This window comes from Lampetra fluviatilis, chromosome 33 (genome assembly GCF_964198595.1).
Source record: "Lampetra fluviatilis chromosome 33, kcLamFluv1.1, whole genome shotgun sequence".
Taxonomy (NCBI): Eukaryota; Metazoa; Chordata; class Hyperoartia; order Petromyzontiformes; family Petromyzontidae; genus Lampetra; species Lampetra fluviatilis.
Window position 1 is genome coordinate 4,641,012 of NC_136307.1, and position 112,246 is coordinate 4,753,257.

General features: G+C 51.2%; 5 protein-coding genes across 7 annotated transcripts in view; 1 reads left to right on the plus strand and 4 right to left on the minus strand.

Moving 5' to 3' along the window:
• Nucleotides 1–13,539, plus strand: part of LOC144943877 (F-box only protein 11-like) — a 33,454-nt gene extending 19,915 nt beyond the window's left edge. The window contains exons 12-23 of the mRNA XM_078871714.1: nt 727–731; nt 795–880; nt 1,197–1,291; nt 1,883–2,005; nt 3,071–3,156; nt 4,225–4,301; nt 4,426–4,569; nt 5,250–5,360; nt 5,999–6,106; nt 6,823–6,931; nt 7,654–7,752; nt 9,131–13,539. Of these exons, the coding sequence (XP_078727840.1) occupies nt 727–731; nt 795–880; nt 1,197–1,291; nt 1,883–2,005; nt 3,071–3,156; nt 4,225–4,301; nt 4,426–4,569; nt 5,250–5,360; nt 5,999–6,106; nt 6,823–6,931; nt 7,654–7,752; nt 9,131–9,260 (1,173 nt within the window). The 3' untranslated portion in view covers nt 9,261–13,539. The remainder of the gene's footprint in view (nt 1–726; nt 732–794; nt 881–1,196; nt 1,292–1,882; nt 2,006–3,070; nt 3,157–4,224; nt 4,302–4,425; nt 4,570–5,249; nt 5,361–5,998; nt 6,107–6,822; nt 6,932–7,653; nt 7,753–9,130) is intronic.
• Nucleotides 13,540–14,659: 1,120 nt separating this feature from the next.
• On the minus strand, nt 14,660–38,705 carry MSH2 (mutS homolog 2). 2 transcript variants are annotated; one of them, XM_078871852.1, is made up of 16 exons: nt 37,900–38,705; nt 34,940–35,091; nt 33,938–34,276; nt 32,672–32,818; nt 31,923–32,072; nt 30,980–31,113; nt 22,720–22,919; nt 22,106–22,215; nt 21,450–21,573; nt 20,327–20,477; nt 19,295–19,392; nt 18,665–18,907; nt 18,173–18,377; nt 17,030–17,277; nt 16,491–16,663; nt 14,660–15,897 (listed from the first exon to the last, which is right to left on the minus strand). In XM_078871852.1, exons 1-16 carry the CDS (start codon nt 38,108–38,110, stop codon nt 15,715–15,717), a joined length of 2,868 nt encoding a protein of 955 aa, XP_078727978.1. In that variant the 5' UTR covers nt 38,111–38,705; the 3' UTR covers nt 14,660–15,714. The 2 variants fall into 2 exon arrangements, with proteins under 2 accessions (XP_078727978.1, XP_078727979.1); XM_078871853.1 differs by lacking the exon at nt 31,923–32,072.
• An 8,708-nt stretch (nt 38,706–47,413) lies between these two features.
• On the minus strand, nt 47,414–59,324 carry EPCAM (epithelial cell adhesion molecule). 2 transcript variants are annotated; one of them, XM_078872195.1, is made up of 9 exons: nt 59,008–59,324; nt 55,470–55,616; nt 53,295–53,547; nt 51,293–51,364; nt 49,651–49,714; nt 48,705–48,800; nt 48,334–48,525; nt 47,994–48,044; nt 47,414–47,530 (listed from the first exon to the last, which is right to left on the minus strand). In XM_078872195.1, the coding sequence occupies exons 1-9, from the start codon at nt 59,075–59,077 to the stop codon at nt 47,501–47,503; spliced, it is 975 nt and encodes a 324-aa protein (XP_078728321.1). In that variant the 5' UTR covers nt 59,078–59,324; the 3' UTR covers nt 47,414–47,500. The 2 variants fall into 2 exon arrangements, with proteins under 2 accessions (XP_078728321.1, XP_078728322.1); XM_078872196.1 differs by having other exon boundaries at nt 47,452–47,524.
• A 6,833-nt stretch (nt 59,325–66,157) lies between these two features.
• NRDE2 (NRDE-2, necessary for RNA interference, domain containing) lies at nt 66,158–83,228 on the minus strand. Its single transcript, XM_078871854.1, has 17 exons — nt 83,071–83,228; nt 82,355–82,445; nt 79,910–80,191; nt 78,954–79,103; nt 78,248–78,620; nt 77,673–77,894; nt 77,219–77,428; nt 75,894–76,026; nt 75,311–75,444; nt 74,730–74,853; nt 73,531–73,718; nt 72,413–72,862; nt 71,074–71,979; nt 70,459–70,598; nt 69,344–69,482; nt 68,761–68,832; nt 66,158–68,267 (listed from the first exon to the last, which is right to left on the minus strand). The coding sequence occupies exons 1-17, from the start codon at nt 83,195–83,197 to the stop codon at nt 68,142–68,144; spliced, it is 3,867 nt and encodes a 1,288-aa protein (XP_078727980.1). The 5' UTR covers nt 83,198–83,228; the 3' UTR covers nt 66,158–68,141.
• Nucleotides 83,229–94,692: 11,464 nt separating this feature from the next.
• On the minus strand, nt 94,693–100,693 carry LOC144943951 (calmodulin-1). The gene is made up of 6 exons (XM_078871855.1): nt 100,327–100,693; nt 98,179–98,209; nt 97,562–97,705; nt 96,749–96,855; nt 95,636–95,771; nt 94,693–95,503 (listed from the first exon to the last, which is right to left on the minus strand). Exons 1-6 carry the CDS (start codon nt 100,327–100,329, stop codon nt 95,475–95,477), a joined length of 450 nt encoding a protein of 149 aa, XP_078727981.1. The 5' UTR covers nt 100,330–100,693; the 3' UTR covers nt 94,693–95,474.
• Nucleotides 100,694–112,246: the final 11,553 nt, after the last annotated feature.

The window sequence follows — 112,246 nt, forward strand, 5'->3', positions numbered from 1 at the left end:
CGCACGACATACGCTCATATGCACACAACACATGACACACACAATGCATGTGCAATGTCTGCACACAAAAATACATTGTGTTTCGTTACTTACAAAGTTTGGCAAATTCCATGTCTGCAGATAAAATAATTTAAGTGCGATTGTTAAACAAATACTTGCAACAAAGGTACTGTATACATTTACCAATGCTTGTGTGTGTGATTCGATCTATGTGTCGTGATCGTAAGCCTGCATTTTAACCGATGATTCGATACATTGTTTCATACCCTAGTTTTACTGGTAGGAACCTCCTGGTTACACCAGCCACAGGGGATTATTGTGTCTGTCCGTCCGTCGTGCAGGGAGGGGCTGGGTGGGGGAGGGAGGGAGGGGCTGGGTGGGGAGGGTGGGGAGGCGCTGGGTGGGGCTGGGTGGGGAGGAGAGGGTGGGGATGGGCTGGGTGGGGAGGGTGGGGAGGGGCTGGGTGGGGACAGTGGGGAGGGGCTGGGTGGGGAGGGACTGGGTGGGGAGGGGCTGGGTGGGGAGGGTGGGGGTGGGGAGGGTGGGGCTGGATGGGGGGTGGGAGGGGTGGGGAGGGGCTGGTCACACCGTGGTGCCCTTATTAAACTCAACGTTTAACCTACTCACGCCGGCTTGTGCCCGCCCTCACAGTCGGCCATATTTGCGGAATACACCACGCCGCCATTGACCCTGGCCATTGACCGAGCAACCCAACGTTCCTACTAGCTCCCGCAGGAATGTGCTTACCATCATCCTGCGTTCCGTGACAGATTTTGAATGCGTGTGCTCTGCAGAGGGAACACCATTTTCAATGGCAACCAGGGCGGAGTGTACATCTTTGGCGACGGCCGTGGCCTGATTGAAAGCAACGACATTTACGGTAACTTGCGCATCTCATAACATGACGCTATTTGCATCATCGTCATCATCATAATAATGGCAGTAGCACGACTGGAACATATATTAATTATGATAATAAAAAATAATTTACCTCCCTTTGGCAAAGTTCTGCTGGATGAAGGAATGCCTTCGCCATCTCGCCAGGCCATGGGTGTTATTTTAACCATACTTCACAGTGCTTCAGAGCATATTGGACAATGTCATCAGGAGAAAGAGAAGCAAGATGAGAACAATCTATGGCGATTTCTGTCCGAGACGGCTCTCGTTTGTTTGTTTTTATCTCTCTCTCTCCGCAGGGAACGCTCTGGCCGGCATTCAGATCCGCAGCAACAGCTGTCCAATCGTACGGCACAACAAGATCCACGATGGGCAGCACGGCGGCATCTACGTCGTGAGTGGCGTGGGCGGAGGCTCGGCTCAGAATTCTTGGCAGCTCATCGGCCGCCCCCGTCCTGATTGTGGATGGTCCACACGGCCGGGCAGCGGCACGGCTCAGCGGCTTTACGCTTTTGGCGCTTGTTGCAGAGGCTCGCGGTACCGTAGCCAGTGGCCGCCCTGGCGAATACTTGTTTTTTGTCACGCAATAAAATGCGCACCATCTAATTTACTCTTTAAAATACGTGCACCGTCTTCTTCGCAGTGGACGTTAAAATCCCTTGAGGTTGTTCAAAAACAATGGTGGGCCGTGTGCGCCTGGGTGTCGCGATCCACATTTGTAAATTACTCGCAAATTCCCACGTTGGAGGAAGCCACTGAGCAACGTCACCCTCTACTGTGAAACTACTGCAGACTGTAAGCGTCTGTGAAACAGAACACCTTCGTGATAGCCTTGCGCTATAAGAATGGCATGAATGCACAAATGTACTGGTTCTACTCCCGTCCTGACGCGGCACAAATTTTGAGTGTTTGCTTTAGTTGTGTGTCTTTAACCGTTGTTGTCGCTGTTGCCGGTCTGCCTCTGCGTACGTGCGCCCCTTGGCAGCACGAGAAGGGCCAGGGAGTGATTGAGGAGAACGAGGTTTACAGCAACACGCTGGCGGGAGTCTGGGTGACGACGGGGAGCACGCCGGTGCTGCGTCGCAACCGCATTCACAGCGGCAAGCAGGTAGAGAGACCGGCGCGCAAAACCCACCGTCCATCGCCGCTGCTACCGCTGGCGCCGGTCGCCGTCGTCGCTAAAGCGTCTCATGATTGCCCCCCTCTCGACAATTCGATGAATTGACGTGATTTGGGCGTCGCTATTCTATCCAAGGATTTTTTTGCGTCTTCTTAGTGTTGTTTATAATTGTCTCATTTTGTGGAATTTTGTTCAATCCATTCGCCTAAATGTAACTTTAACGTACCATAATTTGCATACAGTTTGAATCTATCGCGAGCGTAAGAGCGTATATGAATCGACGAGTCGATGCATTGTTACATGCGATGTCGTCAGCGCTGCCAAAAACTACTACCGCCTTTAATCACCTCCCCATCGTCACGATCTCTTCTGCCGCTCTTCCCATAAAAATCAACAACTATAACAGCCGCCATTCGCCACAAAGTGGCGGTGACATCATCACAGTGCTTTAGGCCAGGCTAGGTGCACTTTGAGGCTTTGTGAAATGTCGAAGGCTCGCTGATAGGACGTCACAGGACAGACCCAAATCTACGTACACACACACACACACAGCACATACAGCCATATACCTTAAATGCGGGTCCACACCTCATTGGCCGGCTGCGCGACTCAGTTGCATGCAACTGAATAGATTGTATGTGGACGTCTGCAACCAGGGACGTCCACACGTAAGCAGATTAGGTTGCACGGTATCAAGAGCGATTTTGCTTGGGTAACTGATACCTCACTTGTACATATGCACACGCATAAAGAAGGCACAAAGAGACAGAGAAAAGAAAAACTATTCGAGTAATGAAAAGAAAGACGCGCAACAAGGTGACTGGAGGAGTTGCAGGGAGAGAGAAAGTGAGAGGCGGAGAGATACTGGGGAGACGGTTATCGCCAGAGCCATCTGATCTCCACTTGTCTTTTCCATGAAATGTAAATAACCGATTCCCGCACGCGTCGTTCGATGTATGTACCACGAGCGCACGAGTCCATTTTAATCGATGAGTCGTTACTTACCCGTTCATTGTCGCAATTGTTAATGTGTGCGCGCGCGCGTGCTTGCAGGTCGGGGTGTACTTTTACGACAATGGGCACGGGGTGCTCGAGGACAATGACATCTACAACCACATGTACTCGGGTGTGCAGATCAGGTGAGCACTGCCCTTGATTATTTGTTTTATTGCAACTCAACGAGCGCCCGGTACAAGTCGTCGATCGCAAGAGGGGATGCAGAACTCCGCAACGGCAACCCGATCTCGGCGTGACGAGGGGACCCCCCCCCCCTATGAAGGGAGGGAAAAAATTGGGCTCATTGCCACACCCTAGTGGGGAACCATGTGATGGAGCATGACGATTTATGCGAGGCGAGGGAAAATGGAGTGCTGCCCCTGGTTAATGAAGCCGCTCGGTAACTTACTACTACGGCCAGGAAATACAATGTCCGTGTGTCCGTCCTTCACAGGACACTTAATGGTTACGTGAAAATTACAAAACCCTTCAACCATTTGCTGCAAAACTTCGTGTGCAGCTCACCAATATGGACGGCCACATCCGTGTAGCTTTTTTTGGCAAAAATCTGCAGTAACATTATTCCAGTCGTTTCATCGATAAAAAATGTACTGCCGAGTTACGCTGTATACCAGCTTGATTGACACGTGTTAGAATGCATATGTTTGCATTAGAAACCTGCTTGCGCCACTGAATGGCATGGAGGATTAAACCCCAGGACGGAACCCTGAAATACTCTAATTCTAGATTTGAAGCTTTCGTGACTGCAAGGATTCATACTCTTTGGTTTTTTCGGTAAAGTCCTGTTCCAGTGGTCCAATTTGGAAGACCCATACAAGCAATAATGTATATATTCGCTCACAGAAGACGACTTACTGGTTTCATCATATTCTTGGGTCTTTCGGTAAAGTCACATAGATAGGTTATTTTCTTTGAACCTATCTACGTGACTTTACCGAAAGACCCAAGAATATAAAATCCTGCAGTCACGAAAGATTTAAGTCATGGTTTCATCATGTTAATAAATTGTATTAAGATGTTAAATGTCTTGCATATAAGAGTATGTAGTAACATGCATGCCGGATACATCATTGCCGGATCTGCTGTGCACCCAGGTTTGCATCCTCTTGGGGTTAATGCACTGGCGTGGCAACTTTGTCATTTTTTTTAGCGGTCATTTCACGACGACCTGTTTGCTGTCGTCCCCACAGGACGGGCAGCAATCCGAAGATCAGGCGCAATAAGATCTGGGGAGGGCAGAACGGAGGCATTCTGGTTTACAATTCAGGTGAGAAACCCATCTCGCCGCCATCAATTCATCTCCTTCCATCTCACTCTCAACCGGCGTTGAGGTGCCCCCGGCGGTCGCGCGCGACGTCAAACCTGTGGTGACGATGGTCGTTGTCGTCTAGGCCTGGGCGTGATCGAAGACAACGAGATTTTCGACAACGCCATGGCGGGCGTCTGGATCAAGACCGACAGTAACCCCACGCTGCGGCGCAACAAAATCCACGGCGGACGCGACGGAGGAATCTGCATTTTCAACGGCGGCAGAGGTAACCCTTACCTTCCCAGTGATCACCGTAGATTGAAAACTCATTTATTCAGAACTGATTTGTGTTTAGTTTGTTGTCCTTCCCCCGCACCTCCAATTAGCACGGTTGGCTATGCATATACTTTGGGGTGAGCAACTCGGGTGCAAAGTTGTGGCAATAGCCCTATCATTGCTGGAACCGCTTTTACATTTTTTTTACGTTTTCTAACTAAGGGAGCTGGGGTGGCGACGGTGGTCACGATAAATCTGGTAAAGATAATGTATAAAAGATTGTTTAACACGTAGGCTTTCGCGATAAATATCCACAATACAGGTTTTTTTTGGTTAGATTAAGTGAATATAAATGTGTCGCTAAACCCACCACCACCCAACACAGCCAATCAGTGTACGGCTTGTCACGTAAACGGAACATGCAAAATCGTTACTAGTACAGCACACCGGTATGGTGGAGAAAAAATATTGTGGATTTGCTCTCTAACACACCGGTGTGCTGTACTAGTAACGAATTGGTCACGTTCTGTTTACGTGACAACCCTTACTAGTTGGCTCTGTCGGGTGGTGGCGGGTTCAACGACACATTTATATTTACGTGATGTAACCCAAAAACAAACCTGTGTTATGGATGAAAGATTCGTTATATTCTTGTTACTCAAACGTTAATTTTCGTTTCCGTACGTGAAGGCGTTTTGGAGGAGAACGACATCTTCCGGAACGCTCAGGCAGGGGTGCTCATCAGCACCAACAGCCACCCGACGCTGCGCAAGAACCGCATCTTTGACGGCTTCGCCGCCGGTGAGCCGGCCAGGGTCGAACCGGGCCCGGTCCGTGTTTACACAGTCAACATCGTTTGGCCATGACGATCGACGCTTCCGCCACCATCAACGCCGCGTCTGCTGCCTTTGCTACTGTCACTGCCGTTATCACCACCATCATCATCTCGACTCTCGCCGCCACTGCCATCACCACCATCTCTACTGCCACCATTGCCACTGCCAACAACATCACCACCTCCACCACTGCTACTATCACCACCAACATTTACACCACCACCACCTACCACCATCATCTCGACTGTCACCATCACTGCCATCACGACCATCTCTACTGCCATCATTACGACTGCCAGCGACATCACGTCCACCATCATCTCTGCCACCACCGTCATCTCTGCCACCACCACCACAATCTCCATTGTCACAACTTCCAATACCGCTACCACTTCCCATCTTCACGAACTCCACCACCTCCATCGCCACCACTGTCATCGCTACCCGTCACCACTACCACCACTTCCATGGTCACTGCCACCACCTTCATCGCCGCCTTATTCCCCACCATCGCCTCGAAGGCACTCTATAAATAAATAAAACATTTGCGCGTCTCCTTTGACCTGCGTCTCTCTCCTGTCTGTGTCCCTGTCTCCCCGGCAGGCATAGAAATCACGAACCACGCCACCGCCACGTTGGAGGACAACCAGATATTCAACAACAAGTTTGGGGGCCTTTTTGTTGCGACGGGTGTCCAGGTCATCATGAAAGGTGCGCGCTCAGGGAAGATGCGTGTCACGGTGGCACAGAACGTCGCATTGTGATGTGCCGACGATCACCAACGTGGGTGAAAGTGGCAAAACACAGCTGTGAGGCTTGCTATGTTACAATCCGAGGGACGTGAGTCAATACAATACGAGAGAAGGGGAAGAGGGGGGGGTACGCTTGGATTCGAGAGGACAGGCGAGTTAGAGGCAGTCGTGTTGACCGTTAAGATGGGTTAAGTTGGCACGGGGGATAATGGCCGGTGGTTGAAACTATAACGGCATAACGGCAGCCATAAGGGAGGAACGTGCCCAAGTGAACGTCCACCGCAGAGGTGGAGCGATGAGATCCGCTCGTGTGCTGGAGCGAGATGGATTGTTGCAGTTTTGCGTCTGCGAGGGATGGCGATGGCTTGGGGGGGTGGGGGGGGGGGGAGGCCTTCAGTCGGCAGCGGATGGATCACGGCCAAAGATGAAAGCGAAACGTGATTATAAATTGACAGTTAACTCTGCCAAAGAAGTGTTAAATCATTATACTTCCTTTAAAAAAAAAAACATGGCCTTTATGATTCCATCTGTAAAAATTCACCTGACTTGGGATTGCCTTTGAAATCCCCTCCATCCCTTGTGCCCAGTGCCTTGTCCATGCAGTTTAAAGTGAGACCCTTCTTCTAAGAGTTTATTTTGTTTCTTGTGCGTGTGCGTGTTGTTGCATGCGCGAAGACAACAAGGTCGGCAACAACCAGGACGCGATAGAGAAGGCGGTGTCGCGGGGTCACTGCCTCTACAAGATCTCCAGCTACACCAGCTACCCCATGCACGACTTCTACAGGTGGCGGACGCTAACTACCCCGCTCGCACTCACCACGCACACGGCCGCCACTTTGTTTTTTTTATTGCAACTCAACGCGAGCCGGGGACAAATACACCGACTGCAGACCGGTGGGGGGTGGGTGGGGGATGAACAGAAACTCTGCGAATAGCAACCAGATTATGACGTAACAGGATCCCTGTGGAGGGGGAAAATTAGCCTCGTTTGCCCCACCCAAGTGGGGGACCGCGTGCGATGACATGAAGATTTATATTTAAAATAAACATTTAAGTTTACAAAACAATCGTTCTCAGGGCGCTATGCACGGAAAGACGGAAATAGTTAACGTCGATCAAGGAAAGAAGAAGTGAGAAAGACGTTTGAAAATAACTACAAATGGATATGTTTTTTGGTCGAGATTTGAAGATCTGTAACATCGTGACCTCGAAGGGCAACGAGTTCCAGAGTTGAGGTGCCGCAATAGCAAAAGCCACGATCACCCCGAGTGAGGCTTTCCTAGGTAAACAAGCATAGACATAATACAAAATATATAAATTCAAATGGTAAAACGGACTGTGGTGAGTCACGATCACCGGAGTTTTGGAGACTCTAAATCTATTGTCTTGGCACGGGGGGGGGGGGGGGGGGGACACACACACGCCCTGTGGTCCGGCCCCGTGGAGGCGAGGGTTACCCGACCTGTGTGAAGTTTGTCCTTTTGCGTTTGTGCGTGCGGAGCGCAGGTGTCACACGTGCAACACCACGGAGCGCAATGCCATCTGCATCAACTGCATCACCAAGTGCCACCTTGGCCACGACGTGGAGTTCATCCGGCACGACAGGTGGGTGTCGCCGCACACGTGCACACCGTCGCAGGCTTCCTTCGTTAACTTCGTGGAGGTGCCCACCCCCCACCGCCCCCCACCGCAGCAGTGCGTGGCAAAAGCTCGAGACGAGCTCAGCCCTAACCCGCAAAACCGCGCTTAGGTCACTGTGATGCCACGTTTGTGACCTCGTGTGCAGTGCCATTCCTTTTACAGGCAACCCTCGGTTTGATGCGCTGTTGTGCTACACCATTTTGGAATAACGCGCTTTGTATCGAGACCTTTTATCGACACGCGCGAGGTCATTTTCGGAACGTCATCCTCGACGTACGCCCCACCCTAGCCCGGCACCGCCACCCAATGGCGTTGCCAGCAGTCAGTGCGGTATGATAAGGAGTGTGCTGCACTGTGCAGCATCTCGCCGCGTGTACACCGGCACCAACGACGGCGTAGATACAAAGTGTCGGGGACTAAATGGGGAAGAAACGTTACACAGAGCCGCTAATGAGTCGCAAGATAGAAAGAACAAACGGGGTGCCGAGAGAAATTAGCAAGAGAACAGGTTGTGAAGGGATAAGTAAGAACACAGTTGGCCGGATGTCTCGCATCCGGGGAGGAAGGGGCACAGGTGGTGAAGGGAAAATTAATGAGAGGGAACTGTAGCAAGAGAACACAGGTGGTTAAGAATTTAAGGACCAAGTATTATATTGTGTACGTGTATTGTATTGATATTGGTTAGGATAATATAGGCGAGTGAAAGTCCCCATCCCCCTCCCCTCCTTTACCATTTCTTACAGGGAAATTCCTTTTGACATACGAGATTTTTTAATGAGCGTTTTTCCAGGAACGCATCTATCGCATATGTCAACGAATGCCTGTAATCATTTGCTGACAGGGCTATGTCGAGGCTGAATGGGAAACTTCTTCATCCGTGTGTCTGTGCATGTTCGTTTGCACGCGAATCGACTCAGCGAGGTGTGTTCGTGCAGCGGTTAGCGTGCCGCACTGAACCCAGCGACCTGAATTCAATTCCCGTCCGAGGCCAACACCAGTGACGATTATCTGAACCGGACCTGGGCCTTCCCCGAGGTCGACTCAGCCTCAAATCAGAATCTGATGCAATGTGCAAACATCCCCACTCGGGTGACAAAGGCGGCCCGGCGTAGTGTTGGCCACCGCCACCCCCTCGTGTGCCATGCCGGCCTTCAGAGGAGCTCACTAAAAGCACTACAGGGCACCTTTGTCTTTGTGTGTGCGTGTCTCTGCGTGGACATGCATGTGTGTGTGTATACGCGTGTGTGCTTTTGTCCTAATGTGTGTCCGCTTGCATGTGCACCCTCGCGGGGGTCGTCCTCGACACTCGCTCGCCATTCGCGGTTCCGTCCGCCGATGAAAGATTCTTCTGCGACTGCGGCGCGGGGACGCTGTCCAACCCATGCACGCTGGCGGGCGAACCCACGCACGACACGGACACCCTGTACGACTCGGCGCCGCCCATCGAGTCCAACACGCTGCAGCACAACTAGTGGGGGGGGCGGTGGCGGTGGCGGCGGGCGTCGGCAGTGTGTAACGACCAAGAGGACTGGTCGTCACGGTGTCGGCCGTAGTGGTGGTGGTGTCGCGACGACGACGACGGTGTTGGCGGTGGCGGGGAGAGGGAGGACGACGCGTTCACCGATGCTCGACCACCGCACCTGCCCACCGTGTCGCCGCCGTCCCCCCCCCTCTCCTCCCCCGCACCACCCGCGCCGGCGGGAGCGGTGACGAATGCTTCCAGCGTCATGCCGAGACTCTTTGCCGCGCAGAACGGCGCTCGGGAGACAAGGACGGTCTTCGTTGAAAATGGCCGAGCCCCGGGGCCGCTGCCGTATCCCGTTGTCGCCATCGTCTTCGCATCTCGCGTTGGGACTTTCCCCCCCCTCCCCCCCCCCCCCCCTTACTTTTTTCTTTAAAAATTCTCTCAAGCGGTTTCGCGGGGACTAGCGTCCCCCAGTCTGCGTCGTCAACGCACAGCGACAGAGCGACGACCGAGCGGCGACCGAGCGATGGTGGCGGCTGCTGCGGCAGCGACGACGGCACAGAACACTCGCCGTGTCTCCGCCGAGTGACCGGGACGGATGATGACCTGGCCAAGAGGGCGTAAAAAAAAAACGAGCTACCCCCAGACAGAGCAGCATTGTTCACCCCCCCCCCCCCTTACCTACCCTCTGGCCTCCTTCGCACTACTTTCACAAAACTGCACCGCGCAAAACACCGGCGGCGTTCGTCGCCGAACACTTTTCACATCGCTACCCGCCCGTCTGCCGGTGACGGCACCACGAGAGAGGACGTGGCGGCCGTCCAGAACGTCGCCACGACGGCCCGAGGAAAACACTAACACGAGACGCGGAGATTCAAGCCACTTTAGGGCCTCCCCCCCCCGCACCCGAGCCGTCTGATGGGGACCCTCCGAGCGCCCTCGCTGACTTTGACGTTCGTTCGGAATGAAACAAGCATTATCTTCTGCGCGCCCGCCGTCTCCCGAGAGAGGCGCTGTGGCGCAAGAACGCAAAACGTGGTTTTATTTCATTTAACGTTTTTTTTTCCTTTTCCTCCCTCGTGGTTAATCTTTTTCATTTTGAAACGTACCGGTTGCGCTCAACTGCATTTTGTGTGAAAGAGTCGATGGTTTTTTTCTTATCTTCTTTTTTTTTGCTTTATGGAAAGAAAAACGAGGACGGACAACAAAGAAATTTACGATTTTTTTTTGTTTTTTGCAAAAAGCATTTTTGGGGGGGGGGGGGTGGACGCGCATAACCCGTGCGCACACCCCACCCATGTGCCCCCCACCCCCCTCCACACCACGCCACCCCCTATGGAATTCAGAACTTTCTCAGCCAACGTGGGACCCCCCCCCCCCTCCGAGTCAGGTCCGCTGTTTTCTTGCATGGAGCAAAGAGCGCTTTAGTGCCATGTTTAAACCGTCCTTGAATTTGCTCGATTTATTTTAGCTTACTTGAAAATCCGGGCCTTAAAAAACGAGAGAGAGAAAAAAACGAGAATTAAAGATTGATTGTCAAATTTTATCTGTCACATTTGCTGTGACCCCCTCCCCCACTCAACTGCTCCCCCCCCCCTCAAAACTTCCCTCCACCATCCCTCTGTACCACCGCTCCCCGTCCAAAAAAACCCTCACAACACCACCTCTTTTAAGGTCAATTAATATATATAACTATTATAATGCATTGCTCACTCTGTCGCCCCCCCCCCCCCCCCTCGTGTAGCATTAGTGTCGTGCGTGGGTAGGAGTCGTGTTTTTTTTTTCCCCCGGGGAGGGGTTGCAGACGGGGTGGCTGGCGTGTGTGACCCTCTTTCACGCGCGGTGGCGGCGGTGGGGATTGAGGGGGGCACGTGCAGCGTTAACGTGCTTGTACAGACATCTATCACGGCCCCCCCCCCCACAGCCCCCCCACAAAAAAACCGCTGCGTTCTTAAAACCACCGCCACTGTAGCCGATGTCCCAACGCTGTTGACCAACCCTTCGAATTTTTACCTTTTCGTTGACATTTTTTTGTCGCATCGTACAAATATTTTTGTTAACAGGAATATTTTTTTTACTGTCCAAAATATTTGCTGAGCAAATGCTCGTGAGACCGCTTGTCCCTGCGATGGTTGAGATAGGGGTGGGGGTTGATTGGTTTGGGGGGAGGTGGGTGCGTGATGAGGGTATGACGGTCATAGTGTCGTGATGTTCTTTTTTTTTTAACCGACTTGTTATTTATAACGTTTGAGAGTTGACAAAAGCGATTGATGCAAAGCTCGCCAAGGCGCTACTTACATTAAGGAAATCTTCGTGGCTCCCGAAGGGCCCACGAGCCGCCCCCCACTTTTTGCTCCAAATGTCCGGCACAAAGTTCGCGACGTGGGTCCAAATTTATTTTCCCACTGCCGGCCCCCCAAACCCTGGCACAGCGGTGCAGCGACGAGCAAGCGAGCAAGCGATTCGGCAAGAATCGTCACTCCCGTTAGCGGAACTTGCATTTCTGAAACCTTACTCACCACCATCTCCCAAACCTGCTCGTTGTTTTCGCGTGGTCAAGCTTTCCTCGCTGTCCCCTCGCAATAAAAGCCACGGGGAGAAAGAGAGGAGGGCGCCCGCCCGCCCGCTGACCTCTCCATATCGCGGCTTGACCGGCGCGCGTCACAAAAACACCGAGGGCATGTAACGATCCATGGCGTTCCCACCGTTTCTTACGCTCGCGATACGCTCGTCTCCGACGGCGCACATAGGAATCGGTTAAATTTTACGATTCATGCAAACGACGTGTAAAATGTTATGCAAAATGTTACCGCTATGCCAAGGCCTGTGAAAGGAGATGAAGACGTTGGAACCGTACGGGGAGATAAAACTATACGCGACATAAAGAAAACGAGAAAAGATTTATTTAATCGGGTTGCGATTTGCGAATGGTGGCAATTAATGGAACGGTGATGGGCGTTGAATCATTACATGCCTCTAATAAACACAACAACCACAACAATCAGTCAGCGCCACGGTGTAAGTCTGTGTCCTTTATAAGCAATTACGGTTATCGGCAACCATCATGTTTGTTTAAAAAAAAATTGTCATTTTGGGTGAAGGCTGGGTTTCTTGCATCTCGTGCTCACTATTGAAGTCTTTTTTTTGCTGGTGGGAAAACCGCGAAGCAGGAAATGGTGCTCCAGGCCCTGGAAATAATTCTTGAACGCCATTTCTGGAGCATACGTCAAGACTGACAAATGATCAGTGAACATTTCAAATCCGACACTTTTCTTGACATGGTGAGGAAACCCGGAACAACAGGAAGATGTGTTGCAAGCCAGAAACAAATATATTTAATCGCAGAGTTTTGCCTCTGTGTCATTGCCGCCAGTTTCCGTTTCACTGCTGGCCATTTGGCATTGTTGGCCACGTTTACTCAACCCTATCGAGTTATTGGTTTCAACAGTAACGTGGGCCCACAGCTTCAGCTGTTGAGCTTGGTGGTCTGGACAAGGCTTGAGAGTTGTACGTGCAATGTGGTGAACACGTGCCACGCATGACAAGTCGTGCCTTCCGAATACTATTTGTGAGTACACCTTTGTCCCTTGTTAAATCTGCGCGCAAGTGGAAGTGGAAGTGGGCACAAACGAATGCTCAAATGTCTCCCGAGGAATTCAGGTTTGGGTTTGGAGCGCCATTTCTCCTTGGCATTTGCTGCCCCTTCTCGCCTCGCGATCCCGTGAGGCATTTTTGCTGCGACAGCTGTGAGAGGGGTGGGGGGGGAGGGGTGCTTCCTTGACCACTCGAGAGCATTGTGGGGGGGATTTGCTCATCGATGTAATCGCCTGCTGATGAAGCCACTGCTAGTGCTGCTGCTGCTGCTATAGACGAGTGGAGTCTGGCCGTACCTGTATGTTGTATGCTGGCTGCCACATAACCGCCGCTTTCCAGACCAATTTTGTATTCTTTTGGACTTTTGTGTGTGCGTGTGAGCGTGTACTATGTGCGTGCGTGTGTGCGCGCGCGTCTCTTAGGTTTTATAAGTTCCTGTAGTTGGCATTCTTCTTTACCCCTTTGCTTTGTATCAATTCCTTAAGTCATTACAGTATGTTTGTATTATCTGTCATAAAAATGGCATAGTTGTAATTAAAAAAAAAGGAATTGGACAGCTTTTCGGAGGCTTTCTACGTCATGCTGTATTCATTGTTGTCAAGCATTTTTTTTTCTCGATCAAATCGTCGTCGTCTGTGTTCCAGAGCGGAATCGGTACCACTTGATGTCAGAAAGTGTCACAGATACCGCCTGTATAGACGTTGACGTTATTTGTTATCCTTTGGCAATGAACCTCTGATGGCCCCGGGCCCTTCCCACATCGGTCAGGGTTTGTTTGGCCATATTTCAACCACGCCGGCCAGTGAGTTCAGGACCGGTTCAGATATCACTACCACTGACGTCACCCGCGGCTGTGAATCAAACTCATGGAAGCCGACTCCGTAGTTGCAGTGTGGCCGGCCACTGTGTGTACCACCAACCCCACCGCATTTGTATTTGTGGCCAATACAAATGCAAACAAACCTGGTTCCGTGGTTATGAGCTCAGTCGTCTCGTCTCCGAATGGCGCTTAGTAAACTCGGTTCCTCTGCTGCAGCACAGCACGCAGGCACCCAATGACTAAGATGAGCCAAGAATATGTCCCGCTCGTGACGTCACTCCGTCGGCCAGTCCCCCTCATTAATAATCATGAAGAGGTGACGTCTTCGAAATAGACCCCGCCATTAATATTAATTAGCGGGTGACGTCACTCCACATGGAGGGGCGAGGCGCCTCCTCGAGGTAAGGAAACAGGTGGGGGTCACGAGGTAAGGAAACTTCACTCTGGGGCGGCGGTAGGGGGGTGTGTTCCTCCTCGTGGTGCTGGGGATACCTGGCGGTCGTGGCCGTGCTCCCATGGGCCCACCCCTCACGTGACAGCGTGCCACTGCGGTGTCTCCTGGGAACGCTGGGGGGGGGGCAGCTCAACGACAAGTGGCTTATCATCACGTGGAAATGTATCGCGGCCAAATACTCTTTAAATGTGGAAGGGGGCAAAACCGTAGAACCCGGAGAAAAATCCACGCGACCATGGGGAGAACATGCAAACTTCAACTATACAGGCATCAGGGTAGGGATCGAACCCCCTTCCTGCTGTATGCCAGGCGAGGTGGTTAACGTCTCACCACAGCGGCGTGACGTTAACTACCTCGCCGACCCGCACGGATAAGTGTGGTGAAGAACCACCACAACGCAATAAGACTTTTTTTTTATCTTACCTAGAAGCCTTCACGTGTCATATATAGCAACATTTTTACAAAGATATATAGAAAAGACATTTTATTAACAGACAAGGCATAGACGAACACAAGAAAACAAGCTGTGCAAGCGGAAGAGACAACGGGTGGAATTATTCTTTGGTACTGAGGCTGAAATCTATTTTACTGAATGAAATGTACTTGAATTCAGCGCAATGTTGGCACTCGCAAACCAGGCAGTAGACGGAGGCTATGTTTGAATAACGCGAGCCGGTGAATTTGTGAGTGGGATAAGCCATGTTTAACTTTAACCCTGTTTAGCTTTAGCCCTGTTAAAGTTTGGCCCAGTTTAACTTTATTAGTCCTGTTTAACTTCAGCCCTGTTTAACTGTCACCCTGTTTATCTTTAGCCCTGTTTATCTTTAGCCCTGTTTAACTGTAGCCCTGTTTAACTTCAGCCCTGTTTAGCTTTCGCGACCCACCACCTATGAGCCCAGGTACAGGAGCCCCAACGCACGGCCGCTTGGAACCGCAAAGAACAGCGTCGCCTAAAAGTCGCCGCTATGAAAAAAAGAGCAACTACTCGTGCTACATTTGACGATGCTCGCCGACCCGTTATTCGTCATCCACTGGTTTTAATCCAGTAAAACTGCTATCGCGTTTAGAACAAATCACACCAACCCAGGCAAGCAATGGTTCCGCCATTCACACCGATAGAGGATTTATGGGCGCGATTGTTTGGCCGTCTACTTTATTGATTCCAGTTTGTTCCGTCCTGTTCACTCCATTGCGCAACATGTATCATTTGTAACGCACGTCTCACGGGCACAACTCGATTTGATATAATTGATGATCATTCCCGCAATTAGCCCTGGATGGCAGTCACTTAATAACGGACAGTGAAAGTCAAAGGCAGTCGCTTTTGTATAACAATCGTGGGTCAATGACCTGACACCCACCTTCCGGTAAACTTCTACAAAAGTGAAGATAATTCAAGTGAGCAATGATGCAGACTCTCTCCACCTCACTTTGAGAAGGTGGGAGGCACGGAAAAAGGAACGTGGAGTGAGAGTTCCATCTCCTTCTCTGCTGTCCTCACCGCCTCCTCTCCCACTCTCCCTACATCCTCTTTACCTCTCGCCGACCCCCCCCCCCCCCACCTCTTTCTCCAACGGTCTCCGCTGGGGCGGCTCAGCTGGCCGTGACGCCGCGTTCGCTCGCGCGTGCCACCAAGCCGTTGACGTACGCGTTTCCGCGCTCCGCCACCTCCTGCTTGAGGCCCGCGAGCGCGCGCCCCACCTCGTCCGCCGCCATCGAGTCCAGCGGCAGGGCCTTCACCTTGTCCAGGAAGTCCCGCACGATTTGCTCGCCCTCCTGTGTGATTACGGGGGCGGGGAGCAGGGGGAACGGCACGGGGGGGGGGGGGTGGGGTTGAGTCTGCGAGCGAGCCAGTGAAGCGATCAAATGGTCGGAGCGGATGATTGAGCGGGCGAGGGGCAATAGGGGCCAGGTGGGCGAGAGGGTGGGGAGCGTGGGCAAGTGAGCGAGAGGTCGAGTGAGAGTGGGTGGGTGGGCGATAGGGCCCAGTGATTGGGGCGAATGGGTGGAGGGGGAGGGGTAATGGGCAATTGGGTCAAATTGGAAAGCCAAGCAAGCGAGTGGAGTGGTCAAACGAGCAAGTGAATTGAGTGAGCAGTCGAATAACGGGGTGAGCAAATGTTCAAAAGGGCGAGCCATGACGAGTGACTGAGCGGTTTGAACAGGTGGGTGGGTGAGCGTTGGCAAAAAGCATCGACCAAGCACGTATAATGAACTTCTTTCGCACCGTACGTAGCCAACCGTGAAAGTCAAAGGCAGTCGATTTTAATCGGTGAACTACTGCACACGGTACCTAGTGAGCAGCGTGTCCAGCACGGCGATGATGAACCCCCCCCCCACGCCCCCCCACGCCCCCCCACGCCCCTTACCTCTCGCTCGGAGCGGAGTTTCTTGATGGCTGGTTCTCCGTCCACGTCCGACGCGACATCCAGGGCCTGGAACTCCTCCAGCTCCAGGGCCTTGCGCCGCGCGCTCTCCACGACGTGCGGCGGGAAGTGAGCCAACTCCGCCACGTGGATCCCAAAACTCTGGTCGCACACGCCTACACCGCAACCGGGGTAAGGGGGGGGGGCAGGGGTCAGAGGTTAAACGATTTATAATTTCGAATGAGAGCCGCTCAAATCATCGTTGGGGTGGGGGGGGGTTGACTCGTGCCATAATCCCTCCGCGGTCAATAAAATAACTACCACTGTGTGGAGAAGTCACCGGTAGTGCCCTATGCAGGGGATACACCCACGTCATCGGAATGTGGAATTTCCACCACTGGCTCAGGGCTGAGCGCCCACTGGCTTGACGCTCAATCGAGCAGGAAATCACTTCCGACTTAAAAGCCAAAGCGACAAATCAACAAACCGCGTCCACCGCCCGCCCCAACCTCCGCTGCCACCCTGCCCCCGCGGCGGCTCACCCTTGCGCACGCGGTAGAGCATGGTGAGGGTCTGGTGCGAGGTGAGTGCCGTCACGTGCAGGTTGGACACGCTGGGCACGTGGCCGGCGAGCGCCGTCAGCTCGTGGAAGTGCGTGGCGAAGAGGCAGAGGGCGCGCAGGCGCGTGGCCACGTGCTCCGAGATGGCCCACGCCAGCCCAAAGCCGTCGTAGGTCGACGTCCCGCGGCCCAGCTCGTCAATGATCACCAGCGAGTTCTCCGTGGCCGACCTGGCGAGCACGACGGAGATCGAGACATATGAACACGTAGATCACCAGTGTTCGAACCGACTGTGCGGAGGGGGGAGCAAGTGCGGTAACCCCTCTCCTAACGCGTCGTGTTCACACGAGTTTTCGCTAGAACACGGTTCTTTCATTCGGGAACACTTTCTACGGCAATGCGGAACGGCCACCGTTTTCAGGTGCTTTCTGAGCGGCCGACGAAGAACTACTTTCTTGAACTGCGCGGTTGAGTGGAATGTTTAAGAGTGTGTGGCAGCGTACCCTCATCTCAGCTCTCTGTCCTGCCATGGGACGACTGCAGGCTGAGTTTATAGTTCGCAAACGTCGTTCAGGAGCAGCAATCCCCCGCATAACGTGGCACTTTTCAGGAACGCTTCTCGCGTGTTAAAACGAGGGAACTGCTGTGCTCTTAAGCGAGTGCGTATTGAGGCCGGAACTGTGCGCGAGGGAGTACGAGGTGACCGAAGGTTTGCAGAGTACATGGGGGATGGGTGGGATGGGTGAGGTGGGTGAGGAGGAAGTGAGTGAGGTGAGTGAGGTGAGTGAGGTGAGTGAGCTGGGTGATGTCGAAGTCGGTTAGTGAGGTGGCGAAGGTGCGACATCTCGGGAGCAGCTGGCACCCCAGGGCTTGGCCGTGGGCTGTTATTGGGCGGGTATGGGCGAGCTATTCTTTGCGGGCACCACCGAGGATGCAGAAGTTGTTTATATTTTGTATCGATCTTCACATGCCTCGAAAAAACCGGACATCACTGTTTGACTGACTGATGCATCAATCGCCTGACTTAACTGCTAAATTGCCTTTTGCTGATCAACTGACAAACCAATTGATTGATCAACCCTCCCACCCCCCACCCCTAAAAGCCCCCCCCCCCCGCCCCCATACCGGAGGATGGCGGACGTCTCGAGCATCTCAGCCATGAAGGTGGAGACTCCACGGAGCTGGCTGTCGCCGGCGCCGACGCGCGCCAGGATGCAGTCGACGACGCTGACGCTCGCCTCGTCGCACGGCACGAAGCAGCCCATCTGCGCCATGAGCACGATCACCCCCGTCTGCCGGATGAACGTCGACTTGCCGCCCATGTTGGGGCCTGGGCGAGTGACGAGCACGTCGCGTGTGCGCGTGTAAGAAAACACACATGCGGGTGGTGAACGTTGGAAGCATTTCCAACAACGACGCAACGACGTGACGGATGCATCGCAGCACATGGGCACGCCACGACAAAACGGCACGACGCCACACGACACGGTGACACCGAATACGATGACAACACCACAACGACACAAAACCGCTAACGGTGCAACGCATCACCGCGGCAACGACAACATCAAATAACGCGACGGGCACAACCGACACGGACGACGGCGCGTGTCGCACCGGTGATGATGTGGAAGGTGGTGCCGGCGCGGTGGAAGGCGACGTCGTTGGGGATGAAGGCGACGTCGTCCTGGGCCTCGAGGCAAGGGTGCCGCGCCCCCTTGAGCACCAGGTCACCGCCGGGCGGCGACAGACGCGGGCGCACGTACGCCACGGGGGCCGAGTGCGACACCAGCGCCAGGCTCGTCAGCACGTCCAGCCGCGCCACCACGTCGCTCAGCAGCTGCATGGGCTCCGTGTAGCCTGGCAAAGCCGGCGGGTGGTAGCGGGGGAGTGGGTAGGGCAGTGGGTGGGATAGCGGGTAGGATAGGTGGGGTAATAAGTGGGATAGTGGAATGAGTGATGGTGGGAGTGGGAATGTGTGATGGTGAGAGAGTTGGGATGAGTGAGATAGTGGGATGAGTGATGGTGGGATAGTGGGTACGACAGGGGGTAGGATTGGTGGGATAATCGAGAGGGAGAAAGCATCAATTTCACAATGATATGAAATGCTGACGATACGTCAAGGCTGATGAAGTGAAAGACAATAAAAACACGACGGTTATGGTAGAAAATCACGGTGATGACAATGGTGGTGGGGGTGGTGGTGACGACGAGGGGCCGAGTTTGAGCAGCGGCGCCACCGCTCACCGGCGGAGATGTTGATGATCTCGACGACGATGGCCTTCTGCGTCTCCTGGTAGTCGTCGCGGCAGCGCACGTACTCCTCGTTCAGCGCGCTCAGCTTGCTGCGGGCAGCGACACAGTGACTCGGTGATGGTGACTGATACAGCGACACGGCCACTCGGTGATGGTGACAGACACAGCGGCACGGCATCAGTGACTCGGTGACACAATGACAGCATCAGTGACGACAACGGTGACTGATGGCGACACAATGACACAGTAAATAGTGACGGTTACACAGCAAGGTTGGCACAGCAAAATCAAGTATTTGTTACATAATCCAGTCAATGGCGACGCCTTCTGGGAGTGCAACATTCCAACACGGGCAAACTCTGGAGCCGTTTCGACATACAGTGTCTCATCAGCAAAGTCGGGCTCGCTTGAAGCCATGCCGGCGAGCTGCGACCAGGTGGTGTTATAACAAACCTTGTGGCCGATGGGAAATGTAAAAAAAAAAATTCAAGTGGATGGACAAATATATAGGAGGGAGGCTGACGTATCGCCCGCTCGTGTTTCGTTCCTCACATTCTCCGCAACGGCGCTCACGATTACAACACAAACGCGCATGCCCTGCCTCGAACCCAGCGACCTCTGCCTCGAACCCAGCGACCTCTGCCTCAAACCCAGCGTCGAACCCAGCGTCGAACGCAGCATCGAACGCAACGTCGAACCCAGCGTCGAACCCAGCGACCTCTGCCTCGAACCCAGCGACCTCTGCCTCGAACCCAGCGACCCCTGCCTCGAACCCAGCGACCCCTGCCTCGAATCCAGCGACCTCTGCCTCGAACCCAGCGACCTCTGCCTCGAACCCAGCGACCTCTGCCTCGAACCCAGCGACCTCTGCCTCGAACCCAGCGACCTCTGCCTCGAACCCAGCGACCTCTGCCTCGAACCCAGCGACCTCTGCCTCGAACCCAGCGACCTCTGCCTCGAACCCAGCAACCTCTGCCTTGAACCCAGCGAGCGAGCAGGCAGGGGAGGGGGGGGCGGCAGCACCTGTTGGTGAAGCGCACTCCGTTCTTCTGCGAGTCGATGGTCGAGTACTTCTTGTTGTTGCGCAGCGCCTTCTCGTCCTTGCTCGTGACGCGGAAGTAGAAGCCGAGCTGCGCGTTCGAGTCCAGCTTCACCGTCTTGCCGGCCTCCAGACCTACGGCGAGAGACGACGACCAAAGAAAAAACACACAAATGGTAAAGATTCTCCCCCCCCGCCCCACTCCCCGGAGAGCCTCGGACAGACATTCGGGAGACAAGTGCTGTGTTAGCAAGCAACCAATCGGACGTCGGCACGGCGCACGAGGCGAGCCTGGTGGTATGGCCAACAGCACCACGCCCGGCCTGCCTTCGTCTCGCCCAATGCTGCCGTTTTACACACCGCACGTAGCCGAGTCGACCTAGGGGAGGCCGAGGACCGGTTCAGATTATTCGTAATGTTGGACTGAGCGGGGATTTGAACCCGGGTCATCAGGTTCGGTGCGAGCTCACCATTACGCCACCCTCTCCCCACCCAAAACGACACGCCACACTCGCGCACGCGCGCAGATGTACACGTGGCGTACATGAGACCACCACGGGCACGAGAATCAATGCTTCGAGACGTGAAGCTGAGAGAGCACAATCGGGATAACGTTTGGGGCAAGAACAAGTATATATTATTGTAAACACATGTTGATATATCACGATCTCACATACGTGCAAGGACAAATCATCAATCAGCCCTTCACCACGAGATTCGATTTAACGCTCTTGTGTACATGCGTGCGTACGCATTTGATCGTGCAAACGTCTACATGCTCTAGATTTGAAGCTTTCGTGATTGCAAGGATTCATACTCTTTGGTTTTTTCGGTAAAGTCACGTAGGTAAAAAATGTAATTAAATAAATGAAAACAACTAAATTAAATCACGACGTTTCGGGCGCAACACAAGCGTCCTTCTTCAGGTGGGGACAACGTAGCGAAAGCACAACCGCTTAAGTGGTTGTGCTTTCGATACGTTAGTTGTTTTCATTTATTTAATTACATTTTTTACCTACGTGACTTTACCGAAAAAACCAAAGAGTATGTCTACATGCTCGCGTGCGTGCGTATATATGCGCGTATGTGTGTACGTGCGTGACGGACCGAGGTCTCGAGCAGTGGAGCTCAGCGCCTTGTCCATGTCTCGCTCCAGCTCGTTCATGCGACTCCGCAGCTCCTCCAGGTTGGGATCGAAGGTCGACTTCACGAGGAACTCATGGTTCTCCACCTGCACAGACAAGAGGATGAGGGGGATGGGGTTGAGCGGAGACCTCGTGCTCGCTCATTGTAAGAGAAAAACTCAAACAAAGCGACGCTGCGAATAAGTTCACCTCTTCCCACCTCGATTTCCCAGGCGATTTAACGGAACTTTTGCGATCCGGGGTCACAGTTTCTATTCAGGATTCGATTGCTCTCTCGTACCGCTTGTTAATTGTCATCCGGATGCCTCTGTACCTCCTTGATTATACCGTGTGTACCGGTCTCATCTGCACTCTTCTGTCCGGGTTTTGTTGGCTAATTTATTTTCTTTCTGTCTCATTTGTACTCGTCTCTACCGTCCCATTTGTCCCACCCGTAGTCGCTCGCTCGTCCCTGCCTCGCCCGTTCCGCGCGTTGCAACCGGATAAACGGGCGTCCACTTTGCGCGCATCGAACAAAAATTACCGATCTTTGAATCGCACGATCCGATCGGACGCAAGCGTTGCCGTGCGCGGGAATGGATTTTAAATCGCCAAGCCGTCGCAAGCGGGCACAAGCACCTGCTCCATGTCCAGCGTCGTCTCGATCATCTCCTGGAACTTGGAGAAGTCGTTCTCCAGCTCCAGCAGCGGCTGCACAAACAGCTCCTCCAGCAGGGCCTGGCGAGGGCCTGTCAGCGCACGCACGCAAAGACCGAAATCCCCCTGCGGCCTTAACAGACTGTTGGGCCCAAGCGCTGTTAGCGAGTAGCACCGATGAAGGTCAGAACGGCACACGAGAGGGTGGGTTCGCCAGAACCACGCCCGGCCGCTTTTGTCTCCCCAGCGGCGATGTTTACACACCGCACCAGGTACTCATTTTAGGCTGAGTCGACCTAGGGGAGGCCCAGGACCATATCAGATAATTATCATCACTGGTGTTGGCTGTGAGCAGGAATCGAATTCGCGTCGCTGGGTTCGTATCCCAGCGTGCTAACCACTGTGCTATGGCTCCACCACAGACCGTTGGGGCAAGTGCTGTCAGCGAGTAGCACCGATTATGGCCGGCACGGCACACGAGGGGGTGATGTGGCCAGCACCACTTACCCCGCACCTATGAAAAGCACGTTTGGCTACGTACGGCGCAAAAAAAGTTCAACACGCACGCACGCACGGACACACGCACGAGCACGCACCCTGGTGGCGCTGCAGGGCACCGACGAGGGTGGGCAGCAGGCCCGCCGCCTGGTACACGCGGTGGCAGTCCTGCAGCGTGGCAGCGCGCCGCTGGAAGCGCTTCGACAGGCGGCCCAGGTCTGGGAAGCGGCGCAGCAGCTCCTCCTGCAGCGCCTGGCGCAGGTCCGGGTCGTCCACCAGCGACTCCACCACGTCCAGCCTGCACGGCACACACGGCAGAGCCGTTCCAGGGGTGGCAGAGCGGCTCCCGACATCGGAGCGCCGAGCCGGCACCGCAGAGATCCGGGGTTCTATTGCGCGATTAAACCGCCTGTCTCAAGCGCAGCGAGTTGATGATCTCTATGCGGTCACCAGCGACTCGCATAGAGACCCATAGACTCGCACATAGACCCATAGACTCGCACAGAGACCCATAGACTCGCACAGAGATCCATAGACTCGCACAGAGACCCATAGACTCGCACAGAGACCCATAGACTCGCACAGACTGAGTTGTGATTAAACCGGGTTCTCAAGTGTAGCATGTTGATGGTCTCGGCTAGGTCACAACCGCAACAAAAACCCACGGGGTTCTGCACTTAATTTTGCCTAAATTCCAACTTTGAACTGCCGCGCCGGGGGATGGAGTCGAACCGGCGACCCCTGGATTGCAAGTCCGGTAGCGTTGACCATTCCACCGCGGCAGCGCCGCTTGCCATGTTGAAGGCGGAGAGAAGGCGAGTCAGACGTCTCCGAGCAGAGTCAGCGGAGGACCGTTGCGCCAAACGTGTCACACACCTCTAGCGACAGCCTTCGCATAAACTGCTCTTGGCTGCCGTACACCGGGGTCTCGACTGATTTGTTTGATCCACGGAGCACGGTGGGGGGGGGGGGGGGGGGCAGAGGTCGCAATCGGGTACCCGATACCCGTACCCTACCCGATACCCGGCTACCCGTACCCGCCCGAATACGGGTACCCGTTTGCGACCCTGGTGCGGCCGGGTACGGGTACGGGTAAGCCGTGAGTCACTGGTGAGTAACCGTTTGTGACTCATTTCCCAACGTCTTGTGTCTCTTCTCACAATTCAAGTTCCTAGAATCAACCCACCCGCGCCTGCAACATGGCTTCATCCCAGAGGTCGCAATCGGGTACCCGTACCCTACCCGATACCCGGCCGGGTACGGGTAGCCGGGTATGGGTACCCGTTTGCGACCCTGGTGCGGCCGGGTACGGGTAAGGAATCAAAACCCGTTTGCGACCTCTGGGGGGGGGGGTCTGACCACAGGGGTTGCGCAGTCCCCTTAGACCAACCACAGGGGTTTGATGAAACAAAGTAGTTGTACTTACGTGCCCGTGCTTAATTTGTGTTTTGATGATTTACCTTTTAAAAAAATCCGACCACGTCTCGCACCCCCCCCCCCTGGGGGCGCGTGCATCTCAGGTTGAGAACCACCGACTTAGAACGTCGACCGCCAACCGTCGTGCGCAAGGCTCTGCCAAATATGCCAGGTGGCGCCATCAGGCCACACAGCTCGCCGACTGGGTAGCAAACGTTCCAGCCGTCCGTCCTTTCATTCAGGCCGATTGCGACACCCGACGATGCACGCAAATCGAATCGCACGTGCGTAGAAGCGACGACGTGTGCTTTGACGCGAGGCGCGTATCCCCGATGACACGCCGGCGTTTCCCTCGGTCCTGACAGCATGTGGGACAGAATGCAAGGGGCGGCACAGACGGAACGCGAGAGACAAGACGACACGCAGCGAGCCGGCCGCAGACGAGACGAGCAAAACCCTACGCGCGCTTTTGAAGCGCCGATTCGTGACCCCCCAAGTTGCATGCCTGCTGACATTAGCAGCAAGAGGCTGCTAATGTCAGAAAAGGCAAAGGTCCCCCCCCGCCCCGTTAAGCCTTAACAAACTGTTGGGGCGACTGTTGTTGGTGAACACCTATGAAGGCCGCCGCGGCATACCACGGTGTGCTGCGCTGAAGCCCAACTATTTTATTTAAGCAGGCAAATGCCGACTGCACTATGAGCTCGTTTTCAGAGGTGACCCGGCCACACATGATGGCTCATCGAGCATCCGAATCATCAAATCGTACGTTGATTCTAAATGCGGAAGGCAAAACTGGAGAAACCCGGAGAGAAATCCACGCGGCCACCTCGGTGGGAGAGCGAGAGAGAAGACGCATGGACACCACGCATCGTCACGCATCGTCAGGGTCCCGCTCCTAACTTACGACCTCCCTGCGTACCAGGCGACGGAGACAACATCTCGGCCACCACGGCGTCCCATAGGGGTGGTGGGGGTGTGGCCGGCACCACGTCCGGCCGCCTTTATCTGCGACGATATTTACACGAAGCACCACGGACCCATTTGAGACCGAGTTGACCGAGGGGAGGCCTCGGACCGATTCAGATAACCGTCACTGGCGGTGGCCGTGATCGGGAATTGAACTCGGGTCGCCAGGTTCATGGTGCGGCGCGCTAACCACTACGCGACAGCAGCACACAGACAGATGCACTGAGCAACACAAACATCGGGTGCTTGTGTAACTATCATACACAAGGACATTCTTGCCAGTCCAACCACAACAAGATGACGTCAACGACGATGACAACAACACCGACGACCCCCAGGGGCATCCGGGGCAGCACTAACATATTGACCCCGCTCCCAGAAGGCCATGTGGTTGATTGGGATGTGTATAAAAAGCAGTGATTTTGAATGCGGAGGCCTCGACGATATGAACGTCTCTTTTGTTACAAAAGACCGGGCGGCTGCAGGGCGCACGATGTTTAAAAAAACAAGATGAAGCGGAGACCGGGTGGGTCAGAGGTCAGAAAGCTATACCGAAACTTGCCGAGAACTTGGGTTCGAATACAGGCTTGCCGCACAGATTTATTGTCGTCCCCCACTCAGTGGACAAGAAAGGGCAACGCTTGCTCCGTGAGAGATTTCCAAACGAGATGACGCCAAAAAGGCGCGATAAAAAAAAACTTGGTAAGAACAGGGGGGAAAAAAGGCATCGTGAAGAAGCAGTAGAGGAGACGGCTTTCAGTTCCTCACTCTGTTAGTCGGGGTGGGGGCGCGAGGGAGAAGTGGCGAGCTTGGGCGAGTAGTCACGACATCCATAGAAGAGGGGGACCACAAGGATCCTTCCCCGACTGTGTCCAAGAAACCTTTCCTTTTGTCCATGTCTGTCCGTCCAACCGTTTTTTTTTGTTTTACAAATAACGGCATTCATGCAAATCCGCTTCTCAAAACCACTGCCGAATCTGAAGCATGCACGCAGGCTTCGCAAAGAGGCTCGGGAAGAAAGCCGTCAGAACCGGTTGCAGCGATTGCCCGAGCTCTGTGATCCTATATTGTTGGGATGTTTGTGTGTCCGTCTGCCCGTGTGTGTTTGTACATCTGAAGACACTGCTCACGTTTCCAGGACAACCTACAAAACCCAAAAAAACAATCACTCACCGCACAGCTTTACCAACACCAGTACAAAATTCACCGCACACGGCTCACAATCACCAATACAAACAAAACTGAGACATGCGCTCGAAGGCACTCGCCCGCGTTCGAACGCGGGGCATCCCGTCGCGTCCGTGCGTTCTGCATTTGTAAACTCAACTCTCCTTACAAAATGGAGGCCGCCTCCATGCACGGGGAACCAGCAGCTTTTTTGCCCCGTGGCGTTTAAATGCAAATCCAACGCTCGCGACCACGCACCAAGCCACGGCCGTGCCACGCGGGAGTCGAAATCGCAGCGGTTCCGGTGGACAGGTGGGTGGTGGGTAAGCGGGTAGCTGTTGTGGTTGGTGTGGCGCGGGGGGGGGGAGGCGAACTCGAGACTCGCTTCGCTGGGTTCTCGCTAAGCCCCACTGGCGTCGCCGTCGCGACCGCCGCGTTGTTTCTTTACTGTCGCTGACCGCGGTAGTGCCCCGGATTATCATCGTCCGTGAAGGGACACTCTTAAACTAAACTTAAACATTTTTTTATTTAACCAGGTAAGGCCAACCGAGCTATATAGCTCAACGAAGGGGGCTCATCATGTCGACATTTATAGCAGCCAAATACTCTAAACGCACGGAGGACCTGAAGAAAGATCTACGCGGCCAAGGGGAGAGAGACAATTTTCGCTACTGCTTACTACAGTCACGCCCCCCACTATAATCGTCCGTGATTAGATGGAATCCGACACACGTGGATTAGTTCTACTATTTCCTAGTTCTTTTTTTATCAGGTAAGGCACGCTGAGCTACACAGCTCTTTTTCAGAAGCGACCTGGCCACAAATGGTAGCTCAACGGAAGTGGCTCGTCACGTGGACATTTTTAGCAGCCAAATACTCTAAACGCGTGTTTCTAAACGTGGAGGGAAAAACCGGGAGACTCATTCGCTGCCTGCCAAAATGCACCTGTTTGACAAAATACAACAAAACGTGTAAATTTGTATCCTGTCTGCAAGCAGTTGCAAACGGTGTTTTTTCAACGACGGATAATAAGTTCGTTTCTAACCCTGTCGATCTTTACAATTCAAGCAAAGCTGATGAGACGTTGCATTTCGAAACCGGTTCAGGGTTTTGCAAGTCTTGAAGCAACGCTGCTGAATTTGCGCACTCCCAGAAGGCCGTGAGCGCAGCTGATGGGTTGTGTAAGAAATGTACTTTAGTTTTTTTTTCACGTGGAGAGACGAATTATACGTGAAGGAGGTACACGCCGCCTGCTTATTTACTGCGTTACAATTTTAAAAATGGAAAAAAAGTGAAAAAGACAAAAAAAGTTAACTGGAAACGCGGTTACGAGATGTCGTGATAGTTTCGTGTGAACGCACCGGGGATGAGAACCGAACCCATCCTTGTCCCCGTGAGTGGCGTGCAGCCCCCGGGCTGTTTTGGGGGGGCAGGTGGTGTCGGTGGGGGGCAGCACGGTTGTTTTCGAGTTCTTTTACTTGGTTAACCGATCAGACCGGTCCGCCTGGTTTTTATACGGCTCACCGCGCACGCCACCCACACAACACAACAACTGTCACAACTACACCCACGCGGCACCCACCACCACCCAACAACCTTCACAACCACGCAGCACCCACCACCACCACAACCACGCAGCACCCACCACCACCACAACCACACCCACTCGGAACCCACCACCACCACAGCACAACAACCACCACAACCACGTGGAACCAACCACCACAAACACACCCACGCGGAACCCACCACCACCACAGCACAACAACCACCACAACCACGTGGAACCAACCACCACAACCACACCCACGTGGAACCCACCACCACCACCACAGCACAACAACCACCACAACCACACCCACGCGGAACCCACTACCACCACCACAGCACAACAACCACCACAACCATACCCACGCGGAACCCATCACTACCACAAGCACAACAACCACCACAACTGCACCCATGCTGAATAATTGACGCGGCGGTGTTTTTAAGCGTTCGCAGCGAGCGCCCCTGGGTTGCCACCGCGGGGCGTTGATCGTCACGGCTGGCGACGGTCGAGTGACGTTTGGCGGGGGGGGGGGCCCTCAGAGACGGAGATCACAGAGCAGGGCGGCAACAAAATACGGCGGGGACACTCGTGAACTAAAACTAAACTTAAAACTATCTTCTATTTTACCGGGTAAAGGCCCCACTGAGCTATGTAGCTCTTTTTCAGAAGCGATCTGGCTACCACAAATGATAGCTCAGCGAAGTGGCTTACCGCGTGGAAATTTATCGCAGACAAATACTCTTAAAACGCATGACGGTGTTTCTAAATGTGGAGGGAGAAAGCCGGAGGACCCGGACAAAAATCCACGCGACCACGGGCAGAGACACACGGAAACACCAAATATACAGCAGCAGGCGTCAGGGCCGGGATCAAACCCACGACCTCCTGTGTACCAGGCGTGGTAGTCAACATCTCTCCACTCCGCACGCACGGCCAGGGCGCGACGGTCACGCACGCCTGTGGCCCGGCGCTTTAGAGGCGAGGGTTGGCGGATCGAGTGAAGATTTCAAAACTTCCAGCCGAGACTGACAGGTGGTATGGGGGAACGCAGTACAGCAAGCGGGTTTCATGAACCCCACTAATGCAGAAGTTTCAGTGTTATCATTTCCCCTGGAATGCGTGGGTGGGGGGGATTTTCTCCGAGTCCTCTGGTTTCCTTCCACATGAAGCGAAACGATCGATATTTTTCAACGGAATCACCCAAACATTCCGGCGTAGCAGAGAACTAAAACTGATGGGGTGTCGCATTGAAGACAATTCCTATAAAGTCTTAATTACATGGCCATTATAACGTCGTAGGTAATAATACTTCGTGCCAAAATCCCTTGGCACAGACATCATTACCAACATCATCATCATGATCCTGACGATCATCATAGTAATAAAATAAACACGTGCCGTGCATTACAACGCTGTGCAGCAGCAACACCAGCAGCAACTATCGGACTGACGGATGCGGGACACTGTATCAAACACTGTCAGCCTCTGGGCTGGGCAGGGCAACAACAGAGAAGGGAGGGAGGGAGGAGAGAGGCGGAGGCGAGGGGGGAGGAAGGTGAGGGAGGGAGGCGAGAGAGAGGTGAGAGGCAAGAGGGAGGGGAGGGAGACGGGGGAGGGACACTGAGACCCCTAGGCAAGGATGAGTGGGGGGGGGGTAGATTTGACGACAGTGTTCCTGTAGTCTGGTGTCAAACCGTGGATGTTATTCTATAAAAAAAATATGTGCCACTTTTCCTGAAATTAGAATTACCTCCAACGTCACACCCCGTAAGCAATGCTGCTTTTCTGCTTACGACCAAATCGCCTGGGAATGCGCCCGGCCTCATCAGACCTCAGAAGCCCAGCCCAGTGCGATCCTGGATAGCGCTTGGATCGTCAGTGTCCGCACCACAACAAGGCCGTTGCGAGGGGCTGTCGTGTGCAAGTGCGGGGGAAAAAATATAGAAAACCCACTGGTGCACTGTGATGGAGCGCTGCCGCATCTGCGCTCCCCCCCCCCCCCCCGCGTTCACCGACCCAGCACTCGCCAGCGCGGTGAAGTACGGTCAAATAACACCCACGATCCCGCATGGCGTGGGGACGCCCTCATCGAGCAGCGGATGACCAAGAGCTGGGCATGTACCCGTATGGTGATTTGGATACCTTGGCGGTGGGGTTGTGGGGTTGTCTTATATCTGCAGAATTTCACCTCCCCGGCCCAAATAGCCGCTCGAGATCAGGAATCGGAACCGAGGTTAAACGTGGAATGAGGACGGTCGTGAGAGGTGTGGGAAGGATGGAGGAAGAGGGGGGGGATTGTCAGGGGGGAGGAGGAGGAGGATTGGCGGGGGGGGGGGATAGGGGGGTGTGGTGAGGACAGGGAGGATTGGAGGGGCGTCATTGTGATACTTGTGGGAGGGGGGGGGGCACTTGGGGTGAAGTCACGTGACTCTCCCGCCATTGAGCGCGGCGTCAAGTGCTGGACAAGTTGTATCACGCGTGTACGCACGCCTGTGCCGGCAAACCAGCAAAAAACGTGCGCGCAAGCGTACGTGGATGCAAATACGTGTGCGCGTGCATGCAAAACCACACAAATACAAAGATCCCCTGTATAGCCCTTAAAATGCTGTTCGGGCAAGTGCTGTTTGCCAGCGCCTATGAAGGCCGATGCAGCACGCGAGGGGGTGGGTGGCCAGTGCCTTTGTCTTCCCAGTGCCGATCATTTTACACACCATTTCAGGCTGAGTCGACCTAGACGAGGCCCAGAACCGGTTCAGATAATCGTCACTGGTGTTGGCCGTGAGAGGGACTCAAACTCGGGCCGCTGGGTACACAGCGCAGCGAACTAACCGCTACATTCCTCCCCTGTGTATTAATTATTATTATTATTATGATTTAGCGTTTGTTTACCCAGGGAAGCATCACCAAGACTGTTTTGTAGGAGGGTCCTGGCAAGTTCTCGCAGTACGTGGCGACGATTGCCACCGAGTTACGCCAATCGAGTTACTTTTCAAATCTGGAACCCTGACGCCGGCGCACAACGGCCGACTCTCGTGAACGACGTCATGGGATCTTTACCGTCCACCGTGAAGCGGACAGCACGTATCGTTTTGGTTAATACGCGACCGCACGAATAAACTGGGGCAGCCGCTGAATTCCGAACCGTGGACCTCTTCTGCAACGAACGGGGGAACACGCCACCGGTCGGGCCACCGCGTCACCGCCCGGGCCACCGCGTCACCGCCCCACCCACCCTCCCCACCCCCCACGTGCCACACCTCTCCTCGATGCGGTTCTGGTCCAGCAGCGGCTGCTTGATCCACTGCGCCAGCAGTCGCTGTCCCTGCGCCGTGCGGCACCGGTTGAGGAGCCCGAACAGCGACTGCGTGCGGCCCCCCTCGTCCGACGAGCCCTGCCGAGGGGTCGCACGAGGTCACGGTGGACGGAGGAGCGGGGGCGGCAGGGGGCGACTCGTGACCTCGCTCACATCTGTATTCGCTCGCGCACTCACCCACCCGCTCACTTCCATCCAACTCGTTCTCTCACTCGGCTCTCCCCTATCACCAAAAGGTCCACCCTCCGTGTAACCACGATGATCGCCCCAAGAGCTTGCTCTCATCAAGTCGCGCTCGCTCACTCAGCCAGCCAGCCAGTCGCTTGCTCACCCTCATCTGCATTCACTCGCCCGCTCACTCTCAACTATTGGCCCCACGGTGGTGAGATGTTAACTGCCTCGCCTAGTATACCGGAGGTCGTGGGCTCGAACCCAACCCTGACACCTGTATATTTGGAGTTTGTATGTTCTCTCCCCATGGTCATGTGGATTTTTCTCCGGGTCCTCACACATTTAGAATATTTGGCTGCTCTAAATTTCCAGGTGATTAGCCACTTCGTTGAGCCATCATGTGTGGGCCAGGTCGCGTCTGAAAAAAGACCTACATAGCTAAGTGGGCCTTACCTGGTAAAATAATAGTTTCGTTTTAGTTTCGGTCATTCACTTTCTCACTCGCCCCTCCCCTCCGTCGCTCGCTCACACTCCCTCTCGCCGAGTAACTCTCTCTTGCTTCCCTATTTATCATCTCACTCACTCTCTCCTCTCTCATTCGCCACCCCCCCCCCACCGCCACTCTCTCTCCCGCTCTCATGCTCTGCCTCTACCGCACCCGCTCTCTCCGCACTCAACTTCCTGTCTCCATCTCGCTTGCGCTCTCGCCCTCTGACCTGGAAGAGGTTGAGGGCGCGCACGGCGGCGCTATCCAGGCGCACGTACTGGCCCAGGTCGAAGGTGCTCAGCTCAAACTGGCCGAAGCCCGACTCGTCGGACGTCAGCTCCAGGTACTTGACGAGGGCGGCGAGCGACGACATTGCTACCTGGGTCACGGCGAGGAGTTGGATGTGGGGGGTGGGCAGGGGAGGGGGGGCGGAGGATGAGGGTGGTGCGGACGAGGATGGAGAGGATGCAAAGGATGATGATGATACAGAATGATATGGATGAGGAGGGCGATGAGGAGAATGAGGATAAGGATATGAATGACAAGGGGTTGGGGACGATCAGTCGTCGAGTGGCTCAATGGCCGTGTTCGATACACGAGCCGGCACCACGGAGCCCGTGGGTTTGAACCCGCCTGTCGTTTTTTTAATCAATCTTTTGGGAAACCCTTTTGATCAATGTGGCCATATTTATCTATGGCAAGTCCTAAAACGGACTTGAACAAAGTAGCTGCGGGTCTCGCTCGACGACAAGACACACGGAGCGAACGCGGTCGCGCTTTCTACCTGCGTCGGGAAGCGTTTTAACAACTCCAGGTCGCTCGCCACGCGGAGAGAACCGACCGACAAACTCTCAGCGCCCACGACGCCGCCAGCTACTCGTGTACTTGCGATTTTCCCGCACCTCCGATTAGCATGGTTGACTAGGTACGGTGCGAAAGAAGTTCAACGTTTAGACACACACCCATGCACACACGTACTTGCTTCTCCATCTCGGACAGCGCGGCGCTGTTGGCCTGCTCGCCCTTGCGCGTCTTGAGCAGGCGATTGAGGTCCTGGACGATGTCCTTGGAGGAAAACTCCACCTTCTTCCTGTCGGTGATGAGCAGCCCGCTCCGCTGCACCACCTGTCAGCGATCGGACGAAGCTCGCGTTAGCCGCGGCCTACTTATCGAGTCGCTTCGGCACCCGCGATAAAGCGTACGGCGATTCGATTTTATCGCAATCGTCAACATCATTGTCAACACCGTCGTCGTCCTCAGCCATGATCAGTCCACTGCTGGATGAAGGCTTCCCCAAGGTGCCGCCACCTCTCACACGGCACATTCTTGACCACCGGCCATCGCCCCTACGAGCAACGCATCTGCCCAAGCCCACCGACTACTCCTGTTTCTAGCAGTCAAACAAAAGCTTGTGTTTTGTTCCATTTGTCGCATTTATTTTCATTTTCATTTTCCAATGTCCATGTTTCCGATCGATGTCAAATTTACTGGTTGCAAACGTTCTTCTTCAGGCCAATTGAAGTGGAGCATGCTTGTAATTACACTGAGAGACAAATAGAGGAGCACATGGATGAGAGGAGGATAGTAAATGATTATCCCCACCTGACACCATGACACCCCCGTCCCAACCACGCTCCACCAGGTACCACCCCCATCTACCCACCTCCCTCCACTCCCGCACACACACCACTCCACCACCACACTCCGCCACGTACCACCCCAATCGCACACCCTCCAATACACTCCACCACGTGCCACCCCCATCCACCCAACACGCACCACTCCACCACGACGTGCCTCCCCCGCCTACCCCCGCCCCCCTCACCCACACACCACTCCACCAGCACACTCTGCCACGTACCACCCCAACCGCACACCCTCCAATACACTCCACCACGTGCCACCCCCATCCACCCAACACGCACCACTCCACCACCACGTGCCTTCCCCGCCTCCCCCCGCCCCCCTCACCCACACACACCACTCCACCACCACACTCCACCACGTGCCACCCCCATCCACCCAACACGCACCACTCCACCACCACGTGCCTTCCCCGCCTCCCCCTTCCCCCCACCCCCCTCACCCACACACACCACTCCACCACCACACTCCGTCACGTACCACCCCAACCGCACACCCTCCAATACACTCCACCACGTGCCACCCCCATCCACCCAACACGCACCACTCCACCACCACGTGCCTCTCCCGCCTCCCCCCGCCCCCCTCACCCACACACACCTGCCGCAGCTTCCCGGCGTCGGCCTGTGCCTCCCCGGCGGGCAGCACGCACTCCTTGGGCCCCAGCTGCACGAGCAGCGCCTCCAGGTTGGAGAACTGGTCATTATCGGGGAACTCGCACACGCACAGCCGGCGCAGCGTGGTGTCGGCGAAGCCGACGCCCACCACGCGCTGGGCGTCGGCGCCGCCACTGCCGCCGGCCGCGGCGGCGGCGGCCGTCCCGCCGGCGCCGACGCCGCAAGCCAAGCCCAGCTTGACGGCCACGACGCCGGCGGAGGACGACATGTCCACGTTACCGAAGAGGATGTCCTCGAACTGCGCCAAGTTTCCCGGGGACGCCTGCGATGGGGCAACGAGGAGGTGGAGGAAGAAGAGGGGCACGGTCACTGTTGTTATTGGGGGCGCCGACGTGGCCCAGCAGCGGGGCGTTATCAGAATCAGAATATTTATATATACTGGAGAAATGCGATGAGCCAAAAAGCTCTTTTTACAGATGTCCAGTACAACAGCTGGAGCGGCTGCGCAGTGTTTAACACTACCCAATGAGTAGGATTTCCAGCCACGGATAACATCTGTGGCGAGTGATATCCGAGACCTCTCCTAGGCCCCGACTACCCCCCAATTTAACAACCTGCAATGACCAGCGTGGCGAAGTATGGTCAAAACAACCTCCACGATCGACACGCAGTGGGGGAGGCCTTCATCCGGCAGTGGATTGACACAGAGGGACGTACGGTACCTGGACACGCTTGTCAGACGAGGGGGTTAAACTTGACCAGGGGTAGGCAACCTGCGGCTCCGGAGGCACTTAAATGACTGCTGCTTTGGGGTGTTATTTATTACAGACCACCGTCTCGTAGTCACGTGGCATTGGCGGCTTTTGAAATAGATGATTTTACCGAATTTGAAAAAAAATGCCTCCTCGTGTTATTTTGGTTGCCGACCCCTGAACTTGATGAACGGCATCGATGCCCGCCCGCCGGCCAGCCTGCCCGCCCTCACCTTGTAGGCGAGCTGCCAGTCGTTGTCGCGCGAGGCCTTGCCGGCGCGGTTGCGGTACACCTCGACGCGGTACTGCCGCACCAGCAGCAGGTCCCGCACCACCGACTCGAAGTTCATCTTGCTGAGCACCACCGACTCGAGCTTGCGCGAGCCTGCCGAGCGGCAACGCCGACAACGCTTTATCAAACGCTTCGCCGTCTTTCAAACAAAATTTGCAATAATCTAAAAGCTCAGGCTTATTTCGTTTCATTTAGGTGAGGACTCAAAGAGACCGGCCGAGTGTGGTTTGCAAGCGTGACGCTTGGGGGTTGAGCACACAACCCAAAGGCCCAAAATGCCAAGCAGCCAGTAACAAGCAGCACTCTTGAAGGTGTAATTCATGAGTTGATAGCTTTCTTGAATTGGTCAAGGTTGGGTAAAGAGAGACTATGAATGGAAATTCCAAGCAGTGTCCGGTGTGAAGCAGAAGGCGCATGAATGAGATGAAATAGGCATACTCTTAGGTTTTTTCGGTAAAGTCACGTAGGTATAAATAAATAATACAAATTAATAATAAAAATACATAATCGAAATAATAATAGAAACAAAATAATTATTTCTATTATGTATTTTAATATATTTTTTACTTATTTTCACCTACGTGACTTTACCGAAAAAACCTAAGAGTATGAATCCTTGCAGTCACGAAAACGTCAAATCCAGAATGAAATAGGCAACCTGGTAGATAGTCCTCAACATGTGGTTGAAACCCCAGGCCGCCCTGGCAATTCCTGCAGGTAAATTCTAAAATAAAACTAAATTACTCTTTGTTTTTTTCGGTAAAGTCACGTAGGTAAAACAATTAATAAAATAAAATAAATGAAAACTAAATTAAATCACGACGTTTCGGAGGCAACACAAGCCTCCCTCATCAGGTGTAAAAACATTTTTTTTTATATTTACCAGGTAAAGGACCCCTGAGCTATATAGCTCTTTTTCATAAGCGACCTGGCCACGAATGATAGCTCAATTAACTGGCTTATCACGCGGAAATGTATAGCAGCCGAAAACTCTAAACGCGTGTTGTCGATTCTAAATGTGGAGGGAAAAACCGGAGGACTGCAGAGAAATCCACGAGGAGAGAGACACGCAAACTCCTAAATGTATTATACATGCATCATCAGGGTCGGGATCAAACCCAAGCCCTCCTCCATACCAGGCGAGGTAGTTAACATCTCGCCAGTCTGGCTGTGTCGGGTGGTGGAGGGTTACGACGCATTTATACTTACGCAATCGAACCCAAAAACCTTTATTAATGGACCCAGAGTGTGTATCACAGTGGACGTTAAAATATCCGCGCGAGGTTATTCGAAACCCAACAAAGCAGGCCGTGTGTGTGTGAGTAGCGACGTTCTGGCTCAAATGTACCACCGTTTTGGGAAATCACCCGTGAGCAGAGGTCGCAACCGGGTACCCGATACCCGTACCCTACCCGATACCCGGCTACCCGTACCCGGCCGGGTACGGGTACCCGTTTGCGACCCTGGTGCGGCCGGGTACGGGTAGACCGTGAGTCACTGGTGAGTCACCGTTTGTCACTCATTTCCCAACGTCTTGTCTCTTCTCACAATTCAAGTTCCTAGAATCAACCCACCCGCGCCTGCAACATGGCTTCATCCCAGAGGTCGCAATCAGGTACCCGATACCCGTACCCTACCCGTACCCGGTCGGGTAGGGTACGGGTACGGCCGGGTACGGGTACCCGTTTGCGACCCTGGTGCGGCCTGGTACGGGTAAGGAATCAAAACCCGTTTGCGACCTCTGCCCGTGAGTGACTTCATTGGGGAAAACCAAAAACCACGTGGGGCAACTCGTGCCCAGTTCACGTTGTGCCGCACAGTGACAGCTGACATTGGGGAGATCCCCGTGGTGAAAACAAATAAAAGTATACACCGATAGACGTTTTGTGACGTTAAGGGGCACGATATATCATCATCACGACCTAACTTAATAAAGGAGGAGCTGAATGAAAACCGACGAACGAATAACGAAATGTATTCATGAGTTTGTGAATGACTGAATGAATGGACCGACCACAGGAAGGTGCGAACCAATGGATGATGTGAAACGACTGGGTAAGTGGGACTCGGTGAATGATTTAATTACTTCATGAATAATTGCGTGGACGAATGGCTGCACGGTCGGCCGGAAAAATGCACGAACGGAATGAATGCACGAACGACTGAATGAACGACTGAATGACTGAACGAACGACTGAATGAATGCACGAACGACAATTAATTAATGCACGAACTTAATGAATGCACGAACGACTTAACGAATGCAAACTACTGAATGAATGCACGAACGACTGAATGAATGCACGAACGACTGAATGCACGAACTTAATGAATGAATGCACGAACGACTGAACGAATGCCAACGACTGAATGAATGCACGAACTGAATGAATGCACGAACAACTGAATGAATGCACGAACGACTGAATGAATGCGTGAATGGCCGAATGAAAACATTCACGACGGGATAACCAAATGAACGACTCGCGTGGACGAGTGGGGGTGGGGCAGCAAAATTACTGCGCGAATGAGTGAATGAATGAGTGAATGAATGAGTGAATGCACGACTCGAGGTGTGTGTAGTGGTTAGCGCTACGCTGCGAACCCGGCGACCCGGGTTCGATTCCCGCTCACGGCCAACCCCGATGATGATTATCTAAACCAATCATGGGCCTCCCCTAGGTCGACTCAACCTCAAATAAGTACCTGGTGCGGTGTCTAAACATCGCCACCGGGGAGACAAAGGCGGCCGGGCGTGTTTGCTAGCCACCCACCCCCCTCGTGTACCGTACCGGCCTTCATAGGTGCTGCTCGCTACCAGCACTTGCGCCCCACCATTCAAAGGCTACACGGGGGATCTTTGTCTTTTGTTTGTTGTTGTTGTTGTGTGTCACGACGCACCGGTGCCCAGCATCTTGACGACCGCCGTGGTCTTGAAGACGTCGCGCGAGACGAGGATGGCGTCGCGACCGTGGACGGTGTAGAAGTCGACGCGGTCGAAGAGGCGGACCGTGGCCTCGGCCTTCTCGCTCATGGAGGCGAAGAAGCTCACGAAGCCGTTCTCTTGCGCGGGCTCCAGGCTCAGCTGCTCCTTCGCTTGCACCGCAGACATCTCTTGTTGTTGTTGTTAGTTGTTGTTGTTGTTGATGATGTTGTTGTCTGTTTGTTATGTTATGTACGGTGCTGTATAGCTGGGCTTCTTTCGCGCCGTACGTGGGCAACCGTGCTAATCGGAGGTTCGGGTCGATATTGTTGGTTGTTGTTGATATTGTTGGTTGTTGTTGATATTGTTGGTGGTTGTTGTTGATACTGTTGGTTGTTGATATTATTGGTTGTTGATATTGTTGGTTGTTGTTGGTGCTAATATTGTTTCCGCTGCTACTGTTGCTTATGCTGCCGATGTTGTTTTCTTCTGGATGTGGGCTGTTGTCACTTGTCCAACGATGCCGTTACTCGCAACGCTGCTGTTGCCAAGTCTTTACTGCTGATGATGATGTTGTTGCTGCTTGCTTTGTGCTCCTGCGTGCAGCTATCGCTGCTGCTGCTGCTGTTTCTAATGAATGCTTCCGGTGCTAAGGATTATAACTGTGCTTTTCTATTGTTGTTGTTGTTGCCGATGGTATTGCTTCTTATAAAAGTGCTGCGGATGATGTTGATGATGAAGAAGTTGCTGCCGCCGCTGCTGCGTTTTCCCGCCACGGGAAAGAGCCACGCTTTGCAACACGTGTTGTGTTATGCTAATGAGGTAGTGCGGATGTGACGTAGCGGTCGTCTTATGGTAATACGTAATGCATTTATTATGTTAATGAGCGATTTCTCGAATGTAATTGGCTGAATACTATGCTAATGTTTGATCTCGGGACGACATGACTATATTATATCTCTGTTGAGATAATTTCGCACCGTGCTAATCGCAGTTCATTTAGTAAAAAAAAAAATTATGTGTTTAATGTATTTATAATATACAGCGCTTTGAGATCCTTGAGGAAAAGCCGCTATACTGATGTAATTATTATAACAAACTTAACACGCAACAAAAACAAAATTAGTTTTCTATTTAGATTTAAAAGATCATCGCTCCATTGCCGCCTCACTAATTGTAATCGGAGCTCAAGACGCGTTCTGTGTTGTTAAAAAGCGCGGGAAAGAGGCGACGCCATTTGGTGACGTCATTGGGTCAGAGATCACGTGTCCCCGACGATACGAACGCGGCGGGACTCCTCTACTTACGAACACTCTACTTAGGAACTCTCCGAGATACGAACAACCCCAGGTCCCGCACGTCCAGTTCGCCTGTTCGGAGCGAGAGTCGTGAGTTCAACCGCCTGCGCAGTAGACGGCGGCATCTACATCTACAGAACGTGAAGAACCAGTGGCATCTACAGAACGTGAAGAACCAGTGGCATCTACAGAACGTGAAGAACCAGTGGCATCTACAGAACGTGAAGAACCAGTGGCATCTACATCTGCCGAACGTGAAGAACCAGTGACATCTACAGAACGTGAAGAACCAGTGGCATCTACATCTGCGGAACGTGGAGAACCAGTGGCATCTACATCTGCTGAACGTGAAGAACCAGTGGCATCCACATCTACAGAACGTGAGGAACCAGCGGCATCTACATCTACAGAACGTGAAGAACCAGTGGCATCTACATCTACAGAACGTGAAGAACCAGTGGCATCTACATCTACAGAACGTGAATAACCAGTGGCATCTACATCTACAGTACGTGAAGAACCAGTGGCATCTACAGAAGGTGAAGAACCAGTGGCATCTACATCTGTGGAACGTGAAGAAGCAGTGGCATCTACATCTGCAACACATGAAGAACTAGTGGCATCTACAGAACGTGAAGAATCATTGGCATTTACCTCTGCAGAACATGAAGAACCAGTGGCATCTACAGAACGTGAAGAACCAGTGGCACCTACATCTACAGAACGTGAAGAACCAGTGGCATCTACATCTACAGAACATGAAGAACCAGCGGTATCTACATCTGCGGAATGTGAAGAACCAGTGGCATCTACATCTGCAGAACGTGAAGAACCAGTGACATCTGCGGAATGTGAAGAACCGGTAGCATCTACAGAACGTGAAGAATCATTGGCATTTACCTCTGTAGAACATTAAGAACCAGCGGCATCTACATCTGTGGAACGGGAAGAACCAGTGGCATCTACATCTGCGGAATGTGAAGAACCAGTGGCATCTACATCTACAGTACGTGAAGAACCAGTGGCATCTACGTCTGCGGAACGTGAAGAACCAGTGGCATCTACATCTACAGGACGTGAAGAACCAGTGGCATCTACAGAACGTGAAGAATCAGTGGCATCTATATCTGCGGAACGTGAAGAACCAGTGGCATCTACATCTACAATACGTGAAGAACTAGTGGCATCTGCAGAACGTGAAGAATCATTGGCATTTACCTCTGCCGAACACGAAGAATCAGTGGCATCTACGTCTGCGGAACGTGAAGAAGCAGTGGCATCTACAGAACTTGAAGAAGCAGTGGCATCTACATTTACGGGAGATTATACAACTTTTAAAGCCATTCCCCGTGTTCAGTCTGCATGGCCGTACAACATGTTTGTAATCAACAGGAGTTAATTTGGATTTACTCCCCACCCAGCCCCACCCTCCCCACCCAGCCCCTCCCCACCCTCCCCACCCAGCCCCTCCCCACCCTCCCCTCCCAGCCCCTCCCAACCCCTCCCCATCCTGCCCTCTCCACCCAGCCCCACCCCTCCCATTTTTGGATGCACGACGGACGGACGGAAACAATAATCCCCTGTGGGCTGGTGGAACCAGGAGGTTCCTACCAGTATTATGCATGTGCATTATGCGAGCCCTTTGAACTTTGATTAAATTGTGTTTATTAAAATAGCCCTACCAACGGTAATCCCTATTGAAGTACGCTGCCCTTTGTAGGCATGCATTTAAATAATGTATTATTTGATTATTTGCTTCCACGCAGCACTAAGGCGGTAGCTATTCGAACGGTTAAAATAAAGTGCTGGAGACATTTCTCGGTCCGCTCTTGGACGAAGGCGCCCCTTCCCCCTACCTCACCGCCCACTGTCTGTGGTGGGGCAGTCGTTTAACCATACTTCACCACGCTGGTTCATTGCGGATTGGTGACGCGCGGTGGTGGGGCTCACGGGGAGGGGTCAGTGCCGGATTAAGCGGGGCCTGTAGCATATGTTATAAAGGGGCCCTACATATAAAACACACATTTTTTTTACTTGCATAGGAAAGTTATTGTATTTTTTTAATTTGCTATACAGCAAGATAATACGACAAATCGCTAACCTTAAACACCCAGTCGTTCATAAAAGTTGAAGGCAGTATAGTACTATAGTAATAGAGCAAGTGCAGATTCACTGAACCGGAATTGATAGCTTGAAGGCATTTAGCGCAGGGCCCTTGAAAGTGCGGGGCCCGTAGCATATGTATCTACCTTTGCTACTAGGATAATCCGGCACTGGGAGGGGTCCGTAACGCAAGACCTATTCAGACACTCTATCACATCGCCACTGACGTTAGAAGGGGCCTGAAGTCAAACTCACGCGAGCGGCAGTAACAATTTGGCAGTAATCGACGGCGGTTCAAAAATTTAAAACAAACATTGTGCTTTGATGCCAAGACAAATTGAAGACACCAAACGAAATTTACAGTGGGGAAAAACCACACTCAACACCCGCATTCTTTTAATCAAGATAAACACCCCCACCACCCACGCGCCCAAAGATGTATGTTTATGTGTGTGTAGTGAGCGACTTCTGAGACACGTCGAGTAAAAGGCTTCTTATTTATTAAGAGCACACGGGGCGATACACTTCGTAACGCAGCTACACATAGGTGTTGATAACACGCAGCCCATCTCCGTCATACACTGCGCTAGCTGTTCGACTAGCGTAGCGACGGCGACGGAGATGGTCTTGCAGAACAACAGCCACGTGGTCGAAGACGAAGAGATGACGACAAGCAGCGACGCAGCCAGGAACCAGGACCCGCATAACAACCCCCCTTATATCTGCAAGCTCCACCTCTGGCCACGCCCCCTTTCCAGAACCTTTGGGCTGGTTCCCGGAGCTTCTCGACTGACTCCACCCTTCACCTTGACCCCAGATACGCCCCTCTCATAACAAGGCATTATGTAATGCAGCCATAACCGTAATTATCCCTTCAGGCCGGCAGGTGTCACTCTGTCATTACATGTGTATGAAATATATATACACTGGGTGTTGATGATCTGTGTCATGTTGGTACGAGGTGGAGCGTTGGTGTGGCGCGTGCTGGTTCGGGGAGGCCTTCATCATCCAGCAGTAGGTTGACCATGGATGATGGTGATGATGGTTAAAGTTCGAGACAGCCGACTGTTTTAGAATGACACGTGATAGTTTCATCTCAACATGGTGACAGAATACAGTATTGTGAAAGTGATAGGACCAAGTTCTATATATCGTACAGTGAGCGGATCAGAGAATTCAGAATATTTATACTGAAGGAATGCGATGAGCTATAAAGCAGTTCTCCATTGATTCCAGCGAGGTCGGCTGACTACTGACGAGATAGCCCTCCGCTGCGTGCCGAAACGGGTCCCAGAGTCGACTGGTGCTGAATCACCGGCGGCAGTGGCAACTCTCGCGCCGCACGGCAAAAAGGGTCCTGGGTTCGATTCCAAAACTCGTGGCGCCTTACTGTGCGGAGTCCGTACCTGTCAACCGCTTATTACAGACCAATTCAGACCTTATCGGTCACCCCCCGTGCCGTTATAAATATCAACGTTCATCCTACAAAGTCCCATCACAAGAGAGAAAAACAAACAAACAAGAACAAATTGAAACATTTTGCCCGTATTGAAACGGCTGTACCCAGCCGTTTCAATACGGGCAATTTCCCTGGACAAGAATACGGGGTAAACCGTATGGATTGATAGGCGTGAGTAGCTATAAGGTACAATACGTTTACAAAAACATATAAGCAGGCGACATGCAGTATCTCCCTCATACGGCTGTCCCTCCAAGTAAAAAAACACATTCCTGCGGAGGGAGCTGGTAGGAACGTTGGGTTGTTCGGTCAATGGCCAGGGTCAACGGCGGCGTGGTGTATTCCGCAAATATGGCCAACTGTGAGGGCGGGCACAAGCCGACGTGAGTAGGTTAAACGTTGAGTTTTATAAGGGCACCACGGGGTGACCAGCCCCTCCCCACCCAGCCCCACCCCTCCCACCCCCATTCTCCCCACCCAGCCCCTCCCTCCTCACCCAGCCCCACCCTCCCCACTCAGCCCCTTCCCACCCTCCCCACTCAGCCCCTCTCCACCCTCCCCTCCCCACCCAGCCCCTCCCCACCCAGCCCCTCCCCACCCTCCCCACCCAGCCCCTCCCCACCCAGCCGCACCCTCCCCACCCAGCCGCACCCTCCCCACCCAGCCCCTCCCTCCCCACCCAGCCCCTCCCTGCACGACGGACGGACGGACACAATAATCCCCTGTGGGCTGGTGTAACCAGTAGGCGCCTACCAGTATTAACCACGGCAGTATTTAGTTACACTGCCCATCAGCCAAAATCGAGGCATTCTGGGAGTGCACAATTTCAGCAGCATTGCTTCCAATGCAAGCAAAAAAACTTTGGACCGTCTTCGACATTCACACTAATCGATTGCTGCTGATAGTTGTATCGTTACCACCAATCACCCCCAAGTGATGGGCCCCATAACAAACCTTTTGGCCGCTCTCCCTCCATCCTCCCCGGCGCCGCGGCTTTGTTACCGAGCCGAACCGGTCCGGGCACGTTCCCTCTGACACCCCGCGTCATTCAAGCACCCACCCACCCACGCCACAAAGACAAAGATGCCCCCTGTAGCCTTCCAACAGGATGTTGAGGTCAAGTGCTGTGAGCGAGCGCACAGAAGAAACATGCCGGAGCCACCTATGTCCGGTGGTGACGTTCAAACACCGCACCAGGTACTCATTTAAGGCTGAGTCAAGCTAGGGGAAGCCCAGTGTGAGATTTGAAGGCGAGTTGCCGTGTTCGGAGTGAATGTAAGAGGCAAGCCTTAGATTCAATACTCTTCTCACAATCCTGTACACGGAGCACGAAAAGTAATCCGATTTTTTTCCTCCACGAGATTGTAAGTGTGTTTTTTTTACATTATCTTAAATTGTAAGAATACTCTGGCCAAAGAATGACATTAGGCGCACACATTGAAAAGTTGGGATCGATTTAAAATGAACCGTGTCAGTCTTCTGCATTCGTTACTCCCACCTCGTCGCTACCAATTAAATGTCTTTATTTATTAATTACACAGAAAATCCTGTTTAGCCAGTTACCCAGCTACTTTGGGTGACAAAATTCGGAAACTCGTCGGGGGTTTGCCTGCTTAAACAAATGCTGTGGGGAAACATTTACCCCGACGGCCGATTCGCTGAAAATATATTCTATTGTGGCAAAATTGGCACGTGTTTTTATTTCATTTTTAACTGAATATTGCCTGCCCTGGCACGGTATATACGGAAACGTAAAATCATGGGGAAGTGCATGCTGGGAGTTTCACTGAGAGTCAGAAAGAGGAACACACGGAGCAGAGAACAAATGCAAGTTCACGCAGCTCATTTTGGATCAAAACGACAAGCGAGAGGGCTTGGTGATGGAATGGCAGCGAAAGGCGAGAACACAGCGGCGATGGAGCGATGAGATCATCTCGTGTGGCATCGCACGACCCATGGAAGGATGACGATGAAGAGGCCTTCATCCAGCAATGGATGGAACATGGCAAATGACTTGCATCTATTGTTTGCTCAAAAGTCATGAACCGTTCGTGTGGAAGCCCCATCATGGCTGTATGTCCAAACGGAAGGCTCTACAGGCCGATTAAGACATTTCACCACTTGCAAGGGTGACCTCATGGCTTTATGCTTGACACAGGATTAAACATACACCAGACGTGACAAATGAAGGGCAGAATTAAAACCGCAGAGGACTTACTGGCGGCCTCTATTTAGCCTTGTGAGGGAACCCTTTGAGATTTCCCACAGATCGCGTGAACCGTAATTACGCGTGAACACAAGCGCGCTCAGAATTACCCACGGACACAAATAGAAAGGGAGGATTCGGAACGACGAAGATTTTTTTTTTAAACCCACCCCAAAATAAAAAAAAATTCAGGCGGCGGCGATTCAAGAGGACGTGTTCCTGTGCCGGAATGGTCGTGAGCGACAGGGAAGAACGTCGCGAGAAAAGACGACATTTGCGATGGAGGTCGGCTGGGGTGCAAGAAGCGTTTAAAAAGCGTCGTGAATCCCCGAGTGCTGAGAGAGAAGCCACCGCGCGTACGAGACGGTGCGTTCGGCGGGCCGCACGGGGTAGGTTTGGGAGTTTTACAAATCTCGAGGTGATCCACCAGCCCCATGCTGAGCAGGGTGGGTTGGGGGGGCTCTACCCAAACACGCAGCCACATTGTTGGAAGCTCAGCAAGCAGTCGCCGCTCTCGCATTGTTGTCGAGGCGGTGAAGGAGCTGGTGGGGGGGAGGGTGCGGATGGAAACTTGGCACCCCCCACGTGTCGCGCGGGTTTATAGGGCGGATACACCCATGAGACGGTGCACAGCAACGGCTGGCTCATGTCACGGTGCCTTTGGTCACGGTCTTGAGCCTGGACATGGACAGGGGTGGCAGAGTGGACGGCGCGAAAGGCGTAGGGAAGGGAGGTTTCAGAAGGTGGGCAGCACCAGAGCTGAAACGGCAACCTCCCGTTAATTTGGAGAGTTGCGTGTTGGTGGTGGTGGGGTTGTTGAGTGAGATGAAGAGGGGAGGGGGGTGGGCAGGGGCGAGTCATCCATGGAGTATCCTGATGGGGTTTTTTTGGGTTAGACCACGTAAATAATATAAATGTGACGTTAAACCACCACACACAGCGAATTAGCAAGGTTCGTCACGTCAACAAACGTGGCAATTAGCTGCTAGTTCACACAACGGTGTGTTGTAGAGTAAACCCACATTTACAATTAAAGTACGACATTTCTCTGGTGATTACGAGCCAGCTTCAGACAATGTCAGAATTGCCAGTCAATTAGTAGTAACTAATTAGTAATAATTGATTGGCACGTTTTATTTACGTGACAAACTTCACGAATTGTGTCGGTGGGTAAACGAGCGCATTTACATTTACGCGATTTAACCCAAAGAGAAAACCTTTCATGGATATTTGGTCGCGAAAGCCTCCGTGGCTAAACCGATCTTGAGAATGGCGAGTGTCCTCTCCAAATTGGCCCGCGACTGGGATTGGGGGAGTCAGCGGTTGCCGAGCCCTGGCACAGAGGTCGCAAACGGGTTTTGATTCCTTACCCGTACCCGGCCGCACCAGGGTCACAAACTGGTACCCGTACCCGGCCATACCCGTACCCTACCCGGCCGGCCGGGTACGGGTATTGGGTACCTGATTGCGACCTCTGGGATGAAGCCATGTTGCAGGCGCAGGTGGGTTGATTCTAGGAACTTGAATTGTGAGAAGAGACAAGACGTTGGGAAATGATTGACAGTTACTCACCAGTGACTCATGGTCTACCTGTACCCGGCCGCACCAGGGTCGCAAACGGGTACCCGGTTGCGACCTCTGCCCTGGCAGCGTGGGGCAACGTTGGATCGTCCCGGAGCGCAACCACCATGGCCCGGCTTCAACAGAATTCCATGAAACTCACACTCACGCGCGCTGTTTTGTCAGCGGCCCGCATTGTGTACGTAGATCTTTATTGAACATTTAAGCAGAACTGGGCGTAAAAATGACTGAGCAAATATATTTTTTTAAACAGTGTACAAAAGCATTGTTTAAAAAAAAAACCAGAGGAGCACGCGTGTACACGTGTGGCCCCCTTATCGCAATGCCTTACTCAGTATTTCCATATTTACAAACACGTACTTTGTAGTTATATATAAAATAAAGTCATACAAAATGGCACGGCAGGAGAAAGAAGTACAGTACAGTGTAAATTGAGGCGTAAAATGTTTCCAGCGCAAACACGCGAGCCTATAATTCTACATGGGCAAAAGCTCAGACGTCGCACAAAAACGCCATTATTGTTATATTTTAATGGCAATGCAAAAAAACGACGGCGTGAAATCCTCGTGAAATCGGCCCCACGTTGCACGTCGCCACCGAAGCGCATCTCCAGCGATAACTCCTCATCACCAAGGCCCCCCCCCCCCCGCCAAACCTTGCTCTGCTGTGGCAAAAAAACATTTGCCCCGTTTCCCCCACACCCCAACAACAAAAATACCGGTGGAAAAGCAGTATCCGCCAACGTAAGAATCGGGCCGAATGAATGAAAGAATAAGTAGAAACCCAAGCACCTGTTAACACAGCTACTGATAAACGCAACTAGATCTCTCCCCCCACCACGACCCCCGCTCCGGGGTCAAGGGACCCCCCTCTCCCCCTCGAACAGAGCAGCACCCCACGGCTCGAACTGAAGTCGAGCCCGGCCGGGAGATTTAGGCAGTGTCCTGCAGTTCCTGCTGCTCCTGCGGGAGTGTAGAAAGAGGGAGAGAGAGGCGGTGGTCAGGGAGTGGTGCGGGGAGGGGCAAGGGGAAGAGCAATCAATTAAATATTAATTAATTACAGTGATTAGCGAAAGTTTTTGTCCCGCAAGCGCTGCCAATCTGAGTGCAGCTTTCTGGATCTGGCCGCGTGTTGGCCATTTCCTTTTCTCTCTCGGGCTTTCGCCACGCAACGACTGCGGGAATATTCACCTCGAGACGCTCGCATAGGAGAGCGTGCCGAAAGTTTGAGATGATGATGATGATGGTAGTTATGTTGGTGAAGGTCGATGGCGAGGGCAGTGAAGATGGTGACATCGGCGGTGGCTGCTGGTGATGATGGTGGAGTTGGTGGGTGGTGGTAACAACGGAGATGATTATGGTCGTGTTGTTGTCAGTAGTAGTGGTGTTGACAATGGTATGTGGGTGACCTCTGCTCTCCCCTGACCTTGTGAGCACGGTTGTACTTCTTGGTTCCTTGCTGCTTCTTCCACCAAAACTGGGTTACGAGACAGAGGGGTGAGGGACACACACGGTCAGGTGAACCATTGTCGCGCGTCTCTCAGACCAACTGACAATAGGTTTGGCCAACACCAGTTGAAATCTTTTCGGGAGGGAGTCAAAGGTCGGGTCAAAGGTCGGGTCAAAGGTAGGGTCAAAGGTAGGGTCAAAGGTAGGGTCAAAGGTCGGGTCAAATGTCGGGTCAAATGTTGGGTCAAATGTCGGGTCAAATGTTGGGTCAAATGTCGGGTCAAAGGTCGGATCTCGACAGCTTGGATGTCACTCACGAAGATGACGGCAGCGGCGACGGCGGCAAGCACGGCGATGACGATGATGGCGATGATGCCGGGCGCCATGCGAGAGGGGCTCATGCGTGGTGGCTCGTCGTCGTAGAACCACACGATGGGCTTCCGTGCGTCTGGGTCCACCTCTATGGTTTGCGGCGGAGTATCACTCGTCTGCAGCTTGCCCGCCTTCAGCTGCAGCGCGCAAGCGCACACACACAGGCACACACACATAAACACACGCGCACACACCACCACCACAACGTGTTAACGGGCGGCGGTGCAGGTGGAGGTGGTGTGTGGGTTTGTAGCAGGGGAGGTGGCAGTGGTACTGGTTGCTGGTCGTGCTGGTGCTGCGTGGGTTTGAGTCGTACTTGTTTTTCTGCGAGGTAGGCGACTGTCGCAATGTCAGCCACGTTCCCGGACACGTTCTGCGTCAGCGTCACGATCATGTTCCGCGTGTCCAGCAGCTGCGGCATGACGAGGGGAGGGGGGAGACAGGGCAGCAGTGGAGAGTTCAAAACGCATTCCTTCACACTCAGCAATTGGCCAAATATCTTCATCGTATAGAAAAATAAAAAGCTAAATAAAAAACGAATTAATCTGCACTGGGGGGTCCTGGATAGGTAAATGATTATTGGCGTGTGTGTGTCCGCATGTTTGTGTATCCGTATGCGTGGAGCAGTAGTGCAGCGGTTAGCGCACTGCGCTACGAACTCCATGACCAGAATTCAATTCCAACTCACGACCAGTAACAGTCGCGAATATTTGAACCGGTACTGGACCTCCCCTAGGGTTTCCTCAGCCTTGAATGGGTACCTGGTGCCATGTGTATACAGCAATACTGGGCGACAAAAGCAGCCAGGCGTGGTGTTGGCCTACCGCTCCTTTGTGTGCCGTGCCGGCCTTGCCTAAACACCCTGTTATTGCCTACATGGGAGATCTTTGTCTTTGTGTATAATAAATGTTGTACCTGTGGGACGCTGCAGCAAGGGGAGTAAGGTCAAGGATGTAATGCATATGGCACGGGGAAGGAAAGAGAAGAGATAACATAGGAAATTAGATGAAAAGGACAAAAAAAAATGGGACCGCAGGGTCAGGAAAGATGAGGAGTTAAAGACTACGGACAAAGGCCTCGACGCTGCACGGAGCAGCGTCCATTTTCACAGGGGGCGGGGAGAGGGGAGGGGTTTAGAATGGGGGTGGCCATACATAAGTCACGTGATTTGTGAGGGAGCCTGAGCTAATGTGTAAATAGATTGCAGTGCACGTTACATGCGTGTGTGTGCGCTGGTGTGGGCGTGTCTGGCCGTGACTTACTTGGACATTTTTGAACTGTTCAGGAAGAAGGGCGTAGTTCTTTCGGAGAATGTCCTTTACTTTCCTACGAGGGAAGGACAGCAATTTTGTTTGAACATAAAACAACTGTACACATGTCAGCGAGTTACCAAATACAAGACTGCGACACTCACGGTCAATTCCTAGAGTTTGGCTAGAAAAATTAATAATTATCCTAACAATATTCGCAAATTTGGTATTTGTGCTGTTATAGCGCAAGGCTTTTACGATCCCACTATGTTTCGCAGACAGTCTGCTTCACTGTAGGGGAACGACATTGCGACGTGTAAAAAGGTTTGCGGGTGTAATCCTCCGTAAAAAATGTAGCAAATTTGACCCACGACGGTCTGCTCATTTCGAATGACGTCAGGAGATGTTAACGCTTGCTGTGAAGACGATGCCGTACATCTTCATGGTTAGCACACCCGTAGTAATAACCAGGGTGCACATGGCCCGCCGAATTTGAACCGTGAAAAATTCGATAAACGTGCTACGACTGGGTCATGTGGCCACCCAGTACGACTACTTCTACCAGATTTCAATCGCCCTTTCTAACCCAGCCGTGGGGGCGAGATGTTAACTACCTCGCCTGGTACACAGGAGGTCGTGGGTTTAATCGTGACCCCGATGCATGTATATTTGGAGTTTGCATGTTCTCTCCGAGATCGCGTGGATTTTTCTCCGGGACCTCCGGTTTTTCCATCTACATTTAGAGCCCAAGATGCATTTAGAGTATTTGGCTGTTCTAAATTTCCACGTGATAAGCCCACTTCCTTGAGCTATCAATACGTGTAGGCCAGGAACTTTTCCGCAACAACAAAAAAGCAATATAAGCTGTGGGCTTTACCTCGTAAAAATAAATTGTTAAGTTTTAGTGTGTCTCTCCCCTGTGCTCGTGTTAGCAAATAGACTTCCGATGACACAGCCCCCCCCCCCTCGCACCCACCCTGAGTGGCCGGCTCCTACTCGATACGTCAAGCGGCCTCCCAACAGTTCATTACACTCCAGGCTTTGGGGATCACGTGGCCACGAGGCCTGCCACTTCGAAAACAGCCCGGCAAAAGCGATGTCCATTGGTCCCTGCAAGCATGTTATTAGCCGCACTAAATCGGGTACCAGAGAAACTTTAGACTTCGCAGTATGTTGATAAACATCAGTGTTCTTAAATGAGATCTGGTCCTCGTGATTTTTGTCAGGTTATCATTGGTTAACGCTTAACTGCGTGTTAATGCGCGATTAGGCAAAGGTATCTGGAAGCAAAAAGTTCCTACCCCCGCTGTGTGCGATCAGAACAAAACATCCTAACAGAGAGAGAGAGAGTTCCTCCTCCTCCCCTTCTACCTCATCTCCCTCGACTACGTCTCCCTGCCCCTCAAATCACCTCTTCCTCCCCCTCCTCTTCCACTTGGCTTCCTCCCCTCCCTCTTCCTTCCTCTCCATCCCCCTTGCCCATCCTCTCCCTCCTTCCCTTTTCCTTCCTTTTCTGGACATCTGTGGAATAGAGCTTCATAGCTCATCAGATTCCTCCAATATAAATAGATTCTCTCTATATCCATCCTTCCCTCTTTTCCTCTCCCTCCACCTCCTCCTTCCCTTCCCCTCCCCATGAGATCCCAAATCTTACTGCACATTCTGCGTCTTCTCATCGTCGGAGGGTTTGTGATCCATTGGTATGAAGAAGTCCAGCACGATTTGGCTATGAACAAAAAAACAAGGAGATTAATGTTACAACACCACAACACGACACAACCACCACGGCGGCATGGGTACAGTGTAAGAATCCATGTTTTTTTTCTTTTGGGGGCTGTTTGACCATACTTCACCACGCTGGTCAGAGCGGTTTGCTGAATAGGGGATCTAGGACCAATTCTGATAGCATGGCAAGCCGGGCTGAACTAAGATCGCTACGGTTCATAGCGCAGCGCATGCTAACCCCTGCGCCACCACTCCCCGCGCAGAAAATCTACGCGCAAACGGTGATGTAATTCGTGCGCGTCGCTTCGAGGTGTCGTACTAGAATCTGGAGGACAGGTCTAGGCTTGAGGGCCGCATTCGTTAGCTGCATCGAGTTGTGCGTGCCTACAGTGCACGCAACTGGGACCAGCCGTGTGTGAGAGACCGATTAAAGGTAGGGGTGGGAGGAGAGGCCGCACGCTGTGGTTATACAACGCTGCGCTGTGAACCTGTCGACACGAGTTTGATTCCCAGCCACGGCCAACATCCGTGGCGAGCTGTATCAGAACCAGTCCTACCTCCCCTCCCCCCTCACTAACCCACACTGACTAGAGTGGTGAAGTATGGTAACAATTAAAAAACATGCCCATAACCAACATTGGTGTGGAAAGGCCCTCTATCAATTGGTGGACTGAGAATAGTCTGGAATTTTCTTTTTATTGTTTCGAAGAGGAAACTGGTTGGTGTCACCCCAGCACAACTTTCTTCAGTAATCTTCAGCATAACGAATGATGGAGATGGAACCCGGCGATGTGGGCTAAAAATTACCCCTGGATTTATCCAATTAAGTAAATTGCGGGTAATACACTTCCTCACTCACAAGCACCGATTATGATCATCCCAACTGCTCCACGATTACCACCACCTCAAGGGACCATACCACACGACCAACACTACCAAGACCACCATCACAATGGCAACAATTACATCTCTTGCTTTCACATGCGCTTCTGCGGCCGTCTGGAACGCTCTTCCTTCCGATATTTAGAAGCCACTTGGAGCTATACACTTTTAAATTATCTAGATTGAAATTTCGCCAGTAATTAAAACTAGCTTCATTAGCCAGATTTGTGGAGAAGTCCACCTGTTTCGTTCCTTATATAGAGGCGTATAAGGAACGAAACAGGTGGACTTTTAGTTACTTGCGAAACGTCGTACTTAGATTGTAAATGTTGTGACTTGGCTCTCCAACACACCGGTTAGTGTTGTACTAGTGACGAATTGGCATGTTGTTTACGTGACAACCCTTACTAGTTGGCTGTGTCGGGTGGTGGCGGGTTTTAACGACACATATTTACGCGATCTAACCCAAAAAAACCTCTATTATGGATGATATTGGTCCTGAAAGCCTACGTGTTAAACTCATTGTGTTCAGTTTGTTGTTGGCTACGTACGGTGCGAAATAAGTTCAACACAAATACATACAACCAGGCCCTGACTGGCCCAGAGGGCAGCAGTCCGGGAAAATGCCCAGTGTGCCGGTACATTCCGAGGGCTGGTGGGCCGGTCCGTGTGAGGAAATTGCAAACTCAAATATTGTATTACCTCTAACGTGTACACTTCATTACTCATTTACACTCTCAGTTGCTATTAAATCTCCATATATTCGGCAGCCCCAAAGATTATTCCTCACCGCCCCCCCCCCCCCCTATTTGTTTTTTTGACCCAGGCCCAAATGGGGCTCCAATTAGGATCACAAGGAAATTTGGGCCCGGTGTGTTTGCAAGATGCCTGGGCTGATTTTTTTTTAGTCCCAGTCTGTCACTGCATACAACTACGACCCCCTCCACCCCCACCCCACCCACCCCCATCCCACCCACCCCCATCCCACCCACCCCCACCCCACCCACCCACCCCCACCCACGACGACCACGACAATCCCCAGCACTCACGAGCTCAACACGAGCTTGGGGCAGTCCACGCCGCTCTTGCTCTTGTCGGTGTTGCGCACCCCGGCGCTGTTGACGCACCAGCACTCCCCCGTGCCGTTGTCGCACTGCTTCGCCTTGAACTGCTGCAGCGCGTCGCAGTCCGGGTCGTAGAGTTCGTCCGTGTCCTGGCGGCCGCCTTCGGGCGCCCCGCCGCTGCGCGAGCCCTTCTTCTTCTTCACCATCTCCAGGTGCATGAGGCGGCACTTGAGCGTCACTGCCTCGCAGGGGCGGCGGGGGGAAGAGACAATCCGAGGGGGAAGTCTTCATCGGTTGTCGGCGGCATCGGCAGCCAGGGTCAATCCGCTGCTGGATGACGGCCTCGCCAACCCGCCGCCACTACCGCCACCTCTCGCGATCTCGCAGCGCGATAATGAGCCCGAGCACACCGGCACGCACGACAGAGGTCGCAACCGGGTACCCGATACCCGTACCCTACCCGATACCCGGCTACTCGTACCCGGCCGGGTACGGGTAGCCGTTTGCGACCCTGGTGCGGCCGGGTACGGGTAGGCCGTGAGTCACTGGTGAGTAACCGTTTGTCACTCATTTCGGGTAGGGTACGGGTAGGGAACGGGTACCCATACCTGGCCGGGTACGGGTACGGGTACCCATTTGCGACCCTGGTGCGGCCGGGTACGGGTACGGAATCAAAACCCGTTTGCGACCTCTGACCTTCGAGCACCGATATCGCCGCGCTCCATCTCCGCTGTGGACGTCGCCTCGGACGCGTTCCATTACTTTGGCCTTCACTTTCGTCATTATACTTGACCGACGGCCATCGAGATTGAGAACATAAGGGTGATTTTAACTATTGAAAGAAACATTTACCACGTAAGGCCCACTCAGCTATACAGCTCTTTTTCAGAAGCGACCTGGCCACAAATAATCGCCAAAACGAGTTGGCTTATCACGTGGAAATTCATGGCAACCAAATACTCTAAACGCACGTTATTTTATATGTGGAGGGGAAAACCATAGGACCCGGAGAAAAATCCACATGACTATAGGGAGAGAGACATGCAAACTCCAAGTATTCATGCGTGAGGGTTGGGATCGAACCCACGACCTCCTGTATACCAGGCAAGGTAGTTAACACCGTGATTTGGTTGTAGGCAACTTAGACGATGATGACAATGGGGAGCTTCATCTCGTGACGGTGGTGAAAGTGTCGCAGTGACAGTGACGACAACAACCCCGATGACGAAGGTGGAGATGGCGACGATGACACCTGGGACCCTCGCCTCCTGGGTGACGATGATGACGATGGTGACGATGATGACGTGATGATGATTATGATGATGACGTGATGATGATGATGACGTGATGATGATGATGACGTGATGATGATGACTAAGACAGACGTCTCGTGATGACGATGTCGCGTGTCACCTCGAGACGACGAAGAGGAGACGGAATCCTCCTCCCATGACGATGGCAGAAATGATGCCGACGTTTTGCGAGCCCTCGTTATCCAAAGCTGCTGCGTGACCCCCCCCCCCCACCCCGTTCCAGGTGATTTGGTCAGAAGCAGTATCAAAATATTTATTTAAACTGGAGGAATCCGATGAGGTCTGAAGCTATTTTTTCACAGATGTCCAGCGGTGCTTATGTGGGGTGTCACATTGAAGGTAATTGGAGTTCTCGGAAACAGGGCTCATTTGCTTACAGAATAGATCCACGGCTTGGCGCGTGACTACAAGGACACGCTCGTCACATCTACCCTCCCTCATCTTTGCCCAAGGGGTCTAAGTGTCCTACCCCCACCTGACCGCTCCCTCCACCCGACCCCTCCCCCCACCCGACCCCTCCCCCCACCCGACCCCTCCCCCCAACTCACCCCTCCCCCCACCTCACCCCTCCCCCCACCTCAGCCCTCCCCCCACCTGACCGCTCCCTCCACCTCACCCCTCCCTCCACCTCACCCCTCCTCCCACCTCACCCCTCCTCCCACCTCTCCCCTCCTCCCACCTCACCCCTCCCCCCACCTCACCCCTCCCCCCACCTCACCCCTCCCCCCACCTCACCCCTCCCCCACCTCACCCCTCCCTCCACCTAACCCCTCCCCCCACCTCACCCCTCCCCCCACGTGACCCCACCCCCCACGTGACCCCACCCCCCCAAGCCGCCGAGTCTCACGTTTGTCGCACTTCTCCTCCTGCTTCTCCAGGTCGAAGAATTTGGGCTTGCAGGTGGTGCAGTCCACCTCGCAGTAGGTGAACTCGTTATTCGGGCACCGCATGCCGGCGCAGGTGTCCTGCTGACACGTGCTGGGCGCCGGGCACGCTGAGAGCAAAGACGCGTGCATGGGTGGGCAGCAGAGGGGGGGGGGGCATTATCGTGAGCATCATCAATCTATGGACAGCATCATCATCATGATTATCATCCTGCATGTTGAGCGTCTTTCGCACCGTACGTAGCCGATCGTGCACAATCATCAGTGTACTGAAAATTACCCGCGACTTTTATCATCGTCATCTTAATCCATGACGAATATACACAGCAGCCTCTCGTCGTAGTTGACGACTGCGAATTTAAAATTGAATATGCGAGGTTACTACCACAAACACCGCGAATACCATCCCAAGTGAACGTCCAATGTTGTGCTAATTTTCCATGTACACTGGGACCGCTATCGCCACTTACTTCACACACCATGATAACTGTTACCGGCATCATCAACGACAATCCCTCATCACGACATCCACCACCATTGTCATCATCATCATCACCGACCAATCCCTCCATCATCATCACAACTACCGTCGTCATGGTCACTAGCACGACAACCGCCATCTTCAACCATCAACCACATTAAAATAAATCTCCACCATCATCCCCTATCATCATCACAACCATCTGCACCACCACATCCACTGCCCTGACCCGCGGTCAGGGCAGATTCGGCACACTCGTACCACCCCCAAAATCTCCAAATCACTTTCCCGCTCAAACGACGGGGGCCCTTTATCAACCCCCTCCTGTTGACAGCCCTAAGCCAGCGGAGGAAATTCCACATTGCTATGACGGGGGCTTGAATATCCATCGAACCAAACCAAGCGGCTTTCCATGATGCGGTGTACTTGGGCGTGGTGGCAATTACCAAGCGGGGTTGGTGGACTGCGAAACTAAAATTCGTCGTGCGAGATAGCCTCGAGGTGGCCCAGCAGATGACAGTACAAGGAGTAGGTTTGCACCAAGCTATGTGTACGAGTCTTGTTGTTGTTGTTGTTGTGTACGAGGTAACCCCTCCAGTGTCGGGGTGGGGGGGAGGCTTTTTCTGAGCACTCCGCGTTCATTAAACATAAAAGCGGTTCGCCCGAGGAATCCAACGGAACGGAGGCTTGTCGCGAAATGGGGGACACCGCCTACAATATACCGTGTGGTATGATCCACGATAATCGTGGAATGATCCACGATAATCGTGCGGTATGATCCACGATATATCGTACGAATTGATCCACGATATGAGCCACGATACGATATCATTCACGATAATCGTATGCCCCCTAAGTGGAAATCAAGATTGATACAGAAATCGTTTACACAGTAATGTATCGTTATTATCGTCGCTCATATCATAGCTTCACCATTCCCTCCCCCCGATAATGTTTTATCGTTGTTATGATGAAAGCTGTAAAGTTAATAGCTACGGTCCATTACGCATTGTAAGATTATAAGGAGAATATCTAAATCTTTGCCGGAGTTATTGACGGCGTGGCCTCAATGTCCACGTCATCGTTAATTTATTTCATTGCGACTTGTATCAATCTAGAACGTTTACATAATTAATCGTTACGGATTATATAATCGTTATATAATCTATAGATTGTAACTATTACGAAACATGTTTTGTGTCAAGCTTAATTTACGCCGAGGGGCTTTCAAATAATAGTATATAATATATTATAACTATTTTATAACTATATAAATATATTATTAATAATATATTTCCTTACGCAAAGTGGGGGGGGGGAGATGAGGCAAAGCAACAACAATTTTCATCAAAAAACCTGAAATGTAATGACATTGTAATGACATTTCAGGATTTCACCATCGCGATAATCGTCATCATATCGCGAACAAAATATTATCGGGCCAAAACCGAGGTGACCAATCGTGTGTACAACAAAGAGGGCGGTCAACGCATGGCGCGGCGCTTTCAGACGCGCTTCTGCGGCCGTCTGGAACGCTCTCTTCCTTTCGATATTCGGAATTCACTGGGAGCAATGCCACTTTTAGCTCATCATCTAAATTGAAAACTCATTTCGTTAGAGCTGCTTTCTGTGTATAGTTTGTTGTCCTTCCCCCTCCCCCCCCGCGCCTCCGATTAGCATGTTTGGCTACGTACGGTGCGAAAGAAGTTCGACAACATACATACATACCCACATACCCTCGTTAAAATCGAGTCTCAACGACTCCAGTTTTCCAGGGAGTCCAACACCACCACCTCCCACGAGCGACGGGGATGAGCCAAGTCTACGTCTCGTTTCATCCGATTGTGGCGCCAATGTTGGGAGTTCAATTATCTTTGTGTTTTTTAAACCTCACGTTGCGTGGGGATTTTATCTTGTAAACACAGAACTGCTCCGTGGCGATGATGTAAACACCCAATTTGCGACGTAGACTTAAACGAACCGAGCAGAACTCAAAGTTTGATTTATTTTTATTTAACACAAAAAAACGAAGCGATTTTTCTCTTTTGCCTCGAGTCTGTTGTAATCCCCCCCCCCCACCAGCACCTCCGATTATCGCCGCTGGCTACGTACGGCGCGCGAAAGATGTTCAACAAACGTGTAATGTAACATACATACGGATAAGCAACAGAGAGAGAGATGGGGTAAGGAATTGCGTCGTTTTGAAAAGATCCGAAACCGCCATCACCACGCCCTGCCCAGAGAGAAAGGGCGCGAGAGAGAACACGAGAGATGCCCTCTCCCCAAGCACTCTTCCCCAAGCACTCACGAATTGCCCCATCTTACTGCACATCGCACTGCTCCTACATCGCCCTCGTCTGATGAGCTGAACGTTATCAAATCGGCAGCGAGCGAGATAAACCACATCCCTTGGCGAAAACGAATTGCGCCTTCGTCTTTGAAGAGATGCCCCCTTCCTATCAATCCTCTGCGTCGGACTAATGTCATCACATCGATTGACCTTAAAAACAAAAAAACTAACAAAAAACACGTTAACATCACCTTCCTTCCGAGTGTAATGTCTTCATACTGCCCTTCTGCTGCCCTCTCCCACATCTCTGCCCCCACCCCCTCCCCGCCACCGCGTCTAATGCCAGAACGCTGCCCCTTCTCCTGCTACTCTTCTTACTGCCCCTTATGCTGCCCCTGTTCGTCATTTAACCGTGCTACCTATTGCTCACTGCCCTCCCTGCTGCCCACGTGTACTGCTGCCCTCTCCGCGTCGCGCTCGCACCGCCGCCCGCTCCGCTTCTCTCTCCGCTGCCCAATCCCACCACGACTGCCCTTCACGACTGCCAAACCTTCACCGTGGCCAGATTTTCGTTAATCGGTGCCCCATCTCCTCTGCTGCCCTTTTCTCTCACCCACCGCTCCGCTCTGCACCTCCCCCCCCTTCCCTCTCATCACCACCTGCCCTCTCGCGTTACCGCTGCCCCCACCACCACCACCTCCTCTCACGCCGCTGCCCTTCTCTCACTCACGTGATTGGGCCGCGCTCACGCAGAACATCGCCACCACCGCGACCACGAACAGCGGAGTCGTCGTCGTCATCTTCGTCGTCTTCGTCGTTGTCACGATCGTCGCCAAATTCCCTCCTCGAGTGACACCAAAAAAATTTATTTTTTTTAATTGAAATATCACGGCTCAATAATTCCTCTTCTTGATTTGCTCGTTCCGTTTGGGTGTTGGGCGGGGGGGGGGATTCTCAACGCTCGTTACGAACGTTTAGGCGCGTTAATTTGTTGTTAAAGTTGTCGGCAACGATCGGCGAAGTGCTCCTCGCTGGTGCAGGAGCCGCGCGTTGAATGAGCGGAGAGACAACGGGGCGGGGCGCACAAGTGAGGGCCCCTCCCCTACGTCCCCCCCCTACACCCCCCCTCCCCTACGCCCCCCCCCCCTCCTCTACGCCCCCCCTCCTCTACGCCCCCCCCACCCCTCTACGTCTCCCCCTACACCCCTCCTCCCCCCTCCCCGACGTCCCCCCCCTCTCTACCCCCCCTCCCCGACGTCCCCCCCTACACCCCTCCTCCCCCCTCCCCTACGTCCCCCCCCTACGTCCCCCCACCTCTACACCCCCCCACCTCTACACCCCCTCCCCAACATCTCCCCCTCCATCCCCTACACCGCCTCCCCCTTCCCCTCATCCCCCTTCCCCTCACCCCCCCCTTCCCCTCATGCCCCTCCCCCACCTTCTATCCACTCCTCCCCTGTAACCCCTCCCTTCGACCCACCCCACCCTTCACGTCGCACAGGTGGGATCTCCCCCCCCTTCATCTCCCTAATTCGGGCACCCCCTCCCTCCTTCCTTACCACCATCCACCCATCACCCGTCGACTCCACAGGCGATAGCCCCTCACCTCAACCCCCCCCCCCCACATTCAATCCGCCCACTCACGTAGCACAGGTGAGAGCCCCTCCCCCACCTCCCCTCCAAGCCGCCACAGGTGAGGCTACACCACGTGATCACCTATTTACAGCCCCGCCCTGCAGCCCGAGGGGCTATGGAGGGGAGGGGAATGGAGGGGAATGGATGGCTGGTGTAAGGCAGGGCAGGAGAGAGTAAGGGAGGGCAAGAGTGAGTAAGGCAGGGCTGGAGAGAGTAAGGCAGGGCTGGAGAGACGAGAGGTGGAGAAAGAGGAACGAGAAGGGCAGGGAACGGAAGAGGGCTGGAGGGAATATGGGAGATGAGGCAATGTCTGGAGCGGTGAGGGCAGGGCTGGAGAGAGAAGGGCAGCAGAGGGCAGAGGAGGCGAGGGCAAGGGCTGGGGCGAGGAGGGTACAAAGAGGGCAAGGAAACAGGGCAGATGTGTAGAGGGGGAGGTTAAGACGTGAAGTTGCGGTGATTGGGATCGTGTGAACCATTAATGATGGCTGTGTACACACATTACACTCTACATCTCAATTGCGGGCAACTGTTGTGTGTGGATAATTGGTGACAGCTGATGGTTGTTGCCGTTGCGGATTCAGGGGCATTGCAGTAGGGGGCAACAGAGCAACCCCCCCCCTCCTCACCTAAAGGGGGTAAAGCCAGACGCCGTGCCCCCTCAATAATAGCTCCACATGCACCCGCTACCACCGAAATGTGTCATGTATGATACATAGACACACCTTGTATATAGACACACCTTGTACTGTGTACATGGATTCACGTTATGCATAGATGAGTGGCCCGCACCTTATGCATGGATACACCTTCATACCTGGCAGCCAAAACGGGTTACCCGTATTATTGTACAGGGAAATTTAATTTCAGGTCCATACGGCGTACAGCCGTTTCAATAAGGGCAAGAAAATGTGTCTGTTTATCCCTTGTGATGGGACTTTGTAGGACGAACGTTGAGATGTATAAGGGCACTGGGTGACTAATAAGGTCTAAATTAGTCTGTAATAAGGTAGACACTAATAAGGGGTTGACAAGTTTGTATCTACTACATATATATCAATCTATTTGAAATTGTATAGCTCCAGTGGCTTCCTAATATCGGAAGGAAGAGCGTTCCAGACGGCCACAGAATCGCATCTGAAAGCGCGCTATGCGGTGACCGTATTTGTTCGATGGCTCGCCAATAGAAGTCGCCGCGTGATGGATTCATGCTTCTTGACGAGATATCAGCAAGGTCTTGTGGTTCATTTGTGGCAGGCACTTTGCGTTGTGCGTAATGAGTGCGACCTGATGCTGACGATGCTTTTGTTAATTAAGATGACGACGGTGTTGGTGCTGGTGGCGGATTGCCTTGCTATGGGCATGCAGGGAGCGTGTGCGTCACCTGTGATCGTCAACTGTTCATCGTGAGGCTCACGCGATCACCCCCAGGGTCTGGGGGGAGGGTCCCTCTGAGAGTCCGCGTTGGAATTTCCACGCCGGATTCCGCGTGACTCACACCTCCTGCTCACGACCCGTCATCCCACTCAGCTGTTGACAAAATAACAAGCGATAATGTAAATTGCATTGCCTTTAAAACTGATTGGCACTCCACCAAAGACAATGCGTATATTATATGAAGTGTGGTCACCACATCTACGCCTCTAAATAAGGAACGAAACAGTTGGACTTCTCCACAAATCTGGCTGTCGCCTGATGAAGCTGGTTGTAATTACTGGCGAAACGTCGTACTCAGATTGTAAATGTTGTGGCTTGGCTCTCCAACACACCGGTGTGCTGTACTAGTGACGAATTGGCCACGTTCTGTTTACGTGACAATCTCTTACTAGTTGGCTGTGTCGGGTGGTGGCGGGTTTTAACGACACATTTATATATTTACACGATCTAACCCCCCAAAAAACCTCTATTATGGATTATTATCAGAGCATGTTTGTTTACATATTTTTTTGCCGCAAGTACGCGTGGTTAATGTATATTTGGTGTTTGGACATCTTACCACCTCTTGTTTTATTGCCAGAAAGGTTAAAACCTATTTTTTACATACCTATTCTTATTCCTTCGTCATTGCGAAACTGGCAAAAACATTCCCATAGATGGATGATAAGCGAACCGCGCGGATGACTCAGATGTCCGCTCGTGGAACGCTCACCAAGACGAACACCACCACCAACAACACCACCACCACCAACAACACCACCACCAACAACACCACTATCAACAACAACACCACCACCAACAACACCACCATCAACAACACCACCACCAACAACACCACCAACAACACCACCACCAACACCACCACCAACAACACCACCACCAACAACACCAACACCACCACCAACACCACCATCAACAACAACACCACCACCAACAACACCACCAACAACAACACCAACACCAACACCACCACCAACAACACCACCACCAACAACACCAACACCACCACCAAACCTGCCTCGGCACTCGAATGCTGTTGCCTCTTGGGTTCTTCGCAAGAAATTCTCGCGTCGCGCCAGACTTCTGAAGAGGGCCTTCTGTCAACCAGCGTTGTTGCCCTCACCACATCACAGTTACACCGGTCAACAGGAACACCACCCGTATGCTAACGGGCGAAGGGAGAGAAAAAACGACGCGGGTCTGTATCTTCACGTGAAATTAATTGCATTTATAGTTCAACGTCTTATATTTTTCGCATTATATAAAGCGTTGTTGGTTCATCAAGCTTATCGGCATGCCAGACCAATGTTATCCAGCAGCATCTGTTTAAGCAACAAACCCTGAACTGGATTCCATACATGTCAAGCCCTTTATCAGTGCCGACCCTATTACAGGTCCAGTTCAGACCTTATTGGTCACCCCGTGCCCTTATAAATCTCAACTTTTAACCTACAAAGTCCAATCGCAAGGGAGAAACACAAACAAATAGGACAATAAAATATATTTTTCCCGTATTGAAACGTCTGAACGCCGTATGGACCTGAAAACTCAAGTTCCCTGTACAAGAATACGGGGTAAACCTTATGGGTTGACACGGTATGGGATTCGACTTTGAGTCTCAACGGCAGCGTTGTGGCCCCGGTTTAACAAAAGGTTGTTGGGTTTAATGTTGTCTGTACGTGGATGTAGACATCCTGAACAGGTATGTTGGACTTCTTTTGCACCGTACGTAGGAAAACGTGCTAATCGGAGGTGCGGGTTTCATACATTGAGTATGTTTGTCGTGCTGCGCTACGAACTCGGCGACCCAAGTTAGATTCCCACTAACGGCCAACACCAGTGGCGATTATTTGAACCGATCCTGAGCCTCGGCTAGGTCAACTGAGCCTCAAATGAGTACCCGGTCCGATGTGTAAACATCGCCACTAGGGAGACAAAGGCGGCCGGGCGTGGTGTTGGCCACTAACCCCCTCGTGTGCCGTGCCTGCCTTCATAGGTGCTCGCGAACAGCACTTGCCCCAACAGCCTGTGAAGGCTACACGGGGTGTCTTTGTCAATGTGCCCACGTGCTGCACTGTCAATCCACCGCTGCAGGCGGTCCTGCCAAACGCCGTGCGACTCGTGGTGCTAAAGGTGACAATTTTTATTTTTGACCATACTTCACCACGCTGGTCAGTGCGGTTTGGCAAAGGCGGGGATCGCAGACGCAGATCTCCGCCGCCTACCACGAAAGCCCCGGTGCCGAACGAATCTGTCCGTCTCTGTTCGTGGTCGCCCATTCAAAGCAGCATCCAGGCCTAAAGACACCTGCTTAGCTTTCGCGATCGGGCACATTCCGAGTGAACTGATCATAGGTGTGCCTGTGTCACGTGTTGTCTCAGCGCGTGTAATTATGTATCACGTCTTAGGTATGCGCGTCTCGATGTTCTATATATATAGGTCGTACCTGGGGCAATTGTTTGTTAGATTCCCGTTCGTAGCCAACAACAGGAGCGAATTCATCGGTCTCTCCCCTAGGCTGACTCAGCCTTAAATGAGTACTGTACCTGCTGCGGTGTGCAAACATCAGTCCAGGGGGGGAGGGAGAGACAAAGGCGGCCGGGCGTGGTGGCTTGTCGCACATCACGCGGTGCCGCGCCGTGTGACGTCTCCAGCCTTAATAGGTGCTCGCTAACAGCTCTTGCCCCAACAGTCTAAGGCTATAAACGGAGTGGTCTACTTGTGCGAGTGAGTGTGTGTATTCAAGTTCTCTACAATTGAATTCGGTATCCGCGCTACTCTTTTGGCGCAATGATAGCACGAAGACGGTTTCACAAATCAATAGCATCGCAGTCATGGGGGGGGGGGAGAGGATGTTGCTGTGGGATTACCCAATTTATTAACAGAAACGTTGCATTTATAACCGTGTAAAATGTAACTCAACACAACGCCGACAATCCAGTATCTCGTATAACTCCCTTAACCGGAACGGCTCTCCGCCTCCCAATTCGTCCGGCTTCGATGTTTAACTGCACAACGTGATTCCATCAGTCGAAGAAGATCGAGGCGTTCCAGCAGCGAAGAGATGAATCATCCCATCGGACCGGTTTCAACCACTATTACTCATCAGCAACCCTGCGGCAAGTTAAACAAAACACTGGGGGACACCCCCCTTCTGATGTTTGGTTATTTACAATCGAGTCGCATACAAAAGACAAAGATCCCCCGTGTAGAAACAGACTGTTGTTGTTGTTGTTGTTAGCGAGCACCTATTAAGGCCGGCACGGCACACACGAGTGGGTGGGGGGTGGCCAGCACCACGCCCGGCCGCCTTTGTCTCCCCAGCGGCGATGTTTACACACCGCACCAGGTACTCATTTGAGGCCGAGTCGACCTAGAGGAGGCCCAGGACCGGTACAGATAATCGTCACCGGCGTTGGCTGCGTGCGGGACTCGAACCCGGGTCGCCGCTTTATTGCGCAGTGCGCTAACCGCTGCACCACCGCTCCCCGCACCCTCTGCCATACACATTCACCAGGGTGACGACGTGCATGTGTGTGTGTGTCTCGTCACCCTGGTGTATGTGTGGGCCACAAGGCAAAAAGTGACGGGAGACACGTCACCTCGTGTCACCTCGTGTCACCTCAGTTGGTCAACCCATGGTAACTGGGTCTGTGTATCCGTGACCTCCTTGCCAGCGAGCGTTCGACTCTTCACGTGGCCTTAAAAGTGCACCTGGCCTGGCACAATCGCCGGCGGCGACGTCACCGCCACTATAGTGGCGATTGACGGTTGTTGTTGCTGTCGTCTCCTGAAGCTGACAAACAGGTCGGGTTGTTGTGTTTTTTATTGTAGTCGCTGCCTTGAGACCCCTTGCCATGTGCTGCTTGTTGCATGGGTGGCGTCGTGTCTGACACGGGTTCTGCTGCAAAGGGATTAGGTTATGGGCCCTCTCTCCTCGTTCAAATCCATCGCTGTGTCCACGTGGGGGTGGGGGGGCAGTCCACAGACAACCAAAATGACACAGCAAGCATCCTGTGGCGCTCGTTAGAGCAGCGAGGCACCTTTGGCTCCTCACGTTCCATGTACAGCCCCCCCCCCCGGTGTCAATCGACTTTTGAGTGAAAGCCTCACCCCAGCCTCGCAGTGTCTCGTCACAGACAGGAGGTTTGCGGATTCGACATATTTTTGTTACACGCAGGACCTGCTCAGACATCGCTCGCCACGGAAGTTCGGACCGCGACAAGCGATGGAAACTCGGGTCGGGTCGTCCGGGTTTTCAGAGCGCAGTGCGCTAATCACTGCGCCACCGCTCCCGTACACCCCACAACCACCCACCCCTAAGACAATACAAACACGTCTATGATACAACTGGCTGGTTCTGGGTTATACCTGCGAGCGCCATACGCTCCGGGCAATTAACCTACCCCGATGTGTGGGTGGGTGGCCAATCTGCCTCCTCAATGCCCATGTGCAGGGTGCGCGTAATTGCCGCCCGGTTGTTTGGTCGTGGTGGGGTTTTACCCCACGCGAAGTCACCCACCCCCCACCCCCCCTTAACAACATTGACATGCGACTCTCCCGGGGTTGTTTTACCAGCGGTGCTTTTAAAATTAGACCATTGCGTCACTGTTATAAAATCAAATAATGCAACGTCTTTCTACGGGGACGCGTTGCGGGCAGCAGAGGGTAAAAGCGCAGAAAATTGACTGGGCTGCCATGCTCCCACGTCTATACTTCCCCCCCCCCCCGGTCCGCAATGACCCGGGTGGTGAAGTATGGTCTTAACCCCCCCCCCCCCCTCATGGGGGAGGCTCTCATCCAACAGCGGATTGAGAAACGAACTGCTGCTGCTGCTGGACGCGTACACTCCCTCGCGGATGGAAATCTACCAGAAGTTGTCACCGCACAAGACAATGTTGTCATTGCACAGGGCAATGTCGTCATTGCACAGGGCAAGTCGTCATTGCACAGGGCAATGTCGTCATTGCACAGAGCAATGTCGTCATTGCACAAGACAATGTCGTCATTGCACAGGGCAATGTCGTCATTGCACAGGGCAATGACGTCGGCTGAACACGGATTTCTTCCACCGTTTCTCGGCCAGTGGTAACGCGGCGCCACCCAGCGGCCAAGCTCGGAATTGGCAACAGCTGACAACGTTAGACCATCAGCCCGCAATGTTCATAATACTTGCACACTCGTGTCACTTAACAGCCCTTCGTAAAATTTTGATTTAAAGCTTTCGTGACTGCAGGGATTCATATTCTTGGTTATTTCGGTAAAGACACGTAGAAGGGAAAATTTTCTTGCTGTGGATTTCACACCTGATGATTGCTTGTGTTGCAGTCGAAACGTCGTGACAATTTGTATTGTTTTATATTTATGTTATTTTATTATTTCCCTTCTACGTGACTTTACCGAAAGAACCAAGAATATGAAGCCCTTCGTCAATCCACTGCTGGATGAAAGACCTCTCCCGCCGCTTCGATTATGGGGGTTGTTTGACCATACTTCACCACGTTGTTCGGTGGAGGGTGGGGGTGAAGGGGCTAGAGGGGCCGGTCCAATTTCAGAAAACTTGTAGGGAGGCCCTCATCCAGCAGTGGATTGACAAAAACGGCTATGCGTGTGCTGTACGCATTTACACAGCAATACAGGCCATCGTGAGAAACACCCTTCTGTATTTACACACTCAGGGAAACGCGGATTGCCTACGGTGTGGAACACCGGGGTGTAAACGTTCGGGAACAATTGCCCACTCTGCTTTATTTACCTTTACAAAAACGGTTACGTACAGCCAGTTACAGGACAAAGCTACACCCAGCTCCTCACACGTTAGGGTTTCCGAATATTTTGAAGAACTTCGCAACGGTGGCTTATATCGACTCTCTTTAAAAAAAAACTTTATTTCAGGAGGCATTAGCGCTAAGACAAAACTAATATTTGCCTTGCTTCACACGCCCACCTTAAAACACAGGTGAACAATGCTCCCGCGGCCCACCGCATTCACAGACAGCGGACGGGCGGCTCACAATTTGTGTTCACAAAAATTCCAAAAAACGCAACTTCCCCACTCCCAAAACAAAACCGCGACCCGAGCTGGAGTTCACGCACAAGCCCACACGCAGGAGCGGAACGGGGCGGTGGCGCATGCTCCCGTGTTACCAAACGTAGAAACTCGAGATTGAATCCCGGCCGCGGCTCCCATATCAGCTGGCCGAGGGACATCTGAACTGATTCCTGAGCCCTCTTCGCCGTTCACCAATCCACAATGACCACCGTGGTAACAAGTATGGTCAAACAAGCCACGACATTGAAAAACAATGGGGAGGGCCCCGTTCAACCAGCAATTAAGTGACATTATTATTGCAGACCCACGTCCCCCTCTTGTGACTCCTCGCTCCGAAAGAATACAAGGTCGGTGTTTGGTCACTCTGGTGTTTGGTCTCCCCGGTGTCAACATCTTTGGTGTTCGATCAACCCAACCAATGTTCAGTCTCTCCTGGGTTCAGTCTGCCCGCTGTTCTTGAGCCCCGATAGTTTTCGGTCCCCCGCCCCCCTCCAGCGTTCGGTGATTCCGACATTCGGTGGCCCCCAGCGTACCATCTCTGATCTTCTACCTCCCGCGGTGTGCGGCCACCAGGGCCTTCCATTTCTCCGGGAGTTTGGTTGACCCGTGCCAACGGCGGCAGCAAATTACACATGTTGAACTTCTTTCGCACCGTACGTAGCCAACCGCGCTAATCAGAAGTGCGGAGGAACAACAAAGAAGCGGCAGGGTGAGAGCGCGACAAGAGTAGCGACACCTCCCGGTTAGTCCTCCATGAGGATGTCCACCTCCTCGGGTGGAGCGCGCAGACGAAGCTCCTTCTCCGTCATCATGTCCGTCAGCTCCTGCACACGCTCGGGGAAACTCCGCACAGCGTCCATGTACAGCACCTGGTGGCGGGAGGGTGGGGGTGGGCGCAGAGTGGGGATGCCGGCGAGGGGAGGGGGACACACACACACGTGTGTAAAGCAAGCAATGCTACATCGTGAAATTGGTTATGAAGTTAGTTATGATGCTCACAATACATGCATCGGATTGTGCATGTAATAATTGTTGTCATAATTTAAGCAAATTATATGCAACGAATACACCAATGTTACATTTTGTCATACGGAAAAAATTAAATGTCACAAACGAGACGAAACAATCATGAAACACAAACCAGATGGTAAAAATTACAAAAACAAACGACTCTTGACTGTCAATCAATGACTTATAATGCACCGCATGCAGCAAAAATAGCTGTCAGCGAGACCTCGCATTCCGTGAGAGTCGACGTCAGGACAGACTCAACAGTGTAGCGACAGAGAAACTCGGGGGGCCAAGGGAAGGGGCGGTAGGTGGCGTCGCTCTCGGACGCCGTGGGCTTGCGCGAGGCCTCACCTTGGCCCAGGGGCAGGCCTGCACGGCACGGTAGAGGATCCCCTCACTGCGCGACGTCGTGCCCTGAACCCTCTAGCGGCGGCACGGGGCAGGGGGCACGTGGAGACGGGGGTTGAGACAGCGAGAGACAGCAAGGGTGACAAAGAGAGACAGAGAAACAGCAACTTACTCTTGTGAATGTGACATCACGGCGCTTTTGATGATGTTGGTGACAATAAAGCGCGAGATAATGATGCGGATTATGACGGTGATAAAAATGATCATCCCGACAGAAACAATTTAAATGTTGATGTTTATGACAATGACTGGTGATGAATATGACGCCGGTGATGAATATGGTCAAAGCCCTGTTGACGACGATGGTGGCGATGCAGCTGCTGCTGATAATGATGATGATGGTTATGGTACTCCTGATGAATGATGGTGCTGTTGCTGAAAATGATGATTATGGTGCTGCTGACAATAATGATGGTGCTACAAAGGCGACGGTTATGGTGCTGCTGGTGATGACGCCGATGGTGATGGTGCTGCTGATGATGATGATGACGATGATGAATGTGGAAGGGAGGGGGGGGTAACAAACCAGGAAGTGCAAGTAGAGGCGCCACGCGAGGGGGCAGCGCGCCACGGAGGGCACGCTCAGCGCACGCTCCAGCAGCGAGCGCAAGCGGTTGCTCAGCCCGGACTCCGGTATCGCCACGGAGACCGCGTCTCTGCCCGAGCTGCGCACGAGCACAAGGGAACGCGCCGCAAGAGAGCGCAGCGCAGGATACACGATGATAATACTTTTTAAAAAAATTGTATACGAATAGATTTAGTGGAACGCAAAATAAAAACCTGTAAGCTTCTAAAGACCGTCCTGCATCGCGTGGGCTTGTTGCGGCTTTACGCTCCACAGGGAGCGAAGAGGAGTAAGTCAAATAAAACCTGAAACGCGAATTATAAAAGATGGAACACAATTTATGATAAAATACAGAGTGATCCATTGATAGGTATGCCACTGAAATAGCATTGAGAACATTTCATTGTATTTCAAAGCCTTTATACATCTCCCAACAGTCTCAACGCACTCATGAACCCTTTTAAAGCTCTGATCTGTACGAGCCGTCACTTTCACATTATTAAATCACCTGTTGAGAAGAAAGAGGTGCTCATTCGAAATGTGGGATATCTATGAAAGGATCACACTGCTCAATATGGGTATATCTAAGAGGAGTATGGAGGGGTGGGGAGGGAGGAGAGGGGGGGATGTGAGAGACGGAGAGGGAGGGATGTGAGAGGGAGAGAGGGAAGGGAGGGAGAGAGAGTGGGGAAGGGCTGCGTGCAGAACGAGAGAGAGCGAGAGAGTGAGCGAGAGAGAGAGCGAGAGAGTGAGCGAGAGAGTGAGCGAGAGAGTGAGCGAGAGAGTGAGCGAGAGAGTGAGCGAGAGAGTGAGCGAGAGGTGGGGGTTTACATAAAGCAAAGTTTCCACTGATCGTAAATAAAAGAGGGAGTGGGGAAGGAATGAGGGGGGAGGGAGGGGGGGGAGGGAGAGGGGGAGGGAGGGGGGAGGGGGGGGAGGGAGGGAGGGGGGAGGGAGGGGGGGGGGGAGAGGGGGGAGGGGAGGGAGGGGGGGAGAGAGGGAGGGGAGGGATGTGAGAGGGAGAGAGGGAGGTGAGGGAGAGGTGGTTACAAGAGGGAGGAGGAGGGAGGGCTCACCCGGAGATGGAGTCGACCGCCCTCTTGCGCCGGAGCTCGGCGTACACGGCGAAGAGCCAGGGCAGGGGGCTGCCCCCGGTCCTCGTGAGCCGGTCCAACGCTCGACGCAGCTCCCCCATGTGGAGGCCTCCGCTCGCCGTCTAGACAGACACACGGGCGGTTCCATGAGGTTGCACGCACATCTCAGACACCGTGAAGACGTGGCGCAAGAATCAGCGTAGGGGATGGATGGTGCATCCCTCACGCAGTCCTCCCTGTACGGCGTGCTCATGACTGTGTGCGCAAACCGATGCTGGCTTGAGGGGGAAGTCACTACGTGCACAGTAGGCGGGAGAGTGCCCTTAGCGAGCACCTATTAAGGCTGCCACGGCACGCTTGTAACAACAGTGTGTGGCCAGCATCACGCCTGGCCGTGTTTGTCTTCCTAGTGCTGATGTTTACACAATGCACCAGGTACTCATGTAGGGCTGAGTGGCACATACTCACATATGCACGCACAAGCGCACGGACATCAATCAGCAGCCACTAAGCGGTGGTAACTTCACCGTAGCACCAGCGCCAGGCTCGGTCCGCTTGGAATTTAAACGGGGACCACTCTCGCGCCGTTTCACTCGCCTCGTTCTGCGTGTACATCCGCAGCAGCTCGGCGCTGTCGGGGACGAGCGCCACGGCGCTGCTCAGCGCCTCGCGCAGCGGTCGCCGTGGGAATGGCACCAGCGTCGCGTGGAAACGCAACAGCCTCGCTCGCTCCAGCAGCAGCGATTCAAGCTCCACGCCGCCGGCAGGGACACCACCGTAAGCCAGCGCCTCCTGGTCTCTTCCCGTCACCGCCGCCGCCACCACCGCCGCCTGCTCTTCTGGATTTTTCATTCCGAGGTCGCGACCTTGTGCCAGCAGCGCAGCGCTCGCACGCACGAACACGGCGTCGGCGGCCCACACGCTGGCCGTGACGTACTGCAATGTCGCCGCGCAGCACGCCACCGTCGCCAGACGGGCCCGTCCACTGGAACCGGAGTCGGCGTCGGCGCTCGATTCGGTCGCAAGCAGCGCATCGAGCTCGCGCTCGAAGCTCTTGCGGGCGCGCAGCACGGAACTCGGCGGCGCGGGGCGTCCGTCAAACGGGGTGTAGCCGGCGCCGTCCGACGCCGTCAGCGCGACCAGCACGTGCGTCGCTCGCTGGCCGCCCTCGCCAGCCGCGCCCGCGCCGCCCTCCGTCACCTCGAGCTCCAGCTGCGCGTAGCGGAGGCACAGCGAGCACAGGGGCCCGTCGCTAAGCGGCGGCGGGGAGGCCGTCTTTGCGGCGGCGCCGGCGGAGGCCGTGGCCATGGCGATGGCCGTGTCCAGGACCTTGCGGGCGGCCGCATGCTCACCGAGCCGCCACTCGAGCAGCGCAAACTCCTCCCAGAGTTCCAGGCGGTTGCGGTTTGCCGGTTCCTTGAGGAGGGTCTTTGCAAGGCGCCGGCTACGCTTGCCGAGGGCCTTGGCGCGCCGGCGGTCGCCCGAGCCCAGCACGGCCTCCACCTGCAGGGAAACGGCGATCGTCTGGTGGTTTAGGGTTCGGTAGTTATTGCACAAGTTCCGTTTGCCTGAAGTGCTAACGCTAACTGCTCAATCTCCCCAACTCTGGGTTTGTTTTTCACAGATGTTTTATTATATTTTATTGTTTCCCCTCTTTTGCAGATTTTTTTATCTCATTTGCACACAATTCTATGCGTGTATAATGAGCGTAAGAATCAACACCGGTCAATGTTACCCTAACCCATCATTCTACTCATACTGGCCTCTAATGTCTTGTATTTCAACATTCAAATGCTCTCTGAACACACGCAGCCTAAGGCGTGTATCTACGAGTGGAGGGCCGCTCGTTTTTCCAGGTGGCATCTCCTTCATCGCGAGAAAGAAGCGCAAATCCAAGAAAACGCTCTCACGACAGCATTAGTGTTAGCGCAACGACCTTTGCCCTCTGGTGCCGCAGCCAGCGCAGACCCAGGGCCGCCCGCTTCGCGCCGGAGAACAGCTGGAGCGCTTGCTCCAGCACGCTCCTCACAAACTCCTCTCCGGCGGCGCCGCCGCTCCACCGCCACCGCCGGGTCCCGGCGACCCCCGCCGCTGTCGCTCCACCCCACTCGTTCTCCTGCTCCTCCTCCACGTCGGGCGACGGTCCCAGGGCGGTGGCGCCGGGCCGCGCCGCCGCCGCGCCGCGCACCAACGACAGCGTCCGCTCCTCGGCGAACAGCAGCCCCGGGTCGTCCAAGGCGGAGGGCGGGGGCAGACGGTGACCCCCGTCCGTGGGTCCTGGCGCTGGCGGGACGCCCAGGAAGGTGAGGAAGTGGTCGACGAGCTGGCGCCGCAGGTTGGCGGTGCGCAGCGTGAAGAGAGACGGGCCGACGTCATCGTATAATACCTGCCGGGGGCGACGAGGTTCACGAGTCAGAGCGCCGTTTCGGCACCGCGGAGACCCCAAAGTCCAAATCCGTGTTTCAGCCGACCTGTCATTAAGTCTGCTTGTCAAGTGCAGTGTATTTGATTTGTGTAAGCCTGGCCACCGATCACTGCGAAGTCGGAGAGCACTGAGCTGGCCATGCTGCGACCCGAGGTTATAATCTGGATTTCAGTCACCTGTGATTATTAAACCAGGTTCTGAAGTCGAGTGGGTTGATAGCCAAGTCACCAATGACTGCACAAATACCCGCCCCCACTAAATTTGGTATTTCACTTAAATGTATTAACTTTCAGCTCTGAGAATAAAAAAATATACTACACTAATTTTGACTGTGCTGCAATGAACCATCTCTACAGCAGCGCATGTGGGAAAGCACCCCGCACCAAGAGTGGATCAGAGGTCACCGTGAATAGGTCTTGGGAGTAGTTATGTGATATCCACTTCCACAGGCCATTTTTGCACACGGGATACTGCATTGCTCTGTGAGATTATCCCCATGGATTCTCGGTCTCATGACATGGTGCCGACAGCACAATCGGCATAACGTTGGTGGACAGGAATTGGATCAAACTCATTTTCCAGCAACAGAAGATTCCGCGTGCAGCATCAGGGTCACACGGTGGGTTCACCTGTCTGTCCGGGTCCTCGCAGTCGGTCTCCGTCTGACCTTTGCCCTTATCCGGTCGCCACGGCAGCCACTGGCGGCGCTCGCGCGAGCGTTCCACGGATAACCACGCGCGCCAGCGGGGCACGGAGGATGCCGCAAGCTCCTCCTCCGGGGTCTCCCCGTCATCGTCTCCCACCTCATCACCCTCGTCTGGTCACGCAGAGAGAGAAGAAACCAGAGAGTCAAGGGCAAACAACACAAAACACAACGGCCCTTCTATGCGATGGCACGGATGAAAAGCCAGGAACGAACCACCATTAGAGCCTATTGGCATGTATTTATTTATAGATATCGTTTTTTCTGTGTTATTCCAGCTTTATTATACCGATTGTAGCACGTCATGACAGGAAGAGGCTATAAGTAATGTTCGTCGCATGACAGCAAAGTGATAAATAATTCTCAGAACTGGAATTCGGCCGAATGAGTGCAGAACCATTTCGAAATTAAATTTTACTTTGAGTACAATACCAATTTGTGTCGTAGTGATAAACACGTTAGATGTTATCATTAAGGTATATACAATGATTAAATGTTGAATATTATTTCGTCTGAATTGTTGTAAAGATTTTGCAATGTTTTAGAGTGCTGTGTTATGATAAATTAGTTAAGTATATTTTCAAGTAGTGCATTCCGATTCATATTGTTGCTGGGGTTGAGTCGCTCGTTCTACGCCGACTCTGTAAACGTGACAGCATTATATTGCGGTTACGTTATATGTTATAACTTCACAATGCGTTTCCAAGCCACACTCAGTCTGCAGCTGTCGGCTTGGGTGAAATTATTTTTACATCTCTCAATATTTATTCGGCTGTGTCCGGGTAGTGGGAAGGTGTTCAGCACACATTGGTATTGTAGTCATGCACTCTGACCCCCAAAATAAATCATAAACGAATCTTTAAATCTGTCACGAAAGCCTGCGTGTTAAATGCAGAATCAATTTAGATGCGATAGGTTGGGTTGTTTTTTGTGACCATAAACTCACTACACTTGAGAACCGAGTTTTATCACAAGTGGCTACCTGGAAACAAACCAAGAAAGTCTGCGGTGCTGGGTCAGCCTTCTTGCCTCGAGCAACCTGCCTAATTCTCACTTCCACCCGCTTAATTAAACATTTCACCATCGCCCCTTCTCAGGTCAGTCCCCGCCCCACCCCCCCCCCACCTGGAGGATCAAGGGTGACCCAGCCGCCCCTCTCCTTCTGCCTCATCCAGGCACTCCACCCACGCGCTCCGGGCTCGCCGAACCGCGGTTCCCCGCTGTCCCAGAATGTCTCGAAGAACTCCACCTGGAGGAGAGCGGAGACACGTGTCGGCACCCCAGAGCCGAGACAAAAAAAATGATCGATTCTTTACTCGGCATCTGAACACCCAAATCGCGACAACTCGCAGAACTGCCAGGAAGAGGGAATCGCTACAGGTGACCCAGTGGCAGCACATTCACCGCTTGTTGCAGAGGTTTCCTGGCAGCCACCCTGGTTTATACTGCGGGCGTATTAACCATCAAACACGCATCCATCCTCTTCAGAGTGGACGTTAAATATGTTCACGTGTGCCAGTGTTGTGGTGTAAATCTGGCAATTTGATTAATTACTCTAAAATTACTCAACTGGGAAGCTCATAGAGACAGCTGCCACTGGGGGCTACCTGCCACAAGGCGTCTTGAGACGCAATGCATTGGAGTCGCGGTATAAACATTAAGTAACAATGATGATTATGTTACGCGTGCGCAGTGGCAAGACGTACCAGGCCCCTGGTGGTGACCTCGGCGAGGGTGTCTGGCCGGTAGAAGTTGAAGTCCATCATGGCTTGGAAGAGCGAAATGGCCTTCTCCGTGTGGCCGGCCTGCCGCAAAAAGTGGCACTGCTGCAAGAAGATGTCTGTGTGGGGAGGCAAAGCAGCGGGGGCAGGTGAAGAGGGTACAGAGATGAAGATGGTGCTGGTTGGAAAAGATCCTCCTGCTGTTTGTGATCACCATCGTCATGGTCTCTACGCCGGGACGTCTGGGAGCGCTTTACACAAAATGATCGATATCGCATCTCATCATATTTGAAATGGCACTCAGAGTAATAGCTGTGCCTGTTAAGCACAAGGTCACTCAGCACCTGGCCAGCGACAAGGCATTATTCCTCCATTAGGGGGTGATGACTCCCTGTGTGATCCCAATTGAGTAATATGCGGGTAATTTTTCAAATACGACAAATTGGACGGCGGCACAACAATGGCCTAATCATATCGGATGATAACAGCGACGATTACGATGACGTAGTAGCTTCAGCACGGAGAGGCCGATGATCGCGTCAGGGGCGGTATGGCAGCGCCGTCTCACCCAGCATGGCCGACTCCGTGTTGGGCAGCAGAGGGTGAGACACGAGAGTCCCGTCCACCACGCCGGCCAGCGTTGTGAGGCTCTTCCCATAGGTCGCGTTGACGCGCGACACGCCGAACGTCGCGTACTGGCTCTGCGTGCGTCAAGGAGCATAAACCATCACGCGAAGTCCGGTCATCCTAGCAGCGGATTTTGGCGAGCCATCGAACAAAGACGGTCATCGCGTCGCGTGCTTTCAGATGTGCTTCTGCGGCCGTCTGGAAGGCTCTTCGTTCGGATATTAGGAAGCCACTGGAGCTATGGACTTTTAAAACTGGATTAAAAACCAATTTCTTTACAAGTTATTTTTGTGTTTAGTTTGTCGTCCTCCTGCCGCACCTCCGATGATCACGTTTGGCTATGTACGGTGTGAAAAAAGTTCTACATACAAACAGGAATACACGCGTGCAAACACACGTTCACACACACACACGAACACCCACAGACGGGCGCATTAAGGTGCGACCCGCTGGATATAGTGTACTTGCCCTGTGTGCGCGTGGGCGAGAGAATGCGCAAGATCACAAAACGCAGGTTCATGCGTTTCACTGTGCCCATCCGCCTTCTCCCGTGGCTCCATTACTATTTTCACTTCATTCTATATAACCCTGTGTTCTAAAATGTGAACCCTGTAAACATTGTGAAATGTGGAGCTAAATAACTCACAAAAGTGTGAGGTCAAGGATTGACTTCAGTTTGCTTGGGTGGCACCGTATCCAAGGTTGAGGTGGACGTAGATGTATGACATCATCATCGTCGTTATTACCATAATCATCGGTACCATGAAACGGTGAGTTTTCCAGATTTTGGAGGCCGGGTAGCCAGTGTCTCATCATTTCTAAATAACTGCCGATTGATTATTGTCGATTCATCAATTGATGATTTTAATCGATTTATCATTGCAACACTTTTGCTATTCACTGGATATGTTTTCATGGTTGCGCTGTAAAATTCCCTCTGGTTGCGTATTTAAGTTGTACCATATATTGCTCAGCATCAGAATCAGAATTTTGATTTAGACTGGAGGAATCCGATGAGCTATGAAGCTCTTTATCACAGATGTCCAGTAGAGCCTGGTCTCTCACATTGTATGCACTGTAGCTCTCTGGATGTGGAGTGAGCAAAACTTTGGACATCATGATGAACAAAACGCGGTACACGACCTGACAACATCAGAAAGCAAAATTGCAAATGTAAAAACATTTTAACCAAATGGTGAAATCGAAATCATAACAATTCACTGAATCGTCGAGAGAGGGGCGAATTGTTACAGCCCGGTGGCTGACCTGAGCGAAGAGCAGATACTGCCGCCACAGCTCGGGGTCGTTGGGGTGCAGGAAGGAGAGCTTCTTCCACTCGCCGGCGAGACGCCCGGACTCCCAGAGGTCGCGACCCAGCTCCAGGCGAGCCAGCCGCAGAGCCATGGAGCTCGGGTTTGACTCCACACCGCGCTCCAGCACCGACAGCTTCTTCTCCAGCACCGCTCGCTCGGCCACCTCCACGGACAAGCGTGGCAAAACAAAGACAAGGCGATGTTGTTAGAGATGGCGGTGATGCCGATGATCAAACGTAAAAAACACAAGCCAATGGTGATGTTGAGACATTAAAAAGCAAGGCGATGACAACAACAATAATGACGGCGATGACGATAGGGCCTGCTGAAGACGGCGTGCCTAGTGAGGGTGAGCTGTTGCCCGTGACGCACGTGCGTGCGAGTCGGCACCCGTGTGCCGTACACACCTTCCTGCTCTTCTCCGTGCCCCCGCCGCCGGTGCTACCGCCGCCGCCGTCAATCATGAGCAGCAGCGAGGAAGCGTCGCGCGCCAGCTCATCCTGCAGCCGAGCCAGGGCGAGCCACGAGGCAACGTCGCCAGGGTCCTCCCGCACGGCGCGGTTCAGCTGCTCCACGCGGTCGCGCAGTCGTCGCTCCCTCGCGCTCAGGGCCGTGATGCCACTTGAGTCCTGCTAGCCGTCATCAGGCACACCACGCGGAAATAACTATTCCTCGTGTTATTCAGTAGGTGCGGCATGATGCATTGAGTCACCGATTCAGATCGATTAAAAATGGAACGATCGGTCTACCAAGACTCGATTTTGTGGTTGATTATTCCAGCCCCTTAAACAGTGGCAGCCGCCCCTACATCCTGCTTTCAAAAGTCAGAAAGCCCTCTATAAGGCCACGTCCAGCGCGACGCGGATAATGATGCTGAATGCGTCACCAAGCACTGCCCATCACCTCCCGTCCAGCAGCACTCGATTAGTCGAGTAATAAATCACTTAAATAATCGGACATCCCGATTTTCACGTGCACGCACCTCTCTCGTGCCGTCACCCTCCGTCCCCTTCCCCTGCAGCCACAGCGTGGTGGAGTCATCGTACACGCCCAGCGGGTTCACCAACTCCCTCGCCGCCCGCTCAGTCGCGCCGCCAGCGGGAGCGGACTTCAGCGGGAGGAACTCCCCAGGTGTAGGCGGGGGCGCGGGGTCTCGTGGTGCCACCGTCCGTGCCTCCTCTTCTTCCATAGCAGCGGCGGTGGCGGCGACAGCATTGGGGCTGAAGTAGCGACCGTCACGAACGCCGCCTCCTTGCCGCTTCCGATGGTGCTTCTTGCCGGATCCGGGCGTCTGCCACTCCACCGCCTGCCGTCCAGTGAGCAGCCCAAGACAAGATTGACCTTTCCTCCGGTACCTATGGTGGGTGGGGTTCAAGTTTATGAATTTAGAACGTGGCTAAGAATTACACATTTCTGTTTGACGGACGAAGACTCTGGCTAAAATAAATCAACTCTGGTGGAGGAAGTCATCTCAGAGCAGGTGCCGGTGCAAATGTATTTTTGCGTGCAGGTGTGCTGAACGCAGGTCGGCGTCACCTCGCACACACCACTCAAGCCAGGCCAGCTGTCCCGGTAAGATGCCGAGTACAGAAACCCGACACGCGGCACAAGGTGAGCGGACTGCGTGCGTGCGCGCAGGGCTCACGGGTGCTGAAAGCAGCACTCCAGTTGAGGTGCCGTGTTCTCACCTGGCCACGTGCGCCCGGTACAGGGACATGTACTGCAAGTTGGCGATGTCGGGCTTGGAGTCCTGGTAGAAGGGGCTGGCAGCGAGGTCGGCGAGATCCTCGAGCCAAATGCCGTGCTGCTGTACTGGGGCCTCGGCTTCTGACTTCACGCTTTAGTTGCAAAGGATAAATTCAGCGACAGTTGGCCGAGTCGTTCTAAAACACACGTAACTCAACGCTTATTGTGATGCCTGAGAAATATCACATCTGCCCATTTGTACATTCGTCCCTCTTAAATTATCTGCTTTCACAAAAACTACAAAAATTTCAAAAAACAATCACTGCAAACCTTCTTTTTTCGGCAGAAAAACCTTTTTGGAAGACAATACCTTTTTAAAAATGTTAATAAAAAATGTGTAAGATCGTACCGCGACACATGGCAAGGCTTGCAAGAGTTCTTACGTGATGCCGATATTACAACAGGAATATAATTTGGAAAAGGGAAGAAAAAGAAACTTGAAATACATGGCTCCTCCGGAGGAGACCAAGTGGTTCAGAGATCAAAGCGCTGGGCCAACACTGCGGAGATCCTGGGTTCCAATCCACGGAAATTTCCGGTGATTAAACCGAGTTCTCAAGTGTAGTGAGTTGGTCTCAGCCCAGTAACCAACGACAAAAAAAACATTTCCGAAAATGTGGCTCTGACAATTCAATAATATTCTCTTTACAGTCGTACGACAAACATTACTCTCTGTGGCAGGGTGGGCACAGAAGTGCTGCCACCGACTGTGTGGGCCCGAGGTCACTTAAAGTGATCTCAGACGTAGCTGTGGAATATCAACTTCCATAGGCCAAGTGAGAGATCCGAATAAAATTATGCCAATGGCACAATTAGTATACAATTGGGAAAGAAAAAAATGTTTTGTTAATGTGGCACCACTCTCAACCCTAAAAGTTGATTGAGGTAGGCAGCTGACCTTTGCACTTTGTCACGGCTGACAATGTCTCTTCCCATCTTTTTTTTATCGTTATCACTTGACGAGTGGCTGTCATCTCGCCGCCGGTGATGCCTCTTCTTTTTCTTCTTGCTGCTCTTCTTCTTCTTCTGCTCCTTTCTCCTCTTTTCTGCAGCGGCCTTCCTCCTCTCTTCATCACCATCATCATCACCACTGTTCCGATGCGGGTCTCTCCGGACTGGGCTTCTCCGGAGCGGGCTTCTTTGGTGATCGTTGTCTTGAGAATCCTCGGAGGAGCTGTAGCTATTGGGGATAAAGATAATGCAATCACTTTTTTTAAGACAACAATATTTTTCTTTTACATTTTCATATTTGTGTATCTTTCTCTAAAATGTCCCCTATTGTGGCATAGATTCGTTGAATAATTTATTGTGAAACATTTTAAAACGCTGAGATCCGTTCAAGTGACCTCTGTTCCACAAAGTAGGGTGAGCTTTTTCACACCCGCTCTGCCACCCACATTTTTTTTAACTCTCATATTTAATGTGATGTTTTATTCATGCATTCATTTGTGGTGGGCTTAGACGATAAATTCACTAAACTTGAGAGCCCGGTTTAAATCACGAGCGGCTGCCTGGTTTCGGACGCACGATCTCAACGACACCAGCCCCCACGCTGTGACCTCTTAACCACCCGGCCACCTCTACTTTATTTAGTTGTCATCAACACACAATGTAGTGACAAAAACAGTTGTTTGTACACAACAGGAATGATTCAACTTCAATGATCACTGCAATGATTTTATGATGACCATAAAAAAGGTGTCAGTTTTGTTGCCAGATAAAAGGGTAAAAAAACAATTGTCATATTTTTCTACTGGCAAATGAGGTTCCAATGGTGTAAATGCTTGTCCCGAGCTCTCATACTCTGATGGTGCATTGTCTTTGAGTTGTGCGCCTTTTGGCGTCATCTGGTCCAACACCATGTGAGACTAGGCTCTAAGGAAAGCTGTCTCGGGTGTGGACCAATCAACTTCAAGGACAGTGCATACATTATTAGAGTTATGTTTTTTTTTTGCATTCTGACTGCAGGTATTGTGGTCTATGCAAACATGACTCCTTGTAAAAAAAGGTGTCAGTTTTGTTGCCAGATAAAAGGGTAAAAAAACAATTGTCATATTTTTCTACTGGCAAATGAGGTTCCAATGGTGTAAATGCTTGTCCCGAGCTCTCATACTCTGATGGTGCATTGTCTTTGAGTTGTGCGCCTTTTGGCGTCATCTGGTCCAACACCATGTGAGACTAGGCTCTAAGGAAAGCTGTCTCGGGTGTGGACCAATCAACTTCAAGGACAGTGCATACATTATTAGAGTTATGTTTTTTTTTTGCATTCTGACTGCAGGTATTGTGGTCTATGCAAACATGACTCCTTGTAAAAAAAGGTGTCAGTTTTGTTGCCAGATAAAAGGGTAAAAAAACAATTATCAATGTCAATGCAGTATGGCACATTGACATACAGACCGAGGCCTTGTGTCCTAGGCTATCTAACATGACTCTGAAGTGTCATTAATGAGAAAATATTCTCTGCAATCAGTCAGGCGTACTGCACAGCCTTTTGTTAATGCACTCCTGGATGAAGGCCTTCGCAAGCCCTACGGGTCATGGTGATTATTTGACCATACCTCACCACAATAGTCGGTGCGGGTTAGAGAATTTGCGCAGCATAGATGCGGAGCACGGAAGTACAGTCCATCAGAGGGCACTGTCCTCTGCTACCCACCAAGTAGCCCCACAGCCACCTAAGACAACCTGCTTGTGCATGGTGGTCACTCATCCGAGGACTATCCAGGCTAAACTTTGCTTAGCTTTCAAGATTTTATGAGATCAGATGTATTTCTGGTGACTTGGTCATAGGCATGAGCGCTGCGGTGATCCTTAATGAATGAATGTTCAAACTCGTGTGGTACAGCCTGCGACACGCAGCTCAGGTGTGTAGCTACTAGAGAAGAGCTAGATTTGAAGCTTTCGTGACTGCAAGGATTCATACTCTTAGGTTTTTTCGGTAAAGTCACGTAGGTAAAAATAAATAATAAAAGTAAAAATAATAGAAGTAATAATAGAAATCAAATAATAAATCACGACGTTTCGGAGGCAACACAAGTCTCCGTCATCAGGTGGGAACGTCACAGCTGGATTTACCGTATCCAGTGATACAACACAAGTCTCCTTACTTGAGACAGTAAATCTGGCTGTGACGGTCCCACCTGATGACGGAGACTTGTGTTGTCTCCGAAACGTCGTGATTTATAATTTTATTTCTATTATTATTTCTATTATTTTTACTTTTATGGTTATTTTTTCCTACGTGACTTTACCGAAAAAACCTAAGAGTAGAGAAGAGCTGTTTATTGTTCGGTCAGCACCTTCCCGTGAACAAAAAAAGCCAGAACGGGTGCCGGGGTGTCACCTGCTATCTGAGCACCGCCTCGAACAGACGCGGCTGTTCAGAGCCAAGGCATCGACAGTCCGGAAGCTCTGGTTGCTGAGCCAACCCAGGCCTGCGCACAGAAACCACACGTGCACACACACACACGTGTCAAGCTGAACAGACATTGGTGCCTTAATGAACAAACCGTGATATGAATGTAATGAGAGTGTGGTCATTGTAAAGGGGCGTTCGCACCCAATGTCAGTTGATTCCACCACAAACCCCTCCATAGATTCTTTCTGTTTGAGCTTGCAGCTGTTGAAGTTGGCAGTTGATCTCTTAAGATCTACACCGACAGTCTCGTCACCACCACCGACCACCACCGATCCTCCCCCCACCGGACCCCCGATTCCCACCCCCCCCCCCCAACCGGACCCCCGATCCCCCCCCACCGGACCCCCGATTCCCACCCCCCCACCGGACCCCCAACTCCCACCCCCCCCCCACCGGACCCCCAACTCCCACCCCCCCCCACCGGACCCCCAACTCCCACCCCCCCCCACCGGACCCCCGATTCCCCCCCCACCGGACCCCCGATCCCCCCCCCACCGGACCCCCGATTCCCACCCCCCCACCGGACCCCCAACTCCCACCCCCCCCCCCCACCGGACCCCCAACTCCCACCCCCCCCCACCGGACCCCCGATTCCCACCCCCCCACCCGACCCCCTCCCACCGCCGCGTGTTCCTCCTCACCCCTCGAGGCGTCAGTGTCGGCGTCTTGGGCGCCGGAGAAAGCTGGGAAGAGAGCTGGAAGAGCCGTCGGCGGTGAAGACGAACGAGGAGGAGGAGAAGGAGAAGACGAGCGAGACGAGGTGTCCATGGCCGCTCTTTTTAAACCCCCTTCCGTTTGCCACGGGAGGGCGCTCACGGGGAGACGACGACGACGAGGAGGAGGGTGGATGCCGTGGCAGCCATGTTAGGTAGGGAAGGCGTCCTCCTACCGCCGGTCAATTCTATTACAATTGTTTAAGTCTACAATTATTTTAGTCTTCTAATTGTTGTAGTCTTCAAATATTTTAGTGTTCAATTATTTTAGTCTTCAATTATTTTAGTCTTCGATTATTTTAGTCTACAATGATTTTAGTCTACGATTATTTTAGTCTACGATTATTTTAGTCACCAATTATTTAAGTCTACATTTATTTTAGTCTTCAATTGTTTTAGTCTTCGATTATTTTAGTCTTCGATTATTTTATTTTACGATTATTTTAGTCTACAATTATTTTAGTCACCAATTCTTTAAGTCTACAATTATTTTAGTCTTCAATTGTTTTAGTCTTCGATTATTTTAGTCTTCGATTATTTTAGTCTACAATGATTTTAGTCTACGATTATTTTAGTCTACGATTATTTTAGTCACCAATTATTTAAGTCTACATTTATTTTAGTCTTCAATTGTTTTAGTCTTCGATTATTTTAGTCTTCGATTATTTTATTTTACGATTATTTTAGTCTACAATTATTTTAGTCACCAATTCTTTAAGTCTACAATTATTTTAGTCTTCAATTGTTTTAGTCTTCGATTATTTTAGTCTTCGATTATTTTAGTCTACAATGATTTTAGTCTACGATTATTTTAGTCTACGATTATTTTAGTCACCAATTATTTAAGTCTACATTTATTTTAGTCTTCAATTGTTTTAGTCTTCGATTATTTTAGTCTTCGATTATTTTATTTTACGATTATTTTAGTCTACAATTATTTTAGTCACCAATTCTTTAAGTCTACAATTATTTTAGTCTTCAATTGTTTTAGTCTTCGATTATTTTAGTCTTCGATTATTTTAGTCTACAATGATTTTAGTCTACGATTATTTTAGTCTACGATTATTTTAGTCACCAATTATTTAAGTCTACATTTATTTTAGTCTTCAATTGTTTTAGTCTTCGATTATTTTAGTCTTCGATTATTTTATTTTACGATTATTTTAGTCTACAATTATTTTAGTCACCAATTCTTTAAGTCTACAATTATTTTAGTCTTCAATTGTTTTAGTCTTCGATTATTTTAGTCTTCGATTATTTTAGTCTACAATGATTTTAGTCTACGATTATTTTAGTCTACGATTATTTTAGTCACCAATTATTTAAGTCTACATTTATTTTAGTCTTCAATTGTTTTAGTCTTCGATTATTTTAGTCTTCGATTATTTTATTTTACGATTATTTTAGTCTACAATTATTTTAGTCACCAATTCTTTAAGTCTACAATTATTTTAGTCTTCAATTGTTTTAGTCTTCGATTATTTTAGTCTTCGATTATTTTATTTTACGATTATTTTAGTCTACAATTATTTTAGTCACCAATTTTTTAAGTCTACAATTATTTTAGTCTACAATTGTTTTAGTCACCAATTATTTTAGTCCTCAATTATTTTAGTCTTTGATTATTTTAGTCTACAATTATTTTAGTCTTTCATTATTTTAGTATTAAATTCTTTAAGTCTACAATTATTTTAGTCTTCAATTATTTTAGTCTACAGTTGTTTTAGTCACCATTTATTTTAGTCTTCAATTTTAGTCTTTAATTATTTTAGTATTCAATTCTTTAAGTCTACAATTATTTTAGTCTTCAATTATTTTAGTCTACAATTGTTTTAGTCACCAATTATTTTAGTCCTCAATTATTTTAGTCTTTGATTATTTTAGTCTACAATTATTTTAGTCTTTAATTATTTTAGTATTCAATTCTTTAAGTCTACAATTATTTTAGTCTTCAATTATTTTAGTCTACAGTTGTTTTAGTCACCAATTATTTTAGTCTTCAATTCTAGTCTCGCAAAAAAAAGACACTTTCTGTAAAACTACATTCACCTCAGGGGACCCACCCATCCACTCACTCACCCACCCATCCACTTACCCACGGTGCCTTATAGTGCAGACTCCGTGTTAGGGACCGTCCATAAATGACGTCACACACCTAGGGGGGGGGGGTCAGACATTTGTGACGATTTGTGACGAGGGGGGGTGGGTTTAGAAATGTGACGTCACATCAAAATGCGCAACTTTAAATAAATATAGACAACACGTTCTACTTAATTAAATAGACTTCATAATAAATGTTTCTCCTACAACATCAGAGTGCAGCGCCACATTAAATACGCACTACAATGACAATAGTTTAAAGCGATTTGAAGCATGTTTTATTTTGGGAGGGGGGGCAGAGCTTTGTGACGTCATATTTGAGGGGGGATCTGACTCTTTGTGACGCCGTGTGACGAGGGGGGGGGTCAAAAATCGTCCAAAATCGCGTGACGTCATTTATGGACGCTGTCTTTCCGACAGCTCTGTTTCTTCACCTGAGGACGGCTGCTTGTGTTGTGGCCGAAACGTCGTAAGAATTTTAATTCTATTATGTTTTATTATTATTTTATTATTTCCCTTCTACGTGACTTTACCGAAAGAACCAAGAAGACGATAACAAACAAACAAAACGTTTCATTGCAGCACACATCCCACATTCGGCGGGTTGTTTGTTCTTCGTTGTCAAAGCGACATCGAATTTTAGCGGCGACAAGTTTCCCTTAGCAAGATGAAGGAGGCGAGCAGCCGTCCCGAGATGACGCCGGCGCTGTTACGCGGAGCCAATGGCCGCTCTGTTTACAAGAACGGCCCCAAGGGAGTGTTCTCGCCTGCGTTGAAACCTTTGCGGGGGGGTGGAGGGGGGGTTACTGGTAGGAACCTCCTGGTTACACCAGCCCACAGGGGATTATTGTGTCCGTCCGTCGTGCATCCAAAAATGGGAGGGGTGGGGCTGGGTGGAGAGGGGAGGGTGGGGAGGGGCTGGGTGGGGAGGGGAGGGGAGGGTGGGGAGGTGGGGCTGGGTGGGGAGGGGCTGGGTGGGGAGGATGCTACTGGGTGTGGGGTGGGAAGGGTGGGGCTGGGTGGGGAGGGTGGGGAGGGGCTGGGTGGGGAGGGTGGGGAGGGGCTGGGTGGGGAGGGAGGGTGGGGCTGGGTGGGGAGGGTGGGGCTGGGTGGGGGTGGGAGGGGTGGGGCTGGGTGGGGAGGGGCTGGTCACCCCGTGGTGCCCTTATAAAACTCAACGTTTAACCTACTCACGCCGGCTTGTGAGTTGTGCCCGCCCTCACAGTCGGGCATATTTGCGGAATACACCACGCCACTGTTGACCCTGGCCATTGACCGAGCAACCCGACGTTCCTACCAGCTCCCTCCGCAGGAATGTGTTCCTTACACAACTACCACCACCACCTCTGGTGACCGACTAGAAACAAAGTTTCGAACGTGCAGTGTTGCAGCAACAACTGTTACATTGCTTTTATAGCTTTATTTTGGTGATTTCGAAAACGTTTTGGTTTAGCCATATTTGTTTGTTGTAGTACAGAGTTAGACTGATAACTTTAATCGAAATTGTCTTTTGGTTGTTATTGTGTTTGACTTGCATCCCAATGGGATTTTTGCACACAGCGTTGAAATGCGGTGTTTTTCTGGAAGACTGCTGTTTTTTCCTGGATTTTTCTGTTTGCGCGTAGTCACTTTAAGATGTTTCTTGTTCATGTTTTTGTTTGTTGCGGTTGCACCCGATTCAAGAACCGAATGGCTCACAGGGCTATACCTAATAAATTAAACTGAAATTAAACTGAAACTACTTTGGACCCGTCATAGCAACGTGGAATGCACACCGCTCGAGTGCAGTGGCTCGGCGCAGATGATGGAGATTGAGAGTTCTCCTTTGAGCATGGATGGGGGCTCTCTCACGGCCGACAAGGCACCCAGTGACGAATATCTGAACCTGGTTACTGGGTCTTCCCCTAGGTAGACTCGGCCTCAAATGAGTACCTGGTTGCGGTGTCTAAAAACATCGTCGCTGGGCGGAGACAAAGGCGGTCGGGCTTGGTGCTGGCCACCCATACCCACCCCCTCGTGCGCCGTTCCGGCCTTCATAGGTGCTGCTCGTTAACAACATTTGCCCCTACAGTCTGTTCAGTCTACAGGGGGGATCTTTATCTTTGTATACATTTGTAATAAGCGACTTCCACGACACGTCGTGTAGAGGGTACTTCTTTATTACTCACACTGGGCACAACACAGATCAATATTTATTCCTTCTCACGCCGAGTACATCACTAGGTGTTAACACCTCTACTGGCTACACACAGCCGATCACTCGGCGTGGTCCCATCGCCCTCACGCGGCTACGCCGCTGGCTGGCGTGGCGATCACGGCGATGGAAACCACGAAGGAGATCTTCCACGTGGCCAAACAAGAGTGATGTCGGCGAGCAGCGACGCAGCCAGGACCCAAGACCCCACAAGAGCCCCGAGCCCACTCCTTATATCCTCCCAGGCGTGACTCGGTCCCGCCTCCGGCCACGCCCCCTCGTGGAACCTTCGAACAGGTTCGCGGAGTTTCTCGGCTAACCCCACCTTTTACCTTTGCCCCAGATACACCTCTTTCTCTGATTGGTTGATACTTAACCATGCACGTACCCGTGATTCCCATTCCAGGCCAGCAGGTGTCACACTGTCACTACACATTATACAGTCGGGTAAATGTAATCAATGATTATTGTTGATGTTGTTGGCAGCTACATAATAAGTGGCTCATACGCACTGTTTGTACCCGAACTTGAGCACGATTCTGCCAATGCGACCCAGGTCGACACCGGTTTTATTTACAGAATCAAAATATTTATTTTAGGCAGTGTACTGGAGGAATCCGATGAGCTATTAAGCTCTTTTTTCACATGTCAAGTAGTATTGCATGTAAAGTTTGGCCGAGCCATGTGAGAACTCAAGAGACCGGTATCTTCGCATTTGCTGGGTTTTGCTAATGAGAGAGGTCCACAGTTTGCCAGCTGCAAAAATAAATGTCGCTTGACAATCTAGGTTCTGGAAGACCAATAAATAGGCTGATTTAACTTATTTAAAAGTGGAGTTGTGTTTACTTTTACCCAGTGTTGTGCGCACGTACGTTTGTACACCTGCCAGCTGTTTGATCTGCAGTTCATGAGAAGTCTAATTTATAAATGTACAAATCCACCTATAAGTTGGCATAGGGGGCAGTGGTGGTGAGATGTTAACTACCTCGCCTGCTATCCAGGAGGCTCGTGGGTTCAATCCCGACCCTGACTGCCTGCTGTAAAATTGGATTTTGCGTGTCTCACTCTCTACCCGTGGTCTCGTGGATTTTTCTCCGGGTCCAGTTTTTTCCCCCAACTTTTAGAATTAACATCACGCGTTTAGAGCATTTGGCTGCTGTGAATGTCCACGTGAAAGCCACTTCGTCAAGCTATGATTTGTGGCCAAGTCGCTTCTTAAAAAAGATAGACGGTATAGCTCTGTGGGCCTTATTTGGTCAAATAAAAATACATTTTACTTTTAATATCGGCCCCGAAGCTACTTATATCCACTCTTCCATTAAAAATAGATGCGGTACCAACGGATAAACAGCCAGGCGCATGACATCACTCCCAAGCTGCAACTATCAAGCACACTTTTCTCATGTAGCCCATGGGACAGAGTGGACATTTGTATACCACTAAAGTTAGAAAAACTTCCCAAGTACTGTACCGATTTATTTATATGTATGTACGTTGAACTTCGTTCGCTCAGTACGTAGCTAACCGTGATAATTAATCTACATTAATGATTAGATAACTCACTCATTCGTAATGGTTATCACACAATGTACTGTTATTGACCACATCAATAAATTGGAATCTGAAATGTTATGCCACCTCGGTTGGTACGGAATATCTGGGCCCATGGACTAACCAGGATGCTGCTATGGTGTAAGTTGAAACAATGGATAAGGGGCCGTCCATAAATGACGTCACGCACCTAGGGGGGGGGGGGTCAGACATTTGTGACGATGTGTGACGAGGGAGGGGGGGTTGAGAAATGTGATATCACATCAAAATGCGCAACTTTAAATAAATATAGACAACACGTTCTACTTAATTAAATCGACTTTTTTATATAAATGTTTTTTCCTACAACATCAGAGTGCAGCGCCATATTAAATACGCACTACAATGACAATAGTTTAAAGCGATTTGAAGCATGTTTTATTTGGGGGGGGGGGAGCAGAGCTTTGTGACGTCATATTTGAGGGGGGTCTGACTTTTTGTGACGTCGTGTGACGAAGGGGGGAGGGGGTAAAAAATCGTCAAAATTCGCGTGACGTCATTTATGGACGGCCCCAAAGGTTTCTTAACCACTCCTCCCCCCTGCCTGTCCACTCAGCAGTACAAACGGGTGCACCGACTAGTCGAGGTCGCGTCCGTGCGGTGGAGTAAAGTGTGGGTACTGCCACCCAGTGGCGGCTCCTGCAAAATCTCTCAGGGGGGGCAAATGTCTGGATGATTGATAAGGATAAGGTCCACCCATGCAATGGATAAATTAACAGCTTAAGCATGTAAAGGCAACTTCACTTCTTTAATATTAATGAAAAATAAAGTGACTCTTACAATACATCTTGTTTGTTTCTATACTCACTATTAAAACAAACCACTCAAGTTTATTTTATTAAAGATTCCACTAGGTGGCGACAAATTATATTGTTAGATGAAACGTGCTTACGTATGAAGACGTAAGCACGTATGATGACGTAAGCACGTTAGGGCGAGCCCTCCCGGAAGCCATAGAGAATGCATTGCAGCGCCCCCGTTCGAAAAAAAACATCTTTGAATGTAAGTCTATGGGACCACTCGGGGCGATTCTCAGCCGGAGGGAAATCGCCCAAAAAGAGGCGGTACTCCACAGAACGTAGCATGACGCTGATTGGACTATATCCAGAGGCACAGTGACAGCTAGCGTGACTCTGTGGTTGAATGACATTGGTGGTGCGTCGCCCAATCGCCCTAATGAAGAAACCGCCCCTGCTGCCACCTCTTCCAGAATGTCTGGTCCAGCGTAGTATAGAGTCGGCCAAACACCCCTCTCGAGCGAGATGGAGATACTACTGTAACTTCATTCTCAAGCTCTCTAAAGCGCCCTCTAGTGGAGGCAATGGGACAAATCATTGAGTTGCTGCACTTTCACATTTAAATGTTAATGATGTATGTTGAACTTCTTTCGCACTGTACGATGTTGGATGATAGTGATGGTTAGAATGGATGTGTTAACATCATGAGCCATGATGTATATACTTCTGGATGAAGGCCTCCCCACACCATCACTCACGGTCACGCGCTGTTTAATTCTGTCTTGCATACAAGCTCATTACATCTCTACTCTGGTCGTACACGTTGGTCTCCCTCGTGGTGTCCCCTCCAAGCACACTTATACTGGTAGGGGCTGGGTGGAGAGGGGAGGGTGGGGAGGGGCTGGGTGGGGAGGGTAGGGGGTGTGAGGGGTGGGGCTGGGTGGGGAGGGGCTGGTCACCCCGTGGTGCCCTTATACAACTCAACGTTGAACCTACTCACGCCGGCTTGTGCCCGCCCTCACAGTCGGCCATATTTGCGGAATACACCACGCCGCCGTTGACCCTGGCCATTGACCGAGCAACCCAACGTTCCTACCAGCTCCCTCCGCATACATGTGTTTTTCCTTAACAGTGAATATCTCAAACCTGCGTATGTTCTCTGATCCGCGTTTTCCTTTTGCAGTGGCATTCCTCTGTGCAGGTTTCCACTTTTGTTCCAACTTCTACGTCAATGTCCGTAATTCAATCCATATGCCATGGCGGGTAATATAAACTCCTTGAGAACGCTCTTCGTAAAACACATTTGTATGTTTTTCACCGTCACATTCATTTTTCCAAAAAGCACTCCATCCTGATCTTTCCCCCCACTTTATTTCACCATTAAAATCTCAAACCGCCCTCAAATTGTCCAAGGCGCAGTTCAGTATACTTATTCAGCTGCGTTTTCCACTCGTGTTTCACCAACAATTACTTCATGTAAATTTGTTATGATGAAGATGGTGTTGATGATGGGGATACTGGGAGTGATTTGTGATTGATGGTGATGCTGCTGCTGATTAGGATTATATTAGTGATATTTTAGTCGTGGGTAATTAGTAAAATATCACTAGATCTGGTAATGAATTATGTTATGTTGTGGTGGTGCTGTTGCTAATGATTATTAATTTTCTGTATATTTTTTTACTTATTGAATGGTTATGATTACATACGACCACTATTTTAATGAAGCAAACCCCTGACATTTCATCAGCGCACCACCCAAGCCTAACTCTCATTCACTCTCCCTTCTTCGCCACGGCCTCTGCAACCATTTAGCCTTTGCCAATTCATTAGGCGAAGCGAGGACGAGCCGTGCTCGCTCGAGGGGACTCTTCACGTGATCCCTGGAGCGTGTCTCCCTCGCCATGCGCGCGACCCACCAATGTCCCGGGCACCTACCGTCTCACGCGCGCGGTGCCATCATCAATAAGTGATGCGCGGCTCCGTGCAAAAAGGTCCCTTTCTAACTTTCACCCGCAAATTAAATATTAACGATCTTTCCGAGCAACGCTTTCTATCCCTCGCCGATGAGGACAGCTCTCTCTCTCTCTCCTCGTCTTTAATTCATCATTTCCTCCCGCTTGTTTCTCTAAATATATTTTTTTACACACATGTGCTATATCCCGTTACCTAAACGCAGCACAGATGCTTTGTTTCACGTTCGCAGATAAATCTCCACTTTTCTCAGAAGCCAATCTTGCTTGCCACGGTATCACTAATTAAATGGGGCTGATCTACGTCGTCTTATTACTACGGAGTTCAAGTGTCCTTGTAGTTAAACAGATGGACGATAATCGTCTCAACCGCTGGCAACTCTGGAGCAAGTGGTAGAAACCCACGACCACATTTCCTACACCAAGGATCATCGTCGTCTTAATTAAGCTTACCAACTCTCATAGTATGACTTACCATTGAGGGGGAAGGTCACCAGATTATGCGTATTTCAGCGACCACAAACGGATTATGATTAAGCTGTTGGGCCAAAATCAACCTTGAAAGGAATTTTTGGTTTAGTTTGGGAGCCTCAGTTTTGTCTTGCCAATACTTCATATACAAATTCTATATGCTTTATAATCTTGCCATAATCTCTTGTAGCTTTGTCCTGCTCAAGCCCTCTTACTTTTCTAAACAGTTGAAGTGATGGCCGTTGGTCGAGATTGATGGAGTGCCAGCCAAGGGAGGAAAGATGCCACGAGAACGTCCAACACAAAGGTGGGGTGATGAGATTACCTTGTTTGCAGAAGCTAGATTGATTGTTGCATTACAACACGAACGATCCCCAGGGCTGATGGCAGCTTGGGGAGGGCCTTCATCCAGCAGTGAATGAGCTTGCATCGTATCCACGGCCGACCTCAACCGGATCTTAAGGGTGGCGCGTTGTAAACAATTTACTCGCGTCTTGTAATGAGCATATTACAAACGCTTGACAAATCTGTAGCAAAACCTTACATGAACCCGTCATGGTTTATTGCCATTGCATGTAATACTATAATCGTAGGGATTTTTGGTTGAAGGTGAGCCAATAACCCTGGACAATTGCCCAACTTCACTTAAGTTTTGGTTAGTATTGAAACACGTTGGAGGGCGTTTTCACGGACGACTCATGGTCCGTTAGAAGTTGGGTTCACTTTGGGTTAGCCAGTGGTCATTGTTACGGGGAGGTTGATGATAGATCCAAGGCGTGGAAAAAGCAGCCACGCAGGATTTGAACTTAATGAATCCGCTTAGCACGTTCCCACCAATTAGCGGACAAGCCGGGAGAAATGCGCCACTTTAATCAACAGCATACCATAACCGAACCGCGACGTTACCCTGCACACAATGTCCGCCAGATATTGGGACTCATACTTTCACATTAACTTAAAAAGGCTGCCAACATTTTTTTTAGTACTTAAACTTGGAAATGTATAATCAGCAATGGTTGAGGGCCAATAGTGACGATTTAGAAAAGGGTCACCGTGTAAAAATTTTACCGTTTTACAGTTATGTAATGCAGGAAAACTTGATGGAAGTTTTCCTCCCAAAACACGTTTTATCACCAACAGTTAAAACTCAACAATTAAAAGATCAATAGCCAGGCGCTCCTCTATAACCATGTTTATTAATCAGATATCACAAAAATCCTCAATAACAATGGTTCAGGTTGTATACAGTATTTATATTGTAATTTTGATAACGAAATACTCAAATACGAGTCACGGATGCACCCCCCCCCCCAATTGCAAGACCCACCTCTGAATCCAATGTATCCAAGTCTTCTATTTGCAGTATCAAAAATGGGTGCAAATGAAAATATATTAATATGCTAGTGTGCATTTTATTTCTCTCAAACGTTTTGAAAACCCCTGTTTGTACTTGACTATGCACTTCGTTTAACTTTTAAACTTAAGTTGGGCTATTTATTTATGCTACAGCACATTCGTTCTTATGAGAAAGTTTCGGAAGAGACATGCAAGACTGATATCAGCTTGCGCTCACGTCTGTTGCGCTACATAACAGCAGCACCAATGCAGACATGCCATTTAAAATGTATGACATTCACTTAAAATGTACATACATTTACTTAACAATTGCTGTATGCACATCCAAGGTTATCACTAGAAAGCGATCTGCTTACATTCCATGGCGGCTTTACATGCCATTACCTAAAAACAAAGTCTTCACACCAATAAACCATTGCATGCATTTTACGCAAATTTCATGAACATTTAATATAAGCCACATCCACTTTTGCGCAACTTGAGTTCTTGAATATAATTATAGGCACCTGCAACCAAGTTACAAATAACTCCGTTTACAGTTTAAGCAATATCCCTTGCAAGCATTTGCTTAATATACTCCAAAGTTGTTAAGCCCCCAAGTTGTAAGCTGAGGGCACAATCTACTTCAGAAAATTACAAGCCTCCATTTTCTGGAGACAGACTAAAGTGGCATGAAATTCTAAAGAAATGCCGATTATATACCGTTACAAAGGCAATGCCATTTCTACACAGGAATACTGATGTTTGGAGGCAAAGACTTACAAAAAATGTAAAGTTAAACATGTCCGTTTGTTTAAATTTCACCTGTGTTCAAAGTGGACACTTTGCACTTTATATTAGAATGTTTATGGTTAATTCGGCCCCCAAAAGTTGTATAAAAGGAATTGCTGAAGAGTGGATGCAGCTTGATATTAAAATGATTTGAAAGCACATTGTTTTCAATTTCAGATCACAAAGGAAAAAAATACTTTTAAATCACAAATACCACTGATGCAACACTACCATGAGGTGTCCAGAGTGCTCACGAACACTGAACTAGCACACAAAGGCACGTGACCAACAACAAAAAATACACCGTTGTCGAAAGCAAATGACCACCGCAAGCACACAAAACAAAACCATTATCAGGTTTAATGTTATGCAAAAGTATTTATTTAAAATTTTTTAACTTGTACAACTTGGAATGGACTCAGTAGCAAATAACCAGACTTTAAAATTGTACAAGCCAGAAAGAATGCATCACAACCAGAAGTAAATATACAGGAGAAAAGAAAACAATCTGAGAATATGAAACTTACCACCCACCGTAATGAAGCGTAGGTATAACTGTGAGTGAAGAATATTAAAGGTTAATCCTCTTAATAACCTCTTACACAATAGTGCAAAGATGATACGATTACACTCACATAAGTCACCTCTCTTGAGAGGCTACATGAAGTAACATTCTCACAACGCCTCAGACCACCGAGATGGGAAACACTACCCTAGACAAAGATACCAGCAACAACCCTGCGTGTGTTGCACCCGCCTCGGCATGTGGCCAACGACCTGGTGGCAGAGCACAGCCAACCTCGCAAAGCACATCCACGTTACGTGGCAACGCGCCAGTTAGTTGCCAGTTAGTTCGTACGGGTGGCATGGCCGTACGGCGGCGTAGGGGAGTGTGTGTAGGGGAACGGGAGACCAGGGGCACCAACCCCTTTGCTCCAAGGCAGTGGCCAGCTGCCAAAAAGAAAAGATGGGGGGGCAAGAGGGAGCCGTTTGGAATCGTTTTTATACGAACATCCATGAGCTCAAACTTTTTAACGTGACCATTTTGTGTGGCGCAGAATAGTAGTAAAGAAAAGAAAGGCAGTCATCCAAACTTGCACTTCGGGATGAGAGTAGGAAGGGGCTTGCAACGCAGAGACTTCACTTTGCGGTCATCATTTGTACAAATTCTGAAGAGAGAAAACATGGATTTCATTACAAAACACTGCAGATACCTCTGCTTGCAATATTTCAGTTTACGACTAAAGGACATCCACCCCGACTTAAGGTCAACAATGGTGACAGAAGTCGCAGTGACCGACCTTCGTAGTTGACTTGGCCGTCCCCGTCGATGTCGGCCTCGCGGATCATCTCGTCCACCTCCTCATCGGTCAGCTTCTCCCCGAGGTTTGTCATCACATGGCGGAGCTCAGCTGCGCTGATGTAGCCATTCCCATCCTAATGACCGCACACACACACACAAATTGCCTTTACAGGGCCACTGGCTGAACACTCAAAGGTGCATGTGGAAATGAAACATTAATAAAGCATGAATCTCTGCTGTAACTGCATGCAGTTACCATGCTAATTGTACATGCTTTTTAAATCCTTTATATTAAGTTCACTTGCGCGCTTGCTTGTTTGCGACCGTGCAAATCTTCCGGTCGTTTTTTAACCCACTTCCCGTGATCCAATCGAGCTGACATTTCCACACAGACTCGTTGTGCGTGACAATTACTTTTCGTGAAATTTTTTTACAAAATTTTACACTTTTTAGGACAAAAATATTATATTTAATTACCAATTGCTTAATGCTGGCATGCAATCATCTGACCCATAGGTGGCAGCCATCTCAAGCCAGAGGACGAGAGGACTCTAGCCGCCCGTTTCAAAGACCAATGTGGACTGGGTTGTGGCCCATTGAACACGCATATAAAGGATTTATAGTGAAAAACTTTGTTTTTATGGGTTAATTTTTTTATCAGGTCCCCTTGCTTCCCCCCTTGCTGGCTGAATTGCCAAGTTGCACACAGCACTGCATTGGTTTAGAAACACATGCAATGTGCTTTTTACAGTAACCGTGCCACAATGTGCAAGTGCGGACCAGAACGCTGCAACCTTAAATTGCAAATGGTTGCAGATAGAACTACATTGACATAGGAAAGTGACCTATGCTAGAATATGGATGAATACTTTCGTTGTACATATTCAGTTTTAAAAACGTTTAAAATAACTCAACTTTGTTACCAGCCATCAATCAATCGAAAGTGTCATCTTATGAGCAAATACCTCCATTTATAGCCCTTTTAGGTAGATTTTGGTACAACCAGGTCAGATCTTATTTCATATTTACTGCAAAGCCAAAAGCCTCCTCACATCCTTCTCGTGCATTTTCTGAGAACCATTGGGGGCAGATAAGATTCAAGCAGACTCACCTTGTCAAAGACCCGAAAGGCCTCACGAATCTCCTCCTCGCTGTCCGTATCCTTCATCTTCCTAGCCATCATGGTGAGGAACTCTGGGAAGTCGATCGTACCATTGCCTGCAAAAGCAACCAAAATGTCAACTCGTGTGAAGACTCCCAATCACAATGACAGATGTGGAGATGGCCATCCACATCATACCATATGCACAGTAACTTGTCAAACATAATGGGGACGTCACTAATCCATTGCCAAGTCTGCACATTTTATGCCACAACGAGGAAGCTCAATGAAGCGTAATTTGATACACTACATTGCAGGCCGTTACAAAATGTGGGTAATATAAATGCTTGTCTACTTCACAGGCACTAAAGACAGGCCTAACAGTCGCATTGTGGCTATGCAATTCAAGCCTGTCGAAAACCACAAGTGTAAGTGTACACCGAAACTGCCACATCACCTTTTCTCAATGTGTTTACCTGAGATTAACGAGTCTTGGAGAAACACTGCATTCAGCAGAGCAGGTTGCAGGCTACTGAGAGTCAAATATGTTCAACAGCTCCCAAAAATAAAATTTCCCCTTAAATTCACGAGATAAAAGCTGTGCGCAGATGACAACTGTTTTTACACCCCCCTAACCACCACCACCAGCTTCAATTAAGTAACTGGCACAGCCAGGATCCAGTTGACCCCCAAGGACAGCAGACTCTAAAGCTGTCCAAAATCCACTTCTGCCATGAACGCGTGTGCTTCCGGGCCAGAGTTGGCAAGCAGCAAGTAGGAGGGAGGGGGGGGCATGGTTATTGGTTGTAGTGGAGCCTGTACCGTCGGCGTCCACCTCGTTGATCATGTCCTGCAGCTCTGCCTCGGTGGGATTTTGGCCCAGCGAGCGCATCACCGTGCCCAGCTCCTTGGTGGTGATGGTGCCATCGCCGTCCTTGTCGAAAAGCGAGAACGCCTCCTTGAACTCTGCGGGGAGGAGGGCAATGACGGTAGAGTTGGCTCAGTGGGTGGGGTTGGGACTGCGGATGGGGGGGTGAGTGCGTTTGCTGGGGGGGGGGAAGTTGGGTGGGCGTGCAGTTTTTATGACCAGTAAAAACTTTGCGTGCAAACTCGTGGTCTGGACTATGGATCCAAGGACATAAAAGGGCCGTTTGTTCACCGCTTTAACTAATTCAGAGAGTTACATTTCAGAAAATACACTTAACGTTACACGCAGGACAAGAAAGTAGTTTTTTTAGGTTTATTACAATGGTCTAATATTTAATCACCGCTGGCACAACTGTAGTCGTTGAGAAAAACACACCTGATCATAAATATTAAAGAATGAATGTTGCACGTTAAGAAGTGTGCACTTTCTAAGTCTGTGGTAAGTTTGAAAAAGGTGGCAGACGACTGACTGTGGACTTTTGCAAAATTCGGACACCACGTGCGATTTTTACCTGCAATCTGCTCTTCAGTCAGCTGATCGGCCTGCAGCATAAAATGACACGTACACGCAATTAAAAACACCCCTGGTTTTTTTTCTTCCTCCAGAAAACTGGAAATGTAACGATTCATGCGACTAACTTTTGATACATTTGCAGTGTAAGTATTAATAAGTTTACAGCGTGCCGACAGAGGCTGGTTAACTAACTCCCCTTTGCCCCACCCAGCCAAGTCTTATGAATGGCGTTCACACGCAGGTAATGTAAGAAGAGTTGAACAGGGAGCGGATATACAACATAAGAGCCCATTAACGTGTTCACGTTACTTAACAGTAAAGCCATTTTCTACTTTTTTCCCCCCCAATTAAAAAAACCGCGGCTAAGTATGTATATGAAATGTGACCTAGTTTCGTCCATGGTGATATGCTGACTACCTTATTTAGCAAACACACACAGCATCAGTACAAACTGGGATTGTAGCCTCGATAAGACGACAAAATACTACTTGTAAAGAGTAAGCTGAAAACGCATACCACATGTGACATGACATAGATTACACATTGCTGCTTGAACTAAAGTTACCACGTCTTGCAGGAAGCCAACGCATACTTCAATTGACCCAGCCCTTTGAAGGAAAAAAAAATCAACTTGTTGGCTTAGGGCTCTCCCCTCCACGCCTTGTTGGTCATGGGGGGGGGCTGGGGGTTGCTTAACCATACTTCACCACTCCGGTCAACCCATTGGTGAATAGGTGGAGGGATGGGCAAGGCAGGTTTCGATATAAATCTCCACTGAAAGTTAGCTGGGGACTGCAATCAAACGCTGCTACAGCCCCCCGGTTCGTGGCGAAACGGTGCTAACCACCGACTGCCAACACCCACAACCCGTAACCATCAATAAATATACCTCTACAACACTTACCTTCAAACACACATGCTTTAATTAGACTCGTGCTACCCTATCAATAAATATATCTCTACAAAACTTACCTTTAACCACATATTCTTTAATTAGACTCGTGCTCCACTATCAATAAATATACTTGTACAATACTTACCTTCACACACACGCTTTAATTAGACTCGTGCTACACTATCAATAAATATATCTGTACAAAGCTTACCTTCAAACACAAATACTTTAATTAGACTCACGAGACACTAAATGACCCACGTGATGGGGATAGTCACAGTTTTATACTCTTACACGTGCAATGTTAAGTTGCTAGCTACATAGTTTAACCTGATAAAAATAAACGTGTACAACACGCTTAGACACGCGTTCAACATTAGCCAAACATTTGGTCACTTGATATTTTATTATTAAGTCAGTTTTAGCGAATAGAAAGAGACGTATACATAGTAAAGTGCTGTTAAACGAGTACCACGAAGGCCAAAGCAGGCAAAAGTGTTGTGGTAAAAACCACGCCCGGCCGCCTTTGTCTCTCCTCAGTACCGATGTGTTATATACACACCACACCGGGTACTCGTTTAATAATCGAGTCAAACCTAAGTTTAAGATCCCAGGACCGGTTAAATAAAGATATCAATCGCCACTGATACATTGATCGTGGCAGGGAATCGAACCGTGTTCTTATCGCAGTGCGCTAACCACTGCGCCACCGCTCCCCTCACAGCAGCAGAAACTTACACACACATGTGTGTAACTTGTAATACACAAAAATGTGTGTAGTTGTAACACACACAAATGTGTGTAGTTGTCATACCCACGCGTGTGTTTAATGTATAAATGTGCTGTAATATGCGGGTGTCGCGTTATGGTTGAACTGGGGCGTGGACGTTTCGTTTCCTTACTAATTTTAAATATTTTAATTTTATTGTTTTATTTTTATCATTTCCCTTCTACGTGACTTTATTTTTTAATATATTTTACATTTTGTTTCGTTGACGGGCGAGACGCACAAAAATCCCGCCAAAATATCAACCCCCCCACCACCTGTTAACACGCTAACAACGTTACCTCAACCGCCTCAGTTTCGTAAAGTATTCTTGTAATTTAACTTTGTTTTACGTCACAGACGCGATAAAATCGATCGCGTTCGTGACACCACAAATAACTGAGGTAAAACATTTTTTTTTAAAAAACCCCGTACTTTGAAAACATCGTAAAGTAAAGTTAGTACCAGCAACCGCGAGAACTCACCATTGCTTTAAGTTCTTTGAGCTTTTCTTTTATAAAATTTTATTTCGTCTTGTAACTCAAACTCTTCTCTTTGCTTGCAAATCGCCGCCGCTGTGAAGAAGAATAAAAACCTCGTGGTCGTCTCCGCGACGTTGCTGGCTGCTGCTGTTTAACAGGGACACGGGCGGGGTGATTTCTCCTCTTATAAAAACCGACAAAGACTCGCGAAACTGATCAATACGACGACGTCGAAAAATAAAGATCAACTTCGTTTCAACGAATAAAGATCAAAGGGACGAAAAAACCTCCCGCGACAGCTTTTACCCCTCACCGAAGCGACGCACTCTGTTTGCTCTGCGGCGGAGCGCGCGTTCGTGTACGCGGTGATGTGGCCTCGGCTCGGCCGTTACGCGGCAGGGTATCCGCGTGTGGGGGGGGGGACGCGTTTGAATCGCGGCCTCTGATTGGCTGCGGGGTATCCGCAATGCGTCAAACGTCGGGGGCCCCCCGGGGGTGGCGCTATAAAGAGTCGCGCAGATCCGCTGCGCTCGCGCCTTCTCCTCCCCCGCCGCCACAAGTGCACGCCTCCTCCAGAGCCCCCAATAGCAGCCGGCGCCCCCATATAGCCCCACAGCCTGGCCATAAACCCCACACGCCCACAGAATAGCAGAGGGTGCCTAGCCCAGTGGGTTAGCACCCTTATGGGTACCCCTATGGCTGTAGCCCAGCTGCAATAGCAGCCGGCTCCCCCATATAGCCCCACAGCCTGGCCATAAACCCCACACGCCCACAGAATAGCAGAGGGTGCCTAGCCCAGTGGGTTAGCACCCTTATGGGTACCCCTATGGCTGTAGCACAGCCCCCAATAGCAGCCGGCTCCCCCATATAGCCCCACAGCTTGGCCATAAACCCCACACGCCCACAGAATAGTAGAGGGTGCCTAGCCCGGTGGGTTAGCACCCTTATGGGTACCCCTATGGCTGTAGCACAGCCCCCAATAGCAGCCGGCTCCCCCATATAGCCCCACAGCTTGGCCATAAACCCCACACGCCCACAGAATAGCAGAGGGTGCCTAGCCCGGTGGGTTAGCACCCTTATGGGTACCCCTATGGCTGTAGCCCAGCTGCAATAGCAGCCGGCTCCCCCATATAGCCCCACAGCCTGGCCATAAACCCCACACGCCCACAGAATAGCAGAGGGTGCCTAGCCCAGTGGGTTAGCACCCTTATGGGTACCCCTATGGCTGTAGCACAGCCCCCAATAGCAGCCGGCTCCCCCATATAGCCCCACAGCTTGGCCATAAACCCCACATGCCCACAGAATAGCAGAGGGTGCCTAGCCCGGTGGGTTAGCACCCTTATGGGTACCCCTATGGCTGTAGCACAGCCCCCAATAGCAGCCGGCTCCCCCATATAGCCCCACAGCTTGGCCATAAACCCCACACGCCCACAGAATAGCAGAGGGTGCCTAGCCCGGTGGGTTAGCACCCTTATGGGTACCCCTATGGCTGTAGCCCAGCTGCAATAGCAGCCGGCTCCCCCATATAGCCCCACAGCCTGGCCATAAAACCCACACGCCCACAGAATAGCAGAGGGTGCCTAGCCCAGTGGGTTAGCACCCTTATGGGTACCCCTATGGCTGTAGCCCAGCTCCAATAGCAGCCGGCTCCCCCATATAGCCTGGTCATAAACCCTACATAACCGTGCAGCCAGCAAATAGTCAAACTCACTCCCAGCCCAGTGGTTTAGCCCCCTTATGACCGCTATGGCTGTAGCCCAGCTCCAATAACAGCCTGCTCCACCATATAGCCCCACAGCCTGGCCATAAACCCTACATAGCCCTGTCCTTAAAGAGCCGCATGTGGCTCTTTAAGGACCATCTCGTGTTCACGTGGATTGCAGCTCTTGAAATTAGTTTTTTTCCCCAGAATTCGAAAAAAAATGCTTTTTATTTTGGTTGCCGACCCCTTGCCGAGCCCCTCCCAACCCAATGTTTTAGCCGCCGTATGACCCTATGCCTGGAGCCTATAGTTATAGCAGACCATATAGCCCCCCCCCCCACGTAGCCTACTCCATATAGTCCAATAGCCTTACCCACAAATAACCCCTCTAATCTAGGCCCATAATCGTCAAACTGCCTTTCCGCCATATAACCCGCTTTAGCCTCCATGAAGCCTAACAACATCCTCGTATTCAATGAATGCCAACTAGGGCTGAACGATTTGGGGAAAATATCTAATTGCGATTTGATTTGCGATTACATTTTTTAAAGTCAAGCTTCAGTTCAATATTCACTGTGTAATAGATTTAAAACATGTGATGTGGAGCATTGCCACATGATTCCATCAACATATGAACTGCTCTATACGAATGCTTCCAACATGTATTTATTAAAACATTTTAATTTAAATAGAACAATCAAACATAGAACAATTGTTAAGTTAAATAAATAAAGTTATAATAATAAAAATTATAAAACAATTCAAATAAGAATGTAATAGGACTTTTCAAATCGCAAAAAATCGCAGCCTTTGCGATTTGCTAATCGAAATGTTTCAAATTGCGATTTAGATTTGAAATCGATTAATCGTTCAGTCCTAATGCCAACCTGCACCGACAAAGCGTGCTGAAGTATGGTCAACTGACCTACCCAACGACTTGTAAGATCCCCATGGAAGAGACGCCTCATCCAGGCATGGGCCCTCACCCAGCCAGCAGTGGACCGACAAAGATGACTGTGTGTGTGTGTGTAATGTAGTAACTCGGCGGGAGACGACTTCACGGGTAGCACACTCTTTATTTCACCAACTTCGTTTCACAGGTGACTAACACCCACTGTAGTATCTCGGGTGACAAACACCCACTCAGCTACTCGGGTGACCAACACCCACTTAGCTACTCTGGCGACTAACGCCCACTGAGCTACTCGGGTGACCAACACCCACTTAGCTACTCTGGCGACTAACGCCCACTAAGCTACTCAGGTGACCAACACCCACTTAGCTACTCTGGCGACTAACGCCCACTGAGCTACTCGGGTGACCAACACCCACTTAGCTACTCTGGCGACTAACGCCCACTGAGCTACTCGGGTGACCAACACCCACTTAGCTACTCTGGCGACTAACGCCCACTGAGCTACTCGGGTGACCAACACCCACTTAGCTACTCTGGCGACTAACGCCCACTGAGCTACTCGGGTGACCAACACCCACTTAGCTACTCTGGCGACTAACGCCCACTGAGCTACTCTGGACACACCCTGCCGGGGTGTCCGTCTCGACTGTGGGTCCCCCAGTCCCGACCCACGTGGGCGTCGGACCACGGGTCCCACAGTCTCGCCTCCGAGCCACACAGGGCCCCGGTCCCCACAAGGACAGCGGGACTAGGGGTCTCGGGGCACTATGTCTTCAACTCCGTCTTCGATCTTCAACTGGTTAACCACCCCGAGTGCTCTCGCGCGTCCCCCTTTATACCCCACCTGCGGACGTCGCTGAGAGCACCCATCCTATTTGACCAATCACTGGGCGCTGGCTACGATCCTGTTTTCCCACATCTCAGCGTGCCTCACCACCCACGCCGCGCCGCCCCGTCATCCGTCACTCCCGGCGCGCGCGTCCACACCACGCCCACAACGCGTGCCCAACCCTGCACCCCGTGCCGCCCCGTGATCCATCACTGTCACAGTCGGCGCGCGTCAACACCACCACTACATCACCCCCTACCACATAGCTCGCAGCCGACCCGGCTGCTATAAAAATATACAACACCCCTGTTGTATCTATGCCCTGTTTTCCGTTATTAATATTAAGAATAATTAAGAAAAAAAAACCATTTCTCTTTTTACTATATCTATATATACCTTTTAATTAAATAATGAAAACAACCCACTACAAACACACCAGGAATCTGTGAAACGGCCATTAAACTGGTAAGAAGTCGGTGACAGAGAGGTCATAGACATCCAGATGGACAAAGATGTATGGACTAACCTCCCAAAGACATCTGGAGATGTCCAGATAAGGTGCAGAGCAAACAACGGTTGAAACTCGCGTTTTCTTAACGTTTTCCTTACCGAGAAGTAGAAACTTAACATAGATAATTAACCAACAAACAATACTTTTTATTATTAGTAATTCCCTTATATTCACCGCATACATATTATTTAGAAGTATATGTTTCATATCTATACGACCTTCCGAAAAACTAAAAAGTACGAATTCCAGAAAGCTTAAGTGCATAGTACACTTAACCTCCGGACATAAAAAAAAATTAACTCAGAATAAACACCAATCTCTGGAGAACTAAACTTGGCAAAACCCAAAATAATAATGTGACGAGGATCATGACGAATATTCATTAAACATAGACGAATGATAACCCCGATACCAAGACCAAAGAAACTCATAAAATATAATTCAAGAATAAATGTAATACACAGGACCACATAAATGTATTGCAAACATCTCCTCAGCCACCCTTGTCTCCCAGCGGGGTCTGGCCTCGGAATGACCCGCGCGGGGCGGGCAAGAAGGGAGCAGAGAGGTCGCAAAGGGGCGGGGGGGGGGTTTGTGCTGACATGGTTTGTTTTCTCTCGCAAGAGATGCGGAGAGAGGGAGGGTGCTCGCGTGTTTGAGTTAAGCACGGCCGCCTTTGTCTCCCCGCAGCACAAACAGATGGCCCATGAATGCTTGGAGGGTTAGGAAGGTCGCGAGGAGTGATTGCGAGGGTGTCTGCTTATTCTCGCTCTGTTTTAGTTTGTTTTCTCTCGCAAAAGAGAGAAGAGGGTGATCACGTTTTGAGCACAAACAGCAAGATTTGCACACGCAAGCAAATAATATTCCACACCCCTCCTCCCAGAAGGGTCACACAACTGTGTCTTCACTAATAAACACACGAAACACACGGACGAGATGTGTTCAACCCACAGAAAGATATATGACGGCCTTCAAACAACTCGGGAAGATTGAGTGGATATTCTCAATATAAGCCGGGGAAAAATCCATTCAACTCAGATCGTCAGGGCCTCTGGCCCCACCACAGATTTCCAGGGCTTCGGCTCAATCTCTTCTCGTCGCCGCCAACGAAGAAGCTTTTCGTCATCCAGAAGGACGAGGCATCGCCTGACCCAAACGAGTACACGAGCTCAGCTCCCTTGCCGTGTCACCACGCCGAGGTGCATCGCCTGCCGCACACGAGGGTACGAGCCCAGCTCCCGTGCCGTGTCACCACGCCGAGGTGCATCGCCTGCCGCACACGAGGGTACGAGCCCAGCTCCCGTGCCGTGTCGCCACGCCGAGGTGCATCACCTGCCGCACACGAGGGTACGAGCCCAGCTCCCGTGCCGTGTCACCACGCCGAGGTGCATCGCCTGCCGCTCACGAGGGTACGAACCCAGCTCCCGTGCCGTGTCGCCACGCCGAGGTGCATCGCCTGACCGCGCCGAAATCATCGTACGGGGTCAGCCGAGGGCGGAGTCTGCAGCAGCTGATCACCGCAACCGCGACAAGGAGGGCCCTTCTCCGAAAGTCGTTCGTACCCACAACTTCCCCCACCAATAGACCCACACACACGCACGCATCGACGCCCCACTCACCTGTGAGACTATCCTATCTAGTTCACCCTTACTGTCGTATCAACCCTACACAATTATTGGAAGACTGATTATCAACTACATGAACCATCAGCTGGCCATGAGGAATCGTGGCCCATCGAGTGATTAAGAGTCCGTCGGTTATAAGAGTGAGGTTGGTTTCCGTGCCTTTCCCTTGTTCCGCTCATCACATAGGCGATCAATAGACTCGTCGAGGCAAACTCAACCTCCCGAAATTCTCATTACAAATCGACCGTGCACAGAGAGAGAAAATCTTGTCAAACCAGTTCCCCTTTGTCAGAGAATCTCGCCGAAGAATTAATACAAAAAATCAGACTCGCTCTCCCCACACCCGCCCTCACATACACCTTCGCCTCTGGGATACAATAAGTGCTGTTTATTACCGCAAAATGAAGTGTGTCATGCTTGTTTTCAAACTCGGCCAGTCGCCGATGGTGATCGATACAAAAACGAACTAATGAGATGCCTGGTGGAGAGGTAGAGGTTACGATTGCATAGGAATTTTAGTTATCCATATTAGTCGAATGCCCAATATCGAAAATGCATAAGAGTTTTGAGTTATTCAATTTAGTAAATGCATAAGTGTTTATTCATTCATATTAGTCAATGCTTAATCTCATAATTGCATAAGAATTTTAGTTATCCATATTAGTCGAATGCACAATATCGAAAATGCATAAGAGTTTTGAGTTATTCAATTTAGTAAATGCATAAGTGTTTATTCATTCATTTTTAGTCAATGCTTAATCTCGTAATTGCATAAGAATTTTAGTTATCCATATTAGTCGAATGCACAATATCAAAAATGCATAAGAGTTTTGAGTTATTCAATTTAGTAAATGCATAAGTGTTTATTCATTCATTTTTAGTCAATGCTTAATCTCGTAATTGCATAAGAATTTTAGTTATCCATATTAGTCGAATGCACAATATCAAAAATGCACAAGAGTTTTGAGTTATTCAATTTAGAAAATGCATAAGTGTTTATTCATTCATTTTAGTCAATGCTTAACCTCGTAATTGCATAAGAATTTTAGTTATTCATATTAATCGAATGCATAGTATCGCAATGCATAAGAGTTTGGTTATTCACCTGCATGATAGAATGTCACATGCTTGTTAGAATAAAATTGCTTAACACCAACTGTTCGAGTGCTTCTTTCCAAGTCCATGCAAAACTGTCTTATTCATAAGAGCTGTATCCTGATGAGATCTGAACTGGTGACCTTAAATATCATAACACACACTAGGATAATCGGTAAACGTTTAATCGATGATAATCGTGTTATCCTGATTGACAACTCTGGATAAACGAAGCTGAGCCTAATTATCACAACTGCACACATTAACATCATCGCAAGCATCCGCATACATTACTACGATTATCTCAGCGATTATCATAATTTATGCATATCATTACACGCATCATCATAATTTATGCATATTAATACACACATTAACATAATTGCTGCGATTTGCGCATTTTTCGGAAAATTATTAAATTTTATTATTTTTATCAAAATTTCATAACCCGACACATACAACACCCCCTCCCCCCTGTGTGCCCCGTAACACAACAACAAGAACAACAACCAACGTAACAACACAACACAACGCGAACACTGCCATCCGCAACCATCAACCAATGCCACTACAACAACAGAACAATATATACAATCCGGCGAGTGACAATACCAATTGTGTATGCAGAAAAGAAAAAAAAAATTCCATTTTTTTTTTTTCTTCCGACTCGTGCAGCGTCCCATTCTTTCCGAGCGTCCCTAGAACGGGACATTACCCCGGCAGAGGGGGAACACCGGGCGAGCTCGGTGTTGAAAAATGTCTTCATGAAAAGTGTTGTGCCCTAGCCCGAGTCCGCCTTGCCGGTCCGTCGTACGGCACCAGACGCGGTTGACCGTCCGGTGGTGCCGGCAGTTCAGGAAGACATTGGCCAGGCATCGGGGACCCGCGCGTGCCGCGGGGTTCCGGTTCCCGACGGTCAGCAGCCGTCAGGCCCGAGACACCTGGGGGTGGGTCAGGTGGAGAGACGTGAGGATCAGCCTGCGACACATCCCTCCCCGAGTCGACGGTCACATCACACGCCCGGTCGTTACGGCACAGAACGGGGTCACACGGTGCCGCATAGGGCTTCAGTCGGGAGGGGTGCACGTACCAACGGCGTTTTCCCCATTTAATCTGTATACTCTGGGGTCGTGCAACCCGCACAATTTCCACCGGTCCCCTCCAAGGTCTCAACAATTTGGGGGACGTAGCCAACGGTGCATGTGGACAATGCAGCCAGGCCTTATCGCCTGGTTTCCAATCGTGCGTATGCACCCTCCGTCCATGCAATCTCTCGTTCGCGATTTGCCGAGACCACGAATTCAATCTCGCCGCCTCCCGCGCTTCAGCCAATTTGGCGATATTAAATTTGATGTGGTCTGCCAATTTTGATTTTGCACGTGGCTGGGAAATCCCCAGTTGGACGTCCATGGCCGGATCGGCCTCCCGCCCATACATAAGAAAAAATGGGGAAAACCCCGTCGCCGCATGAGGGGCCATTCGATAGGCCGCGAGTACCCCCGGCACCTGTAAGTCCCAATCAACCTGATCGTCGCAGACCTGTTGGCACAGCATAGACGTAATCGTCCTGTTCAGACGCTCAACCATCCCGTCAGTCTGCGGGTGGTACGGGGAAGTACGCACTTTCTTTGTACCCAACAGGTCGCACACCTCGCGCAACAAAACGCTCGAAAAATTCTTTCCTTGATCCGTCAGCAAGCGTTCGGGGGCGCCCTTGTCCAAAACATAACCCTGGACGAAGGCGTCCACCACCGCTGCAGCCGACTGGTTGGCGAGTGGCCATGCCATGGGCCATCGGGTGAAGTACTCTACGCCAACCAGCAGGAACCTATTTCCCCTCGGTGTAGCAGGAAAGGGCCCCAAGATGTCTAACGCAACCAATTCGTTTGTGCGCGAAACTTGAATGGATTGCAGCGGTGGATTAGCCGCCAATGGTGGCGGTTTTCTTTGGGCGCACCCTACGCATCCCTTAAGAATGTTCGCCACGTCGTTACCCATCCCCGGCCAATAATAGTCTCGCTGGATTAGGGCGAGCGTTTTGTGAAAACCCAGATGCATGAGTCGTTCATGAGCAGCCAGAACGACCCTACCCCGCATAGCAAAAGGCACAACGAGCACGTGACGCCGGGACATGTTGTCCCACTTCATCAAGAGGCCCTGTCTGCACACCCAGGAACCGACCCGCGCATCCCCTACCTCGGGAGCGTCAACTTTTCTACGTAGCATAAGTAGGGAGCTGTCGGACATTTGGAGACGGCCCCACTCAATGAGGGGCAACGATAACAGCGAGTCCCTCCCCGTGGGAGCGTCGACACCCGCGGTGTCAGTGGCGGCGAGCGCAACTCCCGCGGGGTCGGCGACCGGGGGTTTACACCGCGCCGATCCCAGCAAACATGCGCAGTCCGTGCGCGGTGGCAACCGCGACAAGGCGTCCGCAGTTGAGTGTCGTAATCCCTTGCGGTAAATCGTCGTGAATTGGTAGTCCTGAAGGACCTCCAACCATCGGGACAATTGGCCCGATGGCTGCGCCACCCGCATAGCGTATTGGAGAGCCGCATGGTCCGTACGAACCGTAAAATGACGGCCGTAAAGATACGGCCTGAATTGCTGTGTAAAAAACACAATCGCTAACAATTCACGGCGAGTCACGTAATAGCGTTGTTCGGCGGGGGAAAGAACTCTACTACCATAGGCGACCACCCGTTCAACCCCCCCGACCACCTGTGAGAGCACTCCCCCGATACCCGTGTTGCTGGCATCCGTGTCAAGCAAAAACGGTTGTGTGAAATCGGGGTAACACAAGGGGGGAGCCTGCACCAAGGCGTCACGAAGGGAGCAGAACGCAGCCTCCTCTTCCGCCCCCCAGTGAAACCGCACACCCTTAGCCGTCAAAGCGTGCAGGGGCCTGGCTATGGTGGCAAACTGCTTGACAAAACGACGGTAATAGGAGGCGAATCCAATAAAGCTGCGAACCTCCGTGACCGAGGTTGGCGTTGGCCATGAGCTGACGCAGTGCGTCTTAGCAGGGTCTGTCGAGATCCCTGAACGACTCACGATATGGCCCAAATACCTGACCGATTCCCGAAGCAGAAAACATTTAGCCGGTTTAAATTTAAGCTTAGCGGAACGCATCCTGAGGAACACCGCTCTCAGTCGCTGGAGGTGCTCCTCAAAAGTCCGGCTGAAAACGATGATATCGTCGAGATAAATCAAACAGGTGTCCCATTGGAGGCCCGCTTCGGGAATCGGAACGTGGCGGGAGCGGAATGTAAGCCCATGGGCAAACGGTTGAATTCAAATAGGCCACCAGGTGTCCGGAAAGCGGTTTTAGGTTTAGATTCGTTATCGAGGGGCAATTGCCAAAATCCGGAAAGCAGATCGAGTGTGGAAAAAAACTGTGCTCCCGCCAAGGCATCCAGCGACTCATCCATTCTGGGGAGCGGATACGCATCCGCCATCGAGATTTTGTTTAAGCGGCGGAAATCGACACAGAACCGCAAAGACCCGTCCTGTTTTTTAACTAGGACAATAGGAGCACCCCACGGACTAGAAGAGGGCGAAATGATGTCGGCCGCCAACATATCATTAACCGCCGACTGCACATGCTCCTTCTCGGCTGGGCTGAGCCGGAAGGGATTCTGTCGAATAGGGGCCGCGTCCCCCGTAGCTATGTGGTGGCGCAACAGGTCTGTGCAGCCGATATCGTACTTATGTCTGCTGAACACGTCAGCAAACTCGAGTAGCAAACCCCTCAATGCTCCCAATTGCACCTTGGACAAGTTAGCAGACCCGGCACACAACGAGTCCAACCACTCTGTCCCCTCATCACTTAGAGGATGCGACTCGACACTGAAATCGGCGTGAGCAACGAGCTGTTCCTCAACGGGTAGCGGCGCGGCGTGAGCCAGCACCGTTCCCTGCGTAATTATGGCCGGCCGCGACCCCATATTCAGGACCATTACGAACGGCTCACTGTCCCCTCTCACCATGGTTTGAGCTACCGCCAAGTCGAGGCCACTTTTGGCCCTGTTAGACGGCCCCAACAGTACTCCCTGTGCCCCCGCACCCACCCCGAGTGGTTTCCTCAACCGAAGGGGTACCAACATTTGCGATCCCGGGGGCACGCGTACAGTCTGAGTTGCCAGCACCTGCACCGTCGCACAAACCGTGCGTATTTTGGTAGGGCTTGTCAAGAACGCAACCCGCCGTCCCGACGGAAGCTCAATGCAGGCCTGATCTATGAGAATTTTGATGGGCATTTTGGACAAAAAGTCCGTACCTAGCAAACAAGGAACGGCCAGCGATGATGATACAAAAATAGGGCCCGCCAATTTGATGTCACCAATGCAAATAGTCGCCCGAATCTGGCCGATGATCCCCAGGGATCCCTCATTCGCCGCATAAAATGGCACGTCCACAGGCAGAAGGGGTCGACTTTGAACGGGAAGAATGTTATAAATAAGGTCCGAAATGATAGTGGCCGACGCACCCGTGTCCACAAGCACCCGGACCTCAACCCCGTCAATAAACCCCGTTACCACGGACGACCCGGCCGACGCAGCCACTATCCTGTGGGCCAATTCGGACCATTCGACTGCTTGCGGGCCGTGTACGGACCCCCCTCGCCGAAGTGAACCCCCAGCACCCAGCCGCGGACCCCCCACCGCCAAGCGGCGACCCGAACGTGCCGCGTATGTGGACCGGGCGTGTGAGGTGCCGCGACTTGCCGGGTTTAGTTGGGATGACTTGTGGGCCTGGTCGTCGTCCCGACGTGGTCCCGTGGCGCGCTGACGCGGGGCCCGGCACCCGGCTGCGACGTGACCCCGAAGGCCCAACCACCTTCCGCCGATCGTAGAATTGGTGGCGGCAGGTCCAGGGCGGGCCGAACACCTTAGCCATCAGGTGTAGCGCGTCCTGGAGCGTTGAGCGAGACGACCTTGGGGCCGATGTGAAGGCTGCAAGCGCGTCGTCGTCGAGCATCGCTGGCAGAGCGCGCAGGGCAGTGGTGTCGGACCACCCCGACATTTCTTGATGTGCGAGGAACCTTCGGTGGAAGGCTCCCCAGTCGCCTCCGTCTGCCTTGAACGCCGACAGCGCGGGCAATCGTTGCTGGAGGACTCGGTCGTCGTCGTCGTCGGAACGATTTTCCCCCGCGCCACTGTGGTTGTACAAAATGTCGGCTCTGTCAGCAGTCGCACCCTGGAGAGCTCCGGCGCGCGCCGATGACGCGGGCCGCGCTGAGTGG

Bases quoted from the DNA above. Each gene is read 5' to 3' on its own strand.
- MSH2 (XM_078871852.1), bottom strand. From the start codon at position 38,110: ATGTCTGCGGTGCAAGCGAAGGAGCAGCTGAGCCTGGAGCCCGCGCAA. The intron at 32,073-32,671 runs GTACGTGTGTGC...GCCGTGACCCAG, and splicing joins TGTCCGAGATGGAGAAGCAA to GTAGCAATGTCGTCGCTCGC. The intron at 17,278-18,172 runs GTATGGGGGCGG...CGTGCTCGCCAG, and splicing joins GAGACGTCCGCCATCCTCCG to GTCGGCCACGGAGAACTCGC.
- LOC144943951 (XM_078871855.1), bottom strand. The intron at 95,772-96,748 runs GTGAGTCTGCTT...TGCGGTCATTAG, and splicing joins CCTTTCGGGTCTTTGACAAG to GATGGGAATGGCTACATCAG. The intron at 95,504-95,635 runs GTCGGTCACTGC...TTCTCTCTTCAG, and splicing joins CGGCCAAGTCAACTACGAAG to AATTTGTACAAATGATGACC.
- NRDE2 (XM_078871854.1), bottom strand. From the start codon at position 83,197: ATGGACACCTCGTCTCGCTCGTCTTCTCCTTCTCCTCCTCCTCGTTCG. The intron at 82,446-83,070 runs GTGAGGAGGAAC...TTCTGTGCGCAG, and splicing joins CGACACTGACGCCTCGAGGG to GCCTGGGTTGGCTCAGCAAC. The intron at 68,268-68,760 runs GTGAGGCCTCGC...TCCCGCCACCAG, and splicing joins AGGCCTGCCCCTGGGCCAAG to GTGCTGTACATGGACGCTGT.
- EPCAM (XM_078872195.1), bottom strand. From the start codon at position 59,077: ATGACGACGACGACTCCGCTGTTCGTGGTCGCGGTGGTGGCGATGTTC. The intron at 49,715-51,292 runs GTAAGATTTGGG...CTTCCCTCGTAG, and splicing joins GAGAAGACGCAGAATGTGCA to GAAAGTAAAGGACATTCTCC. The intron at 48,045-48,333 runs GTGAGTGACATC...CTCGTAACCCAG, and splicing joins TCGCCGCTGCCGTCATCTTC to TTTTGGTGGAAGAAGCAGCA.